A 144,179-nucleotide genomic window follows, 5' to 3' on the forward strand; every position below is an offset into this window, starting at 1 on the left:
GGGGGTGGACAGGGGTGTATTACTATACGGGGGGGGGGGGCGGACAGGGGTGTATGACTATATGGGGGGGCGGACAGGGGTGTATGACTATATAGGGGGGCGGACAGGGGTGTATGACTATATAGGGGGGGGGGACAGGGGTGTATGACTATATAGGGGGGCGGACAGGGGTGTATGACTGTATGGGGGGGCGGACAGGGGTGTATGACTATATGGGGGGGCGGACAGGGGTGTATGACTATATGGGGGGGCAAACAGGGGTGTATGACTATATGGGGGGGCAAACAGGGGTGTATGACTATATGGGGGGGCGGACAGGGGTGTATGACTATATGGGGGGGCGGACAGGGGTGTATGACTATATGGGGGGGCGGACAGGGGTGTATGACTATACGGGGGGGCGGACAGGGGTGCATGACTGTATAGGGGGGAGGACAGGGGTGTATGACTATACGGGGGGGCGCACAGCGGTGTATGACTGTATAGGGGGGCGGACAGGGGTGTATGACTGTATAGGGGGGCGGACAGGGGTGTATGACTGTATAGGGGGGCGGACAGGGGTGTATGACTGTATAGGGGGGCGGACAGGGGTGTATGACTGTATAGGGGGGCGGACAGGGGTGTATGACTGTATAGGGGGGCCGACAGGGGTGTATGACTGTATAGGGGGGCCGACAGGGGTGTATGACTGTATAGGGGGGCCGACAGGGGTGTATGACTGTATAGGGGGGCGGACAGGGGTGTATGACTGTATAGGGGGGCGGACAGGGGTGTATGACTGTATAGGGGGGGCGGACAGGGGTGTATGACTGTATAGGGGGGGGCGGACAGGGGTGTATGACTGTATAGGGGGGGGGGCGGACAGGGGTGTATGACTGTATAGGGGGGGGAAACAGGGGTGTATGACTGTAGTCCCCTCAGTAACAGTGCAGGACTGTAACATAGGAGGAATAAATGTGCTGCAGCAGGCAGGATACCACACACAGTTATAAGTTATCCTGCCTGCTGCAGCCCATTATTCCTCCTATGTTACAGTCCTGTACTGGTACTGAGGGGATGAGATGACAGGTCAGCTGCTGCCAAGTGCTGCTCCTCCACCTTCAGCTCTGACATGGCCGCCTCCCTGCACACACAGGACAACGTGTGCAGCGCTCGCTCGCCGGGTGTGGGGAGGGGAGGGGAGGGGGGGAGCACTCAGACGGGACTGGTCCGGGAGGGGGACCGGCACAGTCCCGTCTGAGCGCCCCCCCGGTCGGCGAGAGTTGCACACGTTGTCCTGTGTGTGCAGGGAGGCGGCCATGTCAGAGCTGGAGGAGCAGCAGCACGTGGGGGCGGCTGTCCTGTACTCCCCTCAGTGTGCTGGGACGCCGGACGGGTGGTGGGTGCATGGACGGGACAGATGCGGCAGGACGGGGCCTCTAATCGGACGGGAAGAGAGGGCGGACAGGTGCGCGCACGGGGGGTCGCTTGGACCAGACAGGGGCGGGCGGCATTGTCACCTGGGCCCTGCTGCTCCTCCAGCTCCCGCTCCGATACTGGCATCCCTGCACATGACGTGCAGCGCTCGTGCCGGGCAGCTCGTGTGTGCGGGGGGCTCTGACAGGACGGGCGCGGGGACATAAAAATACAAAAATACCGCAATTACCATCCTGGCTAAGTTGAAGTCGGTTAACCGACGCCAGTGACGGTATCGGTATTTTTGCGGTATACCGCCCAGCCCTAGCCACCAGCACATTATTTCTTCTATCCTCCCCTCACCAGCAAATGACTTTGCTCTGACTTCTCCCTTAACTAATATTTGGTGGTTCAGATGGGCCTTTAGACTATATGGGGGCACAATGCAGTATGGAATCTAAAATGTTTCTTTGGCAGATTCTGAAGAGAAGAGCCATGGTCCATGCCAGACAGGAAAAAAAAAGGATAAGTTAGCGACTCCGATCAGAGAAGACGTTACCTGTGAGTCACTGGATATGAGTCACTGTCATAATTTATACAGTTGTTGAGAAAGTATAGCACTAGTATGTATAATCTCAAGATGCAGTAAAAAAATTGACACAACTAAAATGTGAAAACACAGCAATGCAATGTTCACATATAATATTTCTGTCAGTCTTTTGGTCACTATTTTTTGGATAAATTAGGCAGCAAGTAAAAAGTTGGTTATGGAATTTGCTGTGATGTAAGCAGGAAAAAAGGTGGAATAAGCTATTTTGGCAAGGGTCATTGGCTTGGCTGATTGGCTGATGGGACCGACGGGAGTCAGGAGCCTCACATGCAGCCACAGCGCCGAGCAGGTAATGCATGCTCCGGGCGCGGGCTGCAGGGGGTTAAAGGGGCCTTACATACTGGCAGCGGAATGAAAATTTTGCTGCAGGTATGTAACCCCATTCAATTTCACTGTACAAGGATTTGCAGCAGATTTCGTTACAAGCACGCAGCATGAAACCTGCAGCGAATACGGTATGTGTGAAGGCACCCTTAAAGGAAAAGAGGCAAATAAATAATATGAATAAAGCAAGTCCTTACATACAACAGTCACAATGAGCTACTGGAGAGTGTAAATTACTTTCTATCTAGAAGAACAAAGCATTTTCAGGGTCCTGTACAGATCACACAGGGTCCCAGAAAATTAAATGAAGTCACCTTCACCTGATGCCCAAGAGAGCAACTCATCCTGGCACAGGTAAAGAGCAGTACAGGACATAGTATCAGCATATGTATTATAGAGAAGAGATACTAGACAGCCTATCAGTACAGACACTTCAGTAATACTGGGGTTTTACCAGTAAAATGGCCACTTTTATTGGTCAGATCATCTATATATACACCTCTACCGCAGATCTTGACTGTCTGTAGTATTATTGTATGTTGAAAATATTGTAATCTATTGTAACCATTGTAAGTTGAGGGATCACTGTACAGAGTTTACAATGTACCAGAAGTGATCCAAGGAATGAAAGCTGGTAAATCAGGTGATGGCCATGATTGCCAAGACTTATCAATGCATGTGGGGTATTACATGTAGCCAATCATAATCGCCAACCAGAGTATCCATGTTGACCTCTGACTAACAGCAAACGTGTCCACAATGGCCATGTAAGCAGGGCCGCCATCAGGAATTTCGGGGCCCCATACAACCAAAGTCTGGACCCCCCACATTAATAAAAAAAAAATTCTGTGTTCGCCCCACGCCTTGCTGGGAGGTATAATTTGGTTCAGATCAATTCTAGAGAACTGGCTCATATACCCCATTTTCCCCAGTGGCTTAAAATGTAACCTCTGTTATACAGTTATAAAATTGTAGAAACTAAATGTGAACAAGGTGCAATTCAAATAGACACTTACTTGTATAGCTGTCTCTTGTGCTCTGTATGCAGTGCATTATATTCACCCTTGCAACGTACAATTTATAGCGTGTCTACAAGCCCAGCGGGGCTCATTATGATGGAGACTAAAACTTATACAAGAGTGGGGTAGGGGTTCCCCTGTATTCAGAATGCTGTTGAGTACTAGGCAATGCCCCGTTTGGGGTTATTGAATTTCGAGGGTCTGGGGGGCTGTGTGATTTGTATATGTTCACCAATATCCCCCCCCCCCCCCCCCCCCGGTATGCTCACTAACATAGAATATGTTGATAAGGCTAATATAATGAGGCTGTTCCATGTTAGTGAGCATGTACAAATCACCCCTTCCCCCCCAGGCAGACTAGTTTAGCTCACCCAAGACAGTGATAGCGAATACATGGCGGTGAGAACGCTTTCTAGCAGATCCTGTTTGTGCAGCAGAGGTTTCTTTATCCTGCTCTGCATAGACCCTCGAAATTCAATAATCCCAGACGGGGCATTGCCTAGCACTCAACAGCATTCTGAATACAGGGGAACCCCTACCCCACTCTTGTATAAGTTTTAGTCTCCATCATAATGAGCCCCGCTGGGCTTGTAGACACGCTATAAATTGTACGTTGCAAGGGTGAGTATAACGCACTGCATACAGAGCACAAGAGACAGCTATACAAGTAAGTGTCTGTATGGTGACGTTTAAATTGTACCTTGTTCACATTTAGTTTCTACAATTTTATAACTGTATAACAGAGGTTACATTTTAAGCAACTGGGGAAAATGGGATATATGAGCCAGTTCTCTAGAATTGATCTCACACACAGACACCAGCACACATGTATACAGACACCAGCACACATGTATACAGACATACAGACACCAGCACACATGTATACAGACATACAGACACCAGCACACCAGGGCACGATGACGTTTGAACTTCTGCAACCTGGAGAAATCACCTGATATCACCTGCAGTCCTATGTAACACCACATAACACAGTGGTATCTCTGAGTACAGATAATGTAGTAGATTTCACCTGCAGTCCTATGTAACAGCACAGATAACACAGTGATATCTCTGAGTATAGATCATGTAGTAGATGTCACCTGCAGTCCTATGTAACAGCACAGATAACACAGTGATATCTCTGAGTACAGATAATGTAGTAGCTGTCACCTGCAGTCCTATGTAACACCACAGATAACACAGTGATATCTCTGAGTACAGATAATGTAGTAGCTGTCACCTCGGGGCGCCCCTACTAAATGATGTTCTACAAAATAAGAAAAGTGTCATACAGGGACTCACAGGTGACGTCTTCTTTGATCTGAGGCGTCACTTTCCCTTTTCCTCTCCATCCGGCCCACTCCTCCATGATGATTCCTTCCAGATACGTTTCATCCCCTTAGAACCTGCGAGACAAACAATTTAGGCTCCGCACATTTCTAGCAACTTCCTTTCCTTTCTCCCCCCTGTAGGCTCCCATAGTAACTGCGCTGTGTGGGATCCCCTGCTGTGCCCCCTGTATGTAGGATTCCCAGCTGTGCCCCCATGAGCTAATAATGCCCCTAGAGGTGGCCCCCATGAACTAATAATGCCCCCAGAGGTACCCCCATGCACTAATAATGCCCCCAGAGGTGCCCCATGAACTAATAATGCCCCCAGAGGTGCCCCCATATACTAATAATGCCCCCAGAGATGCCCCCATGAGCTAATAATGCTCCCAGAGGTGCCCCCATGAGCTAATAATGCCCCCAGAGGTGCCCCCATATACTAATAATGCCCCCAGAGGTGCCCCCATATACTAATAATGCCCCCAGAGGTGCCCCCATATACTAATAATGCCCCCAGAGGTGCCCCCATACACTAATAATGCCCCCAGAGGTGCCCCCATATACTAATAATGCCCCCAGAGGTGCCCCCATACACTAATAATGCCCCCAGAGGTGCCCCCATACACTAATAACGCCCCCAGAGGTGCCCCTAAAAAAAAAAAAACATCCTACTCACCTAATCCGCGCTGTGCAGGCAGCAGCTCTTCCTCCTCCTCTTCGGGCTCCATCTTGTGAGCCGCAGGGACGGGACTTCCGGCAGACGTGATGACGTCACATCATCACGCCTGCCGGAGGGGCACATGATCACGTCCCGGGCCTCCCATAGGCTGCTGGTATGAAGTGCCGGCAACCTATGGGAGAGAATACAGGAGGAGGACGCTGACAGGTCCTTCTCCTGTATTCTGATCGCTTTAATGTTCCGCCCACTGTGCGGGCGGAACATTAAAGCGATCAGTGCATCCGGAGAAGCTGCGTGGCCGCAGCTTTTCGGGATGCTCAAAAACAGGTGGCAAGGGGGACCGTGCGGACCCCCCTAGCGTAGCGGGCGGGGGGCGGCGGGCCCGCCGGGCCCCCCCCGTGTCTCTTAGGGTCCGGGCCCCATACGGCAGTACCACTTGTACTGCCCTATCGGCGGCCCTGCATGTAAGCATTCAGGCTGAATCATGAAGTAATAAAAGAATCAACGTAAATGTTCCTTTACATCATGAGGATGACCAGGTACCTTACCTGGGGAAGAGATGCACAAGGATGCCCTAAAGGAGGAAGACAAGGCAATGTTATACTTGAGATGAGCGCAACTTGAGCATGTTTGAGTCCGATCATTCGGACTGGCTGAAGAAGTTGGATGCAGCCCTAGGGAGCCTGGGAAAACTTGGATACAGCTACAGGCTACTTAGGGCAGCATCCAATGTCATCCACTGTTAATATAATGCCCAATATGGCCCCGTTCACACTGAGCAAGAATGTAGGAATTCCGCGGCGGAGCGCTCTGCCGTGCTCAGTGTCTCACTGTAGGTAAAGGAGAGGGCGCCTGCGCGCGTCCGCTTCCTCCCCTCTCCGCTCAAAGAAATTACATTTCTTTGAGCGGAGAGCGGCGGCAGCGGAGGAGCGCGGGTGCCCTCTTCTTCACTCACAGTCAGACACTAAGCACGGCGGGATTCCGCGGCGGAACGCTCCTTTAAAGTATAATTGTTTTGTGTGTAGTATAGGTAAGTGTATTCACATTACTTACTGACAGCAGCTCCCTGTGTACCCCATAGAGCTAAAATCAGACTCCCCTCCTCCGGTCCGTACTGCCCTGCTCTGTGGTGACTCTGTCCATAAGATGGCCGGCATTGAGGAGCATGTGACCATGCCCCGCCTCTAGTGTCCACCACTGAGCCTGTATATGTCTATGGAGGACACTGGAGGCGAGGCATGGTCACATGCTCCTCCATGTCAGCTATCTTATGGACAGAGTCACCACAGAGCAGGACAGCACAGCCTGGAGGAGGGGAGTCTGATTTTAGCTCTATGAGGTACACAGGGAACTGCTGTTACTTACGCTACAAACAAAACAATTTTACTTTACAGTGGCCAACCTCTTTAACCCCTTAGCGACCCATGACGTATCTAATACGTCATGGCGCCGGCGGGACCCCGCTCTGAACGGCGCTGATCCCGGCTGACACGTGCAGCCGGGCAGTGCCTCTATTAGCCGGTGCGGGTCCCGTTGCCGCGCCGGCTAATTAAGCCTCTAAGTGCAGCTGTCAAACCTGACAGCTGCACTTAGAGGCTTCAGACCTCACGTCCCTGGTGTCTAGTGGGACGGATCTAGTGGGAGATCCGTTCTTCTGCCCGTGCCGGGCCTCAGCGTCGGAATGACGCTGATCCCGGCTCGGCAATAGATTGCTATGGCCTGCAGCAGGCCATAGTAATCTATGACCGATCTAATCGATCTTTGCTGTGTATATACACAGCATTGAACTCTATGAGAGATCAGTGCTGTCTATATACAAGTCCCCCAGGGGGGCTTCTAGTTACAGTAAAAAAAAAAAAGTAAAAAAGTGTTTTTATTAATAAAAAATCCCCTCCCCTAATAAAAGTCCAAATCACCCCCCTTTTCCCATTTTATAAATATAAATTAATAAATAAATAAACATATTTAGTATCGCCGCGCGCGTAATCGCCCGAACTATTAATTAATCACATTCCTGATCTCGCACGGTAAACGGCGTCAGCGGCAAAAAATTCCAAAGTGCAAAATTGCGCATTTTTGGTCGCATCAAATCCAGAAAAAAATGTAATAAAAAACGATCAAAAAGTCGTATATGCGCAATCAAGGTACCGATAGAAAGAACACATCATGGCGCAAAAACTGACACCTCACACAGCCCCATAGACCAAAGGATAAAAGCGCTATAAGCCTGGGAATGGAGCGATTTTAACAAACGTATATTTGTTAACAATGGTTTGAATTTTTTACAGGCCATCAGATACAATATAAGTTATACATGTTACATATCATAGTAATCGTAACGACTTGAGGAACATGCATAACCAGTCAGTTTTACCATAGGACGGACAGCGTAAATGCAAAACTCCCCGAAATCAAAACAAATTCGTTTTTTTTTTTAATTTGACAGCGCAAATGATTTTTTTCCGGTTTCGCAGCATATGTTATGGAAAAATAATGCCTGTCATTGCAAAGTACAATTGGTTTCGCAAAAAATAAGCGCTCATATACGTCTCTAGGTAAAAAATTGCAAGCGCTATGGACTTTTAAACTTAAAATGGAATAAGCAAAAGCGCAAAAACGAAAATAGGCTTTGACCTTAAGTGGTTAAAGCATACGTGTCAGGAAGTCCGCTGACAGTATTCCTCTGTGCGTCTGGAAGTTTGGGTGTCTATGGATAAGAACACATTGGGGGAGAATTATCAAAGGGTGTAAACTTTAGACTGGTGCAAACTGGCTTCAGCAACCAATCACAGCTCCCCTTTCCTTTCACCAGAGCTGAAAGCTGAGCTGTGATTGGTTGCTGTGGGCAGTATACACCAGTCTAAATTTTACACCCTTTGATAAATCTCCCCCAATGTGACTGTAACGTACACAACCCCCATTCTTGTCCAATTGGCGTCAGATCCTATGATGGCCATTTTCCATTGTTCTGCTCCAATGAGAATAATAGAAAGCGCAATGGTAGTGAGAAACTTACTTAATGCAACAGTTAAAGGGGTTATCCAGCGCTACAAAACCATGGCCACTTTGCCCCCCTCTTGTCTACTGATTGGGTGGGGTTTGAAACTCAGTTCCATTTAAGTAAATGGAGCTTAATTGCAAATCACACCTGAACTGGAGACTAGAGCGGGACACTTAATTTGGAAAAGAACAGGGCCAATAGAGATGAATGTGACTCCAGCATGCTTCAGTCCGCTCGCTCAGCATTAGAATAGCGGTGGCTGAAGTTAGATGCAGTCCTGGGGAGTCCTGGAAAACATGGATACAGCCTATGACTACATCCATCTCAGTCAGCCACTGGTACTCAGAGCCGAGCATGCTCAAGTCCCGCTCATCTCTAATGGGTGACAACCATGGTCACGTCTATAGCAAACTTTCAAATGATGGCATCAGATACACTTGTTACAGTTGCTGTGTATTTTCCATGGCAGCTTCACCTCAGGCGCTACCTTCATGTGGCCTGCGCCAGGGGATACAACGGCACCCCTAGTTCAGCCACATTAGCGCGTCCAGAATCATGCCCGATAATATAAGGTACGTCCTCCCCCCTTCCCAGGACAATGGTTTCATCTGTCAGGCTGTGCAGCGCCTTCTTGACTTGGACTTGACTATATGAGGAGGGAGTCCGTCACATCATCCTCTGTGAGCGCTAGTGAGGAGACTAAAGGCCACACCCCGTACATTCCCGGCGGGATTCTACACAAGAACTACAAGTCCCGAGATGCCTAGCGCGCCTGTGACGTAGTGGACGTCAGAGTGACAGGCCTGGCGTTGTCCGGGCCCAGTGACAGGCTGCGTCCTCCCGCCGCCGCCGCTGCTGCTTAATATACATGAGCCTGGCTGGCAAGTCACACCCCTCAGTGTATGGAGCGGCGGGGCTGCCACTCTCCAGCAATTACCGACGGAGCGCTTGATCATCAACATTATGTCCGCGATGGCGCACTCCGGAGCCGGGGCACTTTAGACGGGGCCCCCGTGGGATGCTCGGGATTGGCCCGTAGACGCCGATGCTCGCTCTGGAAGGTTCCGCGTCACAGTCCATGGAGCCGGCGGTAGATGGGATCGTACCGCTAGCGGAGAAGAAGCGGCCGGGGATGGAGGGAGGCGCGACACTCGTGCTGCCCCCGGCCGGGACCTGCCAGGGCTCCTCCACCGCCAACTCCGCGCTGCTGCTGAGGAGGAGACGGCGGCTGAAGAGGAATCTGTCAGCGAACCCTGTGACGGCCACCGCCCCCTGCACCCTGGGGCCCGCCACCCCCGGCACCCGCAGCCTGGACAGGAAGACCCTGCTCAAGCACCGCCAGTGGGTGCAGCTGCAGCCGCCGGAGCGGGAGTGGGTGCGCGGGGAGCTGCGGAGGGGCTGCCTGCACATCTACGAGCGCTACTCGTCCCCCGGCCTCAGGCCGCTGCTCTGCACCCTGGACACCAGCGCCGGGGAGGTGGCTGCGCGGCTGCTGCGGCCGGGGGGCAGCTCGGTGCTGCGGGTGCTGGGCCAGACCCCCGGGGCTGCGGGCAGCTGTGAGGAGCGGGCCGCGGACGGGGAGCTCTTCTCGGGCTCCGGCACCTGGGTGGGCACCCCGCACAAACTGAGCCGCCCGGGCACCACCGACTGCTGGGACAGCGAGGAGCTGAGCGGCCTGCCCCCCGAGGAGCCCCGGAGCCCCGCCGTGTGCCAGGGACTGGAGCTCTTCCACTGCGGGGTCGCCTCCTCCTCCTCATCCTCCTCTGTGGAAGAACTGAGCGCCGAGCCGCCACCTGCAGCCGCGGTCACCGTCCCGGCCCGGCCGCTCAGCCCGGTGCAGCCCCGGGGCGCCCTGTACGTGCAGCTCCACGGGGAGAGCAGCCGCCGCCTGGAGCCGCACGAGAAGCCGCTGCTGGTGCAGAACGATTACCTCTTCCAGCTGGGATTCCGGGACCTGTGCCGGGTGCAGGAGGAGGGCATGGAGCCCGAGATCGGCTGTCTCATCCGCTTCTATGCAGGTACACCGGGGGCAGCACCGGGCCGGTCACTGCCGTACAGCGGGATACATGCCAGCACAGGGGCCATACATGCCAGTCCTCAGGGATACAGCAGGATACATGCCAGCACAGGGGCCATACATGCCAGTCCTCAGGGATACAGCAGGATACATGCCAGCACAGGGGCCATACATGCCAGTCCTCAGGGATACAGCAGGATACATGCCAGCACAGGGGCCATACATGCCAGTCCTCAGGGATACAGCAGGATACATGCCAGCACAGGGGCCATACATGCCAGTCCTCAGGGATACAGCAGGATACATGCCAGTCCTCAGGGATACAGCAGGATACATGCCAGCACAGGGGCCATACATGCCAGTCACAGCCATACAGCAGGATACATGCCAGCACCGGGGCCATACATGCCAGTCCTCAGGGATACAGCAGGATACATGCCAGCACAGGGGCCATACATGCCAGTCCTCAGGGATACAGCAGGATACATGCCAGTCCTCAGGGATACAGCAGGATACATGCCAGCACAGGGGCCATACATGCCAGTCACAGCCATACAGCAGGATACATGCCAGCACAGGGGCCATACATGCCAGTCACAGCCATACAGCAGGATACATGCCAGCACAGGGGCCATACATGCCAGTCACAGCCATACAGCAGGATACATGCCAGCACAGGGGCCATACATGCCAGTCACAGCCATACAGCAGGATACATGCCAGTCCTCAGGGCTACAGCCATACAGCAGGATACATGCCAGCACAGGCGCCATACATGCCAGTCACAGCCATACAGCAGGATACATGCCAATCATCATGGCTACAGCCATACAGTGCCATACATGCCAGTCACTGCCGTACAGCAGGATACATGCCAGCACAGGGGCCATACATGCCAGTCCTCAGGGATACAGCAGGATACATGCCAGCACAGGGGCCATACATGCCAGTCCTCAGGGATACAGCAGGATACATGCCAGCACAGGGGCCATACATGCCAGTCCTCAGGGATACAGCAGGATACATGCCAGCACAGGGGCCATACATGCCAGTCCTCAGGGATACAGCAGGATACATGCCAGCACAGGGGCCATACATGCCAGTCCTCAGGGATACAGCAGGATACATGCCAGCACAGGGGCCATACATGCCAGTCCTCAGGGATACAGCAGGATACATGCCAGTCCTCAGGGATACAGCAGGATACATGCCAGCACAGGGGCCATACATGCCAGTCACAGCCATACAGCAGGATACATGCCAGCACAGGGGCCATACATGCCAGTCACAGCCATACAGCAGGATACATGCCAGCACAGGGGCCATACATGCCAGTCACAGCCATACAGCAGGATACATGCCAGTCCTCAGGGCTACAGCCATACAGCAGGATACATGCCAGCACAGGCGCCATACATGCCAGTCACAGCCATACAGCAGGATACATGCCAATCATCATGGCTACAGCCATACAGTGCCATACATGCCAGTCACTGCCGTACAGCAGGATACATGCCAGCACCGGGGCCGGTCACTGCCGTACAGCAGGATACATGCCAGCATCGGGGCCGGTCACTGCCGTACAGCAGGATACATGCCAGTCCTCAGGACTATGGGATCTCTGCACTAGGCTTCTGGCCTCCAGTCCAGGGGACACTAGAGCTGGTAGTCCAGGAGCAGACATTGCATGGCACCTGGCATGAGCTGAGGGCATATAGCCTGGATCACTGTTCTCCAAGGTGTGACTTTCCAGCTGTAATTCCTGGGCAGTTGGAGACTATCCATGCTGGGAGATGTAGTTCTGCAGCAGCTGGAGAGCCACAGGTTGAGGAGCAGTGACCTGGATGGCTGGCACCATCCATAGTATTCAGCCACCCTGTCATTTAGAGTGGAGAGCCATGACTGGCATGAAGCTGTGAAGCAAAGACAAGCTGATTACTCAATGACCCAGGGTGGGTTGGCATTCCCAGTCAGTGGTGTATATACTTGGTTTCTGTCATATAGAGAGCAGGATTATTTCCAGTGATCTGCAGTGAGTTGGCATTGAGAGCACTTCTGTAATATAAAGAAGGGCTTAGCAACTGTGTGGAGACGTGCTGCTGATGACTGTCCTGCCATCTAGAAGTGGCAAACAGGGTATGAGACTGCTGTATAAGCTCGTCTGTAACCAGGTACCCCCTGGCACTATCTCTGGTCTTGGTGGTCAGGACTGGGTATAGCAGTGGTTGGCTCGTGTGTTGGTGGAATTGGAGGAGAATGGAGGAAGCGTGGTGCGGTCACTGGCTATCAGCACATTCCTGCCTGGTGCTATTAATCATTAATGCATTGACAAATATTTGGATGTGCTTTGGCCTTGTGTTCTGTCACCTTCACTAGCTAGTTATATGGGGATGGTGGCCTCATAGGAAAGCACGGCCGCTCACTAAGGGACAGTCAAGGCTTGGGGCAGATTTTACCAAATATAAAGGCAAAAGCAAATAAGGTGTTTCCTGGAAAATGAAAGCTGTAATCTGGTTGTTTTCGGCAACTGCTCCATTGTAGTTTTGCACAAGGATTGATGTATTTCCCCCCCCCCCCCCCCCCCCAAAGTGTTTAACCCATTGGTCTCCAAACAGCTGCCCTCCAGCTGTTGCCATACTACATTTCCCATCATGCCTTGACAGCCAAATCCAAAGCTTTAGCTGTCAGGGCATGAGGGGAATTGTGGTTTTGCAACAGCTGGAGGGCCGCAGTTTGGAGATCCATGTTTTAGCCTTGGGGTACTATTACACGGAACGATAATCGGCCGAATCGATTATCGCTCCATGTAAAAATACAACGATCAGCCGATGACAACGATCATCGGCTGATCGTTGATATAGGTTTGGACCTATTTTTGTTGGGTGCCGTCCGCGCAGCGCTACGTGTAATAGCGGTGCGCGGCTGGCGACTGACGATATACATTACCTATCCACGTTCCAGGGCTGCTGCTGCGGTCTTCTTCTCCCCAGGTCCTGCGCTTTTTAGCTTCAGAGTGGCCTGTCAGCTGACAGGCCGCCCGGCCAATCCCAGCCGCGGGGGTCCCGACCTGTGATTGGCTGAGCGGCCTGTCACCTGACAGGCCACTCAGAAGTTAGAGCGTGCGGGACCCAGGGAGAAGACCGCAGCAGCCCTGAAACGTGGATAGGTATTGTATATTGTTAAGCAAGGGCTGCAAGGACATCGGTAACGATGTCCCTGCAGCCCTTGTTTAACGATTATCGGGTCGTGTAATAGGTCCAGTAAACGAGCGACGATCTATCAGATCGCTGCTCGTTTACAGGTATTATCGGACCCCCATCGGCCCGTGTAATACCACCCTTAGATTACTACCCCCTATGTTGGATTTACCTTTGGCAAATCCTTAACGTGTTAACATACCCAAAGACAGCTCCAGCTGTTACAAAACTACAACTCCCCTCATGCCCTGACAGACTGCAGCTGCCCATAAAGTGCTGATACATCTATAAATCTTCAAAAGAAGAATAGAAAAATAGCATGTACAGTGGTACCTTGGTTTAAGAGTAACTTGGTTTAAGAGCGTTTTGGTTTAAGAGCTCACAGTTTTTCAAAATTGTGACTTGGTTTAAGAGCATTGTTTTGGTTTAAGAGCTCCCTGTACTAGGTGGGAGCGCGAGTTGGGGAGAGACATGGTCTATATAGCGGGGTCTACAGCCCTGTACTCTAACCCAGGAAGTCTCCCTTGCCTTCCAAATCATAGCAGATCCACTTCAGGCTGGGGCTTACATCAGGGGACAGAACTGTGGAGGTAATCTCTTCATAGCTGTAACCCCTCTCTCCCCGGACAGAGTGCTGCATGTATGTACCCACATCTGTACTGCTGGGTCCTTCATGCTCCTTGCAGTCTCTGTCAATCCTGATTGGTCCATGCTGAGCACACACCCCTTCTCCATTGCTGTCATGTGACCACACAGACCTCTGACAGCAGCCCTGCTCCTCTATTCTAGCATGTTGTACTACGCTACTGCATTATAGGGATCTGCAGTTCCACCCTGTATCTACAAACTGCTGCTGTGTTTCAGGTTTATGCACTTATTATACATTTTACTCCACATGCTGATTGCTATACTGCACAGTAACCTATAATATCACATATTCAGCTGTTTATAAATGTCTGTTTCATTTGTCTTACATGTTATTCAAAATATAAAATCATTATTTTTGGGGAGTGGAACCAATTGTCTGCATATCAGTGATTTCTTATGGGAAAATTTGCTTTGGTTTAAGAGTGGATTTGGATTACAAGCAAAGTCCCAGAACGAATTATGCTCGTAATCCAAGGCACCACTGTACTTCCAGCTAACTGCTATCTCACCCAATCCCTGTGTACACGTGAATTATCGGCTGGGCTAAATGGTTGTGTTCTTAAAGAGGAACTATCACTTCAGGACCACGGCAGGATACACTGAAAAAAATCTTACAGGTGGACAGCTAGATTCTTCCTGCAGCCCTTTGCTTTAATCCGTTGTCATCCGTCCACCTCCTATTTCATGTAGAGACGTGCACCCGACGGCAGATTGACAGATCGAGGCACACTATGGAATTTCCGCAGAGACTTCAAGCTGATTCCAGTACTTGCAGTTCCCTCTGTTCCATAGACTCAATGATATTTGCCAGCGGATTCCGTCATCAGCCCAAAGAATTGATTATGTGTAGTGGCCCTTTTACACCAACAGATTATCTGACTTATTTTTTATGAGCCAAAGCCAGGAATGGACTATAAACAGAGAACAGGTTATAAAGGAAAGACTGAGATTTCTCCTCTTTTCAAATCCATTCCTGGCTTTGGCTTAAAAAAAATCTGTCAGATTATCTGTTGGTGTAATAGGGCCCTATAGCAAAGTGAGGCTGTGTTCAGAAAATGTTCATGCCAGCAGTTTTACCCCAATAGCTGGGCGATATTGGCAGGATTATTGGGGGAGAAATGGGGACATGGTTTTCACTGTGCTCAGAGTGCAATCTGAACGCATATGTGGAAAGACAACCTTAAAGGGAATCCGTCAGCTCCTGGGCACTACCTAAGGTGCTGACAGTGTGCTGTAGCTGGCAGTCCCCCAGTGAGCATGGTGCCTTTTTGGTAATTTTCCGTGCAGCGGATTATGTACAATCTTATGTCTCCTACTGTCACAGAGCTGTTGTTCGTGCCACACTTGTCATGCATTCCTCCTCCCTCTTCATGAATAATCAATGCTGCCCGGCCTCCTGCTCGCTCAGCTGTCAGCTGATTGCAGATCAGTCCTCTGTAGGCAGGATATCTCTGAAAGAATCTCTCCTCCCTAATGTGTTGGAGCTGTGGTCTAGGGGTAACTCATCTGTCTAGAGACCAGCCAGAAGTTCATTCTCTGGTTCGAATCCCCTGATGGAAATTAAATAGATGTCTTTTTTTTTCTCATTATTGTATCATTTTTAAGGCTACATTCACACACAGTATTTTTGCTCAGTATTTTGGAACCAAAACCAGGAGTGGATTGAGAACACAGAAAGGCTATGTTCTCACACTGTTGAAACTGAGCAGATGGCCGTCATTTAATGGCAAATATCGAACGTTGTTTTTTTTTTGTTTTTTTTCTTTAAAACAGAAATTATTTGCCATTAAATTACAGCCATCCACTCAATTTCAACAGTGTGAGAACATAGCCTTTCTGTGTTTTCAATCCACTTCTGGTTTCGGTTGCAAAATACTGACCAAAATACTGAGCAAAAATACTGTGTGTGAACATCGCCTTAAAAATGATACAATAATGAGGAAAAAAAACAATCTATTTAATTTCCATCAGGGGATTCGAACAAGAGAACAAACTGCTGTCAGGTCTCTAGACAGGTGAGTTACCCCTAGACCACAGCTCATTACATTACAGAGGAAAGATTCTTTCAGACATAACCTGCCTACAGAGGACTGATCTGCAATCAGCTGACAGCTGAGCGAGCAGGAGGCCGGGCAGCATTGATTATTCATGAAGAGGGAGGAGGATGCATGCCAAGTGTGGCACGAGCAACAGCTCTGTGACAGTAGGAGACATAAGATTGTACATAATCCACTGCACGGAAAATTACCAAAAAGGCACCATGCTTACTGGGGGGCTGCCAGCTACAGCACACTGTAAGCACCTTCGTGCCCGGGAGCAGACGGATTCCCTTTAAAAGCCAAGGAGTCTTAAAGGAGAAGTCAGGCGAAAATTTTTATTAAAATATTGTATTGCCCCCCCCTAACGTTATACAAATCACCAATATACACTTATTACGGGAAATGCTTATATATTGCTTTTTTCACTGCACTTACTACTTCATCAAGGCTTCACTTCCTGGATAACATGGTGATGTCACGACCCGACTCCCAGAGCTGTGCGGCTGTGGCTGCTGGAGAGGATGATGGCAGGGGGACACTGAGGGACACAGGGCACTGGAGGGACACTGAGCATCCCCCTGCCATCATCCTATCCAGCAGCCACGCACAGCTCTGGGAGTCGTGAAATCACCATTTTATCCAGGCAATGAAGCCTTGATACAGGGCAGGGAAAAGATAAGTGCAGGGAAAGAAAAGCACTTTTCTAATAAGTGTATATTGATTTGTATAACTTTGGGGGTGGGGTATGGCAATACAATACTTTTAATAAAAATTTTCGCTGCACTTCTCCTTTAATGTAATGCACTGTGAGCCAGGTAGCCAGCGCACCTAGACATTTGCTGCTGGAGCTGATGTCTGTATACATTTTTATTGCTGGTCCTTTTAAAAGGGGCAAACTGGCTCCTGGAGTGGTCTAACTGGCTTCCGAATTCCAAAATATTCTGCGTTTTCTAGGATGTGGCCTGAAACAAGTTTTTATCCTGCTGAAATCTGGTGTTTGCTCCTTAGATAAGTGGCAGACAATACTTGTTTTCATGTGTTTGCTCTGTCCTGTGTTGCTTGTCTGAACAGCAGAAGAATGTAGGCAGCAGGGCAAATAACCGAAGCCCTGCTATGTTTTTTGGGGCAACTCTATCCAAATGAATTCAGAATCTAGAATTCATCACTTAAAGGGGTTGTCAAAATTAGAAATTTGGCCAAATTGGGCCATTCTGAGAGGAATGCTACACCTAGAATCCAAAGAGAGAACATCTTTTTCCTTGCTCTTTTACTATTCTGTGGCACAAGAGCCAAACCTGAACAATATATAAATAGCACTCATCATGACAAGTGCTTCCACCACTACAGCTCTATGGATAGTTACCCAACTTTCCTGAGCTGCTGAATGGCAAATCTGCCCAGTTATGCAGCGATTTTACCTTTCTTATACTGCTGGATAATTAAGGATATTTGCCTTTCAGGAGCCTTGAAAAGCTGTGTCATAGCCAATGTGGTGACTGGGTATGTAGTACATAGGGACTGTTAGCTTTATACTATGTATAGGTATTTGTACATATTGTATGGCGTGTGAACACCATTACATCTGTGCAGAGGGCTGTCTTTTTCCCAGACTGCAGGAGTTCTAAAGTTGCCCACTTGTAGTGATCAATCCCCTGGTAAAGGGGAGGTTGTCATCCAGCTTTTGCAGAAGGCATTGGTAAATCCCCAACTCTAATGTTGTAGAAAGTAGATTTTCCACACAGGAGCCTGGAAAAGCTGGGTAAATGTGTTTGTGTAGTCGTAAAGAATATAATGACCATGTTAAAACTGTTACAAATCCTTCAAACTGTAGCGTAGCAAGGCAGACTTGTCTTTTAAGATTTTTATTAGAGGTAATGCATATTCAGATCCCCTTCTTGCTCCCAAATTGTGCCATAGGTAGGAAGATTTGCTTTTCATAAGAGATGTTCACTTTCTCAGCAAACTGCTGTTTTTGTTTTGTTTTTGCCAAAACTAGAACCTTCTAGCCACAGTTGGTTACGGTAACTTTACAAATGGCATATGCATACAACTATGGCTAGGCTCACACTGTGCGTTTCTATCACACTACATTTAGTTTTATTAATGAGCATTTTACGCAACATAGTTAAGGCTGGGTTCACACTAACGTTTTTCTTATTTGCTAATGGATCCATCCAAAGGATAAGCAAAAAACTGATGAGCAGACTGGTGCAAACTGATTGCAAAATGTTTTTTTTCATTGTCTGTTTGCATTTTGGCTTTAAAAAACTGACTTTTGTCCATCAGTTTGCATCAGTTAGCTTCAGTTAGCATCCGTTTTTCTATCAGCTTATTTTTCTTCTTTGGTTTCTCACTTCTTCTGCGCATGCTCAGTGAAATAACTGATGAAAACTGTTAACTTGCAAACGGACGTCAACTGAAATACCTTCAGTTTAGATCCGTCCTCATTGACTATAATGTGAAAAAAAAAACGGAAGTGCACTTTCCGTTCCTGATCCGTTTTTTCAAACTGAGGGAAAAGAAACTGCATGCAGGATTTTTCTTTCCGTTCACAGAAACGGATCACTGATGGAATACATGCAAACGGAGCACAAATATGACAAACGGAGCACAATAAAAATACATAGAAATGAATGGAGTGTTAGACGGATCAGTCAGATTCCGTTTGTTATTTAAAAACGGAACAGCTAAAAGGAACTGTGGCGGAGAGAAAAAAGTCAGTGTGAACCCAGCCTAACTATGCTTTTGCGTACATTAAAAAAAACAAAAAAAAAACCTTTGAGCTACATGTTTTGCCTAGCCATGTTTGTTATAATCAAGGGGGATAAGGCTTCAGCCTCTTTAGTGAGTGTTTGGTTTCACTTGTGCTGCCTTGGGGAAAGGGCTCTTCCTGTGCCTGTAATGCTGCCTATTTCTAGGAAATATGGTGCTGCTGAGTATGTGAGCTGGGCTATGTTCACATCACCATTGGTTCTTTTAATGTTCAGCTCTGTTAAATAGTGGCCCCAAAGGTTGATACTCCTGATGGCCTCTATTGACTTGAATAGGGTCTGGAATTTTACCAGGTAAATTACTACGGCCTACTCCACAGTTTTCTAAAGAACTCTTGACAGGATGTACAAAAGGCCTTAGCAGTGCAAAATGGCTTCTCAGCTACTTAGAAACCAGTTTCTGGGTTTGTGCCACTACAAGCCAGCCATCTTGGCTAGTGTTCACTGAGCTTACTATGTAGCTTAGTGTCACTTCCTAGGCCCTTCCCAGTCTCCCTTTCATTATATGTTCTGCCTGGTTGTCACTTGAGATGATGATTTGTAGGAATTAGCCATGGTATTTGTTCATGATGCTCATAAAGGACTAGAAATGAGCCATGGTCCTTTCATTTCCCTGTGAGCTAGGAATCCTAATAGTGAGTCATGACTGTTTACTAATGCAGTGCAGGTGATGTCAGTGACCTGTAAACTTATATAATCTCCGCTGTATGGGAAAGGGCTTCTCTCTCTCTCTCTCTCTCTCTCTCTCTCTCTCTCTCTCTCTCTCTCTCTCTCTCTCTCTCTCTCTCTCTCTCTCTCTCTCTCTCTCTCTCTCTCTCTCTCTCTGTATTGTAATGCAGCGTGTACAATGCCACTCGAATACAAACATAGGTTGTCAGCAGAAGACCACTTGGTTCGTCTAGTCTGCCCTTATTTTAGGATGGATATGTTTATCCCAGGCAGGTTTACATTCAGTTACTGTAGATTTATCTACCACATCTGCTGGAAGTTTATTCCAAGCATCTACTACTCTTTCAGAAAAGTAATATTTTCCCATTGTTTCTGATCTTCCCCCAACTAACCTCAGATCATGTATCTTTGTTCATGTGTTCATTTCTTTTTTTAATAAAAACTGTCCAGGGGGAATTTATGGTATGTTCACACTAAGGAATAGGCAAGGAATTTTAAGCTGAATTTGCACTTAATTTTACATGTATTCTGATTTAAAATATGTACAAAGTAATGTCCCATTGTATTCAATGCAAAAGGACGCTGGTTGACCTCAGGGAGATCAACCAAAACACCGCAGAGACACCATCACGTGTCTCAACGTCAGTGTATTCTAGAACATTGCCCCCTGGGAAATCAAATATGCAAAAGAACACTGCAGAGACACCATCACATGTCTCGACGTCAGTGAACTAGCCAGACCTTCCCTCCGGGAAGGAACAACCAAGCCAAAGCGTTCTCCAGTCAAGGAAACCACCTCAGCAAGGTATCCATCCACAGACAGCTGTTTCGGGGTTTTTGCCCCTCATCAGTGTGGAGTAGGTTTCTGGCTAGTGGGAGCAATGACTAGTAAGTGCATGCAAAAGGACGCTGGTTGACCTCAGGGAGATCAACCAAAACACCGCAGAGACACCATCACGTGTCTCAACGTCAGTGTATTCTAGAACATTGCCCCCTGGGAAATCAAATATGCAAAAGAACACTGCAGAGACACCATCACATGTCTCGACGTCAGTGAACTAGCCAGACCTTCCCTCCGGGAAGGAACAACCAAGCCAAAGCGTTCTCCAGTCAAGGAAACCACCTCAGCAAGGTATCCATCCACAGACAGCTGTTTCGGGGTTTTTGCCCCTCATCAGTGTGGAGTAGGTTTCTGGCTAGTGGGAGCAACAGTGTGGAGTAGGTTTCTGGCTAGTGGGAGCAAAAACCCCGAAACAGCTGTCTGTGGATGGATACCTTGCTGAGGTGGTTTCCTTGACTGGAGAACGCTTTGGCTTGGTTGTTCCTTCCCGGAGGGAAGGTCTGGCTAGTTCACTGACGTCGAGACATGTGATGGTGTCTCTGCAGTGTTCTTTTGCATATTTGATTTCCCAGGGGGCAATGTTCTAGAATACACTGACGTTGAGACACGTGATGGTGTCTCTGCGGTGTTTTGGTTGATCTCCCTGAGGTCAACCAGCGTCCTTTTGCATGCACTTACTAGTCATTGCTCCCACTAGCCAGAAACCTACTCCACACTGATGAGGGGCAAAAACCCCGAAACAGCTGTCTGTGGATGGATACCTTGCTGAGGTGGTTTCCTTGACTGGAGAACGCTTTGGCTTGGTTGTTCCTTCCCGGAGGGAAGGTCTGGCTAGTTCACTGACGTCGAGACATGTGATGGTGTCTCTGCAGTGTTCTTTTGCATATTTGATTTCCCAGGGGGCAATGTTCTAGAATACACTGACGTTGAGACACGTGATGGTGTCTCTGCGGTGTTTTGGTTGATCTCCCTGAGGTCAACCAGCGTCCTTTTGCATGCACTTACTAGTCATTGCTCCCACTAGCCAGAAACCTACTCCACACTGATGAGGGGCAAAAACCCCGAAACAGCTGTCTGTGGATGGATACCTTGCTGAGGTGGTTTCCTTGACTGGAGAACGCTTTGGCTTGGTTGTTCCTTCCCGGAGGGAAGGTCTGGCTAGTTCACTGACGTCGAGACATGTGATGGTGTCTCTGCAGTGTTCTTTTGCACCATTGTATTCAATGGCTGCAGAAAATAAAAGAAATTTGAGTCAAAATAATTGAAATGTCAATTCTTTGGGTGGATTCTGCTAGAGAAATCGTTGGTGCTTTTAATTTCCATTTTGTGCGTGAATTCCGCACCAATTCCACACTGATTCTGTGCCAACACAAGAAGAGGAAATTTTCCTTCCCTATTCCTCTGTTTGAACAAACCTTAGTTTTAAACAGGTTTTTTTATGTATATTTGTTGCATATTTATAGCAAAGGCTGATTTACGCAAAACTCTTTCAGCTTTCTGCTGCTACAATACTTGAAATGTTTTACCACAACTCCTTAGGAGTGAAATTTACTTTGACTCTTGCAGTGGTAGCAGATTTATCAAATTTAACCTTGTCCAGAGCAGTGCTATGTAAGTAAGTGGCTGTTGGTTTAGATCACGAGTTCTTGTTCTTTGTTTGTTGGCTACTGAAAACCATAAAACATAAATGAAGCATGATGGTATGACTGTTCCAATGTTGGCAACTTTTCATTCATTAATAAAACCTGAAACTACAACTCCATGTTACTGTCCCTGGTGTCGTATAATTCAGCTTTAGTTTTTGGATATTGCCTTGGATAAACTAAACAGACTTGGTGCGTATACTACCCAATGACTCTTATCTATAGCCTGCACAGATGTTGAGTTTGTTCCGTCAATTAAGCGTTCATGCTCTAGTAGGACTGTAATGAAGTATCTGTCACACATCCATGTTCTAGGGATTGTACCGTCTCAGTTTGTCATTCAGTAACTATTACACTGTGCTGCTATGTAAACAGGAGAAATCCCCTTGCATAACATTATATGATGTTACAGTGGGCTTTCACTGAAGTTTGTTGGGAATATAGAAGATTTTAGTTATCCGATGGGAGCTGACGCCTCAGAATAGGCAGGCAACTGTGACCGTTCTCCGGTGGTTTTCATGTGTATTAGTTGGGGCATATGAGGTCATAAAAAAAGGAATGCCCTTAAAATGAACAGTCTAGTCATCATATAATATACATTGTTACCCGTACAGTGGTCATTGAGGTAGAAATGTGTGGCCTCCCAATGATGACTATTGCTTTCATGGGGTCACAGTAGTTAGCTTACATATAGGAAAGGACTTGGGACAGCCCACTTTTATAGCATGCCTGTACTTAATACCTGCATAGTGATTTTGGTGCCCTCTCTGGGATTCCCCACATGGTACATGGCTATTTCTCACTTTGCTGATTTCCCCTTTACTCTTTTGGTCAGTGATGGGACAGCACCTAGTCCTGTCTCTGCCATGACACAGGCTGTGGTATGGATTACATAGAGGCTTATTGATGTGCAGGGTTTATATCCTCTCTGCTCACACAGCATATTGCAGCTAGCAGTAGGATCACTGCTACAACAACTGAATCAGTGAACGGCTGATAATTCTGTGTAAAGAGAGGGGATTAAACTCTGAAGGCAGCTCTGTGTACGTAGTAAGAACATGCCTACTCCTGTGCATTGTATTGGTCTCTGCTTCTAGAAAGGGAATCCCTTTAACAAGCAGTGGATAGCAATTTACCAGTGAGACACCAAGTGACTGAGACTGTAAATTAGGGTGTCTTTTGTTAAATGGGCACTGTTATAACTTTTTAAGATCATCAGGGGATGTCATATAAAGCAAGTTTGCAATTTACCTTTAAAAAATAAATAAATAAAAAATAGTTATATTGCCATAAAACAAAGCCATACTTGGAGCCCTATTACACAAAACTATTATCGGCCATATTTGGCTGATTACTTGTCATTTCGATGTCGACTGGTTGTCTTTCTGAGACTAGTGAGGGGGGTGGGCACCACAATAATGGTCTGATAAAGTGGAGTGCAGCCTACTACCCTATGTAATTATAATACATGCAAAGAAAGAGGGAGAGGAAAAACATAGGGTAAAAAAGTAAGGCGCACACTTGAAATAACAAAATATAAATAAGCTTTATTAGTACCGGCTACACAAAAAGAGATTAAAAACATTAAAAACCAAAAAACCGCATCCTCCTATAATATGGGAGGTTGCTACCTGCTACATAGATGAGCTCAATAAGCCATAAGAGGACTACAAAAAATGTAAATACATAAGCAAAAAAATGAAAAACACTGTAAAAAATAAATAATACCAACTGAGTAAAGAAGTCCCTATGTGGCAGGAAAGATGGTAACCCCATTTGGTAACCCCAGCTGGTTGTCTTTCAGCGTGTTCTAATATCCTGATGACGATAGCCACCGTCTGCTTTTTTTTTTTTTTTTTTTTACTCCATGGAATACGAGCAGCAGACTGCCCATGGCTTTAGAGAAAATTTTCCTGGGTTAAAAAGTAGTCTTATATGCAGGAAAATACAGTAAGTAAAGCTTTGTTTTTAAGCATAACTAAAAAAATTGTGCAAATTGCGCAAACATGCTTTATTTAACATCCTGTTAAGATTTTGAGTAAGTTACAACAGGTATCCTTTATTATGTAAAGATGAGTGAGTCCAGTAGTTCAGCATTTGAATACTGGTGGCTGAAGAAGTTGGTACAACCCTAAGGGCGGGTTCACACTACGGAATTCTCGCGGACAATGTCCACGGAATTCCGTCAGCTGTCCGCCTGCACAGGCACGCGCCTTTCCGCTGGCTCCATAGACACCATTCTATGGGCCGGCGTATTCCGCGATCCGCTGAAAGAAGTGACATGACACTTCTTTCAGCGTATAGCGGAATACGCCGGCCCATAGAATGGTGTCTATGGGGCCGGCGGAAAGGCGCCCAGAAGTGCGGGCAGACAGCTGACGGAATTCCGCGGACATTGTCCGCGAGCATTCCGTAGTGTGAACCCACCCTAAGTCTGCCAGTTGTATATCTCGCACACCTTTAGGGTACAAACACACGCAGCAGATACGCAGCAGATTTGATACTGTGTTCAGTTATTTAGATCTAATCTGCTGCGTATCTGCTGCGTATCGCAGCAGTAAATACGCAGCGTATAAGCCGTGTGTGTTTGTACCCTAACAGACCATTCGCCATATAGTGTTGTATGCTTTTTAAAGCTTTGATCCTCTCCCAGCCTCCTGCATGGATACGGTACAACACTAAAATAAGTAGCACAGCTTCTACAAATGTTTAGTATAACCTTTCCCATGATTTTGTCATTACTGCTGAATTGTGTTGCTCAGAACATGTTACAGTGTCTTGTATTTCCTGTGAAGCCCTCATCTTGTTAAGGTATTTCTTCATTTCATGTGACCAGTAAGTGTCATGCTGGTGAGGTGTTTCCATCACTCACCCGCCCACACCTAGCATCTGTGTCTGCTATATACTAAGGGCCTAGGCCGTGGAGGGATGAGGCCTGTCAGTATCTGTGTATTCTCCTATCATGCCCCTAGTATTACAGGTGACTTTCTCTGACACGTTACAGTCACTTGGGTAGTGGAGTCAGCAGGTTACAAATGGCTCCTGGGTTTTCTACATTCACATCATCCCTGTCAGTCGAGTTTACAATCTTGGTTGTGTTGTCATGTAATCTTTCTAGTAAGTATGTTTTTAACTGGAAGTCTAAAAGTTGTTAAATGCCAGAGGTATAGTTGCACATCCGTGAAGGTTAATGCAGCTTATGTCATAGGAATGTAAGTGTAGCCTGGGACAATTAGCTCTATGTACGGCTCAGGGCTACTCTCACCTGCTTCACTCCAAATCTAGATCAGTGTCTGCGGATGAGTCAGTGGCGGTGTATAGATCCTCTTGATGAAAGCATGGAGAATATTTGAGGAATGCTACATGATGGGCACAAGACCTTTCTCTTTGCCCCCTCCCTCTTGGAATGCATGGAATCTTTTCACATACGCATGCGTGTAAATAGATTCTCTTCTTTTGCTTTAATTTTGTGAGGTTCTTAAGTTACCAGACATTGTGCCAGCTGTCACTAAATCTAAAATACACAGCCGAAGTGAAGATTCTGGAGGACAGGCCCTCTGCCTTATGTGTGTAAGTGTTCTGCCTTATACACCAGTGTTAGCCATGAGACCTAGAATTCTCCACCGTTAAGCTGTCAGCCTTGTGTCAATTGCCCAAAACTGTTGATAGCATTTAGGTTGCTAAGAGGTGCTGCAGCAGCACCTAGTCTCCCCTGTGGTTACCAACTGGCATGGCCCCCAGTGGTAAGGAGCTGAGCACTGTGTTGTAAGTGTTAGCTTTACAGTACCTGTTACATTGTAGTCACCCTCCTGGGTTTTACTGCTTTATAATACACCTTGGCTGGGATTCTTTTGTACTGTGTTGCTGGAAGCTGATGTTCTGTGTGGACTGAAGTGTAAGCTAGGTCCGTGCAGTGATATAATGTGCATATTGCATCTACCATATTTTTTGTCATGTTGACGTCAGTGGTTCAATGGATAAACAATGTAATGTAGTTGGTGATCTCTCTCTGAAGTTATCTGTCCTATAGGTCTTATACAAGTTGTCCTAATGAATTCAGTGTTTAAAAAAAAAATAATAATTTATAATTTTTTATTAATAATAATAATGAGAAAAATATTATCTTTCTCAACTTAAAGGGATTTTCCAGCATACCCGCTGAACTGAGTGAACTCTATAGCCTCTTCATTATGACCAGACACAGTGCTGTACATTTTGTAATGGTTGTGCCTGATACTACATGTGTCATAGTCCTGTGTTCACTTGAAGGGTACTGAGTTGTAGTACCTGACTCAAAATGTATACTGCTGTCTGCTGTGCCTGGTAAGCAATGAAGCGGCCGCAGCACCAATTTGAGCCCTGTGGACCCTTTGTTCATCTACTGGCTGTGCTAGCAGTTGGTTGTGGGTTCTTGTGATCCTGTCCTTGTTGGGGTGCATGCATAGCCTGCTGTCAGTCACATCGCTCTTTATGTGCTGAGGGCAGCGGAGTGACTGGAGCAGCATTCCAGTTGCTGACACCTGTAATTTTCCAGGCATGTGTTGCAGAGTTCACCTTGCATTTCACCTGCTGTAGTAGAAGTAAGTTGTGTTTGAGGAATGTCTTGTGTATTCACTAACCTGAAGTGTTCTTGCTTGCGGCTTCTGTTTATGAGCGTGTCTTCCCACAGACAGGTGCAATCTGGAGCAATCTCTATCCTGTTAGTCTGTTGTCATCTTTGTTAAAGGGTTATATTGCTGTTGTGATAAGTGAGAGCAGCGGTTCTGTCTGCTGGAATGACATTTACATTGGTAGGAAATGAGACCAGTGCCTTTTAGTTTTGTCCCTTCCCATCATAGTAGAGTGGTCTTTCTGTGTATATCCAATGCATGTAAAGAAATCAAATAAGTAGGTTGTGTCTCCCAATTGTTTTGGTAGTCTTGGTGCACCACCCTGTTAGTGACCTTGATTCCCATCCTGCGTCATCACTGACACTGTTTCCTGATAGATCAGGTTTATATAATAACAGTATAATTTTATGCAGGTTTCTCTCTGTGTTTTGTTATAAATAACCTATTGTATTAGTGGTACAGCTTGTGCCAGGGGCACCTGTCTGATGACCTTTCCTGTGTTGTGCTGGCGAAATGTTTTTGATCAGGTGGTAAGGGGCATACTGTTGTTTGGTTAAATGGATTATCTAGGATTAGAGAAACATAGCTGCCTTCCTCCATGATCAGTGCTACACTAATCCTCAGTTTGTGTGTGAATGGAGCAAACACACAACCTAAGGACAGGTGTGACACTGTTTGAAAGGCTGAGGGTGGCTTTACACAGAGAGACTTTTGAAGCCAAAGCCAATAGGTGAAATCTAAGTCTTTCCTTTATGACCTGTTCTCTGTATTTAGTCTGTTCCTGGCTTTAATAATCTGTCAGCTGAATCTCTGTGTAAAGGCATCCTAAGGGTTCTTTTACGCAGCCCAATATGGGGCTGCGCTAGGATGCAAATGAGACATTAGTGAGATCGGCACTTGTTTGCACTGCTTTTAGAAGACATGATTAATCATGCAGCCAGGTTGCCCGAACGATCACCGTATCATTCATACGGCCACCTAAATAAATTGCCATCTGCAGCACATCCCCTGTTTACACAGAAAGATGTGTGGCCGATACACTTTGCTGCAACACAAAAGGAGAGTTTCTAGCAACGCTCCTTGCCGATAAGTGGCCGTGTAAAAGGGCCTTTAGACCTGATGATTATGGCACTGACTTCTATAGGGCCCTGCTTAATCTCTTTGCCTCCAATTTCACATGTAGGTCAGAATCAGTGTTTCACTTGGGCATTGTAGCATCTTCCCCTTAGGAAACAATTTCTAGCACATGAAGTCCTTGTGTCACAGTACCGCCTTCTGAACAACCTTTGTGTCATTTACTAAACTTTAGACATTTCCTAAAGACATTTAAACAGTTTGGATTGGTCTCGGTTTCAGTGCTCAGACCCCCACTGTTTGCTAGAATCATTGAATTTGTCTTCCACAGCGAGTAGCGAATGGGGTGGGGCTCTCAGCACCTAGACCCTGGTCGATGAAAACTTTTCACATGTCTCTGAGATGGCAAAGATTTCTTTTAATGATGGTAAGACTTAAACTTTTTTACACTACTGGTGCCTATATGCCATGAGTTGTCAAAGTGAGTGGCTAAGGGCCCTATTCCACCGGCCGATTATCGTTCAGATTATCGTTAAATCGTTCGAATCTAAACAATCGTTCGGTTGAAATGCAGTTAACGATTAACGACCGTACGAGAAGTCGTTGATCGCTTTATAACACCTGGATTTATTTTTATTGTTGCTCGTTCGCAAAATGTTCGCAAATCGTTCGCATTGAATAAGACATCGTTTGGTCGTTCGCAATAGATACGAACGCAATAGCGAATAAATAGCGAAGAAAAAACGCTATTACGATCATAAGTAACGATTATCGTTCCATGGAAATGAGTAAACGTTTTCAGGTCATTCGCAATAGCGGTCGTTTGAGATCGTTAATCGTTAACGATTATGCAAACGATAATCGTCCGGTGGAATAGGGCCCTAAGTTTTACTTATATTGGTGTATGGCTGCAGGACAATAGACTGTAACGTTTTGATCCTTTGAAGCAAAGATCTATGGGTTGAGGTGATGTTTTAGATGCTGTGTAACCAATTTAGCTCAAATGCAGCGATCCCAGGCAGTGGTGTAGCTGCGCTCTTCTGGGGGTCTTTCAGTTGCTTTGATATGTAGCCGGCAGGAAGGCTGAATCACGATCATTCACAGGCTTGCATGAAATCTGACTCGTTGCCAATTCTATTCATCTCCTGTGAATGCGGGAAGCTCTGTGAATTCATTGAGAGATGCAGGAAACAGTGCAGTGTTTGTTTTGCATTTTTTTTTCTTTGTACTTTTTTTTTTTTTTTTTTTCTCGTAGCCTAAATTCTTGGGATCCGCCATATTTCAGAGAGCACAGATGTGCCATGAAAACTGATTTACTGTTAAATTACCCCCACCACCACCACCATAAAAAAGGAATACTTATGTGAAAGGTCCCTGTTTTCAGAACAATATATGGTGGTTTACTTCCTAGTGTTTTTTCCTCCACTGTACACTAGTGTCATGGGTCATACGCTAAAACACACTAATGGGTCAGTGGTGTTTGTTTTTAGAGATGGAGAATTTTTCCTCTCTGTACAGTGCTGTACAATTCGTTGCCTCTTATAAACCAACAGGTATCAAGTTGTAGCAGTTTAGACCTCATGACCTAAAACCAAATCCAGTAAATGTGGTCAGATATGTTCCACACCATTATTGACCAGAAGGTACAGGCATAAAGGACTGGATTGTTTCGGTAAGCATATAAGAATATTTGAAGAGAACATGTCGGGACCGATTAAAGTAAGCCCAGTAATTGTCACAATCAATAGAGGCAACCCAAGGCCCTATATTACTTATAATAGTACCCTGCGGGGTGGCATGTGTTCAAAAAGTTTGGGGAGGGGGGAATTGACTCCTATATTTACAATTCAAATGACCCCTTTTTTACCTATTTTCCAAATAAGTGTTCTCTCCACATGCAGAATTATCCAAACTAATAAATTCTAACATTCCTGAAAAGCATGATCAACTTAAATGCAACTACATGCTAAATAGCAATGTCCATACACAATAACTGCTGTAGAGATTTTTTTTTTTTTTAATTTAAACTGAGGTTCTTAGCAAGCCATTTGATGAGTTTACCATCTCGCTGTGTTAGGGTGACCTCAGAGAGGTGGTTTCTACACGGACACTGGTCTCTCTTGTGCTCACATTAAACCTACAGGCTGGACATGAAGGATCCAGCTAATCTCACACCCACAGGAGGCACTCGGGTGACACACAGCCGGGAGGGGACTGGCCGGCAACATGGTCCTCTCCCTACTAATTTTATTGAGTCTGAACACTCAGAACTCAGAATAAAAACATTTCACAAGTGTGAAAAAATGGCCAGCACACCCATACCACTGTTCACACTATGCAGGTGCACACTGCTGTGGCTAATATATAGACAAAAAAGTGCAACAGCAACCAATCTTCAGAGCAGGTTCTTTTTTTATTGTGTGTACAACAGGGGGAGTGTATAAGGTAATTCCTAGCACCCGCAGGCTGCTGTTGCACATGTCTGGTTTTGTCTTAATATTAGCCACAGCTGCATGCACCTGCATAGTGTGAAGAGTAGTAGGGGCGTGCTGGACATGTCACTTCTTTCGGCGGATAGCGGAATACGCCGGCCCATAGAATGGTGTCTATGGAGCCGGCGGAAAGACGTGCGGCTGTGTGCGCGGATAGCGCACGGAGTTTATCCGCGAGAATTCCATAGTGTGAACCCACCCGAATATTGACATGTCCATAGAATCAGGTGTATGGGAACCCTTAGTATTGAAACCAAATATTCAGCAAGTAGATGTGAATGGGCCGTGAGAAATGAGATTTCTCCAATGTTTTGGCCGTGTATAGTGTGTAGTATTGTCAGTATTGTACTTTTGAGCTCTATGTGGTAGTCACAATGTTTGGTAAATAGCTGACTTCTGCAGTTGCGAGTCCGTGTGGTGTATAAATATGTACAAGTGCATCACCAGTGTGTATGTATTCAGATAATGAAAAAAACCTTTCCCAATCCCATAGGATCTCATTATTACTACATACATATTACATTGGTAAGCTAACTAAATACTCCTCAGAATTCAGGCAGATCGGAGGAACTTCCAATGAAAGTGATCCTTTACTTTGCGCTTAAAGGTATTTGTTGTGTATTGACTGGCATGTGACAGAACAGCTGTACACCCTGGTGGAAGGCATAGGGCACAGTCACTGCTTGGCAGGGTTTCCTTCAAGAACCTGTTGGACTGCACTTCTCACTGGTATTCAGTGTTTGTTGTTCAGGGGAGCTCAGGAAGTGATCTAGGTCATGTGATCACGGTGAGCTGAGGTCATGCCACTTCCTGGGGTCCTCCTTTATAATGTGTTATATACCTTGGTGATTCAGTGAGGCACCTCAGAGTTTTCACTACCAGACAAGGTCTTCACAATGGATCTTGTGCTTCCTAGTGTGCTTCTCAGTATTGTTACTCTTGGCTCGTAACCCTGATAAATTCTTGGCTTGTTTCGAAGTCTTACAATCACATTGGTTACAAAAGTAAATGTGCTAATGTGTTACATAAGGATTTGACAAAATTGCAAAGTGTGAATTGTGGGCGATACAGAATTGGAAATAAAATGCCAAGTGTGAACATAACCCCTGTGATATCTATATAAGCAAAGTGTTTCGTCTTTGGTGATTGGTCAAATAAGGCTGGTTTTACATATCCCATAGATTCCCACTTTCCGTTTTAAATCTGTCCGTCAGTTTTTGTGACGGAAGAGGCCCAGGAAATAGGAAGAGTCTTTGTATGTTAATCGACATACAAGTGGGATCAGTTCTCATAGTACAGATTACCTGATGTCCTTTTCAGCAGCCTGTTACATGCAGGTAATGGTCATGCTGTTTCCTGAATGTCTTTTAGGGTATTTTCATATTGTGTTTTTGTCCACACGTCAGGCTGCACATCGGGAATCAGTGAGAAAAGGATGCTGCACAGCGACATGTGGACAAAAATGCGATATGAACATACCCTTAGATAGGATCTGTGTGTTGCTTGGCTTTTGGTAGGGATTTGGGTTGCCCTGTGTTTGCACAAGCCCATGCTTTGTGTTATTGTTTAACAGATCAGTTACATAAGCTATTGGAGCAACTCTTGGGAAACACTCAAGATGATAAGGCTGGGGGGATTTTTGTTGGGACTTGTGCGTCTCCATTGTGTTAAGTGATACATACATTTACCTGCCGCCCAGCTCCTTTCAGCCGGACTGTACGTCTAATTGATTTTACTTTTCATTACACTTCTCAGAACTCAATTAGCCTTCATCTCCAGAGACTGGTTAGCGTTAATATGAGATCTGCTGGGAACACCGCCAAGGGCTGATGTCATGGATGTGAAGGCAGTCCAGAAGTATGTGCTCTGCTATTCCCTTTATGTTCAGAGAAGTCACTATTGCTATACTAGATACTGACATAAAATGAAGGTTAGTTGGAATGAACCTAGTTGTCTGTGAATTCTGGATCCTGGATCAAGGTCCTTGATCTATCTGTCTCTTGTGAACTTATTTTGTTTGTCCAGAAAGTTTCTTTATGGAGCGATAACATGGCGACTAACAGTTTTTGGAGTATATTTAAAGGAGAAGTCTGAGGGGGGCAAAAATAAACTCCTCTGCTCCTGGTTTCTGGGTACATCACGACCTGTGTTAAACGTCACAAACGGGTGGGATTTAGCAAGGCATCCATCAACAGGGTCATGACTTAGCCAGCTGGAGTCCAGGAGTGGGATGCTGTGCTGCATGGCTACTGACACAGGTGAATGTCACATGTTTGTCACCCTGAAGAGGCTGAATACGTACTGTCTGGCCAACACAGGAACTATCCAGAGCAGGAGAGGCTTTCTATAAGAATGCCCATAGAAAGTGTCTCCTACTCTGGACAGTTCCTGTCTCGGCCAGAGATGTCAGCAGGAAGCACTGTGTCAGACTGGAAAGAAAACATTTCATGCATGACATACAGCAGCTAATAAGTATGGGAAGACTTAAGATCTTTAAATAGAAGTAAACTACAAATCTATATAACTTTCTGACCCCAGTTGATTTAACAGAAATTTTTTTTCGCTGGAGTACCCCATTCGGAGAAAAGGCCACAGCATATGGCTAGATCATTCTCTTCACAAATGGATGAATGTTCACTTACTTCTTGTGTGCACCTGTGTCATGATGGTCTTCCTATAGAGAGGTGAAGGAAATAGAAGTATACTGTGTTGCTATGGTCTCTAACTTGTGGTTCTCCAGCATGCTAGGAGTTGTACCTTTGCAAAAGCTGAGGGCCACCCTTATATCTCAACAGACAGTTTTCACAGGTCTGTATCCTTTCAGATAGTGGACAGTGTATGGGACCACACCGTTCGTTAGTAGCCCTGCTATAATTTTCTAACCCCGGTCCCTAAATCCAGTGCTGTTAGATTCAGGGCACCCAAGGTTACAGATTGATATAAAAACCACACATCCACTTTAAGAACCTCCGATTCGTCCCTTGTAAGAATGGCTGAAGCACACAAGGAGTGAGTACTGTACAAATCATTCTAGAATTCCTTCACACAGACAGCGTGGGAATATTTTGTTTTCTAATCCAGAAAGGAACCAACGCGCCGATACTTATTTCTGTGTACATGGCCTTGTACAAATAAGGGATGATAAAGTGTCACTCCACGTCTGTGACCCGTCTAACACTTCTGTTCAAGGCTGGTGTGTATGCACTACCCAATAGCAGTTGGGAACACAGTACCACCAGGTTTTGATAATTTACTGATATTGCTAATGCATTACTCCATTCACATCCCCTCTTATCCTATAGCGTTATGTTTTGCTTATGACATGTAGGTAAAGTGTGGTATTGGGCTAGCTTTTTGGTAAAATCTTAAAACTATATGGCTGCCCTGGTGTATGTCAGGAACTGTTTGGTGTGTGTTTGCAGCTATTCGTGGTTAGTATGTGGTATGTTTGGGGAGCAGGAATGTACTTCGAGCAGTATTACAGCTGGACAAACACATTGGGATAGCTAGGCCTTTTTCCGCTCAGCATTGCTAAGTACTGGAATGTCACTTGGCGGATGACTGGGATTAGTACAGGCGGCGCAGGACATTCAGCTTTAATATGTTTTCTTTTCTTTTAAAATGAAATATAAAAGATTTGACAAATGGTGTTAAATATAGTGTGACTCTATATGGTCCTTTATTATTAAAATGGTGACTTAATGTACAGGAAAAGGAGATTAAAGTGCTCAGAGAGCCTGTGGCTTATTTACAGGTATAGCATGTATTATAGATTTCTTATTCCCCATCCAGGGCTGGACCTGTGTACAGACTAGTGATGTCACGATACCAAAATTTTGAGTTCGATACCGATACTAACTTTTTTATTTCGATACTCAATACCGGTTCAATACTTAGTAAAGTATTTAAAAAAAAAAAAACAAACAAAAAAAAAACACAGGGGTAGAAATATAGTCACTAGTCATTATCATTAATACAATTCTGCTCTTCCAAATAGCCTGATCACTAAAACAGCTCTGCTATACCAAGCGATAAGACAGCTCTGCTGCACCACCCATCACTAAAACAGCTCTGCTATACCAAGCGATAAGACAGCTCTGCTGCACCACCCACCACTGAGACCGCTCTGCTGCACCACCCACCACTGAGACCGCTCTGCTGCACCACCCACCACTGAGACCGCTCTGCTGCACCACCCACCACTGAGACCGCTCTGCTGCACCACCCACCACTGAGACCGCTCTGCTGCACCACCCACCACTGAGACAGCTCTGCTGCACCACCCACCACTGAGACAGCTCTGCTGCACCACCCACCACTAAGACAGCTCTGCTGCACCACCCACCACTAAGACAGCTCTGCTGCACCACCCACCACTAAGACAGCTCTGCTGCACCACCCACCACTAAGACAGCTCTGCTGCACCACCCACCACTAAGACAGCTCTGCTGCACCACCCACCACTAAGACAGCTCTGCTGCACCAAGCGATAAGACAGCTCTGCTGCACCACCCACCACTAAGACAGCTCTGCTGCACCAAGCGATAAGACAGCTCTGCTGCACCACCCATCACTAAGACAGCTCTGCTGCACCAGTTACCAAGATTGCGGAGGAAGAGAAGAGGAGGTTACACAGGATCCCACACACTACAGCCGAGCTTATCTGCTCCTCTCAGCCCCGGCCACCTCCCCCACCTGCCAGCCGGCTGGATCCTCACATGTGCTGCACTTCCCCCGGCCTCCTCTCCCAGATCTCACAGACCCCCGCTCTCCCTCTTCATCCTCCCCACCTCCAGCCTTCTCCGTCCTCCTCTCTCCGTGACCTCCCGCTCTCCCTCTCCAGCCGCTCTCCTCTGTGCAGCTCCGGCTCCTCTCCCGGACATCCCGCTCTCCCTCTCCGTACTCCTCTCTCCCGGACCTCCCGCTCTCCCTCTCTCCCTCTCCAGCCGCTCTCCTCCGTGCAGCTCCGGCTCCTCTGCATAAATCATCTCTCTGATAACAGAGTCTGTCGGAGCCGGACTCTGTTATCAGAGAGACACCAGCAGCGGGGGTCTGTTACACACAGTAGCCGACCCCCGCTGTATATGGAGCGGGCTCAGGAGGGGTCAGATGCCGCTGTCAGTGTGACAGCGGCATCTATATACTTAAATAGCCGACACTAGCAATAGCTAAGTGCCGGCTATTTGAAATTGGCGCCAATGGGAGCGGAGGGAGGGAGAGCAGAGGAGGAGACTGCAGGGGGCAGGGGGAGGCACATAGAGAACACGGCCGGCGCTCAGCTAGCCGCCCACCGTGTTCTCAGCTAAACCTAAAGTTTCGATACCAGGAAATCCTGGTATCGAACCGTTTTTTTTTTGCCCGAAATATCGATAGTAGTATCGATATTTCGGTGCATCCCTAGTACAGACTGATTTATCAAGCTGCCTAAATCCAGTCACAGCTGAGGTTTTATACCTCAACACGCTCCGGTAACATGAGACCTGAGCTGTGATTGGTTGCTGTGGGGAAAACAGACAGGTTGGAAAATCTGGGCCAGAGTTTCTAAGAAAGATGTCAGCAACTTTGAAAATACATTAATAATGTTATATTGCATGTCAGGAGCCACCTAGCCTGTGTTTCTAGTTTGTTCCTTTTTTTTTTTTTTCTGTTTCCTTCCACTTGAAGACTTTAGGAGTGGTTAAGCTTCCTTGTAATATGTACAATATTTTGTCCTCCCATATTATATTGATCATTAATTACAGCCTGTCAGTCCAACGCTGCCGCTGTCTGAGATGAAAATTTCCGAAATTTTCTAATTGTTTATACAGTCGCCATATAAGCAAACTTTGCATAAATCAATAGAACAAATGAATGTTAGAACGTTTGTAATATATCTTATCAGGGAAAAGTGCCTTTTCTTCTCTTATTAAGGTCATCCTCCCAAACTCATCCTTAAAGCAATTCTGTACCCACAATCTGTCCCCCCCCCCCAAACCACTTGTACCATCGGATAGCTGCTTTTAATCCAATACCTGTCCTGTGGTCCGTTCGGCAGGTGATGCAGTTATTGTCCTAAAAAAACTACTTTTAAACTTGCAGCCCTTTGTCCAACGGGAGTATCTATGCCCTAACTTTGCACTACCCCTCCATCCCTCCTCCCCACCCTCTTTCCTATTCCTCTGCAGTGAACACTGCACAGGTGCCTTAGCGATCACAGTGGGGAATAGGAGACAATCTGCCTGGAGCATTCCTAATGATTAAGAGGGCGGGGAGGAGGGACAGAGAGGTTGTGCCAGCCTAATGCATAGTCACTCTATGCCACGGCCGTTTGGCACAGGGCTGCAAGTTGTTTTTTAGGACAATAACTGCATCACCTGCCAAACAGACCCCAGGACAGATCTTGGATTAAAAGCAGCTATCCGAAGGTCGTTTTAAAGTACAATACTGAGCAGTCTAAGGGGATGTCTGTGCTGGAAAACCCTTCTGTTGCATTATGGTTGTTATAGCAGTTTCCCTGTATAGAATCCCACTTTATTACAGTAATTGCAGCTGCCCTTCTGGAAAACCATGTAAATATTCAATAGGTAGAGGTTGGGCATAGCTTGTACCTGTAAGCTTTGACATGATGCACGTACACTTTCATATACTTGAGACATATTGTAGAGGAAGAGTTCACCTGGACTTGAGTGAACTGACATGGTGTGTAAGCCGCATATGTTAGCATATCTGAATGGAGCTGACATGTAGTGGAGAGGTTGGCTGCACAGTAGGCTAATTTACAAAATTTCTGAATAATTTTGGCATCTCAAATCCGTTTGGCATTGATATGCATGCTTTCCACTTGATAGATTTCGTTTAGCATGTTTTCACTTCAGACTGTTTTGTCAAACTAGGTCATGAGTATTGGAGTGCTAGGAGTAGCATTTCTTGTTTTGTGTTGGCACACAAAGACTTCAGTGCCCTAGTGCTGAAATGATGGGGGCTGTATCAGCAAAGTTCAGCAGCAGGGCAAGACGGCATTATTTATATGTGGTGTGGCTAGAAGCAGCTATGGCGCTGGGTTCTATTTGTTTCCTTACAGTATATAATTATTCATATGGCCCCAATACATTGTGCAATTCTGCAGTGAGAGCTGGAACATATGAGCTTGTAATATTGTGAACAAAATGACTCTAACACTCTCACCGCCACTGTGGTGCATTGCATGTATGTACCTTTCTAACCTTTTTATAATTTTACCGCCAGCAACATTACAGTATACTTTAAAGTGTGTAGCAGCAGTCGTAGTAATAGCCGTAGTAGCAGTAGTTTTTTAAATGTAATTCTCTGATGTGGTGTTCCTCTGTTGTTCTTCCTAGCAGTCTTTGATTAGATAACCAACTGTGTGTTACCAGCTGGGGGTGTCCCAACATATTCTGTCCCTGTTGGCTCTGATTGGAATGTGTCAGTGTAGGGATACCCCCACCCCCCAATTGGTAACGCCCAGTTATTGAGTCCTAGATTTCTAGTAGTAATAACAGGGGAACAGCAGATCACAGAGCTATAATTATTGGTGATCGAGAATAATTTTGTGGATATTGCATCTGCAGGTCAGAAGTGGTTGACATCTCCTCTTTAACCCTTAGGGGACACAGCCAGTTTTCATTTTCGCGCTTTCGTTTTTTCCTCCTCGTGTATATAAGGCCATAGCGCCTGCATTTTTCCACCTAGAGACCCAAATGAGCCCTTATTTTTTGCGCAACTAATTGTACTTTGCTATGGCAGATGTAATTTTTGCCTAAAATGTGCTGGGAAACCAGAAAAAAATTGTGTGGTGAAATTGAAAAAAAAAGATTTTTTTTTTTACTCTGTTCGCCCTAGGGTAAAACTGACTTATATATGTTCCTTAAGTTGTTACCATTACAACGATATGTAACATGTATAACTTTTATTTGATTTGATGGCTTGTAAAAAATTAAAACCTTTTAAAGAAAATATATGTACCTTAAAATCGCTCCATTCCCAGGCTTATAACTCTTTTTTTTATCCTTTGGTCTATGGGGCTGTGTAAGGTGTCATTTTTTGCGCCATGATGTGATCTTTCTATCGGTACCTTGATTGCTCATATATGACTTTTTGATCGCTTTTTATTACAATTATTCTGGATTTGATACCAAAAATGCGCAATTTTGCATTTTGGAATTTTTTACGCTTACGCCGTTTACCTGTGAGATCAGTAATGTGATAAATTAATAGTTCGGGCGATTACGCACGGGGCGATAGCAAACATGTTTGTTTGTTTGTTTATAAAATGGGGAAAGGGGGGTGATTCACACTTTTATTAGGGGAAGCAGGCTTTGTGTTATTAAAAATAAATTTTTCTTTTACTTTACACATATACTAGAAGCCCCCCTGGGGGACTTCTAGTATATGCACTCTGATCTCTCATAGAGATCCATGCTGTATAGTTATACTGCAATCCATGAGATCAGTGTTCTATTGCTTTCGGCTGCTGCTGGGATATTATTTATATTACACACACACACACACACACACACACACACACACAATATTTGGTGGTAACCTTGACCTGTCAATGCTGTATTTGCAAAAATATTTAACTTAACATGCCCTACAAGTTTTCAGTAGCTGTAAATTTGTCTCTCCCCAAATTATTCTTTAAAGGGGTATTCCCATCTTGTATATAAATGTTTTTTTTTTTTTTTTTATTATTTGATTTGCTTGCTGAGGGCAAAATTAAGCAGCTTTCTAAGCAGGCTTCATTAAAAACTTCCTACTACTGTTTAATTCTTGTACATAACTGGTTATGCAGATTACATCTGAACAAAGTAGGATGCCCTTATGTTCTGCCGAAGATGTTCAGCCCTACATCCAGCATGTATAAAAGGGAATAAAGCTTGCAGCCTCCAGTCTATCTTTAAAGGGGTTTTCCAGCGTGGGGGCACTTTTTTGGGGGGACGCTACGTCTCAGGGCCGCTCAGCCACTCATTGAAGGAGGCGGGATCCGAGCCTTCAAACGGATCCCGCCTCCTTCACTGAGCGGCCCTGAGACGTAGCGTCTCAGGCGGCGTCAGGCACCCGGAAGCGGCCACCGGAGCGCCGTGATGCGGGAACCACTGCTGCAACTGGGGAGGTAAGTGGACGTCTTTTATTTCAGCCACCTCCTCCCCGGTCCCCCCATAAAGTGCCCCCACGCTGGAGCACCCCTTTAAGAGCATCCATAGCAATTTAAAAAGGGGATTTCTGGTTGAAGTTTAAAATAGATCACTTTGCCGCCAGATATATAGATTATCAAAAAAACTAATTTTCAATACGTATATGATGTATATGCTTTACTTTTTTTTTCTTATGCTCCAGCTGATAATTTTCTTCTTTCAACCTTACTTGCGAAATTATTTACAGTTCTTACTTCAAAATCTGTGTGTGAGGGGGAGCTAAGGAATATGAAGGAAATGGGAATAGAGACAGCACATTACTATTACAGAATGCAACCCTAGGAGAAACTCCTTCAGCAGCAGCTAGGATGGAAACAGACATTGACATCTTTTGACAAGTGCCAATTGAACAGAGGACGAGGTCTGAAGGGGCTAGGGCAGGAGAAGTTCACAATGAGCGGCAGGTATATAAAGTTGTACATCATGAGGAGTGATTCATTTCAATAGCTAAAAGTTATAGTTAGATTTCCTTTGTAAATGCCATATTATAGTGTTATAAGTGCTTAACAGTTTACTGTTGGTGAGCAAAAAACATTAATGAGGTCCCATTCATAGCTTATTACATACCAATATGATTGGGAAAAAAGGCATATGTCCATCATGTTCAACCTTTGGACATGCCAGAAATGAATTATGGACAGAAAAAGACCATTGATTTCTATTCATGCCACTAGAAAATAGTATAAAAACTTGTAAGAACGTCAGCTCACCCTTTCTGCCTTGCACCAATTCACATTCCGATCCGGACCTCCTGCGACTTGAAGCTCGTAGGAATATTTTGTGGCCCGCTCACCCAATTAGTCCATAGGAACAAAAGTGCATCCACAGCTTCTTTAAAATTGTCTGTACTTTATTATAACATCACAAACTCACAAGAAAAGAAAAATGGCTAAAACCACGCCAACGCGTTGCAGTGTGTAAATGCCTTAATCATGGCAAATGTGGGGTTTAGGGGTTTACACCCTGCAACGCGTCGGCGTGGTTTTAGCTATTTTTGTTTTGTGTTTATGATATAATATAGTACAGACGATTTTAAAGAAGCTGTGGATGCACTTTCGTTCCTATGCACTAGAAAATAGGCTCGGCACTGATACAGTACATTTTGCGGGCCAAGCACCATAGACTGCATCTCCTTCACAAGTGGTCTGTGATTGTGGACAAGGCCTAACCAGCACATGCAGGAAGGGGATCCTGGGGGCCTGTGCACTGGATTATTCAATTACATAAGTGGTTTTTCAAGTTGAATGAGTTTGTTGGCAGCCCGTTTTATATCCTGACACCATATGCCTGGTCTGCGCATGGTCTAATGGCAGCTTCCAGGTCTAGAAGGTGTCTAATAACTGTGGTCCCAGAAGAGCCACTTTGGAGCTTTTGATGTCTGAGCAGTTGAATCGAGAACTAGAGCAAAGCATGACATCTGCGTATCCAAAATGTATGCCCTAGCTACCACCATGACCCAAAAGGTTTAAAAGTAAAAAGAAATCCAAATCAGTTGTTTTTACCAGTCATGTCACTGATTGCATTACCCACAGTCCAGTACCAAGCACGAGGATTATCTCTGACACTTGTCAATATTGACATTACCACTAATTGTTAGCTCTGCGTCCTGTATAAGGCCAGGGCTACACTGTGACTCTTTAGCACTGAACGATTGATTTTAACTATTCAGTACCTGCTGCAGCGACAGGTTTGCATGCGTCACTATTAGAGATGAGCGAACCTCGAGCATGCTCAAGTCCATCCGAACCTGAACTTTTGGCATTTGATTAGCGGTGGCTGCTGAAGTTGGATAAAGCCCTAAGGCTATGTGGAAAACATGGATATAGTCATTGGCTGTATCCATGTTTTCCAGACAACCTTAGAGCTTTATCCAAGTTCAGCAGCCCCAGCTAATCTAATGCCGATCGTTCGGGTTCGGATGGACTCTGACTCGAACCCGAACCCGGTTCACTAATCTATAGTCACTATGTATTAGAATAGGTTATTCTATTAGCTGTGTTAATGGTTATTGTTTAGGACAATAGATTGCATTACAGAAAGATGAGGTGTTATCTAGACTTTCTAGTTGCTGATCAGGCATTTGTGTCGTCGCGTTATTGCACTGTTCAGTATTGTAATTTTAGCCATTAAAGGCTTGACCTCTCTTCCATTTGTTGACACTATTTCCTCAAGCTTTCTGTAGTTGAATCGGCCCTTTCAAAGTGGTCTTCCTTATTTTGATGTGTTTATAAATATGTTGCCTTCCACCTCCCTTTTCCTTCCATTTCCTGCTGTCATTTTCCTTGGCATCATGCCATATGCTGTGCCAATGGGGAATTTTCCATCTCACTGGCAAGAAGTTTGTACTTGAGGTTTTTACAGTCTAAACTCCAGATGTTATCTTTTTAAGATACCAGTAGGTGAATGCTGAGGGCTGTTAAAGTGTTATGTGTAAGTACATCAAGAGACTTGTATGTATGTTCTATTACAAGAGCACTGTATGCTATAACTAGCGTCTGTGCATGACTGGTATGATTCACACTGTAGACCTTTAAAACAATGCAGTGCTAGTTGCATGCAGCACATTTCCGCTTTGTAGACACTAGTCTCTATTTTTATCTAAATTATGCAATCAGAATCCTGTGAATTCCTCTTCCAATGCACCAGGCGATATGTATTCTCAGTGAGCAAAGTGCCAAACAAATGTGCATTGGCGCCTTCTCTGAGCTCAGGACGAGATGACAGCAGCTGCAGCAGAAACTGACAAATGTTGGCAATTGAGTCTTTAGTTGTAGCATTGCTGGCTTCAGCAAGCGTGTGTTTGGCTGGAAGAGCTTTCTGTACTAAGAATACACAACTTGCCACTTTAAGAAATTAAAGAAATCATTTATTGAGAAATGGGGGATGGGACTGTAAGGCAGTAACTCTGAAGTATCCCGCCATGAATGCTGTTATGTAACTGATGCTAGACATTTGCTTCATTATCAAAGACTGTTCTGAAGCAGTTGTAAAGCCTGACTATCTGAATATATAGTCTGCCTTCCCCTTATAGTTACTAATGTTTGCAGTGTTGACCTAGATATGAGAGCATTAGCAGATACAGCCCCCCAATGTATGGTGTTTGCACAGCTAAAGTGACTGGGTTTACATGCTATGCTAAGGCGCAGTTCATAGCAGTGCCAGGGAGCAGAACGGTGCCGTACACTGGAACCAGGCCGCGGGTCAAAAAAGGAAAGCTGCAACTGCTTCCCTGCGCTGTTCTATCAATGGGCAAAACTTAAAGGTGTGCTCCAGCGTGGGGGCACTTTTTTGGGGGGACCGGGGAGGAGGTGGCTGAAATAAGACGTCCACTCACCACCCCGGTTCCAGCGGCGGGTCCCGCATGACCGCTCCAGTGCCCGGTTCCCGGACGCTTCCGGGTGTCTTGACGCCGCCCAAAACGCTACGTCTCAGGGCCGCTCAGCCACTCAGTGAAGGAGGCGGGATCCGTTTGAAGTCCGTTTGGATCCCGCCTCCTTCAATGAGTGAATGCGGGACCCACCGCTGGAACCGGGGAGGTAAGTGGACGTCTTTTATTTCAGCCACCTCCTCCCCGGTCCCCCCCAAAAAGTGCCCCCACGCTGGATAACCCCTTTAAAGTGAACGTACTGATGGTACAAGTGAATGTACTGATGGTACAACCCAACCTGTGCTGTAAGCGAGCTATATATATATATATATATATATATATATATATATATATATATATATATATATATATATAATTTTATTTTTATTTTATTTATTTTTTTGCATAAACTGTTATAAAAGCATTTTTAATATTTGCCCCGTGTTTCTTCATGCGGGACCGCACAGTCTGCACATTTTAGTGCATTAGCATTTTGGTGTAAGACAGCACAATATCTAGCATCAGACAAGTATAAAGAGAGGATATGTCTTGTGCACAATATTAGGCACCCAGTAAAATAGTGGTCATAAAACGGACCTCATGAAGGGAAATTGCAGTTTCTATTGTTTTGTAACAAACACCGTTCAGATCAAACAAGATTTTGAATCCTAGCATGGTCACTACCCACAAAAGGAGGGCACAACTGCTCTGCTCACTCTCATTCATCAGCTGAAGCAGCTGTACAAATAATAAAAAGACAAATAAAACACATAACTGTAGATAAAACAGAGATCAAAGACCACTTACAGAAGATGGTGTATTAAGTCATTGTTTAGCCAGAGACCTAAACCCATGTACTTCAGAAAGAAGGCAAACCGCATCCGAAAGCTACAACCCCCCTCCTGACACTGTCCGTTATAGTGGGTCAATTTACTTGCAGTTTATGCTGGTCAGATGCCTACTGATCAGTGCGACACAGGAAATGCCCATACTAGCCACCCTCTGCCCACAACAGTAACACTTCTTAGCCAGGAATTGGCTGAGTGTCAAGACCTGCATAAGTAGTGTTGATCAGCAGGGACAAGCACTATTGGTATGGCCACAGTAGTGGATCAGGCAGGGGATTTTTCTTTGTTTCTATAACCCCTTAGGGTGCATTCACGTATACGGGATCTACAACATATCTTTTACATCTGTATATAAACTTTATCTCAGGAAAAAATAGCAGTAGAGAGCATAGTGCAGCAAATATGAAGGTAGGAGTATGGAAGTGTAGCTATAGAATCATAAGCATGATCTGTGATGAGAAAAGCGGATGGTATATTAGGTGATCGTGTGTGTATGTATGTGCCACCAGTGCGGGCAAGCTAGAGGCACATAGGTGGAGGTCCTTCAGTGTCAGGCAGCTACATGTTCTATACCTGGCAATGGATCAGATTTTAAATGGTAACTTAGATCACATTTTTCTGCGAGATACATCATTGTTTTTTTTTCTCATAATGAAAGTCATTGGAAAAACAGATCAAAACAGATGCACTCAATTGCATCTGGTTTTCCCCATAAAATGAATACGTTAGACTGCAAAAATGCACTGTGACCCAAGCCTTAGATATCTGTAAGGTCAAGGAGACACATGGCACCTTTCATCTGTCTGTGCCTCCATAAAGTAGAAATATGTTTTCCCAAGCACCTGAAGTGCTGAGGGCTCTAATACCTCCTTGATCCCCTTTCCATCCCTGCTTGATTGATAGTTGTTTTTCATCGTTTAGCCCTGCTACTTAATCTCAGTCCTGTATGGTCTATAGCAGTTTTGTACAGGTACAAGCTTTGGAAGCGAGCTTAGCTTCCAGCAGGGATAGAAGGGGGAGCGAGGAGGGGTCACAGCCTTCCACACTAAAGAGGCTTGGAAATGTCTGACACTTTGCACCAAAGAAGAAAAGCATATTTCTACGTTTTCTGGAAACACAGATAAATCTATGAAAGGTACCATGTGTCACATTGCCGTGGCGGTTTGGAACATGGCAGATTCACTTTGATTTCTGTATCCATTATTTGATGATGTGATAAAAGATGATGATGTGGTGTTATCCTGATTCTGCCTTTAGCTGTCACTTCCCATTTTCAGGCCTCTGAACAAGAGTAGGGAATTCCCTGTGCCTATCTCAACTATATATCTCGCTTTCCTTGGCGCCTCCATCCCCCTTTATCTAAAGGTTATGACAGCCATGTATACCATTAGGGCTCATGCACACTGAGCAAAAGACGAGGAATTGAAGAGGAATCCGCTCTTAAATTCTGCTTGAAATTCCTCCCGTAAAAGAATGAACAGGGCAATGTCTCATTGGGTTCAATGGGATTTCCGCTCTGTTTACACTGCAGAATTTTCTGCCGCAGATCTGCTTTCCGCCCGGGGGTATGTGCACACTGAGGAAAAGGTGAGGAATTCAGCTTGAAATTCCCCTCGTAAAATATGTACAGAGCAATGTCCCATTGTGTTCAATGGGTTTTCTGCTCTGTTGTTCACACTGCAGAATTTCCGAGCAGAATTTTCTGCTGTAGATCTGCTAGAGGAATCTTATAGAAGTCAATGGGAGGCTTAAATTCTGCTTGAATTCTGCCTGAAAACTTTCTGCTTCAATTCCTCGAGAATTACTCAGTGTGCATATACCCCTAAGAAGTAACATGTGACTTCTTTTGGCAGAATCTGGTAGAGGAATGCTATAGAAGTCAATGGGGCTTGAATACTGCTTAAAATTCTGCTTGCATTCCACTCTAGGGGTATGTGCACACTGAGGAAAAGGCGAGGAATTAGGTTAGGAATTGAAGAGGAATTTTCAGTTTGAAATTCCTCCCGTAAAATATGTACAGAGCAAAGTCCCATTGTATTCAATGGGTTTTCTGCTCTGTTTACACTGCAGAATTTCCTAGCAGAATTTTTTGCTGTAGATCTGCTAGAGGAATCCTATAGAAGTCAATGGGGGGCTTAAATTCTGCTTGAATTCTGCCTGAAAGCTTTCTGCTTCAATTCCTCGAGCATTGCTCAGTGTGCACATACCCTTAGGCTATGTGCACACTGAGGAATTGGGGCCCTTGCACACTGAGCAATTCTCGAGGAATTGTAGCTGAAAGACTTCTGCTTGAAATTCCTCGCCTATTCTGCTCTGGCGGAATTTGAGCGGAATCCGCGCGGAAATCAAGTGGAATTACCAGCAGAATTCAAACCCCATTGACTTCTATAGGATTCCTCTAGCGCAGGCATGTCCAAACTTTTTTCGAAGAGTGCCAAATTTGATGAAGTGAACATGTGCGAGGGCCGACCATTTTACATGCTATATGCTTTATAACACAGGCAGATAATAGCAAGCTGGATACCTGGGGGGCCGTAAAAGTTCGGAACGCGGGCCGCAAATGGCCCTCCGGCCGGACTTTGGTCATGCCTGCTCTAGCGGAATCCGCCCAAAGAATTGACATGTACATTCTTCGGGCGGAATGCGGATTCTGCGCGGAATTCCGGACGGAAATTTACTGTGTGCACGGGCAGTCGGAAATCCCATTGTTCTCTATGGAAAGAGCAATGTTGCATTTACACGGGCGGAATTCCACGCGGATTGCGCCCGCTTTTTATGGCGGAATTCGGGCGGAATTCTGCGAGAATTGCTCAGTGTGCACATACCCTTGTCGAGGAATTGAAGCAGAAAGTTTTCAGGCAGAATTCAAGCAGAATTTAAGCCCCCCATTGACTTCTATAGGATTCCTCTAGCAGATCTACAGCAGAAAATTCTGCTCGGAAATTCTGCAGTGTGAACAACAGAGCAGAAAACCCATTGAACACAATGGGACTTTGCTCTGTACATATTTTACGGGAGGAATTTCAAGCTGAATTCCTCGCCTTTTCCTCAGTGTGCACATAGCCTTACGGAGTAATAAGCCCCCAAGACAAGCTTGATAAATCTTCCCCTATTTTTTTTTTTTGCTTCCCTTGAACTTCTCTCAACTTTGTATGATACGAAGAGCAACAAAGTGGTATGATAGCTGGAGGCAACAGAAACCAACGCATCCTAACATTAAAAAGAAGACACACTTCCAAGGGAAAAACATTAGAAACTTGTCAAGTAATAAGCCAACAAGACAGATCATGCAAATTGTACATAACTTGTAAATCTGTTTGCTGCTCATATAAACCCTCTTGTATAAAATAGGAAAGGGAGTGGTCACTTCAGCAGCTATGACACGCTCTGCAAGATCAAGACAGTAAACAGGGATCCACCCAAGTGTATTCTTCTCTAGGTCACCGAACTGCACAACAGAAATGACAATACACGCCACGGCTACACAGATAAAACTATGGCTGTAATCCATCATCAGAATAAAGCTATGACAGAATACACAAGTCATGCTTTGTAAGGCTATGTGCACACTGAGCAATTCTCGAGGAATTGTAGCTGAAAGTTTTTAGGCAGAATTCAAGCAGAATTTAAGCCCCCCCATTGACTACTATAGGATTCCTCTAGCAGATCTACAGCAGAAAATTCTGCTCGGAAATTCTGCAGTGTGAACAACAGAGCAGAAAACCCATTGAACACAATGGGACTTTGCTCTGTACATTTTTTACGGGAGGAATTTCAAGCTGAATTTCAGGCTGAATTCCTCGCCTTTTCCTCAGTGTGCACATAGCCTAAAGGCTCATGCACACTGAGGAATTTCTGCTTGAAGATTTCTGCCTGAAATTCCTAATTCAGCCTAAGGGCCCTTGCACACTGAGCAATTCTCGAGGAATTGTAGCTGAAAGTTTTCAGGCAGAATTCAAGCAGAATTTAAGCCCCCCCCATTGACTTCTATAGGATTCCTCTAGCAGATCTACAGCAGAAAATTCTGCTCGGAAATTCTGCAGTGTGAACAACAGAGCAGAAAACCCATTGAACACAATGGGACTTTGCTCTGTACATTTTTTACGGGAGGAATTTCAAGCTGAATTTCAAGCTGAATTCCTCGCCTTTTCCTCAGTGTGCACATACCCTAAATTCAGCTCCTATTCTGCTCGGAGCAGAATAGGGGTATGTGCACACTGAGCAATTCTCGAGGAATTGAAGCAGAAAGTTTTCAGGCAGAATTCAAGCTGAATTTAAAGCGTGACTGTCATTTCAGGGCCATTTTTCTGAAAACATTAAATATCTACAGTTCAAGCGATTTTAAGAAATTCTGTAATAGGTTTTATGTACTAAAAGAGTTTCCTTCTGTACTGAAAAAGCAATCTCCCAGCAATCTCTCCTCACATCAAATGAAGCAGGATTTCTGTGTCCATTATGTGGCTATGGAGAGGGGAGGGGCTGTTAGGAGTGACTGAGCACGGAGAATTTCTGCAAAGCACAACACCCTGCAATCTTCTCTCAGTAAGTTCATAGATAAGCACTGACCTTTCTGACCCCAGAATCCTGCGGTTTAGGTGCCCAGACAGTCTACAAACAGCTGACCTTCATGTCACCTCTTCCTGCTCCCTCATCTCCCTCAGCCCCTCCCCCCCTTCATAGGCTTACAATGGAGAGAGCAGAGCCCGTCTTCACTGGCTTCTCTGTAATGAAGACGTGTTTGCCTGATAATGCACAGATAAGAAGTCAGGGGGGGAGGTTGGGAGATTGCTTCTTGAGTACAGAAGGAGGCTTTTTTGGCTGATAAAACCTATTACAGAGTTTCTTAAAATCGCTTAGACTACTGATTTCTGCAATAAAAAAAAATGACAGGATGAGAGGAATTTCAAGCTGAAATTCCTCTTCAATTCCTCACCTAATTCCTCGCCTTTTCCTCAGTGTGCACATACCCTAAGAATCCGACTGCAGATTATCGCTCCATGTAATAGGGCCCATATAGTAAGTTTCTTTGTTGCCAATAGCAACAAATTGGGGCAAATATTTTTTTTTCTTGCATTTTTCTGGTAAAATGGGAGGACAATGCTGATTAGTTGCTCTAGAGAATCTTGCTATTAAATATCTCAATCACCCCTATAGTTCCTATGAAATTAGAGTGGTCATTGTGTCTGTTTTGGCTGCAGTGTGCGTTTTCCATGTGTCATATGTCTGATCAGTAGGCATGTAACAGCAGGGTCCTTAGCCAGTTCCAAGCCAGAGGGTACCCATGTTTTCCCATGTTTCTGGCTGAGGACTGTCTGTAAGCGCACAATTACTCCCATAGGAGATGCTAAAATAGTGAGCGATCAGTCACTGGGGGAATTACAACCAATAGGACCTCTGCTGCATGCTCGGAAATGTCTGTGGTTTACATAGCATTGTGTAAAAGGGATTCCATACAATTGAGATCAAGCTGGTCCACAGTAGAATCACTGCGTGTCAATATCCTCTAACTTTGGCAAAACTACAGAAAGGTTTTCTTCTCCTGAGCAAGGTTTTTCCTTAGCATTGTTTCTCTCTTTTGCTGCCCTTTACCTTCTAATGCTTGCACCAGAAAAAAACCCTGTCTAACATAATTCCGCTACCACCTCCGTTCCATTGGCTATTGGTTTTCATATGTTTAGCAGACACCAGGCTGAGTGTTTTTGTTACTTTGCCAGTGGAACCTTTTCTACTTGATGTCAGGGTATCCCATAAGCCTTTACTAGCATTGATTTGTGTTTACCTCTCCATAAAACCGCTACAAGTGTAGCAATAATTCTGTCCTTCTGTCTCTCTTCTCCCAAATTGTCCATGGTCGTTCTTTGCATTGTGGTCATGAAAGTTTTCTGGGGTCGTCTTCTTGCTGATCGAAGCCCCTCAAATGCTGTTGCATTTGCTTATGTGAACTTCACATTACCAGAGCCCCGAGAGACAAAGGCCCCCCTGCTTTTTATTTCAGCTCTTGGGCTGAAGTGCCTTGTTTTCATCTGATCTCGGGCTAATGATGCATATTACAATGAAGCTGCTTTGCAGAAGCCTAGGCTCTTTTGCTAACTTGACTAATCCATTCAGACACATAGTATTGAACTCCTGAATAGCTTATTAGAGGATGCTTGAGTAAATTTGCTAGTCAAAAACAACACCCTTTGTACTACTATTGCATTGGCCTCACTGCAGATGAACAAGTGGTTGCATTGTCTTGTCTGGGCAAAATATGGGGGGGGGGGGGGGGGGGGGTTGCTAATGTTCCTACCGCAATGATGGGAAGCAGAAAGGGATGGGTGAAACTGTAAGCTTTTAGTGGGCATGCATTTAGATTTATTATAAAGCTGCTAGTAATCATGATGCTTCGGATCGGACATGATTTGGAGAGAATGACTTTTCCTGCATTTTTTTCCCATCTTGACATTCAGAATTCTTAACTCTACTTAAGAGTCCCACCATATGGATATGTCAGGATGGTGGGTATAACCTATTCAAATGCCAGCCTCGGCCTAAACAAACACTTTGTAATGCCTGACTGCCAGTTTAATGGGCATTGACTTGCACTGGTCTCTTGCTCTCACTAGGATTTTCTCACAGGTCAGATTTTCTATGGCAGATTCCCACAGCAAGTCTGCAGACCTCTCTAGGTCAATGCCACTTCCCAATACATATTTACACCAAAATGTGTGAATTTTTGAAATTATCACTCTTATCATTGTATCCATCTATGATGCTATTAGTCATATGGCTGGGTTGTTATGTTTTTGTTATTTTTTCCATAAATAATAAGAGAATTGATATAGGGTAAAATTCACACACACACTGCAAAATCTATCCCAAATTAAACTATATACTGCCAGAAGTGGGTGAATGAGATTTCAGTATACGGACATTTACTGCTTTTTATAACCAACAGACATAAATGTATATACATACTCAGACTGTGCATAAAGCAGGCGTAAACAAAAATTGGGCAATTCACCATAAAGTAAATTGGTATTACCCATCATTTGCATTTGCCAACCCTCATAGGTTGTCCTGAGGCTAATATACTCTCAGTAGGGCAGCGATTGTCCTCAGATGCTGACCATTCATACCAAACAGAACTCTCTTCTGGTGCTAGGATTATGGTTTCTCAGGATCTCAGACTGACCATGTCTTTGGCATACATAGGCATATTGAATGATGTTTATGAAAGAATATTTTATCCTCTTGATGCCTTTTTTTTTTTTTTTTGCTTTTAATAGCTGACATTTCTTAAAAATACAGTATTAGGAAACTTTGGAAATTCTACATATATTAGAAGTGTAAATGACATTCAATAAGAATAGAAGCGGTGAGCTGTTCTGGTGCCAGCTGACCTGTCCCAGTGCCCATCTCCAGGTCACTGGTTTTATGTTCAGTAACGCCTCCCCCTTCAGGCTGTCTTGTAGAACACACATCTTCATCAGATAGGCCTTTCTGTGGTGGTGCACTTTACAACGCTATAAATGCCTACATGGAATGAATGATCTGTGTAGAGTGTTATCTTCCGAGTAGGTTCTGCTTTGCATAACTCGTGGTTGGCTTACGCCCTGACCACAGATGCTGCTTCAGATTGCGGCGGTTTTATGACTGATTATACAGATGATTTAGCTTCTGGTAAAGAATTACAATTCCCTGGACTTACAATCAGATTAATTCCAACATCTTCTTCTTTTTTTTTTTTTTTTTTTTTTTTTTTGCGTCCCCTAGAAACTCGTATCTGTTCACACAGACCAACTACTTTCCCTAACCTGTCACCTCTGTGTGCACACATCTACACTATTCCTCAAAACCTGAACACTTTAGTTCCACAGTCCTAGCACCCAAATATACCTCACATTTGTGCATCCGTATACTGGCTGGCAGCCTAATGCGTGCAAACCTGTCTCTTCTAAAATACTGCTGGACCTTTTGTACAAATGAGGCATTTTTACTTCTTGTGTCCCCTTATTTATTAACTTATTATGCAGTAGTAGTAAAGAGTTTTTACTGCTGCGGAATAACTTGTTGCTATGTATATAATGATTAGTAGTAGCAGTGACTATAATCACTTTTCTTTTTCCTCACTGATACTCCTCCTGGCTTTTGGATCTTCACTTTAGCTAATGGACATGTGCAACTTAGGTGTCAGAGTTCAGCCTTGTACAATATTGTTCTCCATTTCTTAATTACATAGGTTCTGAACTTCTGCCTTACCTAGACATCTTGTTCTTTGATGATGTTTATTTTCACAAGATTTCAAAAATGTTCCTTCTCTTGATTAGCATTAACACATGTAGAGAGTTTTCTTGAGATAGCACATGCTAGAACTGAAGTTTTCTAGTAAGAATTATCTAGTACTGGGAGGGATATTGCACATCTAGCATCAGGTGATTATCTACCATGTGTCCACACTTTCTCTATTTTGGACCATATCCTTTCATGGGGGCTTGGAGTTTTTCCTTTAGGGTGCCTTCAAAAGTACCTGATCCGTACCTGGTCACATATCTGCAGCGGAATGAAAATGACCCCCATAGACCTTCACTATACCGGGATCCGCAGCGGATTTCGCTGCAAACTCGCAGTGTGAAATCTGCTGCGGATCCTGTATGTGTGAAGCTACCTATAAGGTGCATTCACACGTACAGGATCTGCAGCAGATTTGATGGCGCAGATTCAAAGCAAATCAAATCTGGGCCATCAAATCTGCTGCAGATCCTGTACGTGTGAATGCACCCTTATACTTTTTCTAGTTTGGAAGTGTCTTGAATTGATGTTTAGCACGTCTTTAGTAACCTTGTTTATTGACACTTGTTTTTTTGTTTTTTTTTTATGCAATATAAATGTGCTGTGGTTGTATTCACATCATAAAGTGAATTAGGAAAAAAATGTTGATTTGTCTTTTCTCTTATGTTTTAGGGAAGCCTAATGGAACTGGCATGTCTGATAGGACTCAGCTCTCTGGGACTTACAATGTACGGAAAGGGAAGATGCAGCTACCTGTAAATAGGTGGACAAGACGGCAAGTTATCCTTTGTGGGACCTGTCTGATTGTGTCATCAATCAAGGAGAGCCAGACTGGAAAGATGCACATTCTCCCTCTGATAGGTGGAAAAGTATGTGTCTATATTACTGTATGAAAGGGGTTATCTGGGTAACAAAAACAGTATTCTAATCAACCCCCCTTCCCAGTACCACCTTATGTTTATTATACATGTATAACCTATCTTGCACCCACTTCCAGTTTTTTTTTTTCTCATTCTTATCAACTCTTGTTTAAAATCCTCTACTCGCTCAGCTTACCCCCCCCCCCCCCCCCCTTGTAGTCACAGGACATGTGATCTCCTCTCTGGGGGACGGGTTAGCTGTCTAGTGACTTGGTAACCCGACCCCCAGGAGACGACTACATCCCCATGCACCTGTGCTGCTTCCATAGACTTACATGTGTCCCTGAGCCTAGATTTCTGCAATATGAAGTTATAGTTCTATCTCTGCTTGCTGTCAGTGAATGCAGGCACATGTAACATTCTTTGTACCACAGCTCTACATATTGTAAGTTTAATGGATGTTCTTAGAGTCTTGATAGATCTAGAATGTTTTCATTCACAGACAGCAAGCAGAGACCTACACCCCCCACCCCCTGGTAAACGGATGCCCATTATGCAGCACATAGCTACACCATGCGTGCATCACTTTTGCTACATAATCAGCTAGTATGGAATACATATTGGGGTGATGTGATGAAAAATCTGTGAAAAAAAACGGTCCTCAGTTTACTGTGCAATAGTAATGACAGCAGCGGGCAAGAAAGAAAGTTAAGGGGACGAGTACACAAATGGACCAATCAGTGAGATGCATGATGGGAAATGTAAATGTAACTCAGGAATGGCAGGAAAAGCGGATCCCATGCCTTCCAGCTTGCTCAGCCCTGATTGGCTGAGCTTGCTGGAAGCCATGTGATGCGCTCCAGCCAATAAAAAGGCTGCCAGTGCGCATGTGCACCAGCGGCCTTTTCTTTCCCATTCACTGCACCCGAACCCGGAAGTGAGGGCAGCGGCCGAAGATGGTTTGGACGTGGCTGGTGGGAAATTCGAACGGCGATCGTCACCGGTGGGATGGTAAGTGAATGTTGCAGTGAAATGATAGAATCCAGGGATTTGATCAAATCCCGGGAAATTATGAAATGACCACGCTGTTCCATCATTTCCCTAGGGATTTGATCAAATGCCTGACCCCTTTCAGGCAAATGATGGAATGATCGATCGAGCAGTCGTCTGGCTCTGTTTGGCAGCGGAGGCGGATGGGGGAACAGAGTGGCAGGCATTTGGCGACGGGGGCGGATGGGGAGCAGAGCGGATAGGCCGGGGGAGCAGGAGGCGTGCCGCAGGGTTGTGCGGACGGGAGCAGAGCGGCACACCTCCCGGCAGGCATATGGTGGCGGGGGCGACAGGGAGCAGAGCGGACAGGCTTGGGGGAGCAGGAGGCGTGTAGCGGGGAAAATGAGCGGAACAAGGAGCAGAGAGGCGGACGAGAAGCAGAGCAGACAGGCTGCGGGGAACAAGAAGGCAATATGGTAAGCGAATTCTATGTCGCAGGGGGAAATAAAAGAGTTCATTCCATCATTTCCATGAAAGGGGTCAGTGATTTGATCAATTCCCTAGGGAAATGATGGAACGGCGCCGTCATTCCGTCATTCCGTCATTTCCCGGGATTTGATAGAATCCCTTAGTGATTTTATCAAATCCCTAAACCTAATTCTCTGAGGTCAAGTAGAGAAGATAGTGGAAGGTCGTGTCCCAGTACGATCCACTTTTCATTGCTTGAACTATGAACTTCAAGCTAATGACTGCCAACGTGAACAATACATTATCTTGTGGATGGGTCCACCACCACAAAATTTTTACCCTTATAGTTAGTTGTAAATTTATGGTTTGCAGTAAGTATTTTATAGGCTTTTTAAACAAACATATATACTTTTTACATCTGATTTTAAGTGAACACTGAGGTTGGGACATTATGATTTTTTTCTTCAAAAATTATATCTATATGTTTACATTACAGAACTCTTCCTTTAATGCGTTTTATTTGTCTTAGGTTGAAGAAGTTAAAAAACATCAGCACTGCTTGGCATTCAGTTCTTCTGGCCCCCAGAGTCAGACATACTATGTTTCCTTTGATACATTCACAGACTACTTAAGGTGGCTGAGACAAGGGTCCAAGGTAAGTCCTAAATGACAGATTGCCAAAACTCATGTATTTGTACCACTTGCTTACTCATAATCATTGTTTTCTGAGCCAATTGCTTTTTTCTCTAATAAATTCCCAAGGCTCTGATCATACCCTGTGCTGCTTATTAAACACAGCATGAGGACAATGTGAGTGTTCCCTATGCCATTGGTTCCCAGGAATTATGTGGGGGGTTGAGCAATGATCAGGGTTAGCCTTTAGAACACTGGAAAATAAGATTATTTACTATAGAGAAGGCATCTGTTTTAACCCTTTGAGGACCAGGCCCAAAATGACCCAGTGGACCGCGCAAATATTGATCTTAGTGTTTCCGTTTTTCCCTCCTCCCCTTCTAAGAGCTCCAGCACTTTCAGTTTTTTTATCTACAAGGCCATGTAAGGGCTTATTTGTTACAGGAATAGTTGTGCTGTGTAATGGCGTCATTCATTTTACCATAACATGTATGATGGAATTCCAAATATATTATTTATGAAGATATAAATTGGTGAAATCGCAAAAAAGAATGCAATATGGTAACGTTTGGGGGGTTCCTGTGTCTACGTAATGCACTATATGGTAAAAGCGACATGATACCATTATTCTATAGGTCAGCCCGAACACAACCATATGCCGGTTACACAGATTCTCTAATGTTATATATTTTTTTTAAATGAAATCCTTTTTTTGGGCAATTTATTATAAATAAAATGGGACTATTGTGACGCTTATAACGTTTTTATTTTTTCACCTACGGGGCTGTATGGGGTGTCATTTTTTCCGCCATGATCTCTAGTTTTTATTAATACCATATTTGTGAAGATCGGACGTTTTGATCACTTTTTATAATTTTTTTTTATATATAATGTAACATAAAATCGGTAATCCGCGCACTTTTTTCCCTCTTTTTGTGTACGCCGTTTACCGTTCGCAATGACACTTGTTACATTTTAATAGATCGGACAATTACGCACGCTACGGTATATAATATGTTTATTTGTTTATTTATTTTTATATGTTTTATTTATATAATGGGAAAGGGGGGTGATTTCAACTTTTATTGGGGGAGGGGTTTTGGGGTAGTGTAATAGTGTTAACTTTTTTTTTTTTTTTTTTACACACATTTGAAGTCCCTTTGGGGGACTTTTACATCCAGTACTTTGATTTCTACACTGATGAATGCTATGCCATAGGCATAGCATTGATCAGTGTTATCGGCGATCTGCTCATTGAGCCTGCCTGTGCAGGCTTAGTGCAGCAGATCGCCGATTGGACCGCACGGAGGCAGGTGAGAGACCTCCGGCAGTCCGTTTTACCGATCGGGACCCCCGCAGTCACACTGCGGGGGTCCCGATCGGTAAGTGACAGGGGACTCCCCCTGTCACTTACACTTAAACGCCGCGGTCGTGGCGTTTAAGGAGTTAATGACACGCGGCAGCGCGATCGCTGCAGCGTGTCATTACCGGTGAGGTCCCGCCTGCTCACTGCAGCCGGCCCCCACCTCCTATGAAGCGCGCTCCGCTCCGGAGCACGCTTCATAGCCGGAGAAACACCCAGGGCGTACAGTTACGCCCTAGGTCGTCTGGGGACAGACTTCCATGGCGTAACTATACGCCCTGGGTCGTCTAAGGGTTAAAGCGACCTTGTACCCACAATCTGACCCCCCCTAAACCGCTTGTAACTTTGGATAGCTGCTTTTAATCCAAGATCTGTCCTGGGGTCCGTTCGGCAGGTAATGCAGTTATTATTCTAAAAAAACAACTTTTAAACTTGCAACCCAGTGCCCAACGGGAGTATCTGTGCCCTAACTTTGCACCACCCCTCTGTCCCTCCTCCCCACCCTCTTCAGACAGGAGAAAATGTTCCAGTGGCATTCCTAATGATGAACACTGCACAGGTGCCTTAACAATCCAGCCCATGTTCAGTATTCACACAGCTGCTGAAAAGGATCCAATCTGCCTGGAGCATTCCTAATGATGAGGGCGGGGAGGAGGGACAGAGGTTGTACCAGCCTAATGCATAGACATTCTAAGCCCCGGCCGTTGGGTACAGGGCTGCCAGTTTAAAAGTTGTTTTTTAGGATAATAACTGCATCACCTGCCGAATGGACCCCAGGACAGATCTTAGATTAAAAGCAGCTATCCGAAGGTACAAGTGGTTTGGGGGGGGTCAGATTGTGGGTACAGATTCGCTTTAGGCCTGCTCTGGGATATTTTGCATAAGAGCTATGAATATACCTCTGGGTATAGAGCAGCCAGGAAACCTTTAACTAGTAGTAAAGGTTCCTTGGAAGTTTTCCACATTTTCTGTTTTTAGGGAAGCAGTGGTGACTCCTCAGAGCACTCACTTCAGTCAGTGTGGCACCATTATAATTAATCCCCTTGCTACTAGGGTTATGGTCACTGAAGTAGCTATGCCAGCATGTCAGAGAAAGTTGTTGGCAGAACAGCCACCTCATTAATTGTAAAATCCTGTTTAATCTTGTTTTGGAAGAATATGTTTACACCTAGTTTTCTTGTGGTGCTTACCACTGCAATCCACGTGAAAGTTTTGGATAAGCAGGATGAAGGCTATGTGTAGAGGGTCCATAGTGACTGGGGCAGTTCTTTATATTTCTTTACAAAGGATCGTTTGATTCTTTAAGGTACTTGTCCGCTTCCAAACCCCCTGTAACTGCAGGATATTATTCAGAGGTGGAAGGCTCTATGGTTTACTGATCAGCCAACACTTAAACCTCCCAATTCTCCCTTAAAGATCTAAACAAGTATTTCTAGTGGGTAAAGGGACTGAGAGCTAACATCAAAGTAGTCTGGTTTTATATCTGTACCTTTTTAAAGGGAACCAATTAGCATGGTTGTGCTGATATGGCTCACAGCTGCATCTTACAGTTCCCCAAGCATACCAGCCACATCTGCTGGGGTAGCTTTATATCGTGGAAAAAAATGTTTTACTGTGGGGTGCGAGGGTGCGCTCTGCGGAGATGATTGACAGAGAGGCCAATAACTGATCTCTCTGCCTGACAGTCATCCCCACAGAGTGCACTGACTAGTTGACGCCCATGATACAAAGCTACCGCTGCAGACACTGCTCATATCCTCCGGGAAGCGGCACCCTAGATCTGTAGGATGCAGCTGGGAGACTATTTGGCACAATCGTGCTGATTGGTTCCCTTTTATAGCAGTCAAGAGTCCATAACATTTGAAGAATTTTCTTAATTGTTACACTGGTCAATGGAAACCATTCTAGTTAACGTTTATGGGGGTCAACCCAGATTTTAGACTTTCCTTGATTTTTTTTGCAAGTTGACTGTTCTATGAATAATGTAACCTGGGATTGGTCCTTTTCCCATTTCCTTTGTCATTTTTGGATTGTCAGCTGGAACAATTTCTTCATAGGGCTATGTTACAGTCCATGCTTTTAGTCAATCCTAACCTTCCTGAGGCTGGCTAGCTAACTTTTTTGCTAAGAGTGCTTGCTTTTAGATTAAAAAACACCATTGGAGCATACAAGATGAAGACAGGGATGTGTTTATTGTTGCAAAATCAGAAACTGCAATATGGCTGGCCAAAAGTATCTTTGCATGTTGGGTGGAGCAAACCTTGGGGTCCAGATAGCAAGAGCGTTGAGGCCAAGATGGTACTGGTTCGGTACTCCATTCTGGTTATCCCTAGTAGTGCAACATAAGCCTCTATTCAAGATACCACCTCCCAACCTTCCTCAGATTACTTTTATACTATGGAAGCCATGTCCACATTCACATGGCCCAAAATGAGCTGCTCCCTTTTTTTTTTTTTTTTCTTCTCCTGAGCCTTCTGGAACTTACTATTACTACAGACCTGAAAATAGCAATGTTTATTATTATGCAACATCTTTTATCCCCTTTTAGGGTACAAACCCACACACCGTATACGCAGCAGATCCGCAACAAATACGCAGCAGATTTGATGCTGTGTTCAGTTATTTAGATCTAATCTATTGTGTATCTGCTGCGTATCGCAGCAGTAAATACGCTGCATATACGGTGTGTGTGTTTATACCCTTAAAGTAACAATGCTATTAATGTCTCTTAAAAAAAAACAAAAAAAAAAACCAGTATCCTATTCCTACATGTCCCCCAGATTGTGCGGAAAGACTTGCTGTAAGTGAGCAAAGCTCATTCGAGTGCACGTAGGACTCTGTGTTGAACACACATAATGTCCCTTTGGTGTTGTACTGTGATATGCTGAGGGCATTGTGTTGCTGGGTGGTGTAGTGCAACCTTAGGGCTCACCTTCTAAAACCTTCCTGTCACGGTGGGGTCCGAGGGTGCTGGGGCCCTTGTCTTCTTCAGCATACACACAGGGACATACACTCACCAGCCACTTTATTAGGTTCACCATGCTAGTAACGGGTTGGACCCCCTTTTGCCTTCAGAACTGCCTGAATTCTTCGTGGCATAGATACAACAAGGTGCTGGAAGCATTCCTCAGAGATTTTGATCCATATTGACATGATGGCATCACGCAGTTGCCTCAGATTTGTCAGCTGCACATCCATGATGCGAATCTCCCGTTCCACCACATCCCAAAGATGCTCTATTGGATTGAGATCTGGTGACTGTGGAGGCCATTTGAGTACAGTGAACTCCTTTTCATGTTCAAGAAACCAGTCTGAGATGATTCTAGCTTTATGACATGGCGCATTATCCTGCTGAAAGTAGCCATCAGATGTTGGGTACATTGTGGTCATAAAGGGATGGACATGGTCAGCAACAATACTCAGGTAGGCTGTGGCGTTGCAACGATGCTCAATTGGTACCAAGGGGCCCAAAGAGTGCCAAGAAAATATTCCCCACACCATGACACCACTACCACCAGCCTGAACCGTTGATACAAGGCAGGATGGATCCATGCTTTCATGTTGTTGACGCCAAATTCTGACCCTACCATCCGAATGTCGCAGCAGAAATCGAGACTCATGAGACCAGGCAACGTTTTTCCAATCTTCTACTGTCCAATTTCGATGAGCTTGTGCAAATTGTGGCCTCAGTTTCCTGTTCTTAGCTGAAAGGAGTGGCACCCGGTGTGGTCTTCTGCTGCTGTAGCCCATCTGCCTCAAAGTTGGACGTACTGTGCGTTCAGAGATGCTCTTCTGCCTACCTTGGTTGTAATGGTTGGCTATTTGAGTCACTGTTGCCTTTCTATCAACTCGAACCAGTCTGCCCATTCTCCTCTGACCTCTGGCATCAACAAGGCATTTCCGCCCACAGAACTGCCGCTCACCGGATGTTTTTTCTTTTTCGGACCATTCTCTGTAAACCCTAGAGATGGTTGTGCGTGAAAATCCCAGTAGATCAGCAGTTTCTGAAATACTCAAACCAGCCCTTCTGGCACCAACAACCATGCCACGTTCAAAGGCACTCAAATCACCTTTCTTCCCCATACTGATGCTCGGTTTGAACTGCAGGAGATTGTCTTGACCATGTCTACATGCCTAAATGCACTGAGTTGCCGCCATGTGATTGGCTGATTAGAAATTAAGTGGTAACGTGCAGTTGGACAGGTGTACCTAATAAAGTGGCCGGTGAGTGTATATTTTTTAATAAAAGTCTTCACACGATAGTGGTGAAAGTATATTAGGGTTTTACTTGAGGGATAACTATATACAATCCAGTACAGGGGCAGGTGGGCAAATTGTTAGCTTGATCAGAGTGGTTACTATTGCTTAGACTTGGCAGATAGATGGGATTTCAAATAGACAGACCTGTTCCAGCTGCTTTGCAGTTTTCCAGCCTTTCTAGTGTACGTGTGTGTAGATACTTGACGTTACTGAAGAGACTTGACGCTGTCAACGCTCACTATCATGTAGGAGGGAGACGCATGGATACACTGACTTGGAAGTCAGGAAGATGTGGACGGTGAATGGGAAACCCTCTATCACTTCACCAGCCCGACAGCAGGCACAAATAAATACAGAGGATGTCCTGCTGAGACTTTGAAGACCTGTATAAGTCCTTAGGGCTGACTGGAAACAGGTTAGGGGGCTGAGGATGGAGTGTGACAGGATTACTGAGGTGACGTAGGGAGGTTAGATGTGACTCTGGCAATGCCAGACTACCAACTGTCACTGACAAGACCGCACAGCACCTCTGGGTAAAAGGTGGGCGGAGCTAACTTTCCCTTGGCAAATTACTTAGTGTGATAGGTTGTAGGGGAGGAGCACTTATCAAGCTCAACACTTGTATTATTTGAGATTAATACATAACAACATATTAAATAAATATATAGCAAAAAAAACAACAACAAAAAAAAAACGTATCAATATAAGAGAGTTACAAAAGAACAACACATACATAGGCCCCAATACAGACAGTCTATGGTTGCCAATAGCAACAATACATATCCAGACGCCTGACAATATACCTTTCTGGGCCATTACACACACACTGTAATAGACCCTGTCCGTGATGACAAAGAGTTATGTTTAGGGTATAAACCCACACACCGTATACGCAGCTTATTTACTGCTGCGATACGATACGCAGCAAATACGCAGCAAATACGCAACAAACACGCAACAAATACGCAGCAGATTAGATCTAAATAACTGGACACAGCATCAAATCTGCACCACCAAATCTGCTTCAAATCTGCTGCGTTTTTGCTGCGTATCTGCTGTGTATACGGTGTGTGGGTTTGTACCCTTAATCTTTGGTTCAGATTTGTGACTGGAGGTGAGCGTGTCTTATATTCCCTTACTTTAATATAATGTATTATAGTCAGTATTTTGCAGAGAAAAAACGACTGGTGGTGAACACTGAGGCCAATGGTGGGAAGCTTTAGTAATGCATAGCCGATTTGCAGCTCAGACTGAAAGTGTTCTGTCAGCACACTGCTAATGTTTCCCCTGCTGAGTTATACAGCGATTTCTCTACAACCTTTGTTAGAGATGGGGTTATTTATAGCTCAGTATTGCGAGCTGTACATATGGAGAATGAGGCTGTCTGCATTAGTAGCTTGGGACTCCCTAGTCCGTGCTATGAGTGTGCAGGTCTTTTGCAAGGGACTGCTTGGAGAGGCACTAGACTACCTAGTATAATGAAGATTGTATAGAGGGTATGTGAATTGCACTCATTGGCAGCCTCCCCAGCACTACAGGGATCCTGTGTGTCTTCAATACAAGCAGCTCATCGGAGGCGAGCATGTGTGCAGTGCTGCCATATTATCATTTAGAAATGTAATTCCAATTATGCTAATGAAGCCTGAATAATGGAAGATGCCCGGGTAAAGTGGTGATTACTGGCGCTCTGCAGATTGCCAGTTGTGCTCCATTATCCGATTAAATCCGCCAGGGGTTATCAGATAATCGAATAAATACCGGCAATTTCCTCCTTCTCACCGCCTGGAATTTGGCAGCTATTGTAGTTTTTATGCGTACCATGAATGTTCTCTATATGTGCTAATTCACCAAATTGACAATACTAATCTAGTCATTCTAGTCATGCCTTTTTGTATGTTTAGTAAACAGATTATTGAAACATTCATTATTGAAAATATTTTTGTTCCATAAGCAAAGCATATAAAACAAGGATATAAAGTTATGGAAGATAAACATAGGGATGTATGGATGAAGGGTAGGAGGACCAGAAAGACAATAGAGAAGACCATGCACAGGGGAAAATGGTGGGTTAGGAAACATTGTCCTTAAGTGAACCTTTAGGAAATAGAAACTATAAAAGAAACAGATCGCTGATCTCAGGGAGACCAGCCAAACTATAACGCCGCCAGCTGCTAGTGAAAGCGCTCAATGCAGTAAAATCCTAGATGCATTGCCCCCTTGGAAACATCAATATTCAAAAGAGCCCGTGGAGCTTCATTGAAGAGTTTCGAAACACAGGACTGGCCAGATATCCCTGCAGGAAGGACCCAGCCAAGGGGCCATATTAAGTGGCCCTATAACAAGTCAATGTAATAACAAGGGAAAAACCAAGGTCAGGTATCCATCCACAGACAGCTGTTTAAGGGTGTTGCCCCTCATCAGTGTGGAGCAGGATTCTGGCTAGGTGGGAGCAATGCCTAGTAGAGCCATAAAAGAAACAGATTCCTGATCTCAGGGAGACCAGCCAAAGACAACACCGCCGGCTGCTAGTGAAAGCGCTCAATGCAGTGAAATCCTAGGTGCATTGCCCCCTGGAAAACATGAATATGCACAAGAAGAGCCCGTAGAGCCTTATCGAACAGTCTCGAAACACAGGACTGGCCAGGGAATAGAAGCTATTTTACTATTTGGTTGACCATCACCTTTTTCACTGCATAGTCAGGTGGGCGGAAACGTTATTTTTACGATAAAGTAATGGGTCCGTAGTTTCTACCATGGTGAAGCTGTGCTGAATACGAGGCTGAGGGTGTGTGATTTGGGCTCGGTGGAGTATGATTATGGAGCTCACTATCGCCTCTTTTTTTTGTGATCATCTACACTTTATTCCTTACAAGACTTTTTTTTTTTTAATAGTTTTCTGTCGTTTTTTTTGTAATGTCCTTTTTATTTTCCACATATAAAGAAATACCAAAAAAAAAAAAAAACCTCCCATCGTTACTACACGGGGAGGTAATAGGAGAAGTAGTGAAGCCATACAACCTTTAGAACTGTTGTTGTGCATTAGTTTTGGCCCCTTCTACTTGAAGCCTGACAGGTGCCCTACTCATCTGAATATGTGAAATATAAGGGAGGAGCCTGTTATTACCACTATGCAGCACCATGGTGGCACCATCAGGATCTCCACAGCAGCTGCATTGGTGGATGCCGAAACCACCTCAGCACAGAGGCTGCTGCCGGGATTCTTCTGTCTCCAGAGGTTTGGCCTTCATCTTCTGCACCACTCCAGATATTGCTAGCATGTAAATTGCTCATTGTGTGTGTGTGTGTGTGTGTGTGTGTGTGTGTGTGTGTGTGTGTGTTCGTGTTCGCAGTGCACAGCTGAATAGGGCTTTGGCATAGGAGATGTGGTCACCTGATTGTCCTATGCCGTGTGAGCTGTACAGCATTTGGGCAAGTGTAATTCGGTGACCTACTATTACAGAAAACAAAACAACACAATTTTCATATATCATTTTTTTTTTTTTTTTTTAATGATAAAAGAAAGACATTTCAAAAGATGCCTTATCTGCCTGTAACTTGACTAGGCTATATATTACTCAACATATTAATATAAAGAAAAAAGTTCCCAGTAGTCCTCAATAAATCTCCTATCCCTGTAGCACTTAGTATTATTAGATTCCATCCAGTAATGATGGTAAATGACCTTTTGTTAGTAGTCGTGCAGGACTTTTTGTTTGGTTGGTGGTATGAGCTGTTTTGATTATCTATAGTTTGGCCATAAAGGCATGAAATATAGTGTAGATAACCAGTAAAGCTTTGGGCTTCTTGTCTAGGCAGGATGGGTGTTTTGTAATAATCTTGGATGAGCAATAAGATTTGCTTAGTGTTTCTCCTCTCTGTTGCTTCTGGTTGGCGTCACGTGGCACTGCTGTAGAGACATGAGGAGAGAAGATGCCAGTTACCTTTACTCCTCTTCTAATTGTTTGTTTATGGGAGGATAATAACCAGGTCAATTAGTTTCTGGCCAAGGTCCGTCTTTTTGTTGACTAGGTTTTTTCTGTCAGATCTTGGTAAGAGTTGTATTGACACACAGAAGTGCTGTTAAAAGCACACAATACTGTTGGTGCACTACTTCATGGAGCATGGAAAAAAACAGTTAACCCTATACATATATTGTGTCTATATATATATATATATATATATATATATATATATATATATATATATATATATATATTATATAATATATTTTTTTTTTATTTTTTTTTTACACTGATGCATTGTCTGATAATGTTTTGTACTGAGTTATACGGACTGGAAGACCTTGTTTCCTTGCCCTAGAAATACTTCTGTAGCCAATAATAGGCCTGTGTAAAAGTGACATCACTTAGCCGAGGATCAGGCAATCACCCGACTATCAGCTGATCTCACGTTTTGCGCCTGCTTTAAAATGTATTTTTATTGGCCGCACATCTTCCTGTGTAAACAGGGTTTGTTTGTTGAAAGATAAAGGGAAACTAATCCCAGCAGTCTATACTTACCAGCCACACTGCTTGTGATCCAGCATCTAATTCTCCGGTCCTCCAGCCGCTGCTGTAACTTCAGACAGACGTCCCCTCAGCCCATCTGCTCGATTTCTCGTGTGGTGTAAAGGCACAGGAAAAGAGCTGCTGATCTCGCTCATCCGCACTAGTTTGCGGCCCCTGTGACAGAGAAATCTGTCTGTGTAAAAGGACCCTAAGGGCTGTTTGTGGCTGGAAGCTGTGTAAAGTTGATGGCGTGCTTGTCTGCAGTTATAAGGACCCAGAACTAGAGGAGTGCCATGTTATGCATGTTTGCATGCTTGAGAAATTCAATGGCAAGTAGTTACGTGTTAGTCCCAAGAACCTCAAGAGACTGTTGACCGACTAATGCGGAATGTATTGTGCATAGAGCTGAGCGAACCTCGAGCATGCTCGAATCGATCCGAACCCGGACTTTCGGCATTTGATTAGCGGTGGCTGCTGAACTTGGATGAAGCCCTAAGGCTATGTGGAAATCATGGATATAGTCATTGGCTGTATCCATGTTTTCCAGACAACCTTAGAGCTTTATCCAAGTTCAGCAGCCACCCCTAATCAAATGCCGAACGATCGGGTTCAGATGGTCTCGAACCTGAACCCGGTTCGCTCCTCCTCTAATTGTGCATCCCCGCTAATACATACTTGGTGTGCTGAGAGTTAGTTAGCTTTCCCAAAGACTCTATGGTAACATTAAAGGATAGACAACTTATTGTATATGGAATCATTGGAGTATTGCTCAACGACTGCAGGTTTTAGTTAAACAGTGTTCAAGTATTCTGCAACCATCAAATCCTTTTGTGCCACTGTCTGCAACCTTCATGCTTTCTTGTAAAGAAATATGTCCACGACTACTGACAGGTCTATAGATGTGCATTTGCATTGACCCTTTAATTGAGACTAGGTGGTCTGTACACCCTACGACCCGCTCAATGGCTTGCTTTGTTGTTTTTTTGTTTGTTTTTTTGCGACACAGATCACAGCCCCCAACTCTCATCTGTAACATGTATGGGGCTGTATATGCAGAAAAAATAAAAAGATTTGTGTAAGGGGCCTTATTGTTTTGCAACCACTCTTGATCGGAACCCCTTACATAGTGACTGCGGCTAATCTTTTGCGGCATGTTAGTCTGTGTCTCAGGAGTTAATATATATTTTTTTTCTACGCTTGGAAGTCATGTATTTAAAGCACACCATGCTAGCTATAGCTCCAAATGTACTTTTAAGAAAAACCTTTTTAATTTTCTTACATTTCCTTTCATTCTTAAGGTGTAGCCGGCCTTAACTACAAACCTCTGCTGTGGCAGCTCTGCAGGTTACTGGGCCGCCTATGGTCTTCTGCTCTCCGCCACTTTCATCAGCAGCTTCTGGTGACATACAGTTCTGACTGGAAACAGACGCTCAGCATAGACAGTGAGCGGCCCTTACCTGTGAGAATGATACGTCACTGGAAGTTTTCAGAAAGATCACAGCAGAAGACAGTGGGCGGCCTGGGAACCAGCAGCTGCAGGGAAGTGGGACAGGCAAGTATACCGCACTGTTGTGTCCCCCACAGCTCCGGCAGCAGCAGAGGTTTTTCTAGTTTAGCTCTGGCAACTCCTTTTAAAGTGTCACTGTTAAAATTTTAAGAAACTTTGTAATTGGGTTTATTAGCCAAATCTGCCATTATCTGCATGTAAAAAGCCTTTTCCCAGGTCCCCCCCTCCTCTTCTTTCTGCTGTCCACTCCTCAGAATCAGGAAATCTCGACTGTTTTTTCATCTCTTTCATCAGTCTGATCCTGCCTGGTCTATGAAGGGGGGGAGGGGGAAGGAGGGAGATTAGCTGAGAGCTGAGAACAAAGGATTGCTCAGCAGGGGAACTATTCAGAGCCTTAGGGCCCTATTCCACAGTAACGATAATCGGCCGGATCGGCCCCATTTGGCCCAATTCGGCTGATTATCGTTCGGTGAAATAGAGAGAACGATCAGCCAATGATCGTGTCATCGGCTGATCGTTCATTTAGGGCCAGACCGGGATGTGAATGTAAATTAACTCTTTGTTGTCCTGTTTTTGCTGCCTTTACTTTCTCTCTCCATAGGAAAACCATGAAGACGGGGAGAGCTTCAAACTGCTTTTTCATGATAAAAATTCATTTTTCGGCTAATAAACCCAATTACAAAGTTTCTTAAAATCGCATGTACTATTGATTTCTGCAATAAAAATTTTAACGACAGTCGACACTTTAAAGATAAACTATCAGCAGGTTAAAAGACTGTCTTGCTGTTATGCCCCTATTGCGCACAGAGTGCTGAGGATGAAGTTTCTTTTCTTTTTATTCTGCACTTTTTCTGTGCTATTAGGAGTTCAATCTTTATCATTATTAGGCGTTTTGGTACACTGGGGTGGGGCTCTTGCCCTTAGTGCACCGTGCTGGCAATCCTATCCTTGGTAATGAACATTGACGGTGCAGAATGGCGCACTCGGGCAGCAGTCCCAACCCCAGTGCACCAAAATGCACAATTGGCATAAAGATTAAACTTCTAGTAAGAAACATAACCTCATCCTCTGCGCCCTGTGGGCTATAGGGACATATCATCAGGTAAGGTTTTCTAACCTGCTGATAGTTTTCCTTTATGTGGTTAAATACAGTACTTCTTATTGTCTCTTAAGGTATGTCTAGTTAGGATAACATCTGATAGCTAAATAACGAACCAGTTTTATTTTGTTCTTCTTACGTAACTTTTTTTTTTTTTTTTTTGTCAGACATTGTCGGAAATAATTTATTGAATAAGCATAAAGAGTAGTATTGAGAAGAGTTGTAAAATTGAGCTGAATAACTCCTCTGTAAACTCAAGCATGTTCGAGTCCAATCACTCGGCATTTGATTAAGTTGGATGAAGCCCTTAGACTGCCTTGAAAACATGGATACAACCATAAGCTGTTTTCCTGGACTCCCTAGGGCTGCATCCAACAACTTCATCCACCGGTAATCAGATGCTGAGCGATCGGACTCTAGCATACTAATCTCTAGTCACCAGGTTGTCCAACTTGATGTTAACATTGGTGCCTTCCACCCACAGATTGCGTCTCAGCGTATCAGCTCTGTAGACCTGTCCTGTTGTAACTTGGAGCACCTTCCAGAGAATCTCTTCTACAGTCAAGACCTTACACATCTGAACCTGAAGCAGAATTCGCTCCGGCTTAATCATGACCCTGCCATTGAAGGAAGGCTTGATGAGCTTCACAGGTAAGACTTCTAGGTTACATTCTTCTCCTGTGGGGCTTTAACTTAGGTTTATAGCTATTCAACTGTGACCTAAATCTGCAACTGATGAGCAAGGTGATTCTTCATGCTAATAATTAAAAGGGCTATCTCCCCAGTTGTGTGATGTCCATAGGAACAAGGACTCCCCACCCCATCTGACATGCTTGTGGCAGCCAGAGATGGCTGGGCAGTGCTGAAAACATCCAGATGGGCTACAGATTAATGAATCTTGCATAAACAGCATAGGGACAGAAATGGAATGGAACTGTTCCTGAGATGAATGTCCCAAATAGGAATAGCCTTCTAATGGGGAGGTACAGAAACTTTTTAGAACTTTCAGTTGGAGGCATCTTTGCAAGTTCAGTTCTTTTTTATGATTATGTGTGGCCATAATTAATGATATTAAACCCAAACCGCTGATACCACTGTGTAGACTTTAATACATCTTGTCCGCTACAGGGGTTGGCCTTCTCCTGCTGGCCGGTACTTCGGTGAAAATCAAGTTTTAGACCGGCAGCACCTAGAGCATCTGTGCTCTAGGCCTGCAGCGCCTAGAGCAGTGCTTCCCAACCTATTCCACCTCTGGGCACCCCTTGGGGAAAAAAAAACTAGCTCGGGGCACCCCTACGAAATAATGTTCTACAAAATAAGAAAACAGTCATTCAGTGACTCACAGGTGATGTCTTCTTTTATCTGAGGCGGCGCTTTCCCTTTTCCTCTCCATCCGGCCCAGACCACCATGATTATTTCTTCCAGCTGCAATTCATATCTTCAGAACCTGCCAGACAAACATGTTAGGCTCAACACATTCCTAGCAATGTTCTTCCCTCCCTCCTATAGGCTCCCGTACAGTAGTAACTTCGCTGTTTGGTGTCATGTGCAGTAAAGCAAATAGGAATGTGGGTTACCTCCATATGCCCCTTATACTAATAATGCCCCCTGCTGTGTACCCCATACAATAATAATGCATCCTGCTCGGCCCCCAGTAATGTCTCCCATGATATGCCCCCTACGCGCTGTGCACTAAACCCATCCTACTCATCTAATCCAGCTGTGTGGCCGCAGGGAGCTGCTCTTCTCTTTCTTCTAACTCCATCTTGTGAGCAGGGACAGAACCTCCGGCAGGCGTGATGACGTCACATCATCTTGCCTGCCGGAGAGGTCACGTCCCGGTGTCCCGTAGGCCGCAGGTATGAAGTGCCGGCGGCCTATGAGAGTGAAAGTAGGAGCAGAACGCTGACAGGTCCTGCTCCTACATTCTGTTCACTTTAATGTTCCGCCCGCCCACAGTGCGGGCAGAACATCAAAGTAATCCGTGCATCTCTAGAAACTGCTCTGCCGCAGCTTCTGGGGATGCTTAAACTGACAGTGCACATTTCCCACCGGGATCCCGCGGCACACTGGGGTTGGGAAACGCTGGCCTAGGGCATGGATGCTCTAGACCAGGGGTGGGGAACCTCCGGCCCGCGGGCCGCTCTGGAGGAGGAAGGAGCCGGCATACACAGCATCCTCCGGTGTCTGTGACAGCTGCCGGACACAGGAGGATGCTGTCTATGCCGGCTTCTTCCCCAGCAGAGCGGCGCGTGTCTTCAGTCTCCTGCGGGCCGCGCGATGACGTCATTTCATCGCGCGCCGCCTGCAGGAGAAGACCGGCACAGAGGACCTGGGACAGAAGAGGACATGGGCAGCGTGGGAGCGGAGGTAAGGTGAGTGGGATGTTTATTTTTTTTATTTGGGGGTTAACTAGGCCACCAGGGACATGCCTGATGGGGGTTAACTAGGCCACCAGGGACATGCCTGATGGGGGTTAACTAGGCCACCAGGGACATGCCTGATGGGGGTTAACTAGGCCACCAGGGACATGCCTGATGGGGGTTAACTAGGCCACCAGGGACATGCCTGATGGGGGTTAACTAGGCCACCAGGGACATGCCTGATGGGGGTTAACTAGGCCACCAGGGACATGCCTGATGGGGGTTAACTAGGCCACCAGGGACATGCCTGATGGGGGTTAACTAGGCCACCAGGGACATGCCTGATGGGGGTTAACTAGGCCACCAGGGACATGCCTGATGGGGGTTAACTAGGCCACCAGGGACATGCCTGATGGGGGTTAACTAGGCCACCAGGGACATGCCTGATGGGGGTTAACTAGGCCACCAGGGACATGCCTGATGGGGGTTAACTAGGCCACCAGGGACATGCCTGATGGGGGTTAACTAGGCCACCAGGGACATGCCTGATGGGGGTTAACTAGGCCACCAGGGACATGCCTGATGGAGGGTTAAATAGGCCACCAGGGACATGCCTGATGGAGGGTTAAATAGGCCACCAGGGACATGCCTGATGGGGGTTAACTAGGCCTACCAGAGGCATCACTGGGGGGGTTAACTAGGCTACCAGAGGCATCACTGGGGGGTTAACTAGACTACAAGGGGCATCACTGGGGGGGTTAACTACAATAGCAGGGGCATTACTGGGGGTTAACTACAATAGCAGGGGCACTAGGGGAACAATACTTTGCCTTGCCCCGGTTGCTGCAAACCCACGCTACTAACTGCCGCACACGGTATGCGGCCCTCGAATGATTTTATTAATGCCCGACCGGCCCTCGACATGGAAAAGGTTCCCCACCCCTGCTCTAGACCCTGCCTCATTGACTCCTCGCCAAGCCGCTGGATTAAAACTTGATTTTCGCCAAATGGTACTGGTGGTTGGGGGCTGGTACAGACTCGATTTTTAGTGATAGTCACCGCCCCCCCCCCCCCCAACCTCTGCTTAATTTCATTGGTGGACAGTGTCATCTAGGTGGGGCTTAATGGCATTTGGGGAACCATCCCCCTGCTGAGGAAAGGGCCCAGCTGCCGTGAAGCCCTGCCTAGGTGATACTTTCTACCAATGAAAAGAAGCGATTTTAGAGCAATAAAGACACAGACAAGTGTTGTACAGGTATATATAGAATATGCAACATTTAAGCTTTCAGATGGTACAGAGAACCGCACATAGAGAAGGGGGGGGGGGTGACAATATCACTTTAATAAAAAACGCCCTTTCTTGAGCTCCAGCAGCTATGTCCTCAGCAATATCTCTTGGTATGTCAGTGATAAACTACCTTAGTGTATCTGTCATTTAAAGCAACTTTACACCTCCCCTCTTCCTACTCACTGACTTTATGTTTATACATAGTGTATTGTAGATTTTATGCTAAACCTAGAAACATATAAGACCACTTGGTCCATCTAGTCTGTCCCTTTAGTTTTTCCCTTATCTTAGGGTAGATATATGTTTTGTCCCAGGCAGGTTTACATTCTGTTATTGCAGATTTACCAACCACCTCTGCTGGAAATTTGTTCCAAGGATCTACTACTCTTTCAGTAATGTAATATTTTCTCACATTGCTTCTGATCTTTCCCCTGACTAACCTATCACTGTCCTCTTGTTTTTAAGCTGTTTTTATCTTAAAACACTTCCCTCCTGAACCTTATTTAGTCCTTTGACATACCTAAAGATTCGATCAGGTCCCCCTTTGCCTTTTTTACCTCCAGACTATACAGATTCAAATCCTTAAGTCTTTCCTGATATGTTTTATGCTGTGTATTTTAAACAGCTGAACAAAATATAAATTCCACAGTGTATACAGTATTTGTGAATATGCCCTTACTTATACCATAAGACACACCCTTTTTCGCTATGTGATCTTATGGTCCCTGCTGTGTTCCCGTTCTGCCAGCTTTTGCTGAATGGGAACACACTCACGACTGATAAATTGCGAAGCGGAAGCAGCAGGGGAGGTATGTCTCTAGCTTTATTCACAGAAATACCCTATTTAAAGGGGTAGTGGGACTCTAAACAATTATTCACAAAATAACACACATTACAAAGTTATACAACTTTGTAATGTGTGTTATGTATGTGAATGGCCCCCTTCCCCGTGTCTTCCCACATCTCGTGTCGACCCCCGTCCGCCATCTTGCGACAATGACTTAGACTTCGGGAGGCTGGCCGAACCGCTCCATCTGTCCCTCATGCCGGCCCCCCTCTGACGCATCATCAGCAGCTCAGCCGCGATTAGCTGAGCATAACTGTGCTCAGCCAATCGCGGCTGAGCACAGTTATGATGCAGCAGAAGGGAGTCTGCATGAGGGACGGATGGAGCGGTTCGGCCGGCCTCCCAAAGACTACGTCATTGTCACAAGATGGCAAACGGGGGTCGACACGAGATGTGGTAAGTATAATGCACCACACTTCCGGGTCTAGCGTGTGTGTGTGTGTGTGGGGGGGGGGGGGACACACGGGGAAGGGGGCCATTTACATACATAACACACATTACAAAGTTGTATAACTTTGTAATGTGTGTTTTTTTGTGAATCATTGTTTAGCGCCGCACTACCCCTTTGTCTGACTGACAATTTTCTCATACAAAGGTCTTTTAAAGATACATGCATAGGCGCCACCAGTTCACAAAGCATATTTGGGGTGATTTGATTCATAGGGGCATCCACACATTCCATAATTACAAACTTAATTAAATTCATTATGATGCTGTGAGCTCCGAAACGGTTTAAGTCTTCGCTCTTCTGTACTGGCGCTACAATTTTATTGCTGCTATAATAATGCTGAGGACTACTTCATATGAATCCACACAGTCTATGCAGCGTATTTTCTGCTGCGATACGCAGCAGATTAGATCTAAATAACTGAACACAGAATCAAATCTGCACCATCAAATCTGCTGCGTATACTGTGTGTGTGTGTGTTTGTACCCTTATAGTGCGTTCACACCTACAGGATCCGCAGCTGGTTTTCTGCAGCAGATTTCATTTAAATAACTATAATATTAAACACAGCATCAAATCTGCTGCAGATCCTGTAGGTGTGAACGCACCCTTAAACTGTTTTCCTGTACAGCACTGGCACATAAAAGAAAATATACCTCTGAGAGATGCAGCCAATTCAGACCAGATCCCTCATGTCATCCCATATAAAACAGACCCCCAGAATCCCATTGCAGTAAAGAACCATTTAGACTTTCCCTCACCCACCCTGTGCGTATTCTCTTCCTCCTCCTTTCCTTCCTCCTGGGATTTGGCGGATGTGTCAGGGAGGGGAAAAAATAGGGCCTGTGCTCAACTGCAGCAGGGAGTGGAGATGTGGGTCAACTGCATCTTTCAGGAGCCAGTCACATTGCCAAGCAGAGCTGTGAGTACAGAAAAAGATGGTGGGTAACTCCATCAGATGTCGGAAATTCACTGTGGTCATTTAGCTTGTGGAGTTTCAGCCACTCTGTATCCTGCAGTCTTGCTTCCTTGCAATCCCTGAGTCCCTGTATTTACCCCTGTCAGCTCTGTTGCATTCTTCCATGGTGCTACCCTAGGCACTGCACCACCAATGCCTATCTGTGCAGGGAAGTGCAGCCAGCCTCCTTGGCTTGTATAAAGCTGTGCTGTAGTTCCCCCTGTACTGTAGGTTGCCAAACCTAGAGTGCAGGGGCTGTAGCAATGAATCTATATTATGGTTTCCTCATTCTCTGGCTAGGTGATGTCCCAGAGATTAAAAAGTGATGGCATATCCTTGTGGTATTGGAATACACTTCTCTATGCTGTGAATCTGAAGCTTCCCGTAAAGGAGCCAGAAGTGAGAATTGTCTGTTAGTCAAGTGCTTACTAGTCACGGATGCCATCTTCATAGATGGTTCTGCATATCAGGAAATCTGCAGTTTAGATAGGCTGTTCTCTAACTAGGGTAAATCATGAGCACTTTGGAATAAGCTTGTTCTTTGAAAGACCACTTCCTTCCATCCATCTGAGAGTGACAAAGAATCCTTTCATGAAATGTCAGCTCTCCATTCATTGTACTCATGTGGCTTCCAGACACCGCCTTCCTCCTTAGCGCTCTTCTCTTTACTATTCCTTGTTGTTGTTAGGCAACAGCAAATGAGCTGGCTACACATGCACATTGAAGAGACCCTTATCCGCTTTCTTTTCATTTGCTTCCTCTTGGATTGTCCCAATGTTTTCACAATCGCTGAAGTAAAGCCCATTTACTTCACTTGTGTCTTAAAGTCTTAAGACTCAGCCTCTGAGCACTAAGTGGCCCAGCATTCCTGTTTTGGCGATGATTTGTCTAAAGTGCTGAGCTGCCCCGTGTCTAGCAGTGGTTGTACCTTAATATTACTGCAACGCTCTCAAGATACTGTCTTACATGTTCAGTGTCCAAGTATACATACTTTGTTTATAGATCTTTTTTTTGTGCTAATCTATATTTTTAAAATCCTGAAATCTTTCTGCTTTGTAATGAAAACTCTCCAGCAATAGTTGCCTTATCCTCTGTACTTCAGTAAAAGGGCTCATCAGTGTATACATAATGTAAGTATAACTCTTAATGGTGTTTTCGGAGTTATTTTAATATCTAATAACTTGTCTTGCCATATAATTATGTGCCATTGGCTTCTATAGCCAATTTTGACTTTCTGTTTTCTAGATTATTTGCATGGTGCAGTTACATCACCGTCTGGGAAAGTGGGGAGTGGTGGTGGTGGTAGGGTTCGCGCTCTCTATCCAAGTATGGACTTTCAGAGCCTGACAAAACGACACTCTGATGGCCTGCACTGAACAGTGACGCCCCGGTCTAGGGTGAGCCTTCACTGTCAGTGGGGGATGGGGGGGGGTGGAGATTTCCCCCGAACACAGAATGTACCGCTACGCTAACGTCATGTCCAGGGCATGATTATGTATTCTAACTCTTTACTTTCATGTGGACTGCAGCTCCAGAGAGCCATTTATCAGACTCTGAAACCCCATTCTTTGATTGAGCCAGGTAGAGCCAGAATTGGCTATAGAAGCCAATGGCACTTATTAATTATATGGCAACACAATTTTATTAAAGATATATTTTTTAAAAACTCAGAAAACCCATTTAAAGTCACACTGTTGCTAGTAAAGACTTTTGACATGTCATAGAGACGTGGCAAAAGTTTTGATCAGTCAGCATCTGAACACTCAGACCCATTCCAGTCAGATGAATGATCGAAGAGAGGACTGTGCTCCATAGATTTACATTATAAGCCTTACTGTGTTGTTGTTCTCAAACACAGAGCAAGAGTGGTCTACACTGCATTCGTCCTTTCCCATTCGTTCTTTCGATCAGAACTGGTCTGAACACTCACACCCGGACTTTTGGCTTGTCAAAAGTTTTTACAAATGACAGTGGCACTTTAAAGGCAACCTTGCTAGCAGATTGCTATACATGCTGTATGCTACTTTTTATAGTAGAATTGTTTAGTGCACAGTATTAGTAAGTGTAGTCACTGTACTCACTGTGTGTCTCGCAGCACTGATATAAGGCTCCCCTCCTCCAGTTGTGCCGTCTTGGTTTGTATGCTGAATGGGGATTCTGTCCAATGGGTGGCCGAGCATTGGGGATCATTTGACAATGCCCTGCCCCCAGTGTCCACCACTGAGCCTGTGGTTGCCTATGGAGGGCACAGAGGGCTTCTCCATGTTGGCCATCTTATGGACCGATTCGCCACAGAGTAGGAGAGCACAGTCTGGAAGTCTGATTTTAGCTCTGAGATACACAGGGGGCTGCTGTCAGTAAGTGCAGTGCATACACTTACTAATACTGTACACTGATTTATTTTATCATAAAGTGGCCAACCCCTTTAAAGGGGCTTCCCAGTATATGCACCTGTCCATAGGTCAGTAGGTGACTGACTGTGGGAGGCCCACTTTGATCATGAGTACTGGAGTCTCCTGTCTTCCCATCTGAATATGGAGGCGGATAAACATGTATGCTGCTGTAGTGCTCAAATCTATGACACTTGTGGTGTGGCATATCTTCCTCTAACTGTATTTGACTAATTTATGGATCTTTTATTAAACTTAAAGGAGAAGTCCGGAGAAAATTTTTTATTAAGTATTGTATTGCCCCCCAAAAGTTATACAAATCACCAATATACACTTATTACAGGAAATGCTTATAAAGTGCTTTTTTTCCCCTGCACTACTTACTACTGCATCAAGGCTTCACTTCCTGGATAAAATGGTGATGTCACGACCCGACTCCCAACGCTGTGCGGGCTGTGGCTGCTGGAGAGGATGATGGCAGAGGGATGCTCAGTGTCCCCCCAGTGCCCTGTGTCCCTCAGTGTCCCTCTGCCATCATCCTCTCCAGCAGCCACAGCCCGCACAGCTCTGGGAGTCTGACATCACCATGTTATCCAGGAAGTGAAGCCTTGATGCAGTAGTAAGTGCAGGGAAAAAAAAGCACTTTATAAGCATTTCCCATAATAAGTGTATATCTGTGATTTGTATAACTTTTGGGGGGGGGGCAAAACAATACTTTAATAAACATTTTCATCGGACTTCTCCTTTAATAGATTTATGAATGCAACAATTGACTGGCTTTTTACTTTTTTGTTTTCTTTTAGATTTTCAAAGTTGAAAAGCCTCAATCTTTCCAATAATAGTTTAGGAGACTTCCCTGTGGCTGTATGTGGCATCCCCACTCTGATGGAGCTGAACCTTTCCTGTAATGGCCTTCGGCTCATACCTCCAGCAGTGGGGGAGATGACTAAGTATGTATTAAATAGTAATAGTTATACTGCTGTTTGTTAGGCCTCAACATTTTTATATGTGACGACCAGTCCTCTTTAATAATTATGTCTATTTTGTAAGCCTGCAGACTTTTGTTCTTGATGGGAACTACCTCCAAACATTACCTACTGAGCTGGAAAACTTGAGCCAACTCAGCTACTTGGGTCTCTCCTTCAATGAATTTATAGAAATCCCAGAGGTTTTGGAGAAAATGGCTGCAATGGACAAACTGTGCATGCCAGGCAATTCTCTACGTGTCTTACATTTGAACTGTCTCAGAAGAATGCCCCAAGTTAAGCATGTGGATCTGAGGTATGAAAAAATAGATGAATTGTATTCAAAGAAGCCTGAATGTTTGAGTTTTAGCTTTTTCATTCTTGCAATGAAGCTGCTATGTAGGCTGCAGCTGTGTGTCAGTGATGTATAAATCAATAAAGTAGTGCTTTTAACACTCATGTAACACCTTACTTGAGAATGTTAATGCTAGCCTTTAGACTAATAAATGCAGCTGTATGCCGTACTGTGTTTGTGTGTTTCTGGTAGTTTGCGTGGTAGTATGGTGGTGGTAGTTGTGGTATAAATATATAATATAATATATGTATATATATATATATATATATATATATATATATATATATATATATATATATATATATATATATATATATATATAAAAAATATATATATAAAAAATATTTTCCTTCAACTTTTACCTTCAAGTATATGACTTACCAATGTAGTGTTATCACTATTCTTACTGGCTTCAGCATACTTTTCTGTGTACCCCTAGGATAAATATACTGTCTGCCATATTTAAATAAACAAAATCCACCTTAACAATCAGGGTGTTAGTGTGGTTAGTCAGTGCGCACCATAAACTTTACAACAGACAGTCTGTATGACAGCACTTTTGAGGTGTATCCTTATCACCAAGATGCATTGCTTTCCCTCAGGTTTTCATGGCAGTCCTCCCACCCTTCTTACTTTCCTTCCCCAGCACTCCTTCCAGTTCCCAGCCCAAAGCTATTGCAGAACATCTCATTTCACTGGAGACTGTTGCACAGTCACTGCGTTTACAGCTCCTGCTGCTTCATTCAGCACAACAAGGCAGCATGTTGTAATCACACCTTACTCTTACTAAGACTGTGTTTTTGTTGCACTTTTGATGTTTTACCATGACTTTCCCACTATTTTGCTACAAATTTAGTAAAAGGGAGGTTATTTTACAGCAAGTGTGCAACTTGCTGCAATATAGTGGGGAAATTGCAACAAAAATGTCATGTTAACTCAGTCTTAGTGAGAGCGAGGTGTGATTATGCCTTTTTGTTATGAATGAAGCAGTAGGCAGCGTAGAAGAACTAATGAAAGGCACTCGCCATCAATAAAAATTCAGACCATCCAGTTAGGGGTAGCAGGGGAGACAGGAATGGGTTCTGTCTCCTCTGCTACCCCTGCGTTTTTGTAATAACCTGGATGGTCTGAATTTCAAGCGATGGGGAGTGCTTTTCATTCCTACTTCTACACTGTTCATTGTCACACGTGTGTTTTTAGGAAGGAACACCACCTGCAAATGGTCCAGTTTATATCACAAGTTGGAGAGCCAGGCAATGCCATCATTACTTTTTATACCTCACTCACTGTGCCGTAGTCTGCAGTGTAATCAAATGTTCCCAAACAGTTTTGGCAGTGCTGAGGGGAGGACTGTGATGAACAGCTGTGGGAAAGCAGTGTCTTATGTAATTTTCCCCACAAGCGTTTGTGAAGTCAGAAAAATCTACACTAATTTATTGAAAAAAAGGGATGTGATGATTTGAGATTGGAATTCATATGCATTCTTACCAAATCTGTGTGAACATTACTTTTTATAATCTAAATGGTAATCCATTTCTTCCATGTTTTTACCACAGTGCACTCATACCCCTGCTGGAGCTATTGGTTTTAGTGGACCAAATGCACTTTTATTAGGTTTCTTTCCTTTCTGAGCTCATAGCTTTCTGGGTTTGTTTTTGTCTTTTTAATTTTTGAGGCTCAAGTCTAACAAAAAATGTATACCCTTAGTAATGTACCACACGCAGTCACGATTAGTATACATTCAGCCTATTAAAATCAGTAGCCTGGGTATGCTGTGTATATATTAGCATACAGTTTGACTGGTTTGCCGACAGTGCCACAAACAGAAGTCTATTTTTAGATAGAATGTAGCCCAAGTTACAGGTTTTTGTTGATCCAAAACATAGCAGACATGACACGTTCAAGTGGCTATTGATCAGACATTTCCTCGCTCTTACTGCATTAGGTTTTCCATTGCTACTGACTCTAGCAGCATTGCATGGTGTATGTGACTCCAGGGAAATTAAATAGTCTGCTCTTCTCACATCCACAGACAGGAATAGCATTCCTGGTTATAGCGGCGCATATTCTGAGATTCTATCAGCGGTACACAGATTGTGAACTCGTTATCATTTGCTGTTTTCTGCTTTAGTGTGTGGTTAAGGTTTCCTCTCCTCCCAAGTCCCCCTAGCCACCCCCCCCCCCCGGTACCAACCATTCCCCAAATTGATGATATTGATTCCTTTCTTACAGATAGTGTTTTGAGCGCCGTAGCGTTCTTTGCTTTTTGTTGTAGCATGCCAGCATTTGAACCAATGACATAGTGTTGGATGATTGTGCCAGCTTCTTTTGCTAATCCCTGGCTGCTGATGTATCACCAGATTGCTAACATAAAATCTTGGAGGCTGAAATGTATACGTTCTGGTATTTACCGCAAATGGCTTCCAGGAGTCCTTTTCATTATTATGACTGTCTTCATGCTCCTTGTTTTGTATATATTATCTGTAAAGCGAGGGGTTCTTACATTACCTATTTTATTGAAAGTCAGCTTGTGGTGTTAGAGCTCAATCATTGTATCAATGAAAGGACAAGTTCTACACACTTCCAATATGCCTTTGCGTATTTAAGATTTCTACTCGCTATCAGTGTATGAAAATGTTTTTTACTATATTACAGATGGCTCCAGTAATGCCGATATAGGTTATCCAGCCATTCAGAGTTTGGATAGACCATCCGTATTAGATCAGCAGGGGGGTTGTGTCTGCTTGTGTTAAAACTGCTTGGTTAGTAGATGGGTGGGTTATGGAGACAGCAGTGCTACACTGTGGTGCTGGTTTGCAGGTAGAGCAGTATATATTGGTGCAGTATGATCATGGGTTACACAGGTGGAGCAGTATTTTTGGTGCAGCATGAAGTAAGAGTAGTGCATATTGGTGCAACATGGTGTTGGGTTATACAGGTGGAACAGTATGTAGTGGTGCAGTGTGATGTGGGGTTATACAGGTGGAGCAGTATTTATACACTATGGTGCTTATTTGGCACTGCTCTGGGATGATATGTGCACTACATGGAGGTATATAACGCTGCATAGTAGTATGTATTTGCTGGTTGGGCCCCAGCATAAAAATGGATTGCCTGATGAGGCTCGAGAACAAAAATTCTGAGAAGCCCTGATTTAGACTTTGTATGGCAAACAAATTACAAGTGGCAGTGTTGAATCTGTTGACAAATTGAAGCCAAGTGTATTCGAAAAAGTTGCTCTGTTCACTTAGACTTTTAGGCCTGCCTTTATTTATAACCTTGATACTGTGCAAGATCCATTGTATAACCGATACCAACAGCAAGTGACTGATCCTATTGACTTTACATTAGGAGCCTATTGGGTTTCATACAGTTTAGGTTGTGCAACACTAGTTTTACCCAGAATTCTGTACTCCATATTTCCAATTGGATTTTTTTCTTTGTGGTCAGGTTGAATGAAATCAAAAGCGTGTTGGTAGATGAAGTAGACTTTTTGCTTCATGTGACTCTGCTGGATCTTCGAGACAACAAGTTGACAGCTCTTGATGTGACTCCTCTAAGCAACCTAGAAGTCTTACACTGTGAGAGGAACCATCTGACCTCCCTTAAAATAAGTGGTTATTATCTGAAGGCTCTTTACACATCATTTAACGGTAAGTCTTAGTTTCTACTCAACTTGCAAAAAACAAGCCCTACGAGTTCTATGTAAGAACATTCATTTAGCAAACGTGCCTCTTGATATGCTGCTCTTTTTCCCCCTTTGCTAGCAGCTTGTTTCGTACGTTACCAGCCACCATACCACTCTGAAAGCAGTGGGCCATGCTGATCTATAGAGAAGTGTGTATGTATAGGGATAGAGTGTGTGTGTGTGTGTGTGTGTGTGTGTGTGTATATATATGTATGTATATATATATATATATATATATATATATATATATATATATATATATATATATATATATATATATATATATATATATAATTAATGTATATGTGTGCGTGTATATATATGTGTGTGTATATATATGTATATATATAATATATACACGCACTACCGTTCAAAGGTTTGGGGTCACATTGAAATGTCCTTATTTTTGAAGGAAAAGCACTGTACTTTTCAATGAAGATAACTTTAAACTAGCCCTAACTTTAAACAAATACTCTATACATTGCTAATGTGGTAAATGACTATTCTAGCTGCAAATGTCTGGTTTTTGGTGCAATATCTACATAGGTGTATAGAGGCCCATTTCCAGCAACTATCACTCCAGTGTTCTAATGGTACAATGTGTTTGCTCATTGGCTCAGAAGGCTAATTGATGATTAGAAAACCCTTGTGTAATCATGTTCACACATCTGAAAACAGTCTAGCTCGTTACAGAAGCTACAAAACTGACCTTCCTTTGAGCAGATTGTGTTTCTGGAGCATCACATTTGTGGGGTCAATTAAACGCTCAAAATTGCCAGAGAAAGAGAACTTTCATCTGAAACTCGACAGTCTATTCTTGTTCTTAGAAATGAAGGCTATTCCATGCGAGAAATTGCTAAGAAATTGAAGATTTCCTACAACTGTTTGTACTACTCCCTTCAGAGCACAGCACAAACAGGCTCTAACCAGAGTAGAAAAAGAAGTGGGAGGCCGCGTTGCACAACTAAGCAAGAAGATAAGCAGATTAGAGTCTAGTTTGAGAAACAGACACCTCACAGGTCCCCAACTGGCATCTTCATTAAATAGTACCGGCAAAACACCAGTGTCAACATCTACAGTGAAGAGGCGGCTGCGGGATTTTGGGCTTCAGGGCAGAGTGTCAAAGAAAAAGCCATATCTGAGACTGGCCAATAAAAGAAAAAGATCAAGATGAGCAAAAGAACACAGACATTGGACAGAGGAAGACTGGAAAAAAGTGTTGTGGACGGATGAATCCAAGTTTGAGGTGTTTGGATCACAAAGAAGAACGTTTGTGAGATGCAGAACAAATGAAAAGGTGGGAGATTTGTACAGGGTAAAAGGGATTCTGAATAAGGAAGGCTATCACTCAATTTTGCAATGCCATGCCATACCCAGTGGACAGCGCTTGATTGGAGCCAATTTCATCCTCCAAATTGTGCAAGAACTATTTACAGCAGAAGCAGGCAGCTGGTATTCTATTGGTAATGGAGTGGCCAGCGCAGTCACCAGATCTGAACCCCATTGAGCTGTTGTGGGAGCAGCTTGACCGTATGGTACGCCAGAAGTGCCCATCCAACCAATCCAACTTGTGGGAGCTGCTTCTAGAAGCGTGGGGTGCAATTTCTCCAGCTTACCTCAACAGATTAATAGCTAGAATGCCAAAGGTGTGCAATGCTGTAATTGCTGCAAAAGGAAGATTCTTTGACGAAAGCAAAGTTTGATGTAAAAACAATGTTATTTCAAATACAAATCATTATTTCTAACCTTGTCAATGTCTTGACTCTATTTTCTATTCATTTTACAACATATGGTGGTGAATAAGTGTGACTTTTCATGGAAAACACAAAATTGTTTGGGTGACCCCAAACTTTTGAACGGGTGTGTGCGAATATATATATATATATATATATATATATATATATATATATATATATATATATATATATATTTTTATATATTTATTTATTTATGGTGAAAGCTGGTGCTTGTGCTATACGGTGTTTGTATTCTTACTTTGACTAAAGCATCTCTGCAGACATTTGTGCAGTGGTGGGATCAGCATATACCTAACCCCTGCTAGAGGAGAAGATAGAGAATATTTTCGTCAAAAGGAGAGCAAATCAAGCAGTTCTAGGGGCAGGTGATGGATCAGAAAGGGCTTAAATCCTGCTCCTATTTGAGGAATTGATAAACGCTGGCTCAGCAAGGGAACATAGCTCTCAGACAACAGCTGACGACTTCCATCATTCACATAAAGAAGTTGGCTTATAGAGCCAGTTCATTCGCAACAGACCTATCACTAGGTTGCACCCTGTTTTTAAGAAATACTAGGCATTCTGGGCATCTGACATGTTTAGCCTGATACAGCACCTATTAGGAGAGCAGCCCTGGGACACTGAATTGAAGCAATATATGGCAATACTTAAAGGGGTAGTGCGGCGTTTAACATTTATTCACTAAATAACACAATTACAAAGCTATACAACTTTGTAATGTGTGTTATTTAAGTGAGTGGCCCACTTACCCGTGTTTCCCCCCACCCCGGAAGTGTGGTGGAGTATACTTACTCAATTGCTGTCGACCCCGGCTGCCATCATAACTATGCTTAGCCAATCGCGGCTGGGCAGCTAATGACGCAGCAGAGGGGGGCTGGCATAAGGGACGGCTGGTGCGTTTCAGCCGGCCTCCCGAAGATGACTTCGTCAACCCAAGATGGCGGCTGGGGTCGTCAGCAATTGAGTAAGTATACTGCACCATACTTCCAGGGTGGGGGGGGAACACTGGGAAGTGGGCCATTCACTGTAATGTGTGTTATTTTAAAGTTGTATAACTTAGTAATGTGTGTTATTTAGTGAATAAATTTTAAACGCCGCACTACCCCTTTTTAATGAAGTGGGTTGTTTGTTTTTTTTGTTTGTTTTTTTACTATATTACTTATATATTATTTTTTTTTTCTAGCACTTGCTTGCCTAGATGTTTATCCGGACCCATGTAACCTAGCATTCATGGATATTTCTAGGTAAGATTACTATGTTTTTATGATTATTGTAAGTTTAAATAGAACTTTCACTTGTGCTTTGTAATAAGTTAGAACATGGCAAAACTATTAAAAGTTTACGGTAAGTCTTTTTTTAGCTTTTTATCATGCTATAAGTTACAGACAATTGTCAATGATAGGGAAGTAATACCTTGGCTGATGACTTTTTGCAAACTTAAAGGAGAGCTGTGGCGAAAAATAAAAATCCAGAGTGGGGGCAGGAGCTAACATAATAAAGAAGTTATAATTACCCGTTCCAGTGCCACTGTTCAGTCTCCCACAAGCCTCCTGCAGCTCCTGGTCCTGCGACGTCATGACCCAGCTCAGAAATGCCCACTTAGCCAGCAACTGATGCAGTCATTGACTGAGTTGAGTAGCTAGTTCCTGCCCAATCGTGTTGACACACAAGCTGGGAGAAAACTGGAGACCAGAGGCTGAGATTGAGCTGGTGGCGCTGCGGGGGCACCTTAATGGGTACGTTTGTTATGTTACCACCCTGTCATGGGTTTTTACTTTTTGCCAGAGTTCTCCTTTAAAATCCCTTTTTTTCCACGCTCAAGTACCCATGAGGTGGTCCAGAGTTGCCCCATCACATGGCCTCACCCCTTCCTGCCTTGTCTGATTTAATGTGCAGAGCTGTGTGCTGGTAGCCGAATTTGTTGGTCAGTCAAAAAGGGAGAGGTGAGGGAGGACAGAGGCATACAGCTTGGAATCACCTCCTGGGCCTTTTGAAACATCACATTTTTCTTCTCAGCTCATCATTCTAGACAGAGGTATATTTAATTTATTGCCCAAACAGTGATCCAATTTCTGCAGCTCATAGGATGCTATTAAGTTGACAGACTCCCTTTTAAAAACTTCTTGTCCATTCCTAATGGCTGCAAAGTTCTGATGGCTATGGAAACTGTGGTAAAATCATTTGAATGAGCATATTAACGCGCTCAATGTAGAAGAGGATTAACATGCCATTTATCAGTGAAGGACATTAACAATGTTGCTTACGTTGTCTGGACATTCAGTGTATTGCCTCAACAGCAGCACAAGTCGGGTTAAGTACATTATGTAAGATTAGTGCAGGCTGCAACACTGGAAAACCAAGTATGTTTGATTTCTGTCTCACTGTATTTATTCCCAGGAATTTGATTAGTGTAAGTTAATCTTTGGCTTGGAACAAGTACGAAATGTGTATAAAGACTAAGAGCTACTTTTATCTTGTGGAGTGTTTGTAGTTTTACAACCCTTCTGTAATCATTGACATATTTAATAGCTGTGATGTGTTCTTAATGAGTGGCACTCTATCACAGCATTCCATTCCCCCTAAGGTCTTTAATTCATTTCTTGGATTGCTGTCATGAAGCAATAATGATGACTTTAACATCTCACTGCTGTCATTCATAGAGCCCCCCTCCCCCCTTTTACGTTGCAAGTTGATTAAAGTGGAACTCTATCTATCCCTTAAAAAATAAAACGTGCACTTGTTGACCCCCACCTGCACTGATTGATAGACACCTTTCCCACTTGTTTACCCTGCTCCTAGGCCCGGATTCTGACTTATACAAATGATCCCAGTTTTACATCATGGCACCTGGTTGGGACACTATAGCATGCATTGTACCTCAGAACCAACTGCTGGGTACCTACTCCTGTCTTGTAGTATCTGCCTGCCATTTGTTTGATCTGCTTCTGGTTTGCACAGAAACATTATCTCTCTAATCTATGTAGATTGATAGACGGAAAGATAGAGAGGGAGATGAAACAGTGTCTCCTTTCCCTATACTACTTAGGAGGGGGATGTGAGTCAGGATGTGCTGCACACAAACAACCTTATTCATGTAATAGAAACCTATCACAAACCAACTTAGTTTATGGGTGGGGATTGAACAGGGTTAAATCTTTCTTAACCGGAGTTTCCCTTTAAAGGCTATATACCCACTCAGTATTTTTGCTCAGTAAAATGGCGGCCATCCACTCAATTTCAACAGTGTGTGCAAATAAACAAAAACATAACAGCATTGATATTTAAATTTATTTTTCTGCAGGAATTGCCTGAATTGCCTGCCTGATTGGGTTTGTGAGAGCAAAAACCTTGAAGTCCTGGATGTCAGTCATAATCACCTGACGGAACTTCCTGCCCGGTGAGTGTTCTTAGTGTCTTGAAGGTTAACTTAAAGGGGTTGGCCGCTTTTATAGTAAAATAGTTCAGTGTACAGTAGGGCTGGGCGATATGGGCAAAAAAAAAAAATCTCTATTTTTAAAAATTGTAAACTATTTTCGATTTTAAATCTCTATTTTATTTTTATTTATTTTTTTTAATTTTTTTTTCCTTTTTTGCTAAATAAACAAAACATTTTCTCCCTGCAGCATCAGATATTATTTTAATGATATTTCTGACAACTGTATTGCTTTCCAGTGTAACAGAGGCCCCATATAGTATAGGAAATCATGTTTGTGCCTCCATCCACGTAGGGTGTAGTAGTGGAGGTATAGTGGATAAGGGGTGTACTTTGTGTACACTGGGGGCGGACACTGAGGGGACTGGGGGGACACAGGGAACAATGAGGGGATTGAGGAACAATGAGGTGACTGGGGGGTGACTGGTGCAGCTGGGGGTGATTGGAGCAGGAGGGCACATACATCTCCTCCTCCTCTCACCTCCACACACACGCTCCCCTCCCGGCCAGACGCGGAGGTCCCGGGTCTGTGGAGGAGGAGGCCGCAGGGACTACAGGAAGTGGTGATCGCGTCACTGCGGGTCACGGAGCTATACAGCGGGAACGGGGGTCTGCACTGTATACGCTGTATAGCTCCAGGACGTGCAGCGGCGCGATCACCACCTACTGTAGTCCCTGCGGCGGCCTCCTCCACAGACCCGGGACCTCCAGATCTGGCCGGCAGGAGAGCAGGACGCTCAGTGGAGGGGGCGGGGGCGGGTCAGCGGTGGCGCTGTCAGTGGCTGGAGGCTGCCAGCACCGCACCGCCCCTCTTCAGCCTGGCCTCCCAGCATCTTCTCCCCGCTCACCCACACCGCCCCTCTACGGCTCTCCCGCCAGCCCGCACCGCAACCCCCCTTCCTCTCAGCTCCTCTCCGCCACCGCAGCCCGGAATGATTTTTTGTGAGAATCGAATTTACGATTTTCACAAAAAATCTAATGGATTTTCAAAGTTCTGGACGAGTAATCGAATTCGATTAATCGCCCAGCCCTAGTGTACAGTATTAGTAACTGTACTCACTGTATATACTGACCGCTCCCTGTGTACCTCATACAGCTAAAATCAGACTCCCCTGCTCCGTGGTGTTTCTGTCCATAAAATGGCCGACATGGAGGAGGAGCATGTCACCAGGCCCTGCCCCCAGTGTCCACCACTGAGCCTGTATATCCCTATGGAGGACTTGGGGGCGGGACGTGGTCACATGCTCCTCCATGTCAGCCATCTTATGTGATTAAAATCAATTTTTCATGGGGGTCGCATTTTAGCAGTAGGGCAGTGGGTATAATTAACCATTCTTTCCTCAGACAATCACCAAAATAGGGGTTTCTTACTAAATTGGACATCAAACTAGGCGCAAACAACCTAAATAAGTTAATAAGATACTATTTTACCTGAAACAGGATGGTTCTTGAGGCTTTGGATAAGAAAAACTACCAAAAGAGCCACATGTAACAATTCTTGCTGACATTAAATAGGTTTTCCAGCCAAAATAGACTTTTAAACAATCCACAGCACAGCTTCAGTCACTGATTAGTGGCGTGTTAACACCTGGCACCTGCGCTAATCAGCTGTTCAGTGCCCGCATTACACAGTGAGCAGGGCCAAAAGCAGTTTGTCCCCGTTCACTGTGTAGCAGTGGCGACCTATAACTGCAGCTCCAACCACTACTGCACAGTACAGGCTCCCAAGAGTAACTTTTTTTTAAATTTTACTTCTTTACGTCGGCAATTGGTATATATACGTTCCTACTGCACATACCCTGTGCAGTAGGAATGTACTTATACATTCCAGACTGTGAGGGGTTTGATGTGTGCAGGACCGCTGCAGTGAGAGAGGCCCAGCATAGTGACAGGCATCTGCCTGTCATCAACACATTAAACGCTGCGATCTATAGTGATCGCAGCGTTTAAGGTACTCAGTGACAGGACATGCTCCTGTGACTGAGTGATCAGGTCCCGATAGCTTGTACCGACGGACGGGGGTAAGCCACACACCTCCGTCCTGTCAGATGGGTGTTCTATGTATAGAGTCTGCTCTCGGGCAAGCCCTATGCATAGATTGCTGATAACTCTGATCTATGCTAAGTGTGTTAAAAAAAAAAAAACCTTATAACCCCACCCACCAAAAAATAAACGTTTAATATACCTCCTCTTCCATTATAAAAATATAAAGAAAAAATATAGATTATATATTTTAGCGTGCGGAATTGTCCAATTTATTAAAATATAAAAAATATATAAATTATATCAGAAAAAAAAAATTAATACGTGATCCAAACTTTTCTGTTACACTAATACGATATTAATAAAAACTAGAGATCATGGCGCAAAAAATGACTTCCCAACCAGCCCTGTAAGTGGAAAAATAAGTGCTATGCCTCTTAGAAGGCGGGGAGGAATATTGCAATAATTTGACCCGGACTTCCGTGCATCAATGGGCTCGGTCTTGAAGGGGTTACTACATTGCTTTAATTAAGGTCTATTACTATTATTTTAACTTGTTAGTGTTCATGCAGCACTAGATGGAATTTGGCATATGTAGAAGGTAATAACATTATACTTGCCTCTCCAGGCTCCTCCAGTGTCCTGCCTTTTTCCCCGCTCAATGAAGCTGCCATTGACACTGCTGAATAGGTCTCTGCAGTTACAGGCTACTCAGCCAAACACTGTCCGTGGTGCAGTTCTTCTCAGTCAGTGATTGACTGAGCGGCCTGTCAATTCATAGACTGGCTCTGCAGTGTCAGTGGCAGCTATGATGACCAGGGAGCACAGAAACAAGCCAGGGGGAGGGGGGCCTGGAGACTCAAGTATAACTTTTTTTTTTTTAACTCTTTTTTTTTTATTCAAAAGAACACTCAAACCTCAGATTGTACAAACATACATTTAGTTGAGAAAAACATAGAGGCATAAGGTAATTCGAATAATCCTGGCAACAAAAACACAGACGGTACTCTTGTATCGACTCCTCTAGGCGGTAAAGTTGGCCAACCTTCAGGATCAAGAGTCCCTCTAGAAGGGGCATTGCCAACTTCCAGGAGGCGGCAGTCAATGAAAAGTCTGGGTGCAGCTAGCAACCAGCCACTGAGTGTGAGATGTGTGTTCAGCAGATGATTTTTAAACTTGCTGAAAGCCAATGATCAGCAAAGGATTGCTCCACTGTTGACCGTTGTCTTATTACACGGGCTGATATCTTCCTGAATCGGCCTGATTCTACAAATGATTGCTCCATGTAACAGGACCCTTACATCTATTTTAATAAAGTTATATAAAGTAATAGAAGCACTGTATTTTAAAAGAAATGTAATGAATCATTGGGCTGGGCAATTGAGATGATTGTACCTGTGGGCACTTGCTGCCCATATGCAAATATAATAAACCACATATTGCTTGGGAATAGTATGCATGTGAATGGGCTTTTAAGGGCTATCTGGCACTGTGATTAGCTACATTATATGAAACAATTTGAAAGATTGCCTTTCATTTTAAAAACTTCTAATTAACCCTTCATGTCCCTGAAAAACCCAAGTGACCCTTTCCAATCACGATACTACAGGTTGACTAGAGCGGTGGTCAGACATTTGCATTGCTGCTTTATTTAACTCTTATCTTTGTCAGGCTCACAGTAGTGTCCCATCTGCAAATAGATGATGAGGATTGTCTGGGAGAACTCTTAACCAGTTGTATTCTAACCAGAAATGATCCTCTTAAACATGATTGGATCAGTTTTTGGGCAGATAGGCAGTATAAACTTACACTATAATACTGGGTGAATCTAAGCACATTTCCATAATGTGCTTTGACTACCCGAATTCCTGGAAGACTATCTATAGAATAGGCTTAATATATATGCTAGATTAGATGAATATGATGTGAATCTCCTGATGTTGCTGTATGAAGAGATTTGTGCAGCTGTATCTATTTGCTTCATTTCACATAGTATGCCTTCTTGTAGAGAAAGTAGCTGTTGCCTGAGGACTTTTTCTCTTTACAGGGTAGCCATCATACCTGTGCACCAAAAAAGCTGATATTTGTCATCATTGCTAACAGGCTTTTATACTTTTATTTGCATACAGGTTATTCTCCGCCAGAGGTCTGCGGAAGCTGCTTGCGGGGTATAATAGACTTAATAGTCTTCCTGAGTGTATCGAACATACCCAACTGGAGGTGCTAGATGTGCAGCATAACCAGCTCCTGGAGCTCCCAGCCAACTTGCTGATGAAGTCAGACAGGTAACAAAGCCTGGTGAACATTCATATAGAATATAAATGTAGTTTATACTCTGCAAACTGAGAGGTAGCCCAGCTAAAATGCTCTACTAATCTTGAAGTGTTATCAGCACTACAGACTTTTTTTTTTTTTTTTCATCTTCTGTAAACTTAATGACTAGAAGCATGTGATCTGTGCAGCTTTACTTGTCCTTGTCAGGTGCTGCTAAGGTTATGCCTGCAATCTATGATTATATCTATCAATGCCTCCATTCATTCCTAGTGTAATTGTTATCTTTACTGTACACTTATTTTTAGGTTGACAGGCTTAGAACTGTATGGCTTTTTCCATTGGGCAATGTAATATAGGTCTGACTCTGTATCGCCATCGCCACAATGAGGAAAAAACTTTTCTTGCACAAATGTGTGTCTGTGTCTATACACACAACTAATACAGACCCTTTAAATATAGATCTTGGAATACATGCAGAAAACAGGTCAGACCAAACAAACAAACTAAAATTTCCCTGCATGTTGTACATTTGTCACCACCAAAACACCCGCTGAACTTAAGTTATCAGTAGATTATACACCAGTAGAGTATACAACACTGATTCAAGATCTGCAATATTTATCTTTCTATGTTCTTGTATTCCTTTGCTATAAGCCACAAATGAAGGAGTCTAAGTAGTCCTTTCCATTATATTCTTAAGCTACAGTAAGTAGTCCTCTCTATGCATCAACATGCCCAGTTTTCAGGCTTACAAGGGTGAAATACAAAGGCCTAGAAAGATGCAAATTACAGATTTGAAATTAGCATCCTTTAATCTACTTACAGATTACTTTAATTTAGGGTTTTCAGGAGGGTGGGTTGTCTGAGTGTTCAATCCCATACCTATGGTGAGAACGATCTGGGAGAAGATACACTGCAACACGCTACACTCCCGCTCTGTGTTTGAAAAAGAGTCAGGCTCATAATGTAAGTCTGTGGAGCCTGACTCTTCTTTTTCTCCTGTCTCCTTCTCCTTATTGGTATGGTTCTGAACACTCGGACCAAGACTGATCAAAACTTTTGACTTGTCAAAAGTTTTTAGAAACAATACACTTTTTAAGTATTATATCTACCCAGTTGCTTGGCTATTTTGTGTAAATTGTGAAATGCTTTTGTATTTTTTAAGTTGACAACACTAACTTCTCCCATGTTGTGATTGCTCTGGGATGCTGCCTACCCTGGTCCCATAATTCATGACATGTCCTTATCTGTGGATACATGATCACATCTGAAACAGTCATGCAAAATACTTTTTCTTCCTAGTTTTCTGGCATTCATTTGCCCTGTCCTAGAAATTGGACAGATCCTTATTTTGTAGTGTGGGGCTGCTGTCTGCAAATTAAGTATTTGACAAGGAATTAATTTATCTTGAAGTCCTATTATGTGCTAAGTGTACTGGCTCTGGGGACGTCAAGCCTTTTTCTTTGTTGGCACGCACTCACATCCTAAGCCTCCAGGACACTGTGCTCCTTTCCCCTGTTTGAGGCTATTAAATGTTCAGTATTACTTTGTGGATTTGATAATTAGATGTTCCTGCACTCAGGAGTTCAGGCTCCAGCATTGTGTGAACCTGCAGAGGTTATTCCTGTACAAACTGTGGAGGGACATACAAGCCGGCTTTACCTCTCTCTCACTCCCTTCACCATAGTTGCAGTCAACCATAATTGCTTGGCACCAGTCCTTCCCTTTTGGAAAACTCCAGAACTTGCTTGTGCAAACTGGCCAGCTTAGATTTCCTCTCAGTGCACTCATTGACTTAGCTGCTCAGAGCCCCACGTGATTCTTATTGTATACAGCAAGTTCCAACAAGCTGTTGAGGAGTCCTGCTGAAAAGTAATTGCTTTACATCTTTAACTCGTTCTTATCCACAGTACTGGCCCATTCTGCCAATACATTTTTCATTCATTGGCTTAAAAAATACAGTGCTTGTTTGTCTATGGGTTTTTTGGTCTGAGTTTTTACCTTATACTTTCAAGAGAGTAACTGGGTCCTCCTGAAGCTTTTTAGCATATGGCAACTATTGTCAATCTGACTATTGTCTATCCTAATACAGCACCTATTTAATGATTTGTTTCTTAGCATAAAGCTTTGCCTTAACATGCATCTTTTTATGCTCCTTGACCAGTTTACGATGCCTAAATGCTTCGGCCAACAATCTTGAAGTGCTTCCTGCTCCTTGTTTGTCGGAGGAATCACACAGCTCACTGCAAGAGTTATATGTGACCAATAATAACCTTACTGATAAATGTGTGCCTCTATTGACGGGACACCCCCACCTGAAGATCCTGCACATGGCTTTCAATCATCTGCAGACCTTTCCTGCGAGGTATGCCCCACTATTGAAATATTCTGTGTAAAATCTACAGTAAAATACATATACAGGATGATTCAAAAAAGGATGATGCAAAATTATTATATCTTTGCTATTTATACCCAAGAGAGAGAACAGAACATAACTTTATTAACATGAAATTACACACTGCTATACACTATACATCTATACAAACGTTCAAAGTGATTTTCTGGCACTAGATCTAAACGACCTGAGATAATGAAGAGTCCATATCTGAAGCTTAGGCATGCATCTGGATTTTGGTGGGTGCCACCAATGGAAATTGCTTTGAATGTTCAGGGTATTTAAAACCATAATGTGTAGGGATTTTTGTTTCTCGTCCTGCTAGATTTATCATGTGCCTGAATATATATATATATATATATATATATATATATATATATATATATATATATATATATATATATATATATATATTTATATTTATATATATAATTATAAATATATTTGTTTGTTTTATAAATGTGTGTGACTGTGTGCCATTTTGCACCACACTGCCCCAATCATATTAATATTGTGAAAACAGACCGCCTTAAAGTCCATCAGCTAATTCCAAAGTGGATGCACCAGAAACTGTCGGAAAACCCTTGGTAAAATTTGCTGGGAGATATAAGAGAAAGTTAAAGGGGTTATCCAGTGTTTGCTAAAAAAAAACTATTCATTCTTAGCTTGCTATGAACTTAACATACCATTGTATCAGACTGATTCATTGCCGTCTATACCACGTCTATACACCGGCCCCTCATGCTAATTATTCCGCCCACATTACTGCCTGTCACTTGTACACGCCCCCGCAGTTAGAATGGAGGCGTGTCATGCCCATCTCCAGGTCCACAATCCACTGTTTGACCGGGGGGAACCGGCGGCAGCAGCACAATCCAGGAGCTGCGGGCGGGGTAGTCACTACCCCCTCGCAACTAAGGTCCGGCGGCCGCCTGCAGGACAGCAGCCTGCACCGCATTTTCTCACCTCAAACAGCCTGCCACATATCCTCCTGGAGCCCAAAGAGAAAGAGGAATTGATGGGCGGAGGGATATTCAAGTGCGCATGGGACGCACAGAAGGAAGTACGCATGCCCAGAGCGTACCATGTGATTGGCTGAACTTCCGTGGCTGACTTCAGCCAATCACTGCAGGGGGGGAGGTGCTGAAGCAAGAAGGAGGCGGTGATGAGGATGTCGCTGTGATTACACATGGATCGGACTACAGAGATGACGCGTTGTCTCGAAATGACGGAATAGTGACGTAGCGGTGGTAGACAGTTATAGGAGAACTATAAAAAGAACTAACTTCCGGCGGTGAGTCAATCATACAAAAACGGGGCCAGGCAATGCAAATATGTAAACGATGTATATTACAACCTTATATAACTTTTGGTTAGGCAGTGTAAGGTATATAATTTTGTAAAACCAGACTACCCCTTTAAAAGGCACGTCACTTTTGGGGGTTTTTGCTGCTTTGTTGGTTTTTACAAACTGGAGAATAACCTGACATAAACACGTGATAAATCTGTTGGGAAAATTCAGAACATGCTAAAAAGTCCGCTTCATATCTAGTAAATCTGGGCCAATATGTCTTTTCATGTTAATAAATTTGTGTTATGATCTCTTATGAATATTGAGGATGGAAATGGAAAATGTACATGTTCCCCTGTTTATTGTACTTAGTAAATAGAAGGGATCGAAACTGATATCTATTGTGTCTCTGTTATTGTTGTACAGTAAAATGGCCAAACTGGAGGAGCTGGAAGAGATAGATGTCAGTGGTAACAAGCTTAAAGCCATACCAACCACCATCATGAACTGCAGACGCATGCATACGGTCATTGCCCACTCCAATTGCTTAGAAGTCTTTCCTGAAGTTATGCAACTTTCTGAGATCAAGGTGAGTGATTTTTAAATGAAGAGGGATACACGTGTATTCATGTAAAAAAAAAAAAAAATAGTAACAAATTAGGATGAAAGAACAAATGGTGTGTTCATTAGTGGAAATGTTCCAAGTGAAGCATTCTCTTTAAAGGGCTTTTTCACCAATTTTTTTCTTTTGAATCAATTTGTGCTAAAGATTTGTAATTTACTTCTAATAAAAAAAAAAAAAAAAATCTCAAGTCTTTGAGTATGTCAGAATCTCGGCTCCTGTATGTCCCACAAGAAGTTGTGTATTCTTTCCAGTCTAGACACAGTGCTCTCTGCTGCTACCTCTGTCCATGTCAGGAACTGTCCAGAGCAGTAGCAAACCCCCATAGAAAACCTCTCCTGCTCTCCAGACTGGAAAGAATACACTACTTCTTGCGACACATACAGCAGCTGATAAGTACTGGTAGATTTTGTAATAGAAGTAAATTACAAGTCTCTGGCACAAGTTAATTTGAAAGAGAGACATTTTTGTTCACCAAGGACTTTTGTGAAATGGATTTCAAAGCAAATGCAGACCTGTAAGTTTATTAATGGTATATTTACATTTGTCACCACAATAAACTGTACACGTAAGAGCTATTGCATGTACACATTGCCTCCAGAACACTTCTTTTGGGCATCCAAATGGGCTATGTTACCAAAGCTGTTCTTGCCAATGATTGGTGGAGAAATTCCTTTAACAAACTCTTATATGTCAGCGAATTGAGGAATTTGGCATTAAGATGGAAAAAGTGTTGCTGCTACCATTTAACAGTTTGTGATATTTGGAGGTCTTGTACTAGCTTGTGCTTAACCCTTTATATCAGTGTTTTACTGGGACCAGTGCTCCTCTTAGTCTGACCAATGTCAGCCATTAAAGCTGCCTCCCTTATGTTTCCCTTTACATATTGTAGGCAGTAGCTGCAGGCTACAAGCTCTTTGCAGTTTGAGTACGTTAATGTATCCATCTGCCTTTTCCACCGGGAATAAAAGTCAATTCTGTCAAGTCTCATTTTTTGCCAAATAGGAAACCTGCAGGGGTTGTGTAAAGATTCGTCTCTCCTGCATCAGGCTGAAAATCCACTACTGTTCTACGTAGAAAGTGTAATTGCTTTCTTTGGGTGTTTATTGAAAACGTGCCTTTACCAAGGGTGGGCAGCATTATTCACCTGGTTGGAGTCATGTTTCCTTTCCCAGCTCAGTGGAAAGCGCGCCAGTAAATACAACAAAATGAGGAATGGTGGAGGAAAAAACGGCCAAATATGCACTTTCTTGGGGGTGGTGAAAGCCAAAACGTTGCAGCAAAAATATTGAAAACAAAGCTAAACCATCTTATATATTTTGTTATGGCTTATCCATCTCCACTACCACTATATTAGGCAATAGATGTTATCTTTTCCTTCATTCAGATATATTGCTTATTAGAACCACAAGTTTAATTGGTTATTTGATACCTCTCTTGTAAATCATTTAGTCTAGTCTACAGCATAACATCCATAGCTGCATTATATAATTGTAGTAGAGCGTTCTTTCTGCAAAACATGAGTAGCCTTGCAGATACTGATATTAGTATTTTATCATATTTCCATGATTTATTTAAAGGAGAAGTCTGGCAACATTTTTTCAGAAACTGCAGTACAAGGGGGAACATAACAATGTTAACTCTCCTCTGACTGTGCCTTTGCAGCAATGTATGGCGGCTCCAGGACCCCTGCCGGGCTCCAAGATATCCAGAGCTGCTGACGTCATGACCCTGTTGATGGACAAGCCTGCTCATCCATTCAGTGACTGGGGCGGGATGCCACTCCAGTCACTAACTAGCTGAGTGGGCTGTCCATCAGCCAGGATTGGCATTTTCCCCAGAGTCGAGACATTGTCACAACTCTGGGTGGGGGGGGGGGGGGGTGAATGCCTTCTGGCATGGTGTTCCAGAACCGGTCCAGCAGCACATCGCAGGCACGCGGAAAGGTAAGCAATCTCTGATTGTTCTCTTCCCCTGCCAGCTGTTAGCAGTTGGCTATGGCCAGACTTCTCCTTTTAAGTTTCCTTTAGATGTCTGATTGTCCATCAGCTTTGCTCAGATTGTGTAACTGTTAGTCCAGCTCCCACAATGCATTGCATTCTAGTATCAGGAAACCAGCAGATAATTGTTTTATAGAGCTAGGTTCACACTTGCATAATATGGACAAAGGTCCTGGCCTGACCCACACTGACAGGATTAGCAGTTACAATACGGATGTAATAATGTGTCCGTATTACACTAGTGTTAAACTGAACAAGATGTGAATAAAGAAGAAAAACACAGCAAAGCTCAAACTAAGGGCAAGGTAAAAAAAAAAAAAAAAAAAAAAGTAAAATGTTACATAGTTTATAACATTGCACAGTTAAAACATACATAAATATCTGGCTCCTTGCATAGTCTCATATTACCAGAGACTTGTGCTAAATTACTGTGTATGATGAGAAATTGGTCACTTGCCCAGACTATCAGATAGTTTGATAGACTGCTTAAATTACAGAGTTCAGGATCAAGGCGTTTCAGCTATTGAACAACCAGCTCCTAAATCAAATAATTTCATAACGCCCAGACAAAGCTGTATATTTATGTCGTAAAATGTTTTGCTTTAGTCATCTTCTCTCTTTCTACAGTGTGTGGACTTGAGTTGCAACGAGCTTACTGAAATAACTTTACCGGAGAACCTCCCGCCCAAATTGCAAGAACTGGACCTAACTGGCAATGCACGGCTGCTGCTGGACCACAAAACACTGGAGCTGCTCAAGTGAGTCACCTTTGCCACGTGAATTACCACCTGCTGCAGAGCAACAATTAAAGGGGATCTTTTAGATGTTTTAACATGGTGTAGCTGATCCCAGCACCAGGTGGGGGTTAAGAACATTGTCACAGGTATACCTTTTTAGATTTTTGAACAAGCACTTCCCCACAGGGAAAGACACACCACCTCCCACCCTTTCACTGCTTACCTCTACCTCCTCCTTCTGATTGTGCCCCTGTGCTGTAGGGGATCGAGATTATGGGCACTTGAGGCATTTGACATAGCCCTCATTTGCATATATTATAAAATACAAATGATTAGTCTCACAAACAGATGTTGCCAAATTTAAAGTAGTTATGCCTATGAAGATGCTTGTAATTTCTACCTTGCATCATGGTTAGCTACACTTGGTGAAACCGTCTGACAGATTCTTTTTAGTGTCTAACAACTTGGGGCATTCTGTTTCATAAAAGCTATATCTGTGTTAAAACCAGTAGTTATGTGGGTACAACTACCATCGCTATGCAGTTGTCCATCACGTTTTTTCATTAAACAGGATTGACAACAAAAATGACCAATATTACACCTCCTACAGGGGATGTCTTTTAATAAGCATATATGGGCGGCTGTTCTTGCATATGGTAGCCGTGGATGTAAGGGTTAACAAATTTGCCCTTCAGTAGTATGGTAAAGTAGTGTGGCAGAACCTGTCAGAACAGGGTCAAGCATGTGTATGCCTAAGATAAACGTACATATATCTATGGCAGTAAAAAAAATAAAGGAAATAATATAGGGTGGACTAGATGTAAAACTCGTCCTTTAAAATTTTTACTTTTATCATTTTAAAATGGTAGGCAAACAATTTAAACACATGTTTGGCAGGAGTAGGGGCATTTATATCACAACAAGGCAAGATAAGTAAAAGGATAAGGTGTATATACCAGAAGACGATAAATGCATGTACCACAATATGGCAAAAGCAAAAAAATAGATATATAGTCACACAGCAGAAGGCCCCGCCGTGGTATCTTGTATTACCTTGTATCCGAAGGGTCCATAAAGTATACAAATCAAAAAGACACACAATACTTGGGAAGGACCCTATTATGATCTAATCTAGGCCCTACCTATCACTATCTATTCCTACCCCATTCTTTCCCTCTCCCACAACACGAGGTCTATAAAAAAGAGGGAGAGGGAAAGAATAAGGCAAGAGTAGATGGCAATAGGTAGGGCCTAGATTAGATCATAATAGGGCCCCCCCAAGTATCGCGTGTCTTTTTGATTTGTATACTTTATGGATTCCTAGAATACAGGGTAAGAAGAAACAACTTTGATACCACGGCGGGACCTTCTGCTGTGTGACTATATATCTATTTTTTCCGATCTTGCCATATTGTTGTACATGCATTTATATGTGGTAGTCCAAACTTAAAGTGAACAAAACGTGGTTTAAGTTTATTCACCCAGTATGCAACGTTTCAATCTACTCAATGAGATCTTTGTCAAGATCTCATTGAGTAGATTGAAACGTTGCATACTGGGTGAATAAACTTAAACCACGTTTTGTTCACTTTAAGTTTGGAGTGCCGCCTCTTGCCGCCTTCTTTGAGTTACCTCCGGGACCTGGGTCTGGAACCGTGGGGCAGAGCACCCTACCTGAGCCTTGAGCCACACAGTGCCGTTTGGCAACTCTTCATATTATATGTGGTAGTGGTATATATCTTACCCCTTTTTCTTACCTTGCCTTATTGTGATATAAATGTCCCTAATCCTGCAGAATGTGTGTTTAATTGTTTGTCATACTATTTTAATAGGTAAAAGTTATGTTTTAGAGGAGGGGTAGAATTGCAGTGAGTTATACTAATGGCCCATCTATTGATTAGTGATGTGCAGTGAATTTTGGACTAGATTAATTTACAAAAAATTCTACCATATATAATAGACCATGCTTTTTAAAAACTATTGAGAGAGAACAGGTCCAATGTGGATTGGGAAGGGGGGGGGGGCTTAATTTAATCTACAATGTTCTTGTCCTTCTTTGACCTTGCCAAGGCTGAGTTTATCTCATGGTTGAGAAGACTTGTGTGGAGAATTTTCCAGCTTCCTTGTTCTTACAGTGATTTTCCTTTTTAGCTTATTCATAGGTGAAGGAGTTTTGTAATAGTGTGACATGTATAGACGTTAATACAAGTGCTGAAACAGCCAGGCACACAGTGGTTGATAGCAAGGTGCTTTGGAAACATTAAAGGTCACCTTTGTGGAATGTACACTGGTCACAGGACTCTTCTGTCATAGTCTTTAATACTGTGTCTGATGTAGCAAAATTACAATGAGTTCTCTACATTTCTTTTATGCCCTTGTAGTTAGAGTAGTAGAATGACAGTGGCAGGCACACATTATGGAATGATGTCTAGAAAAGAAGCAAACAAAATAGGATCACCTCTCCTTCTGGGTTGCCTGATCTGTGAGGGTGACACTTCACTGCTACAGTCCGTCAGTTCAGGGTTATTTAAACCCTAGCCAGTGTAAGGGAAGTTTTAAAAAACTTATTTAAACATTTGGGATGTTATATTATAACTTACAATTTGATCTTTTATATTCTTTATTTGTAAACGGTGCAAGTCTGCTACAAATACTTTGGCACAGATTTACTATTGCTTTTGCGCTCTGCACCTGGTGTGCAAAATACAGTGGTACTTCAGTTCTCGAACCTAATTGGTTCCGAAAGGCATTTTGAGAACCGAACAGTGACTTCCCATAGGAAATAATGTAAATGTGTTCAATTGGTTCCAGCACCCACCAATAATTACCTACAATACCCATATATTACATTGTATAGTGCCCAGTATAATCTGTACAGGACATTACAGAGCAGCACTATATACTGTACAATACATTATACACAAACGTTCAACAAAACCAGCAATTATAGTACAGTAGTCACTAACTCCTCACTCATCCTTCACTGTATAGAGTCCCATCCCAGCACTGTAACAGATGGGAGATGGTGGTGCACTGACTGTACTACTACTGTACTGAATATGCACTCCAGCAATCTTGTACAGGATGGGAGATGGTGGTGCCCTGACTGTACTACTACTACTACTGTACTGTATATGCACTGCAGCAGTCTTATACAGTACTGTACTGTATATGAAGCCTCACCAGTGCTAAACTCACCAGGTACAACCTACCATCCACACTCGCAAAAACGGTCAGATACCGAGTACTTCAAGACTGGGTGCCCAAAAAGTGTTTAATAACCGAGCAAGAGTTTGAGAACCAAAGCAAACTTTCCTTGAAAATACATTTTGAGTTCCAAGCAGTTTGAGAACCGAGGTACCACTGTACTCTGTTCCATAATTTGCACCTTATTTTAACAAGCGTTATAGACCATTCTTAGCTTCTTCCACAGTATCTGAAAAAGGTTCTGAATTATCAGTAAGTGCAGGGAGGTACACTTACTAATAGCGTACACTCAGGGGCGGAACTACCGCCGTAGCAGCCGTAGCGGCTGCTACGGGGCCCCTAACATCAGGGGGCCCGTGGCCTTGGCCCCCCGAAGATGACCGCTTGCAACACCCGGCGGCCGAGCGGGCCTCCCGGGTGTTCAGTGTTCTGACTGACAGCGCGAGAAGCCATAGGCTTCCTGCCTTGTCAATCATTCTTGTGACCGCAAGCAAGCATTCTGCTTGCGATCACAAGAGTGTCCCACCCAATGAGCAGCTCTTTGGTGAAGTCCTGGCAGCGTCATCGCTGAGCACTCAGTGTGCGCCGCCGCGGCTGGGACTTCCGGTTTGTGTTCTTAGTACCGGAAGTCCCAGCCGCCGCGGCGCACACTGAGCGCTCAGCGATGACGCTGCCGGGACTTCACCAGAGGGCTGCTCATCGGGCGGAGGCAGAGAGAAGAGGAGACCGGCGACCGACGGGGGAGCGTGGGGTTAGGTGAGTTATGTGTTTGTTTGTTTAATCAGAGGAGCAACACTGCGGGCGCAACACTGCGGGCTATGTGGGGAAGGGGATGCACAACACTGCGGGCTATGTGGGGAAGGGGATGCACAATACTGGGGGCTATGTGGGGGCTGGGGATGCACAATACTGGTGGCTATGTGGGGAAGGGGATGCACAATACTGGGGGCTATGTGGGGAAGGGGATGCACAATACTGGGGGCTATGTGGGGAAGGGGATGCACAATACTGGGGGCTATGTGGGGAAGGGGATGCACAATACTGGGGGCTATGTGAGGAAGGGGATGCACAATACTGGGGGCTATGTGAGGAAGGGGATGCACAATACTGGGGGCTATGTGGGGAAGGGGATGCACAATACTGGGGGCTATGTGGGGAAGGGGATGCACAATACTGGGGGCTATGTGGGGAAGGGGATGCACAATACTGGGGGCTATGTGGGAAAGGGGATGCACAATACTGGGGGCTATGTGGGGAAGGGGATGCACAATACTGGGGGCTATGTGGGGAAGGGGATGCACAATACTGGGGGCTATGTGAGGAAGGGGATGCACAATACTGGGGGCTATGTGGGGAAGGGGATGCACAATACTGGGGGCTATGTGGGGATGGGGATGCACAATACTGGGGGCTAAGGATGGACAACACTGGGGGCTATATGGGGGATGCACAATACTGGGGGCTATATGGGGGATGCACAATACTGGGGGCTATATGGGGGATGCACAATACTGGGGGCTATATGGGGGATGCACAATACTGGGGGCTATATGGGGGATGCACAATACTGGGGGCTATATGGGGGGATGCACAATACTGGGGGCTATATGGGGGATGCACAATACTGGGGGCTATATGGGGGATGCACAATACTGGGGGCTATATGGGGGATGCACAATACTGGGGGCTATATGGGGGGATGCACAATACTGGGGGCTATATGGGGGATGGGAATGCACAACACTGGGGGCTACCTATATGGGGGATGGACAACACTGGGGGCTACCTATATGCGGGACGGGGATGGACAACACTGGGGGCTACCTATATGCGGGACGGGGATGGACAACACTGGGGGCTACCTTTATGGGGAATGTGGGCCATCTAAAAGGGGAACTACACAGAGGGGCCATTTATGAAGGGGACTAGGGGGCATCTATAAGGGGAACTACACTGGGGGGGTTGACACAGAGGGGTCATCTAAGAGGACTACACAGAGGGGACCATATACTGTAGGGCAGGGATAGGGAACCTTGGCTCTCAAGCTATTGCAAAACTACAGCTTTATTTTTGACTGTCCATACATGATGGGAGTTGTAGTTTTGCAGAAGCTGGAGAGCAGAGATTCCCTACCTCTGATATAGGTGATGCACAGAGGGTGTCATCTACTATAAATGGATTACACAGAGCGGGATCTCTACTATAGTAGATGCACATGGGGCCATCTATATGGAGGACTGAACAAGGGGCAATCTATAAGCTGTCTACACAGAGCCTAATTTGTCTGTCTGGCAGATTCTGTGGATTCGTGGCTCGGAGTTCTTATAATGGCCCAGGACAGATGGAGAAGAAAATGAAAAGGAAACAACTCTAATGAGAGAAGACGTCCCCTGTGAGTCACTTAATATAACTGCAGTGTAATTTATATGGTGTATAGAACCTGTGTAGAGCTGGGTGTGTTGATGGCATAGTGGTTGGTCGAGGAGGGGGGGGCCCCAATCAAAAGTTTGCTATGGGGCCCAGCCATTTCTAGTTACGCCCCTGCGTACACTGAGCTATGTGAAGCCCCCCCCCCCCCTCCCGTGTCTACCACTGAGCCTGTATATGTCTATGGAGGACACAGGGGATAGGGCATGGTCACATGCTCTTCCATGTCAGCCATTTTGTGGACTGAAACAAAACAGAGCAGGGCAGCCCAGCCTGGTGAAGGGGAGTCTGATTTTAGCTCTATACACAGGGATCTGCTGTCAGTATATACAGTGAGTACACTTACTGATACTTTGTACTGACCTATTTTACTATAAAGTGGCCAACCCCTTTAAGCAAGCCGTAGCGGGGACCAGGTGATGTATACGCTCCGGCGGCAGGGGGTTAACTGGGTGGGCTGCTGACAAACAGCAGCAGTATAGGCAGTATAGGGACTACCTGCGGGGGGGGGGGGGTTTAAAGTATGGGGGCTACCTGCAAGTGGGGGGAGTGTATAGAGTATGGTGGCTACCCTCCAGGGGTGGGATATATATAGTATGGGGGCTAGCTGCGGGGGTGGAGTGTATACAGTATAGGGACTACCTGCAAGGGTGAGGTGGTGTATAGAGTATGGGGGCTACCTGCAAGTGGGGGGAGTGTATAGAGTATGGGTGCTTCCTGCAGGGTGGGAGGTGTATACAGTATGGGGGCTACCCACAGGGGTGGGAGGTTTATACAGTATGGGGGCTACCTGCAGGGAGTTAGTGTATACAGTATAGGAGTACCTGCAAGAGTGAGGGGGGGAGTGTATACAGTACGGGAGCTACCTTCAAGGGGGGGGGGGGGGTTAATACAGTATCAGAAACTTTGAAACCTCTTCTGTATTGTCCTCACCAAGGATGAAAGGTAGCGCCTAATGCTGCGTTTACACAGACAGATTTATGTGACAGATCTTTGAAGCCAAAACCAGGAACAAACTATAAACAGGGATCAGGTCATAAAGGAAAGACTGGGATCGATCCTCTATTCAAATCCATTCCTGGCTTTGGCTTCCAAAATCTGTCAGATAAATCTTTCTGTGTAAAAGCACCATAAGAGGGCCAGATTATGATGATGCCGGGTTGTGTACGCACTTATTATTATAAGCTGCAGCTTTTCTGTATATATATATATATATATATATATATATATATATATATATATATATATATATATAATATACACTTTATGGTCTGCAGTCAGCGGGGGGGGGGGGGGAGACTTATACAGGACCCCCTGAACTATACATTACAGGTATACAGGACGTCTAACAACTATAAACTACCGTAATACTGGACCTCAACTAACACTGTCAATGTTGTATATAACCAGGCTCAGCATAACACTACCAGTGTTATACATAACCAGGCTGTGTATAACACTGACAATGTTGTATATAACCAGGCTCAGTATAAGGGTCGGTTCAGACTTCGGAATTCTTGCGGATAAATTCCACAGAATTCCCTCGCCTGTACGTGCTCGTGGCCGTACGCCTTTCCGCCGGCTCCATAGACACCATTCTATGGACCAGCTAATTTTGCATTCCGCAGAAAGAGTTGTGACGTCAATTCTTTCGGCGGAATGCGGAATCAGCCGTACAGGTGATGGAATTCCGCGGAATTTATCCGCGAGAATTATGTAGTCTGAACCCACCCTAACACTGTTGTATACCGGACTGTATAACACTGCCATTGTTGCATATAACCAGGCTGTATATTACACTGACAATGTTGTATATAACCAGGCTCTGTATATAAAACTGACAATGTTGTATATAACCAGGCTCTGTATACAGTCTGATCACATGACCTCTCAGTTTGGCTATTAGGTATTTAGGATGTTTAAAGTTTTTTAGTTTATTTCTAATGTGCATAAGCTACAATTTACATAAACAGTGCCGAACTGTTGGGGTATATAGCGTATAAAGGGGTATATAGGGCTCCTGGCGATTTCCTCTTAAAAAAAAAAACAAGGGCATAGATTTGACTCCTGGGTGACTTTGAAACAAATCTAATTAACACACTGACACTATACCTGGGCAGCGCCAGGTACATTTTCTAGTAAATGATAAACCTCTCTTGTGATTTAGTTCAACTGGGATGCTGTGTTTTGTATGTCTTCTTTGCTTTGTATGTCAAGTATCATAGATAAATATACAGTGAAACCTTGGATTACAAGTAACTTGGTTTGAGCATTTTGCTACAATGTTTTTTAAATTGTAACTCCCGATACTGGACAGGTTAGAAAGCCCTCTCATTGTAACTCACTGCTTTATGATTATCTCTTCCGGTGATCAGACGCATTCTGGCTCTCCCCTTATGGCAGTCGTCCTCACCACTGAATTAACCCATTCACCGATAGCTGCTCCAGGCAGCTGGCACTAATACCAGTAGGTACCAGCAGGTTTGCAGCTACCTGGGGTGGTTGTGTGTGTGTGTGTGTGTGTGTGTGTGTGTGTGTGTGTGTTTGAAGGGGGAGTTAACTGATTAACCCCTTCTTTACTGATAGTGTTCTTTATTGATACAGTACACCGTACCTACCCTTTTTTTTTGCTTTGATGTATAAGTGAATTAGAGTACAAGTACTTTCCTGGAATAATTGATGCTGGTAATCCAAGGTTTCACTTTATCTGTGTATGTATATATCTATAACTCTATAAGAGCATAACCCAGTAGGTTACATTCTGAACTTGTGTAGAAGTTGAAGTCAAATGTTGTTCTAGCAACTTGTTACATTTTTGAGGAACAACTTAGTAGAGTTCAGTGACAGTGGTGGAGATGGTTTGTTGGTTGCATCTGTGGGACGTATTCTTCATTGCCAGAAGACAAGATATTTTCCTACAGTAGAAGGGATTTGCCACAGGAGGTATCCTAATAAAGTTGTTATTGCAAAGTGTACAATAGTATTTTGCAGTATATTGCAAAATATTGCCCTGACTTAGAAAGAAATATTTTTTACTTTCAAAATTGTCTTGTTAACCCCCCCAATCACTACCATATTACTACTACCATTGTAATTTGCTACAACAAAAACCCCAAGTCTAAAAATTTCCGTATAGAAAGTCAATTCTGTCATTGCATCCCTTTTTATATAGTGCCAAATCCTGTGACATTGATTAGTTACAGGTTTTCTTCATTTACTTATCCATATCTCCTCCGTTATATTCAGTCAAATACACAAAATGCTAACCACAAATCTGGGCACTTTATGTCCTCATATTAAGTTTTAAAGGGGTTGTCTGGGATTTTTAGGAAACTGGGTAAGGTGGTGTGACATTGCACATTAAAACTTTTATATGGGGCTTAAATATAGATCCCTTTTATTTTGGCGCACATTATATGAAGACACTGCGGTAAATAAATGAGCGTTTAGTGAAGATTTTCCTCAATTTTCATTTATGTTTAATAGTTTGAGTGAATTGTGAAAAGGAGAGATTATTTTTACCCAATCCGTTCTACAGCCTGTAAATATATTTGTTACAGTCTAAATGATGATCATTTCTTTTTTTTTATAGCAGTAACATTCGATGTTTTAAAGTGGACCAGCCTTCATGTGGATTCTCTGCCAGTGAAGCCTCTGGAGCACCTGCAGTATGGAGCCATGGATGCACAGAGGCTTCAGGAATGAAGAACAAGTATGTCCTGGGTTTGTTAAATTCTGGGTTGGGTGGAGAGTGAGAAGAGTAAAAAATAAACACAGGTACAAGTAGCAGGGAGGACATTGTAGAGCAGTAGTAAGCAGTACTGCTATGATTCTAGCACTAGAGCAAAACAGTAAAACTCTTGCTAGAAGCAACAGCAGTGTCTTTTTCTCTTGGCAATTGTTCTTTCCACATTCTTGTCACTGCATCTAACTTGTCCAGCTGCAAGGAGTCAAATGCCAAGCGTTTAGGTTTGGAGAACTTAGCCAAACTCTAACAATTCGGCAAATCCGTTCAACACTACATGTCAGCTCTCTATAGACTTCTATAGGCACCAACTGTAATCTACGCTTGGTGAAACTGAAAAATCCTCTCCCCGCTGTTTCATACACAGATTTCACCAGTCAATTTTGAGTGAGTGATCTGTGTTCTTAGATGATGGGGCATCTGATTAGTGGAGAAAGAGGGGTTTTCTGTACCAAGATACATTACAAAGCCTCTTGATTTGTACAATTTATGGAAAGTTAGTTCTAATCAGAGGTGCACCTATTGAATGAGAAATGTTGTCATTCACCATGCATGTCAATTTTTTTCTCACGTGAAACTTGAGTTGGAGACTTTAAAGCAGACCCAGCCGCTGTGTCACACTGTATCCTGTCCTTTACCCTCAGTCTTTGTTGGTTGCTGTTGCTATGAGACATCTGTAAGTGATGCGGGTTGCCTTCACAGCACAGCATTGAACACAGTTTCTGCAAGAGTCCCACATTTCATCTGCATTCATTGGTGGCTGAAAGGTTTTGCTTTCAAGTGTCTGCATAGAATGATGTCATCTATGAGGAATGTTAACTGCTTGTCTGCCTCCTTATCAAGACTTCCTCACAATCTGTTTCCCACAGGACCGTCCAGGCAACTTTTTACCGTATCAGCAGCATGTAAAGCTAATACTTTGTCTAGTGGGAGATATAATTTGGAATAATAGTTCTCCCTTCCCCCCTCTTTCATTTGCTTTTGTACTTGGTAGCTGCGTTTGTTTTATTACATCTGTGTCTAGACACTGTTTAATATCATCTTTTCTGTGCTCCAGGCTCTGTGTAGCCTCCCTCTTGGTCAACAACTTCTGTGACAACCGTGAAGCAGTATATGGTGTTTTTGATGGAGAACGTAATGCAGAAGTACCCAGTTTGCTTCAGTGCACCATGTGTGATATCTTAGCTGACGAGTTGCAAAAAACCAAAAGCGAGGAGGAATACATGGGGAACACCTTCCTTGTTATGCAGAGGTAAATCCTAGTAGTTAAGGTCACATAAAAATGCAAGTAGTTAAAGTATGCAATTATTAACTATCACTATAAACCAGAATAATACTTTTTCTGGGTTTGTATGTCTGTGTACCCGCTAATCTGTCAAAGAATAATAAGGGGGGGTTCTGGTTTATGTGTATACACCTGTTGATGGTATACTAATTTAAAGAGGACCTTTTTATATTATCAGGTGCTTTGTTTCCAGTGTGTTAATTTTTTTGCTCTACAAATCCATCTTCTGAAGTTTATATTCCACAGTCACAGGGTAAAACAACTGGCATATAAGGGCCCATTCATACAGGCCAATTATTGGCAATAAGCATTCCTAGAAATGCTCATTCGCCTAATTTAAAAGTGTCTGTGATCAGCCGATGAGTGATCAAACACCCACTCATCAACTAATCGCATCTTTTGTGTGGCAGTAAAATTTATCGGCTGCACATGTCTCTGTAAACAGGAGGCCTGTGGGTTTAACAATGAATGGTAATGGCCACACAAACGATACAGTGATCATTCATGTGGTCCAGATTCTTGATTGTGCTGTGTAAAAGACATTTAGTTGGCAATGATCCTGATTGTCAGGGTACCAGCTGTATGGTAAACTACAACAGTTTCTGTTCCTGAAAAAAAAAAATCCTAATTTTATATATTTAGCTAGTATTAAGGAATTGCTGTTTGAGTGTTTACCTATATGAAGGCATGAGGTTAAAAAAATGAATGTACACATGATTAACATGTAGAACATTTATATATTTGATTCCCATTTTTGTTGTATGTTTTATGCTGTTATATTGCCTACTCACTACAGGAGACTATTTGCCTTAATATTTGTTTTACCCCAGCGTCCCTGCCTTAAACATACTGAGTAAATAAGCGTATGATGTTTAAAGGCATAACTAAAGGGATGATCCATTGGCACTGCAGCTTTCACTAGTGCTAGAAATTTAACATATAATAGTACTACTGTAGTGTGTTCCATAGGTCACGTAATCTGTTACTTGTTCCACTGTAGTTAACATTGCAGCAGTCACTGGTACCAGTATGGGCAGCAAGGGTATCCTGCTGGAAAGCACTGCAGCTTTTGTTGGTGCCATACTGAAGCTGTGTATTTGAAAGAAACCTACTGAGTTGTTTATATTTGAGGGAAATTATATAGGAGTTCGGCACATGCTACAGTCACTGGGTGAACTCCCTAAGTCAATGGAGAAGGCAGGAAATGAGGTCACATCAAGGCAAGCTCTCCTGAACCATTGATCAATGATCCTTGGTGACTAAAAATACTTATGTCCCTGCTTAAAGAACTTCCCTGCTATGTGCAGCAGTACAACACTGCTTTGGGGGCATGGCCAGTGTTTGGACACTTCAGGCACTAACATGCCTCTCCCTCTTGTGACTGCAGGCATTTGGTTTCACAGTTCTGTGGTGAAACCAGCCCTATGTTTTAATTGTGGGAAGGGGTTAAACTGATTGCCCCCAGTGCACCAAACCACCTAATTTATGTGACAAAGAAATTACTATCAACAGTATTCCATGACTTTTAGTGTTAAAGGACAAGTGCCATGAAAAACTTTTTCCCAGTAATTGAAGCACATTACAATCACCTATCTGCCTCCCTTTCTTGTCTTTTCCCCCCTCCACCCCCCACCAGGAAGTGTCCTAACTCACACAGACCTAAAGACTGTCGTCACCGTCACCAAGCTCTTCTCTCAGCTCCTTCTCCTGTTACACTAGCCTCCCCCCTCCCCTGCCTTGTCAGGTGACTCAGCTTGCTCAGCTCCCATTGGCTGAACAACTGCAAGCCATCACTTGTCACATGTCACTTGCTTATCTTCCCTCCGACTGACTCCGGCACATAGGCAGCTCCCCCCCTCCCCTCATACTCTCTCCCGCTGCCGTGGACTCAGTGAGTGAAGGAGTCATGTCACTAGAGCAGATAAGCAAATGACAATCAGAGCTGAGCAAGCAGGTGGAGGGGGGAAAAGACAGGGAAGGGAGGCAGATAGGTGATTGAAGCACATTACAGAGTTATATAACTTTGTAATGTGCTTCAATTACTGGGAAAAAGGTTTTCATGGCACTTGTCCTTTAAAGGAGAACACCGGGCAAATTTAAAAGAACAGGGAGGGCAGGTGGTGGTGGGAACATAATAATGAAGTTACACTTGCCTGTCCCGGTGCCCCTGCAGTGCGGCAAAACACCACTCACTGTCACCTGCCAGTCTCCTGTATTTCCAGGTCCTGTGATATCATGACTGTTAAGAAATGGCCACTCAGCCAATCGGTGACTGAGGCGAACACATCTGCAGTCAGTGACTGGCTGAGTGGGTAGTTCCTGCTGGGTCGTAATGAAACAGAAACCTGGAAGATACAAGAGTTCGGAGGGTGAGAGTGAGCGGTGGCGCTGTGTGGGCACCGGGACAGGTAACTATAACTTCATTATTATGTTCTCTCGCTCTGTGTGTACACCTTTTGAAATAATTCATGGGATAATCCCTTTACTATAACAAATATCTGTGCCTTTGTTCCTTCACTTAGATTGGAATATATAATGTCCTTTTTTATCTAAGTTTATATATTTACTTTGTGTTTTAAATGTGTGTGTTCTTTATATTTTTGTTGTGAAACCTCCTCAGGTTGTGACCAGTAATAGCGTTTGTACTATGGGACTCTAAATTTTGTTTTGTAGGAAGCTAGGGACTGCTGGACAGAAGCTTGGAGGCTCTGCCGTTCTATGCCACATAAAGCATGATCCTATGGACCCTGCAGGTTGCTTTACACTGACCTCTGCCAATGTGGGCAAATGCCAAACAGTTCTTTGCAGAGGTGGGAAGCCACTCAACCTGTCCAAGGCTTACACTGTTAGCTGTGATGAAGAACTGAAGCGTGTAAAGCAACATAAGGCAATTATCACCGAGGTAAACCAATCTGATTTTGAGATGTGTTATATTAACATGGCTTTATACCGAAATAATCTTTATAAAATATTTAGTTATAATTTTTAGATCCCAGACTTATTTAAACTGAGACTGTAAAGTAAGGGTGAAATTTATCAAACCATGCGTTTCTTATGCCAGTCATGATGAAAAGACCCCTGGTTTAGGATGCATCAAATACATTAAAAAGTGCATGACTGGTAATAAATTTGGTGCATCTTTAATTTCCTGTCTGCCAGCTGTGGGTTGGCATAGATTTCAGACATTGGCATCCATTCTTGGCATGAATTTATAGTAAATTAGCCAGACCAATTGAGACTACTAGCTAAGCCATGCTTGGCATATAAAAAATGCAGATTTGCAACCTTTGTATGCCAGTCAACTGGTGTACAAGCCTTTAATAAATTCTCTTAGCTTATACAGTCAAATGTGCCTGATTTTATCAAATTGTTTGATACATGTGGCAAATGCCTTTACACTGCCTAGTCTACGTTTAGACCAACTATTAGGTGTCTTAGAGGGAATCTGTTAGCTTCTGGCCTTACCTAATTTGGGGACATTGTGGTAACTGGCAGTCCCCTTGTGAGCATGGTGCCTCTTGGTAATTTTTCTGTGCAGTGGATTATTCTTAATCTCCAGTCTCCTACTGTAATGAAGTTTCACACAGGAGTTATTTGTTCCGCACTCTGGCACACCTCACCACTCCTTCCTCCTCCCTCTTCTTCATTAATAATCTCACCTGCCCGGCTTCATGCTCGATCAGCTGTCAGCCAGTGTCTCTGATTGTAAATCAGTCCTCTGTAGGCAGGGTATGTGTGAAAGTAACACTCGGATATAGTTGAATCTCTGTGCTGGAGCTGTGGTCTAGGGACAAAGCACCTGTGTAGAGACTTACCAGCAGTTCTTTCTTTGGTTCAAATGCCCCTGATGGAAAATGGTCTTTGTTTTTGTGTTTTGTTTTTTTTTTCTCTCAGTATCATTTTTAAGGCTATGTTCCCAAACAGTATTTTTACTCATTTTTACTGTATTTTGGTCAGTATTTTGCAACCAAAACCAGGAGGGGATTAAAAAAAACAGGCAGGTGAGTTACACCTAGACCACAGCTCCAACACATTTGAGCTCAGAGATTCAACTATATGTGAGTGTTTCTTTCAGACATAGCCTGCCTACAGAGGACTGATCTGCACTGGCTGACAGCCGAGCGAGCAGGAGGCCGGGCAGCATTGATGATTCATGAAGAAGAGGGAGGAAGACGCAGTCAGGAGTAATGACTCTTTATTACTGTAGGAGACCTGAGATTGTGCATAATCCACTGCACGGATGCTCACTAGGGCACTGCCAGCTACAGCACACTGTCAGCACCCTAGGTAGGGTCCGGGAACTGACAGATTCCCTTTAAACTGTCAGTATTCTGCACATTGTTGCCTCTTAAGCCACGCTCTTTTCCAAAGCCATGCCCTTCGTGTTGAGCGACATTGGAAAGTGTCTAAAAGATGACAGTGTGATGTACAACATTTAAGTCAGATTTGCTAATGTGCAAATAGTGCCAGGCTTTTAAGGCATTTTCAATAGAAAATCTGAGCCAGTATGTTTTCGAATATTATTTTAGTTTCTGTTGTTAGATGGTAGGTGGTGTGGTGAATAACTTAATCATTTTTATCCTATATTTAATCTTTTGTACAGTGGAAAAATCTGCTATTAAATTATTAAAGTCCACAGAAATATCTACACCAACAACTGCATGCAACAGATTTGCTGCAGTGTTGAAGGCTACTAGCACTGCAAAACTTTTCTGCTACCTGAGAACATGGCTTAAAGTGACATTGTCACCCCTTTTTGCATTCTGACTCCTCTACACAGGTGTAAATGGAAAATTTGCCAGTTTTCAAACCTTTATTTTACTACATATGTCATGGTGCTTGTTCAAGTAAAAAGTTATCTTTTGTCATCAGCAAATTGTGCTAAGTGGGTGGGGCTTAACAGCAACTGTGCCAATTAGCCCCGCCCACCACACCAAATTAGGCACCGCCTCTCTGCGACACCATTGGGACTTGGGTCCCGCCCCCTCGACACTCATTGGTATGGGCCGACCTAAAGGGGGTAAGGCCTTGACCTTTAGACCAGCTTGTTCCAATGGTCAGCGAGGAGGCGGGGCCTATGTGCCATTGACGTCAGGGAGAGTCACTTAGCACAATCTGTAGATGATAAAAGCTCACTTTACTTGAACAAGCACCATGACGTATGATGTAAAGTAAGGTATAAAAAAACTGCTAAATTTACCCTTTACATCTATGAAGAGAAATCAGAATGCAAAAACGGGGTGACCGTGTCACTTTAGCTACTGATTTAAACAACTTTCCTCCATTTTAAAGCCTATGTGGTTTCTACTTGTAAATCATTTCAGTTACTGAACTCCTTAGTTCAGAATAAAAATGTCATGTTTTGGCCACTGAGTGCAAACTGCCATCCGCTGCCTGTTGGGGGAATTCCACCTCTGGCAGCAGGGAGACAAAGACTGAACCTAGAAAGCAGGTATGGCCAAGTGAGTGCTATGCACAAAGGTGCCACACTGTGCCTTGAAAGTTTAAATCAAGGATTCCTGTCTCATGTCAAGCTTAGCAGCAGCAATCTGCTTAGACCAGGGCTGCTTTTGTAGCTTTGCTTTTTTCTTTTCTGAATACCTAGCACCTTGTAAAACTAGATTATCAGTAATTCTCTTATCTACCCCCCACCAACCTAATGCCATCAATAAGTGTGTACTGGAAATTATCTTCAGCTCAGTGCCAGCCTCTTCAGTCCAGTGCACTGCTGCATTGTGTCAAAGCATTGCTAAGAGGTAGTAGGTGCCATCCTGGGATTGGCTTAAGGAGTAGAGGAAAGGATGTTGGAGTGTGAGTACTGCTAGTAAACCAGCCAAGCTTGTTCCTGGCCCCTGAAATGGATAAAATGAGAAAGCGCTATACAGCATGAAGAGGACTCTTAGGGGCACAAAAACAGCAGTGGGAGCTCTAAAATCAAATTGTGATGCGAGAAGGTCTTACTGCTGACACATTAGCCCATCTGTGTGAAGTTTGTGGCATTCATCTGTGTTTATTGGCTGTTTTGTAGCACTAGTACAAGGTATTGCAGCATGGTCTCAAAAAAGTGAATGGGATGACACTGCAATACTTTGCACTCTAACTACCAATAAAACAGTGGTTGTTACTATGAACTAGTGTCCAGATTTCCTTTTTTTTAAGCCCTTAATTCTTATCATAAACATACTCCTTTTAGAGCTTTCTATAAACTAGTAAAAGAATATTAACATTTTTAAGCATTTGGATGAATATTACAAAGGTTACACATATACATTTCAGAAAAGCCAGTAGAATATACAATGTGCAAGATGCAATTTACAGAGAAGAAATTGGAAAATTAGATTTTTTTTAATCTACTAATGAATCCACAAACATAATGTCTGTCAGGTCCCTTGAAGTGAATGTCTCCTCACGAGCACTGCAGACCTGTGAATCCCTTTCAATGGATAACCTATCAATTTGCTTCATTACCATTGAAGTACAGTGTGTGGCATGTTTCCGGGCTCATTACATAATAACCATTTGTGTGTCTTGATTTTCTTTAAATGTCACTTTGCATTATATTCCTCTGCGGAATACAGTTTTCTAGTTATCTGCCAGCATGGTGCGAGGTGTAAGCTGAGCGCTCTGCTGACATTTCTATGACCCTTGAAATAGGAAGGTTTTCATGAGATGTAAATGAAATGTCAAAGCTGTAGGGATTTGTTGTAGCAGGCCTGGGATCTGAGAGATTCAGCACTATTTGAATAAGTGGCTCATCCTGTGCTCATGTCCCAGCATCACAGAACGGTTCTCATTCATCCCTTCGCTCTTTGTGAAGCTATTTTCTTCTCTCCCTTGCTATCATAAAAAAGATCCCCCCCCCCCCCCCTCCATCCCGTGCAAAAAGTAATTGGAGCATAAATAACCCTGAACTGCAGATGGCTGGATAAAGCTGCTTTCTAAAATGGTATCCACTCCTTGCTTTAATGCTAGCTTTTAACCCTTCTACTGCTGTTATTATGACTAAAGAAATTGCATTAATCATTTCACAGGACTCTGGCATGACATCAGAGAATAATGTTGCATCTGATTTAGTTTTCCTCTGCTGTTTGAGCTCAATCGCATTGCTGGGCTCAAAGTTGCTGCCTATACTACAAATACAAATGCAAAAATTTGAAACAGTAGAAAAAAACCTTGATAGGTGGCAATTTGTGCAGTATATTCAAATATTCAAGCTGAAACCTTTTCCCACCTGGTTTATTGTCCGTGTATATGTTGTATGGTAGTGCAGAGTGTCAAAGCCAAACAGATGATCTACACATGGTCTAATAGGGAAGAATATTTTGTTACCAAAAAGATAAAGTTGGTAATGGTTTCTAAAGCTTCTTTCCGATATTGTAAGTTATAATTGTGGTTATTTGTTTTTCAGGATGGGAAAGTGAATGGAGTGACCGACTGCACACGTATCTTGGGATATACTTTCTTACATCCTAGTGTTACTCCTCGGCCCCATGTACAGTCCGTTGCCCTAACACCTCAAGATGAATTCTTCATTCTTGGAAGCAAAGGTTTATGGGATAGCCTTTCAGAGGAAGAGGCTGTCGAGACAGTGCGCAATGTTCCAGATGCTCTGGCAGCTTCTAAGAAATTGTGTAGTCTAGCACAAAGTTATGGATGCATTGGAAGCTTGTGCGCAGTAGTTGTACAGCTGAATGTTACAGAAGATTGCTTCTGCTGTTGTGAACTCAATGGTGGAATTCCTCCGCCCAGTCCTAGCATCTTTACACCTTCTGTCAATGTTGTTATTAAGGACCGAGCTCCTGAAAGTTTAGGCATGCCATCCTCTAGCAGTGGCCTGGCTTCAGAAATCAGCAGTGAGATATCCACCTCAGAGATGAGCAGCGAAGTTGGGTCTACAGCCTCAGATGAACCTCCTGCAGTTTCTCTTCATGAGAATGGAGTTGGCACTGTGGGATGTCCTAGTGAGCAGCGATGCACACTACATCCTGTCTGTCTTTCGAGTTCCTTCCAACGTCAACTGTCTAGTGCCACTTTCTCCAGTGCCTTCTCAGACAATGGTCTTGACAGTGAAGATGAGGAACCCATTGAAGGTGTGTTTTCTAACGGCAGCAGAGTTGAAGTGGAAGTAGATATTCACTGTTCCCGGTCAAAGAATGGTGGATTGCCTGCACCCATGCCTGTGCAAGAACCTAATGATGAGGGCATTGTTATAAGCGCCAATGAAGATGACCTTGCTACATTAAGTAAGAGGCAGGACTTTTCCTCCAGTACCCTTGGTCGGCAGAGAAGAGCAAATGGATCAGTGGCACCTTCTGAAAAGAGTCACAATATGATTGAAATTGCTGCAGATGCACCATTACGAAAAACAGGTGGTTATTTTGCAGCCCCTGCCCAACCAGATCCAGATGATCAGTTTATTATACCTCCTGAACTAGAGGAGGAAGTGAAGGAGATTATGAAGCAACATCAGGAACAGCAGCAGCAACAACAACAACAACAGCAGCTGCAGCTTCAGCAGCACAGGCAATATCAAATGGACCAGTTACCAGACTACTATGACACGCCACTATGACACTTTCATTCCTCATTGAATACATTTTAATAGGACTCCCTGAGCTTCCCTTGCTCTCCCGCTGTTATGGGAAAAGCAGAATTTTAGGTACTTGTTATTTACTTCCAAGCATCTGTGCTCCGCTTCCTTTTAAACCCTGGTAACCACCGGATTCTCACACCTTTTACTACTTCATAACTTTCTTACAGTACACCCCTTCCTTCTTTCTTTTTTTTTTTTTTTTTTTTACTAACCACCAGCTTTCCTCTACAAACGCTTTAACAAGAATCTTTTAATCACTGTTTTCTGTAACATATCATGTTTAGGGAAATTCGAATTTGAAGAAGACGATTTTGATGAAACAAAGTTTAATATATTGCAGAGAAACAAATAATACAGATTTGTAATATTTTTTAATAAAAAGTAGTTTTGCTTATTTCAAAAACAAGGCCACGTGTGGCAATGGTAAAGACTTGTAACAAAATTACTTTTGGAAGTGAGGATGTGAACTGACTGCTGTTTGGGATGAGAGGGACTGTGGGAAGTGCTAGATATTTGTAGATCAATATGACTTTAACTCTTAGGAGTTGCTTACTCTTTCCGGTGACCTTAAATCACGGAGTTTCACTAATTTTCTCTGAGAGAACAGTCGATTAGGATATTATGACTTTTCCAGTGCTGGAAGAACCTGTCTGTGAAACAAGGCAGCTTCTCCTAGCAGTTGAAGGGTCAGTGTGTGTATATAGCATATGTATTGTATAGTATTCATAATGATACACCATGTGGTGCTGCAGCCATCAGAAGGTTGTTTTTGCTAGGTATCCACACCAGGAGTATCTTTCTCAGCTGATGTGTGCATTATTTGGGAAATTTAATATATTTTTTAGATTTAAAAAGACACAACCAGCATAAAATTGAAGGTGTTTTTTTATATCAATCAAGCCCACAGTTCATTTTGATGGCTGTGATGAAAAAATGTGATTTTTCTGGAATACATAAAATGAACAATATCTGCTGGACCATATTTTCCCTTATTTTCAAGACTGTGTTCTGTATTGCTGCAACCACAATCCAGCATGATTGTACAAAGCTCACTTAGATTCAGCTTACCAAGAATTATATCAATGCTGAATGCACAAATGAAAATGTCATCATTTTGGTATAATAAACATCAAACTTTACAATTAACACTGTATATTGTATTGTGTATTTTCTTACTGTGAACACTTAAAGGGGTATTCCCCCCAAGGGCTAAAAAATGAAATGCTCCCAAACCTAGCTGGTCTCACTTACCAAGTCCCCCTGAGTGTTTTGAGCCGTCCCCCGTCTTTCTAGCTGCTGACATTCCTGGGTTAAAAGTTTTTCTAAAAGGCCTCTTTATATCCAAGATGGCGCCGGCCAGGAAACTACATTACCCATCATGCAGTTCTTCTCTTAGCTTTTCTGCCAACTGCTCCTAATTACTACATTGCATGAGGGAAAGGGGGCTAGGTGTCATTGCCATAGAGCAGTCAGAGAGGCAGACTGATGTGCAGCAGCTCCTGGCCAGGTCTCTCTTGACAGCTGACACCCTTCCCAGTCCTGCTGCAGGATCACTGTCTGGGCTGTGTAGCCCCGTCCATGACAGCAAACACCCCCTCCCCCCGACCCATGCTTCTCACTCTCATTCTCCCTTGGTCTCCTGCAGTCCGGTCTCTTAACAGCCACAGCTTTATGCAAATGACAGAGAGTCCGAGGCTTCAGTCAGAGAATGAGAGATAAAGCCAGGGGGAGAGCTGCCCGGACCGAGCTACACAGTGAGGAAGAAAGTTATCAGCATGGGGGGAGGAGGGAGGAGAGCTGCTGAGGACGGAGCTACACACAGTGAGGAGACTAAAGAAACAGTGGAAGGAGTGACAGCTGCCAGGGACCCGGATCAGCACAAGACCAGGCGACACAGTGAGGAGACTGAGGGAGCTGCAGACAGACTTCGGCAGCAGGGGCTGTCAGGTGTCCTCACTTCAGCCTATTGAAGGGAGGGAGGGAGGACACGTGACTCCGACTCAGAGGGTGGGGGCCAGGAGAGGGAGCGTGTCGGGGTGGATTGGACTGAGCTCATTCTCTGCCTGCACCTTGGGTGAGGAGACAGGAAAAGCAGCAAAAGGACACAGAACACATCATAACTTGTATTGGCCCATATGTAAAACTGGGGGTGGGATTTTACATAGTGTAAAAAAGATTTTGGGGGGAATACCCCTTTAAGGGGCATTTACACATTCTGTGATTACTGTCTGTGGACTGAAGATATGATGCTGGGAGTTCTGCAGTGTGGTCTGGAGCACGATTCATTGTTTATTCATTTGTAGAGATGAGTGAGCCGGGTTCGAGTCCATCCGAACCCGAACGATCGGCATTTGATTAGCTGGGGCTGCTGAACTTGGATAAAGTTTTAAGGTTGTCTGGAAAACATGGATACAGCCAATGACTATATCCATGTTTTCCACATAGCCTTAGGGCTTTATTCAAGTTCAGCAGCCACCGCTAATCAAATGCCGAAAGTTCGGGTTCGGATCGACTCGAACCCGAACCCGGTTCGCTCATCTCTATTCATTTGTCATGATTCAGATTTAAACTTTTTTGGAGCGCCTGGCATTGTAATGAATCATGATCCTGGGAGTTCATAAGTATACCACTGGATGTCACCCACTTCCTTTTCCAGTGTATGATTTAAAGTGACAATGTCTCCCCCTTTTTGCATTCTGACATCTCTACACAGGTGTAATGGGTAAATTTAGCCGTTTTCATACCATATTTTATATCATACGTCATGGTGTTTGTTCAAGTAAAAAGTGATCTTTTATCAACTGCAGATTGTGCTAAGTGGTCGGGGTTTTACTGCAATAGCGCCACTTAGCACCGCCCACATCGCCCTTTTGATGTCATAGACTTTGCCCCCTCACCGACCATTGGAACAGGCTGGCATAAAGGTCTAAAACCCACCCCCTCAAGGTCGGCCCATAGCAATGGGCGTTGAGGGGATGGGGCATATGTGCCGATGTCACAGAGGTGGGGGGGGGGGGGCAACGGTGGCGCTGTCACAGAGGTGGGGGCAACGGTGGCGCTGTGGGCGGGGCTAAGTGGCACTATTGCCGTGAAGCCCACTTGGCACAATCTGCAGATGATAAAAGATCACTTTTTACTAGAACAGGCACCATGACGTATGATTTAATTTACCCTTTACACCTGTGTAGAGATGTCAGAATGCAAAAAGGGGGTGACAGTGTCACTTTAAGGCCTGCCTGTGTGTGTGTGTGTATAATATATAATTTTATTTTCTTTTAATACTTGGATCCTATAAAGTAATGTTAGGAGTTTATACTTGGTGTGGCTCCATTTTCTTGCTCAATTTTGGTGCATTTCTGTATCTGCTATATTACTGTCTCTGTACCTCCTTGATATTCTGTACTCTGCAGTAGCCATCGCAATTTGGTCCTTAAGGGTCTGTCCACACCTACAGACTCGCAGCATAAATCTCGCCATTGCTTGACCCTCGCTACAACAGCCATTGTTCAGGAGTGCCTATAACTGTATTTAAAAAAAACTTTTTAGAAAAATCACCATATTCTATAACGGTGTCATTTGTCATCTACAGAGAAGTATGATGGCTTATTTTTTTGCTCTGATCTGTAGTTTTGAGTATCAAACTTGGGTGGATCAGACATGTTATCAGCTTTTTATTCCATTTTATCTAATAGATCGGGTAGGGAACCGTGGCTCTCCAGCTGTTGCAAAACTACAACTCCCATGCTGCGGGTGTCCCGATTGCTTGTACCTACGGACGGGGGTAATCCACTTACCTCCGTCCTGTTGGATCGGCCATCTATGTATAGAGCCTGCTCTCAGGAAGGCTCTATGCATAGATGGCCAATAACACTGATCTATGCTATGGCATAGCGTAGGTCAGTGATTTACACTGAAAACAAGTGTTTAAAAAAAAAAAAGCGAAATAAAAAAAAAACTTATAAACCCCCTTCCAATAAAAGTTTAATATACCTCCTTGCCCATTATAAAAATAAAAATATCTAAAATAAACAAACATATTATATGTTATATAATTGTCTGATCTGTTAAAATATAACATTATTATTCCCGCACGGTGAAACGCGCAAACGGGGGAGGGGGGGGCAATGGATTACTGATTTATTATTTACTTTTATTTTATATCAGAAAAAAATTATTAAAAAGCTATCAATTTTTCTTTTATACCAATATGATATTAATAAAAACTAGAGATCATGGCACAAAAAAATGACACCACAACCAGCCCTTTGAGTGGAAAAATAAAAGCGCTATGGCTCTTAGAAGGCGGAGAGGAACATTGCATTAATTTGACCCAAACATCGGGGCACCAATGGGTTTGGTCTTGAAGGGGTTAAATTAAATAACTGCTACAGTCCACAAGACTATAAACATCAGTAATTATCTTCACTTTCACCATCCGTAGTCTGTTGATAGCATGTGGTCATTATTGCATACTGACAATTCTATGATGTCAACGGTGGCTTGACTGAGAACATAAAAAAAAAAAATGCAAAAACAATGACATTATTGGAACTTTTTTTTTTCGAAAAACTGCAGGTTTTGTTTTTCTTAACTTTGTTTCAGAAGGTGTGCAAAAATGGTATGTTAGGGCAATCTCAGTGTAGGAGTACAATTGATTTTTCTGCGCTTCACATGCATATCATTGGGGAATGACTCATTTTAATTGTTTTGTACATGTCTTGTCAGGTACATATATGCTAACTTAATTCAGTGGGAGAGCAATATTATATGTATGTAATCATGAGTCAGTCCTCCCACATGGCACAGCTGCCTGTGTATACACTTGCCTCTTACTCTTGGGCTACTCCTTTTTTCTTCTTTTTTTTTATAGTATAAAGCAACCATGTGCTGTTGCTGGATCCAGGGATTGCAACTTTAAGAGCTTACAACTGACTATAAGTCAGTGGCAGACCTAAATCTATGGTGCTTACAGTGTGCTGCAGTCCCCTAGTTAGCATGGTGCTTTTTAGTAATTTTCCGTGCAGTGGATTATGCACAATTTATCGCCTACTGTACTGAAGATGCACACACCTCTCCTCTCCTTCCCCTCCCTCCTCTTCATGGATAATCTCTCCAGCCCGACCTCCTGCTCGCTCAGCTGTCAGCCAGTGTCTCTGACTGCAGATCAGTCCTCTGTAGTCAGTTTTTCTGAAAGAAACTCTCAGATATAGTTGAAACTGTGGTCTAGGGGCAACTCTCCTGTCTAGTAGACCTACCAGCTGTTCATTCTCTGGTTCAAATCCCCTGATGGGAATGAAATATAGGTCTTTATTTATGTTTTCCTCATTAATGTATAATTTTTAAGGCTATGTTCATACACAGTATTTGTGATCAGTATTTTGGTCAGTATTTTGCAACCAAAACTAGAAGTGGATTGAAAACACAGAGCCTATGTTCACAGACTGTTGAAATTGAGTGGATGGCTGCCATATAATGGCAAATAATTACTGGTATTTAAAAACAACGTCCAATATTTGCTATTAAATGACAGCCATCCGCTTAATTTCAACATAGCCTTTCTGTCTTCTCAATCCACTCCTGGTTTTGGTTGCAAAAATACTGTGTGTGAACATAGCCTTAAAAATTATATAATAATAAGGAAAAAAAAGACATCTATTTAATTTCTATAAGGAGATTCGAACCAGAGAATGAACTGCTGGCAGGTCTCTAGACAGGTGATTTACCCCTGTACTAGAACTCCAACACATTAGGGAGAAGAGATCCAATTATACCTGAGTGTTTCTTTCAGAAATAAACTGCCTACAGAAGACTGATCTGCAATCTGACAGCTGAGCGAGCAGGAGGCCGGGCAGCATTGATTATTCATGAAGAGGGAGGAGGATTCATGCCAGAGTTTGGCACAAACAAATGCTCTGTGACTTTTTAGTACAATAGGAGACATAAGATTGTACAAAATTACCAAAAAGGCACCATGCTCACTGGGGGCTGCCAGCTACAGCACACTGTCAGCACCTCAGGTAGGGCCCAGGAGCTGACAAATTCCCTTTAACCAATCCCGGGTGCCGCGTGTAGCCCGGCACCGCAGCTATTAGCGGGCACGGTCTGATCCCTGTGCCCGTTAATTAAGTAATCGCAGGCAGCTGTCATCGTTGACAGCTGCATCCGATTACCATATGCAGCCGTTCCCTGGTGTCTAGTGGCAGAGATCGCTCCTCTGGGACGTTGTCTCAGTGATCTCAGTGTCTATTACCTGCCAGGGTCTCCGCCAAAATGGCGCTGACCCCGGCTCGACACTTGGTTGTTTTCAGCAGGGGGGCTTCTAGTATATGTGTTAAAAAAAAAAAAAAGTGTTGTTGATAAAAAGCCCCCTCCCTTAACCCCTTAAAGACAATTTCGATTTTTGCGTTTTCGCTTTTTCCTCCTTGTGTTTAAAAGGCCATAGCACTTGCATTTTTCCACCTAGAAACCCACATGAGCCCTTATTTTTTGCATCACTAATTGTACTTTGCAATGACAGGCTGAATTTTTGCATAAAGTACGCTGCGAAACCAGAAAAAAAATCCAAAGTGTGGTGAAATTGAAAAAAAAGCATTTTGTTTATTTGGGGGAAATGTGTTTTTACGCCATTCACCCTGGGGTAAAACTGACTTGTTATATATGTTCCTCAAGTCGTTACGATTAAAACGATATATAACATGTATAACTTTTCTTTTATCTGATGGCCGGTAAAAAATTCAAACCATTGTTAACAAATATACGTTCCTTAAAATCACTCTATTCCCAGGCTTATATCGCTTTTATCCTTTGGTCTATGGGGCTGTGTCAGGTGTCATTTTTTGCGCCATGATGTGTACTTTCTATCGGTACCTTGATTGCGTATATACGTCTTTTTGATCGCTTTTTATAAAAAAAAATTCTGGATTTGATGCGACCAAAAATGCGCAATTTTGCACTTTGGGATTTTTTTGCGCTGACGCCATTTACCGTGCGAGATCAGTAATGTGATTAATAGTTCGGACAATTACGCACGCGGCGATACCAAACATGTTTGTTTATTTACTTTTATTTAAAACCTGCTCAGTCTTATTAGGGGAGGGGCCTTTTTATCAACAACAATTATTATTTTTTTTTTTTACACTTATACTAGAAGCCCCCCTGGGGGACTTCTAGTATATACACTTTGATCTCTCATTGAGATCTTTGCTGTATAGTTATACAGCAAAGATCAATGAGATCGGCACTCGTTTGCTTTCGGCTGCTGCAGCCGAGAACAAACGAGTGCCGAGCTGGGGACGGCGCCATCTTGGAGCGGTCTCCAGCCGGCAGCAGGTACGGAGATCGCTCCTCCGGGACAACGTCCCGGAGGAGCGATCTCACCCACTAGACACCAGGGATAAGCTGCGTCCGGTAATCGGATGCAGCTGTCATGTTTGACAGCTGCATCTGATTACTGTATTAGCGGGCACTGCGATCGGACCGTGCCCGCTAATACCAGTGGTACCGGGCTACAAGGGGCACCCGGAACTGTGGCAGTTCAAAGCGGGGTCGCCGCGCGGCCCCGCTCTGAACACCTCTTACGGGCGCATGACGTACGGGTATGTCATGCGTCCTTAAGAGGTTAAAGTGTAACTGTCACTTAAATTTTTATTGCAGAAATCAATAGTACAAGTGATTTTTAAGAAACTTTGTTATAGATTTTAACAGGCAAAAAATGCCTCTTTCTGTACTCAAAAAGCTCAGCTCCCATCCCCTTACTAATCTGCTCATTATCAGGCAATGCTGTCTTCATTACGGAGGGTCCATTAAAACCTATGAAGGGGGATGAGTGAGCAGTAAGAGGACAGAGCCAAGCTTCTGCCGTTTGCACTGTTTGGGGACATAAAACGCTGGATTCAGAGGTCCGAAAGTTCAGTGCTTATCTGGGAGCTTGGTGAGAGAAGATTGTGGGCTATAGTGTTTTGTACAGCCTTTCTTTTTCGCATCCTGTGCTCATTCATCCCCCTAGACCCCTCCATAGAGCCTAGTGGACACATAAATCCTGCTGCTTTTAAAGTGAGAGGGAAGGTAGGAAAACTGATTTTTAAGTGTAAAAGGCAACAATTTTTCTTAAGAAAACCTACTACAATGTGTCCTAAAATTGCTTGTACTATTGATACTTACTGATTTTTTGGAAAATGACAGTGAAATGACAGTTACACTTAAAGCTTATGCTTACACAGATGCAAATGTGGTTTTAAAAAGTCACACACACCCCAAAAAGATAAAATCTGCTCCTGCTATACCTTTTTAGGTATTAATTAGTGTCCACATATGGCATTTTTGCAGCGATTTCCCCAAAAGTATTGTTGCTGAGAATTACACATTTGTGGTAAAATAAAGCCATTTACTGCAAAATTGTGGGGGGAAAATGCACCAATTTGCCACTTGTGAATATGCCCTTAGCGACCAAGCCAGTTTGAGCTTAGGTAATAGAAAAACAAAGAAAATTGGGTATCAAATTCTAGAGGTCATAACTTTTTGTGGATGCATATTTTTGTGTTTTTTTGCTTAAGTTGTACTACTTGGCACAGTTTTAGGTTTTTTTTATTAACATTAACTTTTAGTGACTTATTTTAGATGGGTATAATTTTTTTTTTGTTTCCTGCATTTTTGAGTAGTACAGTAACAGGAAAATGGCTGCAATTTCCACATAATGAAAAAATTATGCACATAGAAATTTCCCAGGATTGGATCCATCTTTTCCCAGCACCCGGGGAGGAGCGGCAGGGAGCCCGCAGCCTGATGAGCAGAATCCTGATAGGAACCAAGGGACACAGGGAACTAGGGGGACACTGAGCATCCCCCTGCCATCATCCTCTCCAGCAGCCACAGCCCGCACAGCTCTGGGAGTCGGGTCGTGACATCACCATGTTATCCAGGAAGTGAAGCCTTAATGCAGTAGCAAGTGCAGGGAAAAAAGCACTTTATGCGCATTTCCCATAATAAGTGTATATTGGGCATTTGTATAACTTTTTGGGGGGGCAATACCATATTTTAATTTTAAAAATTTGCCGGACTTCTCCTTTAAAGCCTCATTCACATGATCTGCACCACTGCCTTCCGGCAGCAGAGCCGACAGGTGCGCATAATTTGCACATATGGGGATCCTTGCTGCCATCTGCACTAGGACAAGTCCTATTTTTTCACGGTATGGGTCGTGTGAATGACTGCATTCACTGGAAAAGCATTTTACATCCGCGTTCCGCATGTGTGAATGCGGCCTAACTCAAATTTCCAGCTTGAAAAGCTTTATTGTGACAGGTACACTTTAACATTTGTTGCACTTAGATCCTTGGTGGCATGGTCACAACAAATCTGCATAATAATTATAGTATTCCTACTGCTTGATATTCTGCAGTATTTACATCCCACAATCAGGGCATCCTTACTATTCTGGTTATTAACATATGAAAAATATACGTGGACAGCATCAACAGTTTCCAGGAAGCAACTCGTATTTCATTCTGCTTTGCCCATGCCCATTCTCATCAATCTCTTCAGGACCGGGCCAATCTTGACCTTAAAGGGGTTATCCAGCCAGGGGTTTTCCCAAATCAACTAGTTTAAAAAAAATTATATAGATTAGTAATTTACTTCCATTTAAAAATCTCAAGTCTTCCCATACTTATCAGCTGCTGTATGTCCTGCAGGAAATGGTGTTTTCTTTTCAGTCTGACACTGCTGCTCTGGACGGTTCCTGTCTTGGACAAATGTCAGACCCTTCTCATATCAGAAAGCGGCCAGGGACAAGAGCAGTTGGATGCGGGCAGTAGCGCTAGAGCTGGGGAGGTAAGTAAATATAATTGTTTTCAGCCACTCCCTCCCTGGCGATTGTGGGAAAACGGGTTCTGGCTGGAGTACTTCTTCAAAAACAGCAAATAAAATTCTGTCTCCATTTTGTCTTAAAGATCTCAATTTATTGCGGAACTGTTGTAACTAATGCTGGGTTTACACGGAACGATAATTCGCACAATCGAACGATTAACGATTTTGAAACAACGGTTTGGTTTTTCATAACAATCAGCGTTTCGATGGAGAAAAATTATTAGAAGATTCGTAAGAAAAATCGTTATTTCGATCGTTTTTAAGATCGCTTAAGCCCATCTTTTAAATAGGGTGAATCTTTGAAAGACTGTTTACACGAAGCGATCTGCAAATTTTTAGCGAATGAGTATTTGAGAACATGCTGAAAGATCAAAATGAACGATTTTTCGCTCATCGCTTGATCGTTTGCTGTGTTTACATGGAACGATTATCGCTCAAATGCGATCGTTATTGCGAAAATTTGAGTGATAATCATTCCGTGTAAACGCACCATTAAATGGACAAGTTACTATTTTACCCAACCACCCAGATTTATTTCATTTCTTTGCTGCATGCAGTCTGAAAATCAGAATTCACTTGCTAATAGAAATTTAAATTCGGTCTAATAAGGATCTACCTCTTAGTGCCTTTAAGCCCAGGATGTTAAAATTTCATAGGACTTACTGATGATGATGTCATAATCATCCATGAAGATCTTTTGTGGCTTATGTTACCATTTCCTATATGGTAATAACACTGTGTGTAGGTTAGTTTGAGAAATAAACCCCTTACCTTGACAGTTGTTATGGCATAAATGTTGTAAGACCATATTGTTGCCAATGTGTTTGTCCAATAAATGTTAGAAAGTGGGCAGAGGCAGCTTCCTGTAAAGTGGCCAGTCTGTGCAGCCTCCTGTAAATAATTCAGACATGTTAATCAGAAGGTAAATTACTAATATTCATATTACAGTGACCAGAAGTGGTATAGGGTTATTGATGCATGTTAGATTGTCCAGAAGAGGGACCTCACATTTGGTAGAAATACCCTGAGAGTGTCTGGTTGAGACCTTAGGTACTCAAAAATGTCCAGGAGGGACCCCAGTTGTATGCAGCCATTGAAATTGTAACTGATTAAGTAGTTAGAGAGGTAGGAAAGTGTTGTGGACAAAGATGGATGTTTGGCTGATCAGTAATAGGAAGTAGCTCAGAAAGGTTGCATACAGGAAGTGATTGATGGGGAAACAAAGTATGCTGATATTGATACTTTTTTTACACGGTGCAATAATCTGCAGATTTGGCAGATTATCGCTCTGTCTAATAGAGACAACGTTCAGCCAAAGAGCTGATCATTGTCAATTAAAAATGCTTAAAATGCTTAAAAATCATTGGCTGCGTATCGATACGTGTACTGGTGAGAGGCCGACAGCTGATGACGCTGTAAAACTAATACATTTTATACTTGCCTCTTCTCCCCAATTGTCCTGCAGCACTTTGCCTGTTTTCCCTGCTCACCACTGACTCTTTTGGCCCAGTCTCTTCAGTGACAGGCTGCTCAACCAATCACTGGCCACGGCAATGTTGCGTCTTGGCCAGTGATCGGCACAACAGCCTGTGACTGAAGAGACCGGGCCAGAAGTGTCAGAATTGAGCCAGGAACACAGGCAAATGGCTGCAGGACAGCTGGGAAGTAAAGGTGAGTATAAACTTTATAATTTTTTAAGTTCAAAGTAAGGGCTGTGTGGACATCACTGAGACTGGGATCAGGACATATAGCCAGAGAGAAGTGACGGCAGCGCAATCCACTCTCCAGCCACCTGCTCTAAACGTCAAAATAGTCTCATTGTCTTACTATCAAGCTGAGATGTTGCAGTCTTGTACTCTTCACAAATACAGATGTCGCATTACAAAGAAAAGTTTTTGTATGTACATAGTGGATCTGATGCATTGCATTGTCCGAGTAGCATCAGTATAGGAGAATAAGACAATAGTGTAATTAAATAAACATTTGACATGTCAAAAGTTTTGATCAGTCAAGGTCTGACTACAAGAGAGAATGAGGCAGGAGAAGTCCGCAGCAGCACGTTCTCTCCCAGCAATGTTTCTATCTTTGCGGACACCAAGGCTTGTAGTACAGTACCGTCTATGTGCATATGTTTCAAGCAGACTCAGACACATTAAGTGTTTGGACATGCAGAAGGCAAATGAGGTTCAGTGTGTATAAATGTAAAGTTATGCACCTGGGTACTAATAACCCACATGCATCATATGTCCTGGGGGGAGTTACTCTGGGAGAGTCGCTGGTAGAGAAGGATCTGGGTGTACTTGTAGATAATAGACTACAGAACAGCACACAACGTCAGTCAGCGTTCGTATTCGGCCGATAGTCATCACATGTATTAGAAGGCAACGATCTGCCAACAAAACTATGTCGGCTGATTGTTGCTGTCGTGTCTTTCAACATGTTGAAAGAAACGACTGTGATAGCAGCGATCTGCTGCCATCGCTCCGCGGACTAGGAGTGGCGGCAGCAGAACGCCGATATCCTCTATGGGCTGCCCGGACGATCTAGCGATCACCCGGGCAGCCCCCTCCCCGCTGCCTCCCCTGCACTTACCTCCTCTATGTCGCCCCATGTAATAGAGGCTTTAGGCCAGCAGGATATTGTCATACATTAAAACAGGCATGGACTCTTGGGACAGGGATATAATATTACTGCTTTATATCTATATTGTGGCATGATCTGGAGTATGCTGTTCAGTGCTGACACCAATTCATAGAGAGGACGTCCTGGAGCTGGAAAGGTACAAAGGGAGGTAACTAAATGAATATCCTAGTTATTAGGAAAGATTTTTTTTTTTTTTTAATTGTTTACTTTGGAGAAGATATGGGTTCACTCCCTTCAAATGGAGGGAAAAAAAAAAGGTTCATTCTCCAGAGGTGACAAGTCATCTTTACCATGAGAACTGTAAATCTGTGCTGTGACTACCTCAGGAGCTGGTCACAGGAAAAACAGTGGAGGGCTTTACAAAAGGCTTTTACAAAATAATATTAATGCATATGTAGAAGTATAGAATTTATCCATCACCCATACCTCTTCTCTTCATCCATCCCCTTCCTTGGTTGAACCTGATGGACGTGTGTCTTTTTTTTCTCTCCCACTTGTATTTATCTACACCTGTCATAAGATACTAAAATTTCCAGTCCGACACAGTTTGTGTTCATCTTGCCTTTTTCAGACTTCAAGTGGACTCCATCCAACTGCCACTGGTGGCCCATATGGTATGCCCAAGTCTGTATTGATGTCCTTTCCAGAAGTATGACCTGTGACCACATCTACTGAAAAAAATACTGCTAGGAAACTAATGTCTGGGGCAACCACAACCTGAAGCAAAGAAAGTGAATAATTGAAGTAAAATGTCAAAAAAGAACTGGAGGACAGATTTTGGCATCCATAACTGTCCGACTGACCATACCAACTTTGGGAAATATGTGACAGGAAAGAGTCATAGCATACAGACCAGCCATAGCAAGAAGATTCTGAACCCAGAAGCCAAACATTTTAACACTTTTGGGGACATTTATCTAACTGGTGTAAAGTAGAATTGTCTTAGTTGCCCCTAGTAATCAGATTCCACTTTTCATTCCTCACAGATCCTTTAAAAAAATGAAAGGTGGAATCTGATTGGTTGCTAGGGGCAACTAAGACAATTCTACTTCACACCAGTTTGATAAATCTCCCACTGAGTCTTCTGACAGTGGTGTTGCTCCTGGTTGCAATGCTGAATAGTGTATCGAAAAAAGATCATAAAATGTCATCAAACTGTTCATAGGGACCTATAGGATAATGTGACAAATATGTTGGGTATGTACTAATAGTACCATGGAAGGAAAATCTATGCCTTATCTATTCCAGTGGGCAATTTCTGTTCCTTGTGTAGAGAGAGAACTGAGAAAAGAAAAAAAAGGTCACAATTAGAACACCACCTTGGTAGGTTGCCTGTTGGGGGGCACCACTTGACAATCCTTGGTGGCATATGAAGGCCTTGTGAATGGTAGTAATATGTTCAGGGGTTTAGGGGAAACCACTCAAGATAGATTAATGCTGCAGGCTCCTAATGAAGAAAAATACCATGCCAGAGTGTCTGGGAAAAATTATTTCCCTCAGTTGTAATGCCCCATATATAACTCATGAGTGTTTATTGGCGAGAACTTATAATTCTAAAATGGGGAAAGATTCCACACAAATAACATGAAGCAGGGGTACAGGATGCTGGTCAACCAACTTGTAGTATGTATGCCTTTGTATATGAATTACATATATACATCACAATATGTGCTGCCGAGGAGGATGCAAAGTAACTGATACAGATATATTGTGCCACCAACTGGGCAAATGCTTAGTAACTGATACAGCTAGATTGGGCCACCAAGTGGGCAAAATGCTAGAGTGTGCCACCAACTTGGCAACATGCAGAGTAACTGATACAGCTAGATTGGGCCACCAACTGGGCAAAATGCAGAGTAACTGATACAGCTAGATTGGGCCACCAACTGGGCAAAATGCTAGAGTGTGCCACCAACTGGGCAACATGCAGAGTAACTGATACAGCTAGATTGGGCCACCAACTGGGCAAAATGCAGAGTAACTGATACAGCTAGATTGGACCACCAACTGGGCAAAATGCAGAGTAACTGATACAGCTAGATTGTGCAACCAACTAGGAAACATGCAGAGTAACTGATACAGATATATTGTGCCACCAACTGGGCAAATGCTTAGTAACTGATACAGCTAGATTGGGCCACCAACTGGGCAAAATGCTAGAGTGTGCCACCAACTGGGCAACATGCAGAGTAACTGATACAGCTAGATTGGGCCACCAACTGGGCAAAATGCAGAGTAACTAATACAGCTAGATTGGGCCACCAACTGGGCAACATGCAGAGTAACTGATACAGCTAGATTGGGCCACCAACTGGGCAACATGCAGAGTAACTGATACAGCTAGATTGTTCCACCAACTGGGCACTCCATGGCTCTTGAGCATAGAAGTAAAACATTATTTTATAACGTTATCTAATCAATGACCTGAAGAGAGCTGGGTCCACAGTTGCAAAGATTACCAGTAGTAACACAATACACCCTCATGGATTACAATCCTTCAGGGCATACAAAGTTTCCTTCTCACACCAGTACATGTTAAAGTTCACCAGTGACAATCTGGATGATCTAGAGGAGGCATTAGAGATGGTCTTGTGGTCAGATGAGACCAAATTAGAACTTTTTGGTATCAACTCCACTTGCTGTGTTTGCAGAAGGAAGAACACACACCCAACTGTGAAGCATGGGACTGGAAACACCATACTTTTGGGGTGCTTTTCTGCAAATAGAACATGATGACTGTGTAGTATACTCTGCAAGTGATGGTAGTTGGCGTGACACCAGTGCTGGTCCAGCACACAGGTTTGATGTTGATACCTGCTTTTTAAAGTATGGCTGGCTCTGTTCCCTGTATGGTCGGTAACCTGCCGGGTTGTTGCGGTTCCCTTGGGCTCTTGTAATGCCAGTCCTGAGTGGCAACTGACCCATCCGGACTGTCGGTACTGCCACCCACAAAAGGGAGAAAATAACCCGTGGAGTGTGTAGAGGTGCCGGTGGAGACAGAGAATGACAGAGTCTCGTTAGTATAAAAATATAACGGCTTTACTGTAAGGCTTTTCAGTATAACAGTACACGTTTTCACAAGTAAATAAATCTTGACACGCTCTTGACTGCTGAACCTTAGTGCTTAAAGGAGATGCTTGAGAGAAGCAAGAGAGGTAGTTGTAGCGGTGCTTGTAGAGTAGAAAATAGAGGAGAGGAGTTTGCCAGAGAAGCCCTAACTCAGTGTAGCTGTGTACTCTGACAGAACCTGGACATATCTTTGTGAAACGTTACTTGTACTTGTGTTTGGACTCTGTCTGACCACCTTCTGCCTCCTGGTATCGTAGAACCCGTCCCAGTAGGGTAGTGCAAGCCCCAGCCGTTGTTATCTGGGTGTAGTGAGGTGTCCCAGTTACCTACACTGCGCGATAGGATACATAGACCTTCTGTACTGGCTGCTTTGTCCTATCGAAGCTAGTTCCTCTCTTGATCAGGATACTGCTTTTTTTAGACGTGTTCCTGGAATGGGTCAGGGTTTTCCATGGTGACTAATCTCCCTTGTGTGCTTAGCACTGCATAGTAAAGAAAATAGTAGTTGTAGGATAAACGTTGGTCTCTAACTGCATCTGTCCACGTTTGTGACTAGACTAGACTGAAACAAACTGAACTGCATTGTTGTCCCTGACATGGGTCCTGGCAAAAGCCAGGCCCTGGCTTAACTTCTGCAGGGACTGTTGTCTTTTTTTTTTTTTTTGGCCTTTCTCCCTGAGAATCTGGATAAGACTGACTGTACTTCCTCCACCACCAGTAAAACCCTCCTACAGGGGTCTTCTTTATGCCTGCCTGTGAGTGGTGGGGATGAGTGTGTGCAGAAAAAAGGAGATCGGTTAGAAAAGAAGAGCAGGTCAGCATGAAACACATGGTACAGATAAAACATTAACCCATGACCTTCCTCAGCTGTGCAATACTTAGTATTCTTTATGCATATGGATTCCTAACACCTAGTGGGGAAACGTAATATCCTTCATCCACCACTTTAACCTAAGAGAGAAGCTTTTTCACAGGTGCACAGGAGAAGAGGAAGAACACGCGTGGTGGGACACCACGACTGCATTGAATTGAAGGGAGGATGGATAGGGCTATGTATTGTGAGATTTTGGCCAACAACCTCCTTCCCTTAGTAAGAGCAATGAAGATGGGTTGTGGCTGGGTCTTCGTGCATGACCCTAAACTCACAGCCAGGGCAACTAAGGAGTAGTACCTGAACTCCATTGCATTAAAGTTAGGGATGGTCCGAACCTGGTTCGGGTCGGGTTCGTACGAACCCGAACCCTCGGAAATTATTCCCGCTGTCTGCCCTCTCCGTGGAGAGGGTGGATACAGCGGGAGGACCGCCTGGAAAACTGGGATACAGCCATAACCATAGGCTGTATCCCAGTTTTCCAGGCGGTCCTCCCGCTGTATCCACCCGCTGCACGGAGCGGGCAGACAGCGGGAATCTGATGCCGAGCGTTCGGGTTCATACGAACCCAAACCTCGGCAGATTCGGACCATCCCTAATTAAAGTGTCACTGTTGTTGTTTGTTTTAAAACCTAAATCAACAGCAGATGTGATATAAAGCAAGTTTGCAATATACATTTTTTTCAGTAATCATGGAAAACCCGGCACTTCCTGTTTTTTTTGTTTTTTTTGCCAGGTCATCTGCACTCACATAGAAGGCAGTCACTTGATTGATGGACACATTGAGCCGTGACTCTCTGTACTGGCCGGAATTCCTGTGTTTAGTTTGTTGTTTTTATCAACCAGCACAAGACTAAAAATCTGCCTTCAGAAGACTGGACCTTGATTTCTGGTAAGTACAGCTTTGTTTTACAGCATTATATAAAAAAAAAAAATGGTTCAAACTTACTTTATTTCACATCTACTGTTGATTTAGAGTTTAAAAGTTATATTGACAGGGACAACTTTAAATAAAAGAGAGGTGATTTGTTTTCTTGTTTATACAGCTTTGTTCTTCTGCATTCGGTTTCTGGTTGCCCTGGAATTAGTTTTTTTTCCTTCAACAAAGTATTTAATCCCTGTAAAAATGTTCCTAAACACAAGTTGGAAAGCAAGCACTGACCATTGTAGTAATGAGATTCATCCATTCAGTGCATCTAATAACCACGCTGAAGACTTAAAGGGCAACTTCAGTGAAATTTTTTTTCTTTAAAATCAACTGGTGTCTGTAAGTGCCAGAGATGTCATTTACATCTATTAAAAAAAAATCGCCATTATTCTAATACTTATCAGCTGCTATATGTCCTGCAGAAAGTGGTGTATTATTTCCAGTCTAGTGTATTATTTGTTTGCCGCCACCTCTGTCTGTGACCGGAACTGTCCATAGCAGTAAAAAAATCCCCATAGAAATCCTCTCCTGCTCTCCAGACTGGAAAGAATTCACTACTTCCTGCAGGACCTACAGCCAGGGCTGTATTTACCATTAGGCACCCATGGTCCGGTGCCTAGGGCAGCACCTTGCAGGGGGGCAGCACCAGGGAGCAGGGGGACAGAAAAAACTATTTTTTTTTTGTTTTTATTTTTTAAGTTTCCCTCCTCTTGTTCAGACTTGCCAGTAAATCTGGTGTCTTTTCCAGGGGGGTGGGAGGTATGGTGGTATTGGTCAGGTCTGGTATCGCCAATAGGTGCGTAAAGATGGGGCGTCTTCAGGTTTAGTGCCTAGGGCAGCAGCAGCTGTTAATAGAGCCCTGTCTACAGCAGCTGATAAGTACTGGGAGACTGGAGATTTTTTTGATATAGGGAGACTACCAATCTCTGGCACTTTCTGGCACCAGTTGATTTGAAAGAAAACATTTTTGCTGGAGTACCCCTTTAAGTATATGCTTTCACCTGGTTGCAAAATTATTTTGAATGCAGTGGAAACCACACCCCTATTTCTACCCTAATAGTTGTGTGGTGTGTTCGGGATTATTGCAAAGATCACACAGTTATTGGGAGAGAAATGCAGGCATGGTTTCCACTGCATTTGGAATGCATTCTGAACACATTTATGGAAACCCATCCTAAGGACCTAAAAATATCTACAGGTGGTAGCACTTTATTATGGTGGTTTTACACGGAACGCTGTATCGTTCGAATTTGCACAATAACGGTCTAATTTGAACGATAATCGTACGTGTAAACGCAGCGAACGATCAAGCGACGAGCGAGAAATCGTTCATTTTGATCTTTCAACAAGTTCTCAAATCGTCGTTGATCGTTCGCAAAAATTCGCAAATCGTTCAGTGTAAACAGTCTTTCAACGATTTCCCCTATGTGTGAGATAGGCTTAAGGGATTGCAAAACGAATATTCCGTACGATGTATCGTTCCGTCTAAACGCTGATCGTTATAAAAAAAAATCGTTCATTCAAAATCGTTAATCGTGCGATCAGGCGAATTATCGCTCCGTGTAAAACCACCATTAGTGTTATATGGACCTTACTAGCAAGTACCTAAGTAATAATCCCTAAACTGTGTTCTGTGGTATTATTACTAGATCAGGGATTATCGGTTTTAAATAATTACGTAACACTAAGAGACTTGAAAACATAACCAAAGCTAGATGAGGTTATGGTCTTTAAAGCCAAAAGTGGCTGGGGAGTTAAGGGGTTAAAAAAGAACATTGTTAGTAGAGAGTTTAATATTTCTTTAAAGTGATACAGTATCCACCAACCCCCACCCTAAACTGCTGATACCGTCTATTTGTAAATAGTAAAGCCTACCCTAATCTGCAGCAGCCAGCCGAGGCACTGTTTAGACAAGTGATGAATTGGAGAAATCCCAAGTGTTCCTAATGACAAGTAGGGTGGGGAGGAAGAAAGGGGAGGCTTAGGGCATGGACAATCTAGGCCATGCCTCATTGACTTGGCTACTGCAGATTAAAAGATCATTTTTACCCAAATCAATGTAAATCAATGTATCCTCAAGTAAAAATTCCCCCAACCCATCTCACACGCAGCAGCATCCCTTTCCCACTTTGCCCCACAGCTGCTCAAGGCTCCAGCCCCGCAGCTGCAGGACCTGCTCTCCTCCTCTCTTCTGCTGCTTGGCTCTGGAGCTGAAGAAAAGCTTCTGATTAATGGTACATGACCTTTGGAGCCAATCAGGAGAGGGGAGAAGTGTGGGGACTAGTGTAGTGACAGATGCCCCAACCCCCGCACCACCTCCTGACAGAGACAGGTGAGTAGTCTGATCCTTGGCTCAGAGACTGTGTCATCCTCCACTGCTACTGCTGTGTGGGTGAGTATATGTATGTATCTGTGTGCGTGCTAATGGAGTGTGTGTGTGTGTTAGTGCTCATGTGTGGCTGAGGTAGGACAACAACTCCCAGCATGCTCATGTGTGGCTGAGGTAGGACAATAACTCCCAGCATGCTCCTGTGTGGCTGTGGTAGAATTACAGCTCCCAGCATGCTCCTGTCTGGCTGTGGTAATACTACAGCTCCCAGCATGCTGCTGTGGTAATACTACAGCTTCCAGCATGCTCCTGTGTGGCTGTGGTTATACTACAGCTTCCAGCCTGCCTGTGGGGCTTTGGTAGAACTACAGCTCCCAGCATGATCCTGTGTGGCTGTGGTAGAACTACAACTCCATCATCCTAAACCACCAAACCACCCCCAATGCTGCTCCCCCGGATCAGAGACAGATGAGCAGTATGATTCTCCACCTCCTCCTCATGGGCAGAGACAGTGTCATCCTCCAGCGGCAACAGCTCCCCACGGAACAGATATAGCAGCAGCATATAGTCCGGCCCTCCACCGCTCTGAGGGACAGTGAATTGGCCCCTGTGTAAGAAGTTTGGGGACCCCTACTATACACTATGTTGGGGCAGCCAGGAGGCTATACTGTATGTGGGGGATATACACTGTGTGGTTGTGCGGAGACCATACACTATGTGGGGGCAGCCATGAGACCCTGGCAGTATGGGGGGGAAGGAACGGCCTTTGGCAGGCCGTCTCTTCCAGTAACGCCTACCTGTGCATATTCATGTATGCACAATCCGGTCTTTGGCTCACATGCATAAAAACAGCACCCCTTATCTTATTCCCCTTTTTATTTGTTTCCCGTCCTCCCCTATTTTCAGTTGTTATTTACTACTGTCTCCTACGCTCACCTCACTCATTTTTCTTGTCCCTCCTTTTCCTATCTACATAAGGCCTTAGCCTTCACTTTCTTATCTGGCCCTTTTACACAGGGTCAATTAACACAGATTATCTGACAGATTATCTGTCAAAGATTTGAATCCAAAGTCTGAAACAGACTATAAACAGAGATCAGATCATAAAGGAAAGCCTGAGATTTCTCATCTTTCCTCATTCCTGGCTTTGGCTTCAAATCTTTGGAAGATAATCTGTCAGATAATCTCTCTGTGTAAATGGACCCTTACTCTTGTTGCTGGGGTCTTCTTTACCTTCAGTACTTTACTGTATTAAGGCCAGTTCACACTGAGTAAATTTGGTGGAATTGTGCCTACCTCAGTGTCAATCAGAGACTCTATGGGAGGGCTTGTGTGCCTCCCCTCTCCTCTGCTCTTCACTGAAAAAAATGTTGAGTAGAGATGTTGGGACTTTTATCGCCATGGCCCATGGGTGCTATTATTGGATTACTAATTTAGATTCTAAGATGATACATTAAAAATTATCCCATCCATAGTGCATCCGCTAAAATTGTACAGTTCTTATTAATAAAGTTGTACTGGTGAAAGAAGAAAATGTAACTAGCTTGCCCATATTTGTCCTGCGTTTTTAATGGACGTCACAAATGTAAAGACACAGTTCTCATAGACTTCTATTGGCTAATCTGTACTACAATCACAATCCACAGTAGGACATGTCCTATTTTTTCACAGAACGGTTTGCGGATCCGTTAAAAGCAGAATGTGTGAATAGCACAAAAAATAAATGGGCACTAAGTTGATCCGTGGACAATTTTGGGGACTCACACTGCTTTCTTGCAGTCCATTTAATGGATACGTTTTAAATGGTTACTTTTAATGTACAAAAAAAACATGTGGTCAACCACATTTTTGTGTAAGCTAAAAAAATACATAAAAAAACATCCATTTTGATTCCTCTTTGTTTTTTATAATGGTAGTCAATACAAAAACTGATCCAAATGGATGCACACAATTGCATCAGTTTTCACATCCATTTTCTCCATAAACGGACAGCAAAAATGCAGTGTAAACCTAGCCTTACATTGGATGATTATTGGCATTGTTTTGGACAATAATTGGTCTGTGTAAAATTACAAGCAATAAACCAACAAGCGGGAAACCGTACACTCTATGGCTGACCGCATCTTTTGACCAGTGGTAAAATGTATCATTATCCGGCACATACCTCTCTGTGTAAACAGGAGACTAGCATCTGATAACAATGAATGTTGATAAACGATAAAGCAATTGTTTGTGCTGCCCGGCTGCACGATTAATCACAGAAGGCCAAAAATCATTAAATGTAAAATGCTGCTAGTCTCAGATTCAAGGCTTGCTTCCAATACCAATTTACAATCTCCACTACTGGGTATCACTATAGAATATAATGCATCAATATGCTCTATGAAAAACAATAGAACAGTGCCACCGAGTGTTTAAACTGATGCAGGGAAAAAATAAAAAAATCAGCGTACATCTAGTTTTTGTGTACCGTGTTAGCCAGTGGATAGAAACGCTAAAAACTGAGAGGCCTTTGAGGCTACAGTACGTGTGATGGAAAGCAGAAACAAAATCTGATAAGATGTTGGTGGAAGATTAAACAACAGGAGCCGTAAATTCTTAGGCAAGATTTAGGAGTGTGAAAATGTTATTGTCCCGATACATTTCTGGTCCATGATTTTATAAGCTGTGAGGTCACATTCCCCAACCCGTTCCCGAACAAGGGCATAACTGTATGTCCATTCTTGCAGTGCATTATTGCTCATGATTGTACAGTTACGTCCTTGGATGAATCAAGCACAGAAGCTGTATTAGTTCCATCTGCGGCAGATCTCGACTGTCAGTGAGAGCCAGGCACCTGCCGCCACTGCCTAGACCCAGGCTGAGTTCAGATCGTGGAAGTTGACCCTATAGATGTGGCGATCAGTTTGATCATTCTCTCTGTTCACCCTCAGGGCTTGTGTGGAGCAATTGCACAGCCCTGATGGTAGCTATGACAACCAGAGGCCTCACTGAGGCCTTTAATATCATAGCTACAGTGACTGATCAGGCCCCCAAGGCAAAAATAAATGTATAAAAAGAAAACAAAGTACACATTTAGTATGACAGCATGCGTAACAACACTGCCATTAAAATATATCACCTCAATAAAGCCACACAGTGACCACAGAAAATTACAGGTTAGAAAATGCAATTTGTAATTTTTCTATGAAATATGGGCATTTTTCACAAGAAAATTTTATGGATATTGGTCAAAATTTACCACTAACCTAAAGTACAATACATCACAAAAAATAATTTTAGAATCGCATGGATAAGTTATAGTATCACGTTGCTATAACTACAGTACATAAAGTGAGACTGGTCAGATTTCAAAAATGAGCCAAACAAAGAGCACGTGGGCACCACCAAAATAAGTCTGAGTGCTAAACCAATGCATATAAGTAGTCAAAATACAAAAAAGAAAAAAAAAAGATATGCACAAAGAAGGTAGCACATCAAACCATATTTATTAGATACAATAATACATACAAAAAGTACAGGAGTGTGAAACTAGGGAGACAAGCCCCAGACACAAGCCTACATTAAAACCATTAAAATGTCAAATATGAGTCCCACCAGTGTTCCAGCTGGGACCTATCAACCAACCCGACCCTGGATCACAACACATGGGCAAAAACAACAACATACATAATAAGCATACATTCTATAAACAATGCAGTGTGCAAACAAAACAAAATATATGGAAAAAATCATAACTAGAAAAAATATCAAAAAGTTCACCATGTGTGGTCCAACAATAAGGAGGGGGCCAGGTGGGAGCAGAGAACACCCCCACGCGTTACGCTGTTCAACAACTTCCTTAGGGTGGTGTCTGGGGCTTGACTCCCTAGTTTCACACTCCTGTACATTTTTGTATTTTTATATGTATTATTGTATCTAATAAATATTGTTGTTTGATGTGCTACCTTCTTTATGCATATGCTTTTTTTCTTTTTAGATTTAAAAAACAGGCTCTTGTCCTTAACAAAGAAGTCCCACAAAAGTGACTGGGGTGGGACATCACCAAGTATGTGATGGAAGATGACAGCTGACAGCCGGCAGCAGGACCTAGGAGTTGTGTAACAGAGGCATAAGGCATGATTTCACTTGTTTGTTATTCGCTAGCACCCCCGCCTGCTGTTTTTAATTTTCTTGGGGCTGCCTGTTTAATTTCTGGACCAGTCCAAGAGGAGTAATTGGGGGTTTTCAGCCAAAATAGACTGATGAGCTACCTGTGGGAAGTCAACATCACGACATCAGCAGTTCAGCGCCCATGGGCATCCCCTTTTGCTGCTTTTTGCATTTGTGTTTGTTTATTTACACAGAAAACTTCCTGTTGACATCACATCCAGGTTGCAGGGGTCAGCAGTGTTGACATCACAATCATGCCTTTGCATGCCTGCTGCTCCATACCCTCCTCTCTGAATGTGGCTCCATCTACTCTACCAGTAGGCATTGTCTTACCACAATTGTTGGTCTGTTGGGCAGCATGGTGGCTCAATGATTAGTGCTGTTGTATTGAATAGGCTTGATCGAACATCTGAAAAAGCTAGGTTCAATTGAACTCGAACCTAGCTGGACATTTCGTATTTAATTGCTGATGTCTTCACGGTCCGTGCGGAAGGAGGAGACATCCCGGGGACCGCCTGGAATTTCGGGATTCAGCCTATTACCTAGGCTGAATCCCGGAATTCCAGGCGGTCCCCGGGATGTCTCCTTCCGCACGGACCGGGAAGACATCAACAATTAAATGCGGAAGGTCTGGCTCGGTTACAGTTCAATCGAACCTAGCTTTTTCAGATGTTCGATCAAGCCTAGTATTGAAGGGGTTCTTGGTTCAAACCTTGACAGATTTTTTGCTCCTTTCAAAATGTTACGCTTAGCGCGTCTTCTCCCAGCTCGTTCCCCTGATTGGTACAGGACTGAACACACAGACCTAGACCAATCAAAACATTTGTCTCTATGACATGTCAAAAGTTTTTATGATGACAGGTACACTTTAATACTGTACTATGTTGCTAGCAATGCATATCAGCAGTATGGTCATGTAGTTAGCACTGCTGCACTGGGTTCAAATCATTCCAAAGGTGAATAACATTGGTGTCTCTTTATTTATGGACTTGGGTTGCTATTTGAGACAAAAAATGTGTCTGATCTTTTCCACAATTTTATACCAGGTGGTATCTGAAGCCACTGCACTGTCAATTACCTATATTATCAAATAATATATTTTCCTGGAGTACTGCATCTTTTAACTGTTGTAGGACTACAAACCCCACCATTTGTATGTTAGGAGTTATGTTCCAGGGAATACATACACACTACACATAACCAACCTATAGGTGAGTGGGCTTTCAGTTGCAGCTTGAATGACCCAGGTACCTAGGGCCCACTAGTGAAAGTGATCCTAGGACCCACCAATGAAGAACCAGTAAGAAGCTACATGCTGATTCATTCCCATTCTGCACTGATCTGTATATGTGACCACAAACCCCTTGTGCATAACAAGCTTTTACTACAACTCTCAGAATGTCCTTCTTATAAAGCTCTCAGGGCATGCTGGGAGTTGTAGTAGAGGATAACCTTTTGTCTGTTCATTTGTACTTCAAATCGCTGTCAGTACATGCTGGGAGTTGTAGTGTTTGCAGCTGTGGTACCTGGAGGGTCCTTGGTGCATTGTACAGTGGATACTTTGTGAGAAATCAGAATATATAGTTCCATAGTGGCTCATTGTATAAAAGTGGCCCCAGAACAACACTAATAAGGTATATAATAAAAATATGTATATATAGCATTAACAAAACAGCACTAATAAGGTATATAATAAAAAATATAAATATGTATATACAGCATTACCATAATAGTACTAATAATTGTATATAACAAAAACACATATATAGATTCAGCACGTAGAAATGAAATGGCGGCACTCACCCGACTTGTCTTCAATCTTTATTACGGTATATTGTACTAGATGACAAGATCACTGTACTGCCCCTACAGTGATCTTGTCATCTAAAGATTATGCAGCGGAAGCTGAGCGTTTACTTGGTGACACCACCACTTACTGTAAATTATTAAGTAACCCTACCCCCAAAGTGTTGGACAGACTGCGTTCCCTACTCAGGTCCTATGTTGAGAGAGATATTTTGTCTGATAAAACCGCAGAAAAATTACTTCCGAGCGCCCCCAAATATCCCAAATGGTACTATCTCCCAAAGGTGCATAAGTCGCTGAGCCGACCCCCTGGTCGGCCCATTGTGGCGGGGATCGGCTCAGCGACTGAATATATCTCACAGTACACTGACTGGTTATTGAGGCCACTCCTCACAGCGATCCCTACATATTTAAAGGATACTACTCATTTACTTTTACAGTTACAAGAGATATATTGGCAACCAGAGTTTAAATTAGTATCCCTCGATGTAGAGAGTTTATATACTCGCATACCTCACACAACAGGAGTTGAAGCAATACGAGAATTTCTAGCTGACGCGGACAAATCGGAGAATTTTTGTACCTTTATCTGTGAATCCCTGGATTTTATTCTAAAAAATAACACCTTCCAATATGATGGCACCTGGTATAGGCAGACGGTCGGTACAGCCATGGGGACTCCTGTGTCGTGTACATATGCTAATTTATTTCTAGCTATTTTTGAACGTCACTTTATTTTTTCAATGAACAACCCTTTTTGTAAATTCATTAAATATTTTTTTAGGTTCATGGACGATGTCCTTATTGTGTGGGACGGCACGGCACAGGAGTTCTCTGGCTTCATAAAACACTTGAACCAGATTAACAATATGAATATGCTATTTACAGGGGTGTACGGTGACCAATCGTTACCCTTTCTAGACGTGAGAATATACGTTGAAAACAATGTTGTACACACTGAAGGATTTCGTAAGCCGACAGCTAGCAATTCTTACCTCCATTTTTGTAGTTCACACCCTAAAAAGGTTAAAGAGGCTATACCTTATGGCCAACTACTTAGATTAAAACGCATCAACAGTAAAAATGAAACTTATCAAAAGCAGGCAACGGAATTAAAAGATAGATTTATTAGTCGTAGGTACCCGCCAGAAATAATAGAGAAAGCCATGATGAAAGCTGACAAAACTTCCAGAAGCACCTCACTCGCTCCCAAAAAACGCAGATGCAACACTAGTAATGAGAACAGTGACAGATTTTGTTTTGCGTTTAACAACTCCCCCATAAATGATGCCTTGAGTAATGCTATCCATAAATACTGGTATGTGCTCGAAGGAGATCCTTTGTTGCGAGAAAAAGCACTGAGAAAACCCTTAATAACTTTTAGGAAAAACACAACATTAGGTGATCGTCTTAAGGTTAACCAAGTTAAAAAGGATTCCTACAGTAGGAGCTGGCTACCATTTTCCCCCATAGGAAATAAGAAATGTCTGCAATGTGCGCATTGTAAATCCAACGCTGCACTGCAAAACATTAATATAGGAGGGAAACAATGGAGTGTTAGGCAACTAATCACATGTAAATCCACCTACGTTGTTTATATGATTTACTGTAGTTGTAACCATTTTTATATCGGCAAAACGATCAGACAGCTACAAGTAAGATTTCGTGAACATGTAACTTCAATAAGAACAGGCAAGGGTGCTTCGAGACTTATAGAACACATGAGATCAGTTCATGATAG

At 43.7% G+C, this 144,179-nt stretch overlaps 1 protein-coding gene across 1 annotated transcript; it reads left to right on the forward strand.

The window, feature by feature from the left end:
- Window positions 1-9,183: 9,183 nt before the first annotated feature.
- On the forward strand, window positions 9,184-117,922 carry PHLPP1 (PH domain and leucine rich repeat protein phosphatase 1). The gene is made up of 17 exons (XM_069958123.1): window positions 9,184-10,374; window positions 52,710-52,906; window positions 54,885-55,010; window positions 68,210-68,376; window positions 76,823-76,969; window positions 77,070-77,300; window positions 80,790-80,992; window positions 83,968-84,028; window positions 86,086-86,181; window positions 90,330-90,485; window positions 92,639-92,839; window positions 94,587-94,749; window positions 97,410-97,540; window positions 106,746-106,865; window positions 107,956-108,150; window positions 110,857-111,085; window positions 115,592-117,922. The coding sequence occupies exons 1-17, from the start codon at window positions 9,402-9,404 to the stop codon at window positions 116,753-116,755; spliced, it is 4,560 nt and encodes a 1,519-aa protein (XP_069814224.1). The 5' UTR covers window positions 9,184-9,401; the 3' UTR covers window positions 116,756-117,922.
- The last annotated feature ends 26,257 nt before the right edge of the window (window positions 117,923-144,179 follow it).

The sequence above is a fragment of the Dendropsophus ebraccatus genome, chromosome 2 (assembly GCF_027789765.1).
Source record: "Dendropsophus ebraccatus isolate aDenEbr1 chromosome 2, aDenEbr1.pat, whole genome shotgun sequence".
Classification (NCBI taxonomy): domain Eukaryota; kingdom Metazoa; phylum Chordata; class Amphibia; order Anura; family Hylidae; genus Dendropsophus; species Dendropsophus ebraccatus.

Coding starts and splice junctions, on each gene's coding strand:
- PHLPP1 (XM_069958123.1), top strand. CDS start 9,402: ATGCTCGCTCTGGAAGGTTCCGCGTCACAGTCCATGGAGCCGGCGGTA. Junction 10,375..52,709: donor TCTCATCCGCTTCTATGCAG/GTACACCGGGGG, acceptor CTTATGTTTTAG/GGAAGCCTAATGGAACTGGC. Junction 55,011..68,209: donor GGCTGAGACAAGGGTCCAAG/GTAAGTCCTAAA, acceptor TTCCACCCACAG/ATTGCGTCTCAGCGTATCAG.